General features: G+C 43.5%; 15 protein-coding genes across 18 annotated transcripts; 6 read left to right on the top strand and 9 right to left on the bottom strand.

Annotated features, from left to right (window-relative positions):
* Nucleotides 1–16,843: 16,843 nt before the first annotated feature.
* On the bottom strand, nt 16,844–18,227 carry LOC131286251 (uncharacterized). Its single transcript, XM_058315182.1, has 4 exons — nt 18,176–18,227; nt 17,946–18,095; nt 17,609–17,881; nt 16,844–17,529 (listed from the first exon to the last, which is right to left on the bottom strand). Exons 1-4 carry the CDS (start codon nt 18,225–18,227, stop codon nt 16,844–16,846), a joined length of 1,161 nt encoding a protein of 386 aa, XP_058171165.1.
* Nucleotides 18,228–44,871: 26,644 nt separating this feature from the next.
* Nucleotides 44,872–49,402, bottom strand: LOC131285356 (uncharacterized). Its single transcript, XM_058314210.1, has 4 exons — nt 49,351–49,402; nt 46,009–46,206; nt 45,669–45,944; nt 44,872–45,587 (listed from the first exon to the last, which is right to left on the bottom strand). The coding sequence occupies exons 1-4, from the start codon at nt 49,400–49,402 to the stop codon at nt 44,872–44,874; spliced, it is 1,242 nt and encodes a 413-aa protein (XP_058170193.1).
* Nucleotides 49,403–52,140: 2,738 nt separating this feature from the next.
* Nucleotides 52,141–77,751, bottom strand: LOC131287440 (protein sine oculis). Its single transcript, XM_058316488.1, has 6 exons — nt 77,422–77,751; nt 66,942–67,152; nt 61,887–62,014; nt 61,436–61,540; nt 59,817–59,872; nt 52,141–52,840 (listed from the first exon to the last, which is right to left on the bottom strand). Exons 1-6 carry the CDS (start codon nt 77,749–77,751, stop codon nt 52,141–52,143), a joined length of 1,530 nt encoding a protein of 509 aa, XP_058172471.1.
* Nucleotides 77,752–80,476: 2,725 nt separating this feature from the next.
* On the bottom strand, nt 80,477–86,158 carry LOC131289814 (transmembrane protein 198). The gene is made up of 7 exons (XM_058319146.1): nt 84,818–86,158; nt 84,598–84,706; nt 83,582–83,695; nt 83,356–83,504; nt 83,112–83,276; nt 82,768–83,040; nt 80,477–81,916 (listed from the first exon to the last, which is right to left on the bottom strand). Exons 1-7 carry the CDS (start codon nt 84,926–84,928, stop codon nt 81,743–81,745), a joined length of 1,095 nt encoding a protein of 364 aa, XP_058175129.1. The 5' UTR covers nt 84,929–86,158; the 3' UTR covers nt 80,477–81,742.
* Nucleotides 86,159–86,746: 588 nt separating this feature from the next.
* Nucleotides 86,747–88,600, bottom strand: LOC131289500 (caspase-8). Its single transcript, XM_058318776.1, has 3 exons — nt 88,391–88,600; nt 87,031–88,325; nt 86,747–86,965 (listed from the first exon to the last, which is right to left on the bottom strand). Exons 1-3 carry the CDS (start codon nt 88,454–88,456, stop codon nt 86,830–86,832), a joined length of 1,497 nt encoding a protein of 498 aa, XP_058174759.1. The 5' UTR covers nt 88,457–88,600; the 3' UTR covers nt 86,747–86,829.
* A 1,463-nt stretch (nt 88,601–90,063) lies between these two features.
* LOC131287563 (casein kinase II subunit beta) lies at nt 90,064–95,622 on the top strand. 3 transcript variants are annotated; one of them, XM_058316623.1, is made up of 7 exons: nt 90,064–90,186; nt 91,084–91,159; nt 91,407–91,509; nt 92,386–92,577; nt 92,694–92,883; nt 92,981–93,062; nt 94,759–95,622. In XM_058316623.1, the coding sequence occupies exons 2-7, from the start codon at nt 91,088–91,090 to the stop codon at nt 94,783–94,785; spliced, it is 666 nt and encodes a 221-aa protein (XP_058172606.1). In that variant the 5' UTR covers nt 90,064–90,186; nt 91,084–91,087; the 3' UTR covers nt 94,786–95,622. The 3 variants fall into 3 exon arrangements, with proteins under 3 accessions (XP_058172606.1, XP_058172604.1, XP_058172605.1); XM_058316621.1 differs by lacking the exon at nt 94,759–95,622 and having other exon boundaries at nt 92,981–93,350; XM_058316622.1 differs by lacking the exons at nt 90,064–90,186; nt 94,759–95,622 and having other exon boundaries at nt 90,237–91,159; nt 92,981–93,350.
* A 2,431-nt stretch (nt 95,623–98,053) lies between these two features.
* On the bottom strand, nt 98,054–100,065 carry LOC131286732 (WD repeat-containing protein CG11141). Its single transcript, XM_058315725.1, has one exon. It carries the CDS (start codon nt 99,875–99,877, stop codon nt 98,405–98,407), a length of 1,473 nt encoding a protein of 490 aa, XP_058171708.1. The 5' UTR covers nt 99,878–100,065; the 3' UTR covers nt 98,054–98,404.
* A 3,358-nt stretch (nt 100,066–103,423) lies between these two features.
* On the top strand, nt 103,424–105,641 carry LOC131286206 (nucleolar protein 9). Its single transcript, XM_058315130.1, has one exon. The coding sequence runs from the start codon at nt 103,514–103,516 to the stop codon at nt 105,539–105,541; it is 2,028 nt and encodes a 675-aa protein (XP_058171113.1). The 5' UTR covers nt 103,424–103,513; the 3' UTR covers nt 105,542–105,641.
* An 870-nt stretch (nt 105,642–106,511) lies between these two features.
* LOC131285355 (dynein axonemal heavy chain 12) lies at nt 106,512–118,907 on the top strand. Its single transcript, XM_058314209.1, has 8 exons — nt 106,512–106,664; nt 106,733–108,163; nt 108,240–108,649; nt 108,738–108,918; nt 108,992–112,255; nt 112,334–112,567; nt 112,635–118,628; nt 118,713–118,907. The coding sequence occupies exons 1-8, from the start codon at nt 106,512–106,514 to the stop codon at nt 118,905–118,907; spliced, it is 11,862 nt and encodes a 3,953-aa protein (XP_058170192.1).
* A 2,160-nt stretch (nt 118,908–121,067) lies between these two features.
* On the top strand, nt 121,068–122,424 carry LOC131285354 (retinoid-inducible serine carboxypeptidase-like; the record flags this gene model as incomplete). Its single annotated transcript, XM_058314208.1, is given in 2 exon segments — nt 121,068–121,875; nt 121,946–122,424. Coding segments are annotated over 2 exon segments (1,287 nt in total), but the record flags the coding sequence as incomplete, so codon positions are not given.
* A 73-nt stretch (nt 122,425–122,497) lies between these two features.
* On the top strand, nt 122,498–125,050 carry LOC131285353 (retinoid-inducible serine carboxypeptidase-like). The gene is made up of 4 exons (XM_058314207.1): nt 122,498–122,632; nt 123,391–123,663; nt 123,734–124,304; nt 124,554–125,050. The coding sequence occupies exons 1-4, from the start codon at nt 122,498–122,500 to the stop codon at nt 125,048–125,050; spliced, it is 1,476 nt and encodes a 491-aa protein (XP_058170190.1).
* Nucleotides 125,051–125,111: 61 nt separating this feature from the next.
* Nucleotides 125,112–126,116, bottom strand: LOC131287718 (uncharacterized). Its single transcript, XM_058316795.1, has one exon. It carries the CDS (start codon nt 125,640–125,642, stop codon nt 125,220–125,222), a length of 423 nt encoding a protein of 140 aa, XP_058172778.1. The 5' UTR covers nt 125,643–126,116; the 3' UTR covers nt 125,112–125,219.
* A 310-nt stretch (nt 126,117–126,426) lies between these two features.
* On the top strand, nt 126,427–127,603 carry LOC131286411 (proteasome subunit beta type-4). The gene is made up of 3 exons (XM_058315358.1): nt 126,427–126,690; nt 126,770–126,976; nt 127,050–127,603. Exons 1-3 carry the CDS (start codon nt 126,533–126,535, stop codon nt 127,501–127,503), a joined length of 819 nt encoding a protein of 272 aa, XP_058171341.1. The 5' UTR covers nt 126,427–126,532; the 3' UTR covers nt 127,504–127,603.
* Nucleotides 127,604–127,658: 55 nt separating this feature from the next.
* Nucleotides 127,659–128,570, bottom strand: LOC131286412 (transmembrane protein 14 homolog). The gene is made up of 2 exons (XM_058315359.1): nt 128,444–128,570; nt 127,659–128,345 (listed from the first exon to the last, which is right to left on the bottom strand). Exons 1-2 carry the CDS (start codon nt 128,514–128,516, stop codon nt 128,026–128,028), a joined length of 393 nt encoding a protein of 130 aa, XP_058171342.1. The 5' UTR covers nt 128,517–128,570; the 3' UTR covers nt 127,659–128,025.
* Nucleotides 128,571–133,542: 4,972 nt separating this feature from the next.
* LOC131289048 (far upstream element-binding protein 2) lies at nt 133,543–139,798 on the bottom strand. 2 transcript variants are annotated; one of them, XM_058318246.1, is made up of 6 exons: nt 138,791–139,798; nt 135,793–136,902; nt 135,249–135,709; nt 135,067–135,146; nt 134,456–134,655; nt 133,543–133,886 (listed from the first exon to the last, which is right to left on the bottom strand). In XM_058318246.1, exons 1-6 carry the CDS (start codon nt 138,869–138,871, stop codon nt 133,590–133,592), a joined length of 2,229 nt encoding a protein of 742 aa, XP_058174229.1. In that variant the 5' UTR covers nt 138,872–139,798; the 3' UTR covers nt 133,543–133,589. The 2 variants fall into 2 exon arrangements, with proteins under 2 accessions (XP_058174229.1, XP_058174230.1); XM_058318247.1 differs by having other exon boundaries at nt 134,456–134,646.
* Between the last annotated feature and the right edge of the window lie 1,562 nt (nt 139,799–141,360).

The raw sequence follows: 141,360 nt of genomic DNA, 5'->3' as shown, positions 1-141,360 counted from the left end.
ACGACGGTGTTGGTGGGCCAAAAGTATGCTGGTGGTGAGACCGTTTTCGGACTAATTTTTCAACTCATTCCCGCACTTCTCGCCAGAAAAGCACGAGCTCTTCCGGCCGGCCAGCGTACGCTAACCGGGCCGGACATAAAAACGAGGTTAATGCTTACTTCCGGGTTTTTTTTTTGGTTGTTTGTTTTTGTTGTGCGGGATCGAGAATCCGGCGAAGGGAAAAGGACGAAAACGCTTCACCAGAGCATCGGAGAATAGAAATTGAGCCGGCGTTGCCAACGGGCCCCCGACCGGATGGTGTGAATTTGAATTGGTAATTTGCGTCCGTTCGAATAAGGAATCGGCGCGAGCGAGCACCCGACCGTTGGAAAGCGTATCCTTCTTGCCGGCGGCACCCAGTGTGTTCATCCTTTCTTGCCTCCCCCCGACCGAGAACAACGCCGGACTTTCTCCACCAGTTCTAGTGAAGTGAAACGGAGTGCACCAGCGAGCAGATACTGTAGCAGACAATCCTTTTAACTGCTCGCTTCACGTTCCGTTCCGTTTGTTCTTTCGATTCCCGACCCGACCACTACCACCGCGCACATACCCCGTTTGCACACCCATTAGTCGGGAAAACTTTCCTTCTCCCAGGAGCAGATCCAACAAAAAAAAAGAGAAAGACGCCGATGCAGTCGGGTCGGTCGATTCCTATACGCCGCCTAGACCAAACCCAGCCTCTGTTCGGTGGGCTTGTATCGGTCTGTATCACGACCGATTGCTGCAACGATTCCGGGCCGTCCTAGACCCGACCGCAATTGCAAATGACTCGCAGGAACTCGCCGTTCGGGTCCTTCGGTTGGAAAATTAACCAGCAAATGGATAGAGCAACGGAAGCGAAACCCCGTCCCGTACAGATATGCGGTTGGCAAATGCCATCGGGCGGAAAGATTCCAATGTTTTGATAAGCCTTTCGAAAGAAGGCTGAAAAGCTTTCCACCTCTGGAGGCGAGGCCTTGGTGTGTGCGTGTGTGTGTGTTTGGGGGGGGGGGAATGAATGTGTCCATTTGCTGTGAGTCCAATTGGAAGGATTATTTCCACGACGTTTGGCCGGGAACCGGGGGCGAATTGTTATTATCACATAATTTAAAAACAACAACGGAACAGAGGAAAACATAGATTAATACCCAAATTATTCTAATCCTAGAGTTCTGGCGTGACCGGATTCGATTCGACCGGTACTTCACGCGAACGGAGGGCTTATGTTTTATAAATGGTAATGTTGAGTTCCAGTTCATAGAACAGTATTAAAATAACTTCACAGTTTAAGGTTGCATTGAAGTTATTTAAAGATAATGTTTACCTTAGTTCCACTTCACATTTAAGTCTCTCATTTATTGAAATATGGCAACTGTTATCCTTTAGTAATAATCATAAGTTTTTTTTTATTAAATAAGTTTATAAATATTTCTTTTATATTAACATTTTCATCTACTGAAAATTTACTTTAGTTTTCTAACTTTTTATTGTTTTTACATAGACTTGAAAAAAAAACATAAAAATTATCTTTAGGTAGACCAAATGTGTTTTAAAATAAAGATATTCAAACCGTAACAATAAAACCTTTAGAATCTTTTTCCAAACAGCAATAAACGACGCTCGTTTGTTTATGACTGATGTGTAAACTAAACCACACAGATCCTAATATGTGGGCAACGACTCGAGCCAATTTTATGGATCAATTAAAAATCGATCCCCGGGAAGGCAACGGGAACGAAATGAATATCAATTCCGGGCGGCTTCATGGCGCCGATAAAAACGTTTTCCCGAGTCGGATGGGATTCCTACGGTTAAGATCGGAGACCTCCCGAATCGTAATATTCTAACTAATGCCAAGACGGCACACGGACGCGTTCACGAGACAAACAAAAACCTTCATTTCTGAGGCGATATTTCTCAACGGTGTTCTGTTCCCTACCGTTTTGTGTTTTCGTCAACCCATGGCAGAAATGAAGAAGCGGAATGTGCATCAACGAATTCAAACAAAACATCTAAACACAAAGCGTTGGAAAATCGGACAATCTTCTCGAACACGTGCCCCACAACGCACTCATCGTGGTGCTCCGTCCGTTCCGTTGAAGGCGGGAAAATTCGGTGTCCACATGTGCATCTGTATGTCCCAGTTTTCCGCGATTTCGGACCGGTTCTATTAACATGCACCCGTGACTTCGAACGGGCTTGAAATCGTAGTAGAAGAAAGAACTGGTGTGTCTTAAATATTTATAGCTTGAATTCGGACTGTCGCCTTGACTTGGGTCGGGGAAAACCGGGGGAAAACTGCAGTCCAGTCAGTTCGGCGGGAGGAAATAAAATAAACTATCGATCGTCTCGTGCCTGCCCGTCGATGTAGATGCACCCTACCCAGATGGGTCATCGACCAGCCACCGTCACTCTTTGTCCATTGTTCGCTCGGTGTTGGGTGATTGGAAATTGATCCCAATTTTTCCAAACGCACTACTTCGGCTGGGCGAGGAAATGTTGGGAAGACGCCTGGCACGGAGGAAGTTTCTCATTTTCCTCCCTCCCTTTGATATCTTTCAGGAGAGGAGGGCAAATCGAAGTTACATCGGAGGGTGACGTGTGAATCGCTTCTGTTATGGACTGCCATGTGCGGCTATAACCACATGAGTCCGATATACTGACCCATATGCATGGCTCAGTCTTTAGTTTCTTCCTGTGGTGTTTGTTGGGTTCGCCACGAAGTTGTTTTCAGTTTATGATTTCCTTGTTCCAATTTTTGTGTTTTTCTTTTGAATTCTTAGTTTATTTTTTAGCTTGTCTGAATTGATTTTATTTCATAATTTTGGTTTATTTTTTTATACTTGTTTCATCTTCTTCCGTTTGTGTTGTTTAACTCTGTTACACATCTATTCCCCTTTTAATTCCTTTATTTCAATTTGTTTCCTTCAATTTAACTTTCGTTACTTGCGCTCGGATGTTTCATCGTTCTGTTATTTTCTTGTTATCGGTCAATTGTCAAGTAAATTAGTTAGTTTAGTTTTATAGTCTCTCCAAAGTTTTGGTTAGTTAGATTCTGTTTGATCAATTGTTAATTGTCAGTTCCACTTTTAATGTGTAGTTTTCAGTTTTGATTTGCTAGTTGTTGATTAACAATACTTTATTAGATTTATTAGTTAAAATTATCTTTTATTCAAACTAATTTATAAGCGTTGCTTTTTGTTATGTTTTGATAGTCAAATCTTTAGAATATTTTGTTTTGCTATTGAAAAATCATGCTATTTTATTTTAAACTATTTCTTATCTCATGACTCAACTTTTCCACAAACCCAATTTAAACGGCCTATGTTTTTCCTCGCTGTTGGGTACTGCCTTGGGTGATCAAACGATATTTTTCTACACAGCGCCCAACTCTCGCTAGGCCGGTGCCGGAGACATTTTTGTTCATTAAGGAGAAGAAATATTGTTGATCACCCTGCCTGCACCCCACCCCCGGATATGTCATTTCCTTCCCTTTCCTCCTCCATCCACCACGGGCGAGTGAGAGTACTTCGAAGACGAGTTCGATTGGCACTACAACCGAAGTAAATCGGTAGGAGAACTTCTTCCAACCACGAATTCCAATTCCGAATCGTTGTAGAACGACGCGGTTGCCCCTTGGTTACTGTTCCTGCACGAATCTCCCGCTCGGAAATAATCAATATCCATCACGCTGATCGGGTTTAATTGAATTCAAATTTCACTTGGTATTCACACGAAACGTCTCGCTTTCCCTGCCGCCACTTCTAATGCGCACGATTCTTCGGCCGTTTGGGAATGGAAGTGGCAAACTCCGACCAGAACCGTCTCTCCGGCAGACAAACTAAAGCAATGAAACACGAACCAGCTTGACATAGATCGATTGTGGCCTGTGGTGGTGTGGATGGTGCCTGGAGTGTATGATTGTTTATCGACAGCGTGTGCTATTAGTCGGTCGGTCGCTCGGTCCGATTGAACCGATGCCCTACAATGTTGGGAATCATAAAATGCCGTCAATATCGTCGATTGTGTTATCATGCCAAAGATAACCCTCTCCAACGCAGCGCAGAGATTTAAGAGTGGAAATGCAGGCCATGCATGGTGGAGCTTACTTCGACCCGATGAGAACGATGAAAAATGATGTAAAAATGCAACGGCAGCACTTTTACCATCAGCATGATGATGATGATGATGATGATCTGAATGAGAGTATGCTTACATGCGGAACATCATTTCTGTTTTTGTCTTCAACTGGATTGGATTATGCACTTCGGAAGAATTCATCGCATCATTGTTCGTAAGCTCCACAGTTTTTTTTTGCTTGTTCAGTTTGAGAGCGCTTTGAATGCAATTTTCCATGGTAAACATCTTTCCTGAAAAACCCCGGTGGCGGTATTTGTTTGAGTTTGTATAAATTCGTTGATACCGATTTATGAATTTTCCATTACCCTTTTAATTGAATTTTGCTTCAATGGCCCTACATTTAATCTGTCAAAAATACCAAACTAGGACTTTATGCTGGAATATTGGATGGGTTGTTTTTTCGTATACCCGTTTAATAAATAATTTAAAAATTGATGACACAGTCAATTATAAAACGGTGAAGGATAAACAATATTTCACAGTAATTCGGGTTCTGCTAGTTTTTTTTAGTGCTGAATAAAATCAATACCGTCTGACCGCCAACCGCATCGCACCACAACCCAGTTAGTGGTTGTAGCTCATTGCAAATAGCACCAAGTATTTGAAATATTTATCATACATCTGCCATACATTTGCCGACCGCAAGCAACCTATTGCCACGGCAGCGCCATACCCATAAGCCATACAATTTTGATCAGGGCCCCCGGCACCGTCCTCCGTTCTGCCGTCTGGTCCACCGGACCAGGGAAATTTTCCCGCGGCTAAGCAGTAACATGTTTTTTACTTCTTTAGCTATCCTCGTTTGCCCATGAGGGTTAAAGTTTCATTTTTATTCCGCCAGTTTTCCACTTTAATTTTATTGCTCCCTTTTCTGCAACGTTTGGTTCGTCCGATGGTTGTTTCTTTCTCTCATATGTAACTCATTTCATACAGTTATAGTCTCACTGCAGTCATTCCTTTTTTTCCGTAAAGGATCCGCAGTTATTTAATACCTCGTTTTTCTGTACTCCATTCAAAACAAGTAAAAAGCGAGCTTGGTCTTGCTTTGGATTGATTCATCCATTTTTGGCTTGAATATACTTTAAAAAGTTTAAAGCTGACACTGGCGTTAAACTTAATTGATTAACATACAGCCCGTCATGGTGATGGTTAAATAGTTTGGAAATTAAATTTCGATCGAACCGAAACGTGTACCTACTCCCAATGCGACCCAAATTATAAACTGATAGTTTTAAACTCACCCATTGAAACAGAGCTGCGGGGGAAAGCCGGGGGGAAACTTGCCGCCCTGTTGACACATTGCAATTCATTTCCGAAATTAAGTCGGGACCACATCAACCCCTTCGGACGGGTTTCGATCGAGTTAAGTGATGAGTACGTTTTAATGTGCCCGGAAATTTAATGTGCTTCAGAAAACGGGCGGGGAAAATGTTGAAAACTAGGTGACGATTTAATAATGAACACGCGTCCGAAGATGGGCCCAATATGCTAATGCAGCTGCAAATAATGTCATCTAATCGATCGATTGGTTCCATTTTCCATCGATGCATTAGCAGCGTCAGTCTTAATTATCTTTCCACAGTCGGGAGAGTGTAGGGTTGTTAATAGAATATGTAAACGTAGTTTTGTGAAGTTGACATGCATTCATCATTTTCTGACATTTCGTGGAGTTATTTTTTGTCGTCGGGAAATGAAACCGGACATCAGAGGAAATCATTTAAAGTGCAATATGTTTAACACGTTCCGTACCGCGTCACCCAAATATGGGTGAAAGCAGTAACTAGTTCTAAAAAGTTTTTGACCCATAAATGAAAATGCAACAAAAAATCTATAGTAATATTAAAAAACAAGTTCTTCGGGAAGCTAAGTCTTTGCTTGGCCTTCAGAAATCGTTGGTTTAATAAATATTATAAACAAATTATATTAAAAAAGATTGTACTAAAAAAGTGTGCTAAAAACGCTTGGCAGTCAACGTGTTAATTAAAAAGATTGTACTAAAAATATGTGCTAAAGACGCTTGGCAGTCAACGTGTTAATGACACTCAATTTTATTTCTAGCATATACCGTCTCAAGTACGATAATATAAGAAACATAAACCCATGTCTCAACATATGAATGACTCTGTCTCACTTATCTGAATTACTCACTACTACTTCCCAATTGGAAAGAAGTTGTAACAAGTTCGATTCTTTTTCGTACCAGCTTCCCATCGAATCGTAGCAATCCGAAATGTAAACACATCAAAAACCCCCCCTCCTATGGCCAAAGCCATGGTGACGGAAATCGAAACAGCCGTGCGGAACTGCCGTCGTTCACCATTAATTTATTTAATGTATTTCCCCAATAAAATAGAAATTAACTTTCAATTACTTCATACGAGAGGGGGTGCACTGTCGAAGGATGAGTCAGAACAAGCGGAAGAAATGCGGAAGAAAAGCGAAGAGAACCAGCAAGCGCTCACCACGAAGTAAATGTTGTTGAAAGATGGTAAAAAGCCTTTGATGAACGGTGCCCTGTTCTCAGTTGTGCCCGTGTTCTTCATCGGGACTTAATTCTTTCCGGTGATACAGATCGCCGGAACGACGAAATCATGGTTGTTTTATCGGAGTGTAGTTCTCAACTGGAACAGTCGAGGCAAGCAATCAGTTACGCGTGTCTAATTGAAAGTGAACCTCGTAACAGAACCGTGGCTATGGGATAGAACACTACACCCTTACTAGACCAGGGAGTATCTGACTCTCTGGAGGGGTTGTAGACTCGGTACGGATTAACTGTGAGGCAATGTTACGCACGGAATCCCCTTGGATAGGCGATTGCTGGAAAGGTTTTGCCTCTGAAGTGCTAAGCAAATATCATTCAGTCGCCTGAAGTGGGATGTGGATCGATCGATTTGGTGCACTAATTGCAGGCCAACATTGTTTACCAGCCATCTGGTTCAAGGTGACAGTGACCAAACGTACCAGGAGTTGTTCAGTTTGCCACTTGACTGAAATATCACTAATTCCTCTTCTAAGCCTTTCATCGTTCTAGGTTCCACGGTGACGTTTTCGCAGTCGACTGATGAATACGAGGACATATTCGCAAAGTTTTTTATGAGTTCCCCCAAATACTCTGGTGAGACAAACACTCTGCGGGCCGTAGGACAACCCCGCACTCGAGTTGTCGATTTTCGATGGACCAAGCCGAGTTTTGTGCACGCTCATTCAATTAGGGGATCACTAATCGTCGGCTCGATCGTTTAGGAGTTTCTCATTAAGCGTCCCATCCTAGGGCCAGTGAACGGCCGGGATCAACCTAGAACACGCGCCGCGGCCATATTGAGAACGCGAACGGGAGGAAAAACGAAACGGCCAAACGCTTAATTGAGATAACTGGCGGCAATGTTTCATAACTCTTCAGTTTTAAAAATATCTCCCTCTCAACTCGCGTTTTAGGTTGGCGCGCGAGTTTTATGTTTTTAGTTTTTCGACGACCACTTCTGAATTTTCGAACGTGCCTTTCTTCCGCCGAACGAACCCAAAATTCCGCCGGTTTGTGGCGGAGGAAAAAGTTTTATTCTGCAGATCCACGACAGCACCGAACATCGAGACAAACAAAGCAAGCTGATTGTGTGTTGCTGTGTCGTGTTTCAAACGCTTTCCCTCGCCTACTTGTTTTGGTATAGGGAGCTCAATTTTAACCTCTTTCACTTCTCTGCCTTTTTCTTCTGTCGAGCCATAATTAATCCACGTTGAATCCCTTTTTACCCGAGGCGGAGTAGCAACATAATTTGTTCGGATACTTTACGAATATTAACCACAGTCCCGGCACATATCGCGGCCCGGCGCCCGGAGAGTGTTTCCGATAAGCAGCGTCGCGCTAAACCGGGACTAACCGAGTCTCGAGGCACGTTGTGAGGTTAGGGCACAACCAAGTTGCTGTTCGCAGTTGATCCTCCTTTTTTATGCACTTGGTAACTTACACCCACCCGCAGCGCGCTTGTCTGCTCGCACTCCGGACTCTTCGGTAGTTTAGTTCTGCCGGGTGTATGTATTTCAATTTTTTGGTTCTCGGTTGCTTAAAAGACTAACTCCACCGCGACAGAACAGAAGGTTCGGTGCGGAACGCAATATGCGCTCGTAAAAACCGATTACATAATGTAAAAGGTGCTGACCCGAAAAAAAAACGAACTTAACTACGTACACGTTTGCCGGTTCAGAACTCATGAATGGGCAGGCACGGTGAGCTTCTTGGTGTACGGGGTCCATGGCTTTCTTCCAGCAAAAGGAACTGGTGTGGTAGTTCCCTCCGGTGCAGTTATACCTCGCAAAAGGCACTTCTCCGCCCAGGCGCGGGCGAAGAAACTCGACTAATTGGGATTTAATTAAAAAGATACGGTCATGGACGACCCAGGCCAGAGGAGGGCTAGGTAGAGCAGAATTCGAGTAAGGCAACTTTTTAGCACCGTTTTGTGCGGTTTTAGCAGCGTCTGGGTCGCACAAAATCTGTTCAACGTTTCTCACCTGATTTCCATGCTTGGATAGGAGGAAATTATATCACATTTTAAAGACTTCACGCAATCTCCTACGAGAATGGTCGCCAGAAGGAACCAACATCGATTGAAATGAAGATGTTAAAGCCATGGATTTTCTTTAGTCTTTAAATGGAATTTAGAATCAAACAAAGTATATTTCAAATTGCATATTTTGAACCGTTTTTATAAACATTCTCATGAAAATTCACAAGTTGATAAATCATTTCAAAGTTGTTTCACCCCAAAACGGATGGAATGGAATCATACAAATCATTTCGCGCCATTTTCAAAGATCAACGAACCACCTTGAGCATCTTCCTCTTCCTTTTTTCTTCTTTTTATTCTTTTGGATCACGCAAATTATTTTCTTTTTTGCTTGGAGTGAGCAAGCGTGTTTCCGGAAGCATCGGAACGGCGATCCCTTCAATGTTCGCCAGCCTTTCGTATGGTTAATGTCGGACGATGAGCATCGAATGGAACTGAGGAATGGTCGCTTATGGACCTTCCCCCTTCCTCCCATGCTTCGATAGAACTCGATCGCGAATAATCATCCTCTCCGTTCGGCACACATTGCACATATGGCCCCGATCTGCCATGTTGGCTGGCCCTCCCGAGTGCCAACTTCATTAGAAAGAAATTAGATACCATCGTGTATGGCGATGATGGAATCCGGTGGTCGTAGCATTTTTTTGTTTTATCTGCAAGGAAAACTAACACCATCATTTACTGCTGGCTCCCATTTGAGCACGTTCACTTGGTTCTAGTTTATGTTTTTTTTTTTTCGCAAATTAATGGGAACGCCTGGAATGGATGTCTTTCCATTTTCATGATTTATTTACAAAAAAAAAACACTCTATTGACGCTAGGGTAGAAAAAAAAACCGGGACAGAACACTCGCGAGCAAAAAACTATAAGCGTGTTAACGCACCCCGGAACGACTTTCGTGCTCGGAGGGAGGCGAAAATAATCTCCATAACTAAATAATATGCTGCGGATGGAGTTCGGGAATCCAAACAGCACTTCAAACTGTGCGAAAGGGTGCTACGGAAATATTTTATTTCCCACCGAAACATTCACGCTTGCAGACATTCGATTTTTTTCTTCGTTTTCTTCTCCAAACCCCCAAAAAGGAATACCATATTTTTCGCTACACACGCTCAAGAGTTCCACTGGGTTTGTCCAAGGACACGGTCGTTAATCGTGTCTCGGTAGGACGATTCTCGTCCACCATGCGAGTTGAAGCAGAAGACAAATTACTGCTTCAAAAATAATGTACTTTTGTAGGAAAATAAGGGAAACTTCCTTAAAACAAAAAAAGAAATGGAGACTTACAATATTCATATTTACTTTCCAACGAATTTCCATAAACTGATCCAAAGTGATTTCGGTTTCGGACAGACGCTACCGTTTCCCACCGAAAGCATTGTTTCTCCCCAACAAAATTGTATTATTCATTCATGTTTATTTTATCATCCAAAACAGTGTGGCATATCAAATTTAGCAACAAATATTAGACGCCTCGCAAAAAGAAAGACCAAACACGCACCCGCCTCCAAAGGCTCGAAGCAGTTGCGCTCAACTTTTAGACATCAAGGAAATGGTTTAAAGTTTCCTAATCGAAAAAGGGCAGCGCCGTAAGCCGACGACCTTCCGCATCGATTCTCGGTGGAGCGCAGTAGGGTGTGGGGGGAGGGGGAGGGTGTGGCCAACAGGTAAACCGACGCATACCCGGTACGCGATTCCGTCCATATTACGAGGTTAGAAAAGAAAATACAAACATTCGCGCGATAAAAGACGCCCGCAAAATGTTGTCTGACATTATCCTTCAAAGATGGATACAAAAAGAAAAGAAGTCAGGGTGGAATAAAGACGCGCCGGTCAGGGGGGCGGTAATGCGTACGCATATAACCTTCTGAATCCCAAATCTTCTCACCACGTGTTTGGGTCGGCTTTTGGGGAAGTGGTGGTGCGCCACCCCGAGGGAGTGGTACCTACCTTCCACTCGGATATCCATTATAAAGTTTGATAACGATTCACCATATCTTGGCCGAGTGCCGGGCGCAAGTAACCGGACCCAAAAGTCGTAAAGCAACCTGCCTTTGCCGTCTCCGACCGTCTCGGTCCCACCTGACTGTGTGGAGTGATGCTGCTCGTTAATTATTACACAAATTCTTCTGGTTGTAAAGTGATCCAACACACGAGGTAGCGCCGGGTTCGTGTTCTACACAACAACGGCACCAGGGTGTTTTTTTTGGAAGTGGACGGGCACGGGTAAAGAAATAAAGCCATATTTTTCTTTGAAAGCCTTTGAGAAACATTACGCAAACCAACGAAGTAACTGTAACAATGCGTGACCTGGTTGCGGGGCATCAACTCCGAAGAAAAACGTTAATCTAACAACACCGAAAACGATACACGACGAATTGTTCCAGCATTCGGGGTTCGAGCTGATAAGCAACGTTTCAGATGATAATTAGGGGGTGAATTGTTGTTTGAGTTGTGTCCTTTTTTCGTTACCTACCCTCTAATCTTCACCCCACGTAACGGTGAGATAATGACCCTTCTCACCTCTCCCTTTTATCTCTCCCTCGATCGCAATAAGCTGCTGGAACTCATAGGGTAAGCTTGAACAAGTCGTTCTATAAATAATCCTCTCCAGCACTTTAACCACAAAGTGTGCAAGAATGTAAAATAATTGGAGCCGCGTTGAGCAACCGCGGACGGTTGTTGGGGCGGTTCATGCTGCCCCCTCGGGGGGTGACTTTTGCTTCCGAATCTGAAACGGAAGTGAAGTGAAGTCGTAGTCGTATTTCCTTGTTAGTACTGGGTGAGTTAAAGCACCCTGGATCTGGTGGAGCTTTCAAGACAGGAAGTTATAACTCGAAACGGATCCTCCCCCCGCTGCTGTAATTGTGGCAAATACAGAATTTTTCAGATGATTTCACACCAGTAGCAGTATTTATTATAACTGTTGCACATGATATTCCAACAGTACCAGTTGATTTTATAACGCAATCATGTTTATTATAACTCTGTCAGATGAAGTTAGAATCGTAGCAGTTGATATTATAAAATTGGTATGGCAGGTCAAGCGATGTACGTAACTAGCAAGTATAAACGTATATCGCACAAATGGGACTCCAAGGTAGTTCAACATATCAGATGAGTTCATCTCGCATGAATCGCTTTAATTTAGAATTAGAATTAAATTAGAAAACGAAAGGAATGTTTAAACAAGCAGTGTTGATTAATTTTCATATTGAATGCTTGTAATTTTTTCACTTATCCCGCAAGGCAGCTCGAAATATCGTCTTAAAAACGTCTTACAAACGTCCTACTCTTTTTTATGAGGGTGAAACAAATGCAGAACGTTTTCGAGCAATCGTCCTACTTTTTCCTACTTCCCATACAAAACTGCTCGATGTTTGTTTCATTTTTAGATGTTTTTAGAACGATTGCTCGAAATCACCTAGCGGAATTTTGGTGATCAGTGTCATCAAGCTGCTGTTGATTATTATATCAACTGCTACGATTCTGATTTCATCTGACAAAGTTATAATAAACATGATCGCTTTATAAAATCAACTGACGCTATTGAAATATCATGTGCTGCACTTGGAATAAAAACTGCTACGGTTATGATATTATCTGAAAATCCCTGTATTGTACTTTCCATTCCGTTGGCGGCATTCTAACAGCACCCAAGAAGACTTTTGGGATAAATTTGTTCTCCTACGTTGGTTCGTTTGATCCACTTAAAGCGCATGTTGCTGCATTTGAAAGAGGAAAATTAATCGTTCTTATCCGATCCATTGTTTCGAATTCGCCAAAGCTAATACATTAATGTGGCCAGCCGCCTACGGGCTCAAATGAACAGAGTCTCTTCTCCTCCCCCTCTCCGACCCCCAAACGGGGCGATCCTTTGCCACAATTATCTTTCGCAAACAGATTGTTTGTGTTTCATTTGGCACCTGTTTAGATTAATCTCGTTCACATGGCGCAATTGGACGGGGTAGAGGGGAAAAAAACGGCAATATCTTAAAGGTTCACAGCAGCGCAATGATAATATTTATTTAGGCACCGCCTGACAAGGTTCTTCCGCTTCCGGGGAAAAGCCGGTGAGACTTTGTGGGTTGCTAACTGCATCGTGACAATGTTGAGCGAAATTGTATTTGATTGCTTTCGCAGGATAAATTCTTACCAATTTTCAAATGTATTATTAATTCAGAATCTCCAAAGCCTCCAACACACTACCTCATAAGACCACGTTTCATCCTACACCGTTAGGAAGTGGAGGAAAAATCTTCTTGTATCAAACTGTCAGATTGCGGCTCAAATGTATCACATTTCGAAACAATTTAAAGCACTCTCCCGGGTGGGCTTATACCTGCAACCAGAGCTGGCGCACCGAAAGGATGTTGAAATGTCGCTTTATTCTACCACGTACATTCCCGGCCGCGCAAAGGCCGCGGCTGCAACGAAAATTTTGTTGAATTTTCTCGTGCCGTCGTCATGATAAACATGAACCGTTTACAGATGGATGGAGCAGAAAGGAGAGAGGAAAAAAACAAACGCCAACTTCTGGCAACAACGTCTTAATCCAACGGCAGACAAAACGTGTTACAACCGACTCGCTTTGTTTACCTCGTTTGTCTTACAACGTTTCTCTTCTTTGCTCCGACGGAGGAGGAAAAACAACCTTGCACTACAATCCTTTCCACTGTCCTTTCTCACCAGCACAAGTTTCACTCGTTCTCAATGGAGCCATACGATTTCTTTAGCTTCGAGCAGAGTGGTGGTGTAGAAGGGAGTTGGGTCCGGTGAGTTTGTGAATGCTCAAGACTCCATTACGCAGTGCGGCCAGAGTGTCGGTAAACATATTATGCTGCGACAATGACACGGCACGTCGGTTCCGGAGTGCGAGGATCATAAATCAGGTGTCATAATCTAATTAGTGAATCTTTATCTCCCGGTGTCTGGTGGAGGGGGGGGGGGGGGGGGGGGGGGTAGGTTAATTTCTAAATGAATTCGTTTGTGAGCTTGTGCCAGAAACCACAAGAGAAAACTCATAACGTAGCAAAACATGGCAATGGTCTCACTGAAGGTCTTTGTAAATGGTTTAGTTATCGTTTTAATTTTGAGAACCTTTGAATTCTTTTAATCTCATCTGTCCGATTTTCGTATTTTTCGTTCTTTCACATTAACTTTTTAATTCAAATCATTTTGACAATTGATTTCCGTCATGTGATCATGTGATCTTGTTTGAATTTACAACGTTCTAAAAATATTGAAATCTTTTTCTCGATACATTAATGTTCTGAAAATCTGCATCTGTTTCTTTCTTCATTTTTTACACCGATTTTTTAGTTGCTTAATTCTTTCACCTTCACCTTAATTCTTTCACCATTTTTAGTTTCTTAATTCTTTCATTTCATTCTAAAATTGTTTTTTTTTCATGTTTCATAGACAATCTAAAGCAGATCTAATGTGGCAATTGTGCATGATTTTGGTCATCTTATTGTTACATATCGTGAATAAATGGGAAAAATGACACTTACTTTCAACCATTGTGCCGATCACCACCACCAACAGCAGTGCCAGCTGCACCGCTCCCCAACCGCGATGAGTCATCGTTGCGTTTGCGCGGCTTTCGTTTTCCTTTCGAAGCACTAGAGACGATCGTAAGTACCGGAAAATGATGGCGCGAAAGTGACACCGGATGGCTTCTCCGCGAGGGAAGCACTTGATTGAACGCGAGTTGAAAACCGAACTGCACAACGATGGTATCCTTCGGGCACTTTTTCTTTGATTTTGTTACACTCGATTGGGATCTTTCGGAAGATCACGAATATCACCACCGGTTGACACCTTGCACACACTTTCTACGGATGATCCTTGAATGCGTAAGAAAAACCAGGAAGATTAAACGACGATTCGCACTAAACACGATTTTTTAACAACCATTGTTAGATACCAATTGCACCGTTTTATTTTCTTTACATTAACAGATAATATCCAAAGATGCAACAAACGTGCGACGATCACAAGGCCACTTGTACTACTCGTTCGCACATTTTACATTAACTTTAAAAACTTTGCAATTAGGCGACAAGAATTAGAAGGACTGTTTTCGCCTTCTGAGAGAACTGCAAGAATCTTTTGATTTAATTTGAGCTGACGCTAGGAAAATAACGGAAACAAACAGCAAAAGAAGGAAAAAACATCCCAGAACCTATTTAAATTGAGCAAAGAAATTTTCAAGGTGTGGGACACAGAAAAGTAAAAGCAATAAGTATGCAAATCGCGCCGAAAGTATATTTAGTGCGGGTTGCATTTACTTTTTAACTCGCCCGAGCGCGGGAAGGTTGAAAATTATTTTATAAAGCAAAAGGGAAAAGAGCCAATTACAAAAAAACCCAGTAGAGTACTAGTCTATTTTAAATAAGATGGACACAGAGGACTGCAGCGGCTCGTAGAATTTTGCCCTTTCCGCGCCGTACCTTCGGGACAATTTTTCAACGGCCAGCAGCATGTTCGCATGCTGCGGGTCCCACATAAGTGCTCACAACCCAACGCCCGTTCGGCCTCCCGAATGTCGGCCAGTATAGTAGAGTTCTAAATTTAAAATCATCATAATTTGGTCACTGCACATCAAACGGCGGAGAAGTGGACGTCACCGGGGGGAGAAAAAAGAGGGCACATTTTGTAAAATGTTGAAAGAATGCGTAACTCGCGAAACAGAGATTCACTGGCACGGAGCACTAGGGAAAACCGGGCTGATCCACGTGCGGAACACGTTCGACCGGTGTGTTTCCATTTCGAGCTTGTTGAAAAACATCGCTAACCGATCACCAAGTGTGCTTTTTTCTCATTTTTAAACACTTTAAATAATATCACGACACACATAAACGTTAGCATTCGTGTGGTTTTGTATAATAACTCAATTCTTTCACATAGTTGAAGCAATTCACTAAAATAAGCGCGATCGCGTTACTCACCACCAAACGACACCTGTTTCTCGCTTCACACTGCAAGCAAACGAACCTCACCGTAGGAAGAGTTGTTTTGAACTAAACGCAACGTGTGCTGAACAGCCGCTCGACAGCGCGAAGCCGAAGCGCTTCGGTTGCCCGAAGTTTGTCAAACCGAACCCGAAGTTTATCAAGCCGTTTCCTCAGCTCTTCAAGCCAGTTCCTTGTGGTTTCGGGAACTAAGTCTCTTCCTTAGCGCGTACGGAAACTTTTGCTATGTTGTATACGATTTCATTACGCACAGCTAGAGTTGGCTACATCTTTTGTACCTAGTGAGTCACGCCAACCAATTTCGCATCCATATACGAAACCAAAATCATATGTAATACAACATAGCAGGTGAAGTCAGTAAACCGATATTATAGCACAAAAGCTTGTTACTCAATTTCTATTGTTTGTTTTTCTTACAATTTTCGCCCAGAGAATTGTTAACAACAAACTTTGACATGGTAACAACAATCTTTTATTTCACTTTGCTGCCCCCACGGATCGACTCGAACTCGTTAGAAGTGAGGCTGCGGACCAAATCGCTCCGGATCGCTTACGGATAGCTCCGCCCCGGTAGGTTCGGGTCGACCCGCCCATCACTACACTGTACGTTAGCATGCTATAATCATCCTATAAAACATCCATAAAATTGGTCAGACGTTTGTCTGTCCGAACGTGTTACCGTAAACTTATTCAAAATTGGCATTTTTAAATTGATTTTGTTCATTTAACTGATTATTTACAAAAAATGTTGCTTACCGTTATGAGCCAATAAAACTATTTTAATTATCCGTCTCGTTTTGCTGCAAATGCTACTGTATCTCCATTGTAGTATCTGACCAACGGTAACAAACTCAAACGTCTGCATTTTTATTAGCTGTTCTTTACTCGTTTTCCTTATCGCTACCTTTACAATCGGTTGGAGCTAACTGAATTGATTATAAAGTCATTCGACATAACGTCGAATTATTGGTGGCAATCTTGGTTGATAAGCATCTGCTTTTTGAGATAAACAAATTATTTACCAAAACAAGCAGGGGTAGCCAAAGATACTTCAACGTGGTTATAAATGCATGATTAGTTTAATTCAATCAAATGTTCTTTAGACAAGTTACAATCTGTTTCACCTTGATCGCCACACGCGCGCCATTATTAATAGCGCAACACGTTCGCTGCATCAGCTTCGGCCGGAATGCTGGGGATGGCCCGACGCAGGTCTGCAACGGTGCAGCAGTAGGTGTAGCCTCGTGCAAAGTTGCCATAGTTCGCGTTGGACCAGCCGTACTGACCGCAAACGTCCTGGCACAGCATCTCTCCGGCTGGCATGCTCGTGCGGAACGGATCGTTGTTGTTGACCAGCGCAATGGCGGCGTTCGTACGCGGCGACTTGATGATCTTCCAGTACCACTTGGGCGTCTGGATACCGCCAGCCTCGAGTGTGATCGGAACCTGCTGTCCGTTGACGTGCGGTAGCGTTAGAATATCGTGCGCACCGTTGAAGATCAGCACGTCCTCATTAAGCCGGCCAGATACGGTACGGGCGGCGTTCTCCACAACCAACCAGTTGCCCGCATTAGTGGCCTGCCACTGAGGTGCCACGTTAACGTAGAAGTAGGTGGCCCACTGCCAGGGCCGGAAGATACCGTCCGCATCGGGGGACAGATGGCCACGGGACAGGTAGGAGCTAGTGGTGATGAAGCGATCCGCCTGAGCCTGCGATCCAAGCAGCTGGGCAAAACGAATGGCCTGCTGAGCCGTGGTGTAGGAGGTTGCCGGGGCAACGTGCGATGCCGTGCCTACAGTCTTGAACGACGGACGATACGATTCACTGATGCTATCTGTCGAGGTGCGGAACACGTCATTCGAATAATTGCTCTTACCAACTCCTCGTGTACGATCCCCCAATTCGTTACTTACGGTTAATAGCAGTACCAGGGATCACATGGCGAGTGTAGATGACGGAAGCCGTTTGCATGTTATAACACGACTGAATGTACGTCACAAAACCGACCGAAGGCACCTCGAAGCCCAAGTTCAGCAAAGTACCAGCACCACCACAGCTCTGACCGGTGTTCTGCAGATGACCCGTCGTACGGGACTGGCAAGCAACGTTGGCAATGTTCACACTCTGCCCGTTAAGGGTAAAAGTAGTACCGGACACGCAGGTAATGGTCGCCGTTGGACTTCCAGCTACGAAAGGATAATCCGATTTCAGAGCCCCAAGGGGTCATACAACAAGCGTACCGTTACTCACTGTTGACAATATTATTTCCCGGACAGGCGATGAGGGTCGACTCGCCAGCGTTCCACTGCAAAGCCGGTCCATCCGGGGCCCACAGCTGATTGTTGCGCAGGAACAGAGGCTCCAACGCGTTCAGGTTCGTCCGGATATTGACACTACACTCTGCGAGGATCACACGAATATGTAAGATGTGCAACTAGTGTTCTTGCTTTGGGGCTCTACAATGGCTATCGAAAACTTACGGCCATGGGCCAACCCCACAAGGGTGGCCAGAAGCGCGAAGTAGACAAACATCTTCAGGACCTCACTCTCAGGGCTGATGGAAGCTGGTACGTTGTGATGCACTGTTGAACAATTGACGCGACGCGTTGGACTCCCAAGGCTTTAATAGCCTTCCTGTTTCACTGTAGATCTTTATCGCAGTACGTTATCAACATGCCCCCCCTCCTGTGATAGCCGCTGTGCTACAATACTTCTCACCGGGCCTATAGAGAATGGCTGACCAACACGAGGAGTCTTTCGTCTCGCAGCTTGTTAGTAACGCATGTAATTGCACTGATAAGTTTCAGTCGATTGTGTTTGGCGGTCCTAGTCCTTCGTCGTTGTTTTATCGCCCTTAGTACACACTGCTTCACTCGCTGCTTTACAAGTCCATTTTTGTTTCACCTGCAAACGGTTACTACAAGCTCGCGCACGTGTACTACAGCCTGTCAGTGCTGATAACTACCACCGTACGTATCTTGCCTTTCATTCTGAGGCCATTGACTGTGCGGACGAGAGAAACACAATGTGCACATGGGTCGAAAAGATTAGGTACACGGCGGTTGGTACATTTCCTCTTGGGGCCAATAAATTACACCCTCTTACAGTTAGGTCCCATTCATCGACCACAAGGAGAGAATGCAGTAGACTACGAGACCACGGTATCGAAATGCTCACGAAAAGTCTTATTGAGTGATCGTCACGTGACTTGGGATTATCTACAGTTTAGATTTCGCATGTCCATAAAAATCTTCATGAGAAAGAAGCCGGGTTGTGTGGATAAGAAGATGTTTATTTTTAGCAAATTGAGTCATTCCGTAGGAACTGGAGAAATTTGGTCTTAGGTACTACAGTGACAGTACAATTTCGTTTGTTAGTAATTTCAACTATCAACCATGAGCGTATACCCCGTAAAATTTCCTTTCCGGTCCTGCAAATTCCTTCGGCACTATCATTTTAGGTTAAGCTTAACTAAAACGTACAAAGGTAATTTTAATGTCTATTATCCTAAGATAAATTGCATAATTGTTTACAAACTAGTGATTAGTTTTTCAAAATGGTTTTTCATATTCATTGTTTCTTTTGCATCCAACGTTGTCTTTGTTTTCCCCCTCAAAACATTGAGTATACTTAGTAAATTTATTTTCTTGCTATTTAAATGTGGGAGTCCTTGACAGAAGAGTGGTTACGCTGCTTAGACAATCTGCCTACCTGCTCCGAGGGGCCATGTACTCCCCTGTATGAACGGGCAGACTTTTCAAAGAAAAAGTCTAGTAAGCCGCGAATGGAGCAGGTAAGACACTAGTTACACCAAAGAAGAAGTTAGGTGTATTGAAGATTAATGATAGCATATCTTACAAATTTACTGGCTCACCCTTACAGTGACTAAACTGGAACTGCCTCAATCATATTTTTATCGGTTATATTAGCTTTAAAAGTACTAGGAGTATTGATCTAGAGCGAACAATTTTAAACATGAGAGCTTTCCCTTGCTTTGTTGGCTTGCATGAAAGGATCGCCCAACGCCATGTAGTGCTGTGAAAATGCAGGAATGTATGATTAAAGATGCTTTGAAAAGGAGATTCAAAACTAACTTACGTCTTGCAGCTCCTTTGGAAGCATTGCATTGAAAACTCTGGCCAGCTTATCGAATGTTGGCCTTAGATTGGGATTCTCATTCCAGCAAAGAAGCATAACATCGTAGATGCTGCGGCTAGCGTATCTCGGCTGTTCCATGCGATAGCCACCACGCAGAAGATTGTAAAAGTGCTCATCCATCGGAATTCCCGGATACGGAACAGTGCCAAGTGAAAACAACTCCCACAGGAACACCCCATATGCCCATACATCAGAGAAGACGCCGAATATCTGGCTAGACATACTTTCCAGAGCCAACCATTTGTAAGGCACTCGGTCCTTGCTCTTTTTCTTATACATGTTCTTGTAGTTGAACGATCGGGTTAGACCAAAGTCACTGATCTTCACCACGTTGTCCTCGCAGAGTAACACGTTCCTTGCTGCTAGATCTCCATGGAAAACATCTTTAGATGCCAGGTAATCCATACCATCCGCTACTTGTTTTGCCCAGCAGATTAAATCCATGGTCTGAAACGTGGTTTTTAATCCTCCAGTTGATTCTTCTGGGTCCTCCACACGTCTGGGTTCCATTTCAGAGTCTAAGGTATTCATGAAACGATGCTTGTTCTTCCGTATAAACTCTAGAACACTTCCGTATCGGCAGAACTCCAAAACGATCATCAACTCACCTACACATAAACAAAAATCAGGAATCATTAGCTGATGAGTATACATGTTGTGATCATATGATGTCCTTACTGTTTTCAATATTTTCAGTAACCGCTCCAATTAAGTTGACGATGTTCAAATGTTGTCCGACTAGTATTATCATCTTGAGCTCAGATATCATCGCTTTCGCCATAGATTCGATGTTGTTGTTTCGCATTATTTTTACAGCAACTGTAGTTGATGGTTCATCGCCACGGATGCCTTCTGCCTGGGCCATCAGTACTACCCCAAATTCACCTTCTCCTAGTTTTCTTCCAAACATCAGGTTCGATTTTGCTATTTCAAGCGCACCAGGAATAATTGATTCCTTTTTATGTTCTTCTGTAGAAACGTTATGGTTTGGTTTTTGTTGGACGAAGAATAACAATAAAAAAACAACTGAGAACACTACCAACCCTCCTAAAATGATTGGCAATGCTTGGCTGTTTGAGCTTGCAAGTAATGTGTCTTGCTCAACACTTAAATTAAGATTTAAATTCGTACTCAAGATCTGTCCTGTTTTATGCTTCACCAGACATTCCACTGCTTGAGTTGCCTGATTCGCCTCAATCGTGAAATATGCCTCCCAAGCGTAATTGTTCCTAGTTCCATTTGCTGTCTGATTGCTTCCATTATGCTTGAATACGAATTCGTTAGTGAAATTGTAGACATTAGCTAAGCATTTCAACTTGAATTTATCTCCGTGTTTTGTTTTTGCCACTGGAGAAACAAAGTCAATTTTGAGTTCTTCCACGAAGTTGATTGGAAAGAGAAAAGCATTTACACTTGCATTTCCATCACGATTTGAAGCCGTACATTTCACAATACCAAAACTTGGTTGCTTCATATGAGCGGATGCAATAACTGTAGTTGAGTCATTGCGCCGCGTCACCTAAGAACGCAATTCATGCAAAAATCTGGAAAAATTAAACATCATTATTAAAAATAACTTTAAGATTGTAGTAAAAGCAGTGATTGCAGTGAAAAAACTTCAATGTTATATTTAACACGTTCCGTACCGCGTCACCCAAATATGGGTGACAGCAGTTTTAGTTCTAAAAAGTGTTTGACCCATAAATAAATGAAAATGCAACATAAAAATTATTGTAATATTTTATATGAATTTTTTGGGAAGCTAAGTTTTTGCTTGGCCTTCGAAAACAATCGGTTTAACAAATAGTATAAGCAAATTGTAATTAAAAAAATTATACTAAAACTTGTGCTAAAATGCTTGGTACCCAAGGTGTTAAAGATAAATTATTGATGTGATTTAAATCAAGCTTAGTTTGTCTATTTGAATGCCAGCACTGTGACATTTACTATCAATACAAGTACTTACATCCAGTCGCGATGAGGCCGTCTCATTACATTTCAATGCATTCAATGTGCTTTCATCACAGGGCGAGAATGTCATCGTGATGGTTGGCAAATGGTGACCACGTACATTACACGTAAATTTGGAGGTGTCGTTCCATAGGGCTGTAACATTCTTCATGTTCAGTTCCGGTTCTGCTTACGAGAAACTAATATTATCTAACGACTGAAAACAAAATTTTCATCTTGTACTCACCATATACCTTTACCTTCAGATCGCAAATTTCCGAGTTGTTTTTATAAAACACTGCTATACGCAAACTATTGATGTCTGCGATGTATGCATCATTCACACAAAAACGAACCCAGTTATTGTTTCGCGAGCTTTCTTGTATAGTTCCAATTCCATGGTGGATCGACACCTTGGAAACATTCACGTGAACATCATGAAAATTACCATGATAAATATTGATACAATATTTGTCCTCGCGTGTTTTTATAACAATTCCAACATTATCATCAAACCTAATGTTACTATCAATAAGCACTAAAACACTAAGATGGGTCGCCGTGCAAAGTTCCTTTGGCTTTTTTATGCAACACTCGTAAACTCCTGCATCTTCCCTCGACACCTTATCCACTGTTATGCTTTTGTTTGCTTCCGAAATATTCCATCGATGGCCAACAATCTTTTCGCTCTATAAAGAGAAATTGATGTTACACATATATGAATATTTTTTGTCAGAAATCATTTCAATGTCTTCTGTATGTTTTACCAGTTTGGATGTCTTCGAACTGAATTTCCATTGAACTTGGTTATTGTTTTTCAAATTGTTCGGAATGATGCATTCCAGAATCACTTTAGTATTTTGTTGAACAATCCGGGTTCCTTCTATTCGCAATCTGTTTTCATTTGTGTTCTGCGATATTTCAGATCCTAGATTGTTCATAAATCAATACAAAACCATGGTATTAGTTATCGGTACTTATTAAATACTCAATATGACTCACCAACGAGCAGGACGGATCCGAGCAAAATTTTAATAATTTCCATTCTCAAAAAATAAGCATTTATGGATTTATTAAACTCTCACAGTTTTCATTCCTCGCCACTGTTCCTTGAACCACAATATTGATCACAATTTGTCCTCTTACTGCCAGTAGCACTTCTTCTCACAATGCTTAGAAACATACTGATGTATAACGTATTGTAACAATTTTCGGCAAACTTGTTTAGGTTTTGGACTGAATCATGTTTTGATTACTTTCTGTGCGTTATTGAACAATTTTGGTGTTTCGTTTAATTTAGGGGTAAGGTTTTTTTGTGGAGACTTTTATTTTTGGGGGAAAACAAAACTATTGTGCAAAGTCATTTGAACACGTTTTGTTCGAAAGTTTCAATCTTTATTTCATAACAAATTTTTGCGATAAGCGTACATACGAATTTTCTTGACGCATAGTAAACTATTCCTTCACGTTTCCTATTCTTCTATATTTATGATGAAAGTTGTTAGCCATTGCGTGATAATTTAGAAAGTAGCGATTAGTTTCGACTCACTTCCTCATCTTTCTTTTTTACTTTGTATATGTTTTCTTCCTAACACAATTTTAATGAATTTTGAAGCAACTAGCAATACTAGGGCTCATTCCGAACAAATTCGTCAAAGCCAATCGATCGTATAGCAAATAGACGATCGTCCAATAAACGGCTCGAAAAAGGCATCCCGGACGAATTTTATGAACGAACGTTAATATAACACAATAAGCTCGAGCAGTTTTAAATCCTCTCAATGCTCACACATAACTTTTTGGCGACTATTTTGCAACTAGAATAGCGACTATTTCATCTCCTTGCTTCTCGCCGGACCGTGGAACATCCAACAGTGGGCAAAAATATCGGTTAGCACTAGTGTGTATTCTTTAGTTTTATCGTCGCGCCTTGTTCGTCGTGAGTAGATCAATGATCAAATCGGACGCTGATCAGGTTGGCTTTATCGACTGCTCTTTAGTCACGATCGTCAATTTTTATCGTTTACCTTTGACGACTTCGTTCGGAAAAGGGCCTTCTATTTGAATGAAATGGTCTGCAAATAAGCTAAATGCTTAGGCTGAAGTTTACTGATCTGTTATATCAATTTAAAGTGCATTTCTGTTTACTTTAAATTATTTAATAAATAAAAATTATTCCTACGAGATTTCCCTTGCTTTGTTGGCTTGTATGGATGGATCGCCCAACGCCATGTAGTGCTGTGAAAATACAGGAATGTATGATTAAAGATGCTTTAAAAAGGAGATTTAAAACTAACTTACGGCTTGCAGCTCCTTTGGAAGCATTGCATTGAAAACCCTGGCAAGCTTATCAAATGTTGGTCTGAGATTGGGATTCTCATTCCAGCAAAGAAGCATAACATCGTAGATGCTGCGGCTAGCGTATCTCGGCTGTTCCATGCGATAGCCACCACGCAGAAGATTGTAAAAGTGCTCATCCATCGGAATTCCCGGATACGGAACGGTGCCAAGTGAAAACAACTCCCACAGGAACACCCCATATGCCCATACATCAGAGAAGACGCCGAATATCTGGCCAGACATACTTTCCAGAGCCAACCATTTGTAAGGCACTCGGTCCTTGCTCTTTTTCTTATACATGTTCTTGTAGTTGAACGATCGGGCTAGGCCAAAGTCACTGATCTTCACCACATTGTCCTCGCAGAGTAACACGTTCCTTGCTGCTAGATCTCCATGGAAAACATCTTTAGATGCCAGGTAATCCATACCATCCGCCACTTGTTTTGCCCAGCAGATTAAATCGATAGTCTGAAAAGTATTTCTTAATGCTCCAGTTGATTCTTCTGGGTCCTCCTCATGTCTGGGTTCAATTTCAAAGTCTAAGGTATTCATAAAACGATGCTTGTTCTTCCGGATAAACTCTAGAACACTTCCGTACCTGCAGTACTCCAAGACGATCATCAACTCATCTGCAGAAAAACACAAATAAGGAATCATTAGTTCATGATTATAGTAGTAGTAGTATGTATGGTTTATAGAGGTTTTGAGCCGGGTGGCTTCTTTCACCTCTTGTTCATGATTATACATATTTCATATGTACATTTGTGATCACTTGATGTCCTTACTTTTTTTAATATTTTCGGTAACTGCTCCAATCAAATTTACGATATTTAAATGTTGTCCGACTAGTATTATCATCTTGAGCTCGGATATCATCGCTTTCGCCATAGATTCGTTGTTGTTGTTTCGCATTATTTTTACCGCAACTGTTGTTGATGGTTCATCTTCGCGGATGCCTTCTACCTGGGCCATCAGTACTACCCCGAATTCACCTTCTCCTAGTTTTCTTCCAAGCATCAGATTCGATTTTGATATTTCAAGCGCACCAGGAATATTTGATTCCTCTTCTGTAGAAACGTCATGTTTTAGTTTTCGTTGAACGCAGTATATCAATAAGCAAACAACTGAGAGCACTGCCAATCCTCCTAAAATGATTGACAATGCTTGGCTGTTTGAGACTCCGGATAATGTGTCTTGCTCAAAACTTATATTATCTCGTCCTGTTTTATGCTCCACTAGACATTCCACTGATTGAGTTGCCTGATTCGCCTCAATCGTGAAATTTGCCTCCCAAGCGTAATTGTTCCTAGTTCCATTTGCTGTTTGAATGCTTCCATTATGCTTGAATACGAATTCGGTAGTGAAATTGTAAGCATTTGCTAAACATTTCAACTCTACTTTATCTCCGTGTTTTGTTTTTGCTACTAGAGACACAAACTTAAGTTTGAGTGCTTTCATGAAGTTGATTTGAGAGCGAGAAGCATTTACACTTGCTTTTCCCTTACGATTTGAAGCCGTACACTTCACAACACCAAACCTTGGTCGCTTGAAAAGAGCAGATGCAAAAATTGTAGTTAAGTCAATGCGTCGCGTGACCTAGAACGAATTAAATTAAAACGAATATTTTATTTGCAATAAGAGTCGTGCGAAAAAAAAAACACTGGGACGGTTACTATCAATACAAGTACTTACATTCAGTCGAGATGAGGCCGCATTACATTCCAATCCATTCAATATGCGTTCATCACAGAGCGAGAATGTCATCGCGATGGTTGTCGAGTGGTGACCACGTACATTACACGTAAATTTGGAGGTATCGTTCCATAGGGATGTGACATTTTCCATGTTTAGTACCGGTTCTGCTTACGAGAAGAAAATGTTATCGAAAGACTAACAACATAAATGAGAACCTTTACTCACCAGGTACCTTTACCTCCAGACCGCAAGATGCCGAGTTATTTTTATAAGATACTACTATACGCAAACGGTTGATGTCAGCGATGTCTGCATCATTTACACAAAACCTAACACAGTCATTGTCTCGCGAGCTTTCTTGTACTGTTTCAAGTTGATAGGTGAAATTTTCCATAAACGACACCTTGGAAACATTTGCATGAACATCATAAAAATTTCCAAGGTAAATATCGATACAAAATTTGTCTTCGCTTTTTCCAATAACAATTCCAACATTATCATCAAAGGTAATATTACTACCAATAAGCACTAAAACGCCAAGATGCATCACTGCGCAAAGTTCATTTGTCTTTTTCATGCAACACTCGTAAACTCCTGCATCTTCCCACGACACCGTATTCACTGTTATGCTTGTGTTTGCTTTCGAAAAAATCCATCGATCGCCCACAACCTGTTTGCTCTACAAAGAGAAATTGATGTTATACATATATGCATATTTTTTCCTCAGAATCTCTTTCAATGTCTTCTGTTTGTTTTACCTGCTCGGAGGTATTTGAACTGAATTTCCATTCAATTTGGTTATCGTATTTCCAATTGTTCGGGAAGACGCATTCCAGAACCACTTTAGTATTTCTTTGAACAATCCGGGGTCCTTCAATTCGAAAACTATTTTTATTTGTGCTCCACATCATTCCTGGGCCTAGTTTGTTCATAAATCAAAGTAAAGTCATGGTATTAGTAATCGGTACTTATTAAATAGCCAATATGACTCACCTACAAACAGGGCGTATCCGAGTAAAAATAGTTTCAAATTTTGCATTTTCAAAAATTAAACATTTATAGATGCTCAATCATTACACCGGGTCCTATTATTATACGCTTGAGGAGATTTACACAAGAAGAAGTGGGAACAAGAAAAAACTAAGTTAGCTTTAAAATCTCACAGTTTTTATTGATTGAGACTGTTGGTTGAATCACAATTTGTCTTCTTACTTCCAACAGAACTTTTACTCACAAGGCTTGGAAACGTACTGATGTATAACGTAGTGTACATTTTGCGATGGTAACCCTCCCGGCAACCTTTTTGTGCTTGTGAATCATAATATCGTGATTGCTTTCTGACCCTATCAAATTGAACGATTTTCGTTTTAAGCTATGAACAGTTTTTAGTTTTTTTAGACTTTTATTTTTTGGGGAATTGCAAATTTATTGATTTACATTTCTTTCATCTGGATAAAACTATAATTTGCAAAATGATTCAAAGCAAAGTTATACCAACACATTTTGCTCACAATGCCCAATCTTTATTACATAACATTTTTTTGCGATTAGTGTACATGCGATTTTTCATCCATCATAGTAAACTATTCCTTCACGTTTCCTATTCTCCTATATTTATGATGAAAGTTATTAGACATTGCATGATAATTTAGAAACTAGCGATTCTTGTCTACTGACATTTCTTCTTTCTTTTTTACGTTGTATATGTTTTCTGTTATATCAACTTAAAGTTTGTTTCTGTTTTTCTTTAAATAATATTATATCTAAAAATTATTGATGAGAGGTTTCCGTTGCTTTGTTGGCTTGTATGGATGGATCGGCCAACGCCATGTAGTGCTGTGAAAATGAAGGAAAGTACGATTAAAGATTCCTTGAAAAGGAGATTCTAAACTAACTAACGTCTTGCAGCTCCTTCGGAAGCATTGCATTGAAAACCCTGGCCAGCTTATCGAATGTTGGTCTCAGATTTGGGTTTTCATTCCAGCAAAGAAGCATAACATCGTAGATGCTGCGGCTAGCGTATCTCGGCTGTTCCATGCGATAGCCACCACGCAGAAGGTTGTAGAAGTGCTCATCCATGGGTATTCCCGGATACGGAACGGTGCCAAGTGAAAACAACTCCCACAGGAACACCCCATATGCCCATACATCAGAGAAGACGCCGAATATCTGGCCAGACATACTTTCCAGAGCCAACCATTTGTAAGGCACTCGGCCCTTGCTCTTTTTCTTATACATGTTCTTGTAGTTGAACGATCGGGCTAGGCCAAAGTCACTGATCTTCACCACATTGTCCTCGCAGAGTAACACGTTCCTTGCCGCTAGATCTCCATGAAATACGTTTTTAGATGCCAGGTAATCCATACCATCCGCTACTTGTTTTGCCCAGCATATTAAATCCATGGTCTTAAAAGTATTTCTTAATCCTCCATTTGTTTCTTCTGGGTCCTCCACACGTATTGGTTCAATTTCCGAGTTTAAGGTATTCATAAAACGATGCTTGTTCTTCCGGATAAACTCTAGAACACTTCCGTATCGACAGTACTCCAAAACGATCATCAACTCATCTGCACAAAAACACAAATCAAGAATCATTAGATGATGATTATCCATGTTCACATGTACATTTGTGATCACTTGATGTCCTTACCGTTTTCAATATTTTCGGTGACCGCTCCAATTAAATTTACGATGTTCAAATGTTGTCCGACTAGTATTATCATCTTGAGCTCAGATATCATCGCTTTCGCCATAGATTCGATGTTGTTGTTTCGCATTATTTTTACCGCAACTGTTGTTGATGGTTCTTTGTTGCGGATGCCTTCTACCTGGGCCATCAGTACTACCCCGAATTCACCTTCTCCTAGTTTTCTTCCAAACATCAGGTTCGATTTTGCTATTTCAAGCGCACCAGGAATAATTGATTCCTTTTCACGGTTTTCTTCTGCGTTAGCTATTGGCATATGTCGAATGAAGTATATTACTAAGCAAACAACTGAGAGCACTGCAATTCATCCTAAAACGCTTTCTATAAAAGCAAGTCTGTTATAGCGTTTAAATGCTTTCTGCTCTAAATTCTTGAAGAGTACAGCATTTACACTCGCTTTTCCATAACGATTTGAAGCTATACACTTCATAACACCAAACCTTGGTCGTTCGATAAGAGCAGATGCAAAAACTGTAGTTGTGTCATTGCGTCGCGTGACCTAAGAGTGCGATTTAAAAACTCATTTGAGTCATTGATTTAGTTTTACTAATTTAAAGAAAACACATACATGAAGTGTCGAAGCATCCGTATCTCTCCATTGCAATGCATCCAATGTACTTTCACTGCAGGGCGAGAATGTCATCGTGATGTTCGTTGAAAGATGGGCACGTACCTCACACGTAAATTTAACGGAAGAATCATTCCAATGGGTAGTTACATTTTCCATGTACATTTCTGGGACAGCTGTAAAAATAGTTAGGTTGTCATACCTGTTGGTCATCAAAAGAGTGTAAATGGACCGATATTAAATATAATAAGCTTGACTCACCTGCTTCCTTAAAGGACAGATTGTAATTACCCGTGACGTTTTTGTAAGACATTTCTATAATCAAACTGTTGCTTTCAGCTATATCTGAAGCAGGCACCTTAAAAACATCCCGGTTTTTTCGACGAACTTCTTTGAGTATTGGTTGAAGTTGATAGTTTGTGTTGAAATTTCCGTCAAGTGGAACGGTGAGCACTTTGGAAACCTTTACCACAATATCATCAAAATTTCCATCGTAAATTTCTAAGATGGAATCCTTGGGTTTGTATGTAGCAGTACTCTCTCCATTGTAAAAGAAAGATTCATCCAACACTAAAACACTGAGATGTGTCACGCCGGAAAATTCATTTGATAGTTTTGTGTAACATTTGTAAACTCCTGCTTCTTTCCACGATACGATATCTATTGTGATTGTTGTGTTTGCGTTTGAAAACCTCCATCGATTACTTAAAACCGCTTCGTCCTGCAAAGGACAAGCGATAGTATTGATGTATGATTTGAAAATTATTATAAATATTATAATTTACCCGAGTGGAGGTATTTGTGCTAAAGTTCCAATAAATTTGATTCTGGACCATTTTATGTGACGATTGGAGATTGCATTCCAGCACCACTCTACTATTTTCGGGAACTATCTGAGGTTCAGCTATTTGAACGGTCTGTTGAAGATAGTTCTGAATATTTTCTACGCCTGCTTTGCTCATAAACCAAAGTAAAACATGATATTAGTGATCGTAACTTATAACTTGTGCCATATGACTCACCAACAAATAGGGCGGCTACGAACAAAAGTAGTTTCAATAAATCCATTCTCAAACAATAAGCACCAAACAATAACAGGCTTGAAAAGAATAAAAAGAAAAAGAAGAAGGAATCACTTAGATACTGATGAGCAGACAAGTCCAATAATTTTCATGATATTTCACTTTATGTTGTTTCACAGTCACGATCCTAGTCACACGACTTGTTCTCTTACTTCAAGCAACTCTCCTTTTCACAAGGCTCGGATGCATACTGAATATGATGCGTTGTAACATTTTGTGGTGGAAGCCTTTTCAACTAACTTTTTTAGCTTATGAACGTTTATATTCTTGATTATCGTCAGCGTTTGTTTGTTGAAAGTCCGCATGTTTTCGAGTAATACAAATGAATCATGTGAATAACTGCAAGTTAAAATTAGTTAATCACAACTGACCTAGGGTATGGCCCTGTTCATTTACATTTGTTTTGTCTGTGTGCCAACCTGTTGCGATTTCAACCATTTTTTTACAGTAATGTTAGTAAAAGAACTAATTTTATCGCTTATTCTTGCAAAACTTCATTACGCTCGCAACTTTCTTTTAAAAGCATCATCAAGAGTAGCATTTATTTTGTTTTGCAGAAAATGTTTACTGATCTCATTATCATTTGCTCTGTTTGGGATGTGATTTTTTAGCATTTTGGTACCCATGGAGATTAATTATAAAAATTTCATTTGAAAGCCTGGTACCAGCCACAGACCTTGCTGAAAACCAGCATGGACAGTGTCCCCGAAGTGATCTGTTTCCATCAGCCGTCAGATTTTTTTCATCATACTCCAGGATAAACTCGTTGGTGAAATTGTAGGCATTTGCTAAGCAATTCAACTCTACTTTATCTCCGTGCTTTATTTTTGCTACTGGAAACACGAACTCAATTTTGAGTGCTTCCACGAAGTTGTTTGGAAAGAGAAAAGCATTTACACTTGCATTTCCATAACGATTCGAAGCCGTACACTAATTAACACCAAGGCTCGGTCTGATAAGAACAGATGCAAAAACTGTAGTTGAGTCATTGCGTTGCGTGACCTAAGAATGCGATTAAAAAAACGATTATTTTATGAACGGTTCGTACGGAGTCATGCGAAAATCGGGAAACATTTCAAACATCAATGGTAAATAACTTCAAGATTGTAGTAAAATCAATCACAACAAACTGATGTTATCTTTAAAGATAAATTATCGATGTGATTTAAATCACGCTTAGTTTGTCTCTTTGAACACCAGCACTAGGACATTTACAATCAATACAAGTACTTACATCCAGTCGCGATGAGGATATCCCGTTACATGCCGATGCGTTCAATATGTGTTCACAGGGCGAGAATGTCATTGCGATGGTTGTCGAGTGGTGACCACGTTCTTTACACGTAAATTTCGGGGTATCGTTCCATAGGGCTGTTACATTCTCCATGTTTAGTTCCGGTTCTGCTTATGAAAAGAAAATTTTATCGAAAGCCTGAAACAACAATTACAACTTACACTCATCAGAAACCTTTACCTTCAGATCACAAGTTGTCGAGTTGTTTTCATAAGACACTACTTTACACAAACGATTGATCTCAGCGATGTCTGCATCATTCACACAAAACTTCAAACAATTATTGTCTTCAGTGCTTTCTTGTACTGTTTCAATTTGATAGGTGAAATTTTCCCTTAATGGCACCTTGGAAACATTCACGTGCAGAGGCGGATCTACCTAGGAGCGGCCTGAGTGACCGTGGGGGGCTCCGTGATGTAAACCCCAGGTCGCAAAAGTAACTACCGATTTTATTTATTCCGGCAGTGGTATACATGCTTTGATCAAAGTTATTATAGATAAACTTTGATGTTACTTAACCATTGTTGATTTTCACGTATCAGCCTTTGCAAAATATGTTTTCATCAATCTTCTTTCCATCTAACATTTCCGTTTGACTTAAAATGCTCTCAATTGTTATTCTTTTAAATTGTTTTCGTGATGTGATAATTTGAGAGCGATTAAAAAAACCCCTATTGAGATTTTGCCTACATAAAAAAATCTGTCAACAGTAAACTTCATTTGTTAAACACAAATTTATCGCAGAAAAATATTAAAATGAGAAATTAACAATCGGTCTGGTTGGTTTAGGATTTGGAGATATAATCAACAGAACGACAGGAATTTGATTAATTTGTTCAGATTGCTTAATTCAGAGTGATTATTTTCAGATAATTAAGATTTAATATTTGATCCAAAGTAAAAGTATGAAGCGATAACATTGTTCACTTGATAACTCGTTCGTTTCCGATAATCATTGAGATTTGACTTTTCTGGTCGTCATCTGAAGATACTGATCATTCAATGCAAGGTAATACTAAAATTTAAAAATGATTACTTTTAACCTTGGTAAATAAATACAACATGTGATAAGCAAATCAGCACCGGGTTACTTACGTTCTGCAACGCGGGTGGTAATAGTAAGTTGAAAAACTGTCCCAATGTGTGAAATGTTGGCCGACACTCTGGGTTGACGCACCAACATGACAGCATAGTGTAATAAATATCCTCATTGGCGTACTTCGGTCTTTCCAACCGATATCCGTCCTTCAGTTTCTGGAAGAACACGTCGTTCACGGCCAGAGTGGCATACGGAGGCATTCCGAGAGTGAACAACTCCCACAACAACACGCCGTAAGACCAAACATCCGTTTTGATGCTGAACTTATGCTCAAAGATGCTCTCCAGAGCCATCCATTTAAAGGGAACACGATCGTTGCTAGTTTTCTTATAGTACGTGACGCGGTTGAACTCTCGAGCCAGACCAAAATCGGCGATCTTCACCACCCCTTTTTCGCAGAGCAGGACATTGCGAGCGGCCAGATCTCCATGGAATATATTTTTGGACGACAAGTACTCCATCCCAAACGCGATCTGTGTGGCCCAGCAGACGAGATCCGTGGTTCGCAAGATCATCCGGGATTCGTAGTCTGGGTCGTGCTCGCCTGATTCAGGATTTATAATAGAAGTGATCCAAGCCATGGGCAGATCATCGATACAATTCACGAATGTCGATCTTTTAGACTGCATAAAACTAAGCACGCTGCCATAACTCAGTAACCGCTCCTAAGAAATTGACGATGTTCAAATGCTGACCGACCAGAATCATCATCTTGATCTCGGAGACCATTCCCTGTAGGAGTGAGACTCGTCCACAGTTTTTCGTTTGCTTCACGGCAACAGTTGTGAATGGTTCGTGGACCATAATGTCCTTTGCTTGGGCCATTGTAACAATGCCATATTCACCTTCGCCAATCTTCCGACCGAATAACAGCTTATCCTTCGGAAATGAGTATATCGGTGGAATGGTCGACACTAAATCGCCAGGCTGGGGCGATTCTGCCTCTTCATCATCCTCTTCTGCATCGTCTTGTTCATCTTTTTCGATTTCCTCTGCTGCATTGGCATGTTGTTTACTTCTGCTCCACCAAAACCAAACTAGCCCAACAATTGCAACAACGGCAAGGCATCCTCCAAAGAAAGCATATGATGACGACTGTACGGACCTTGCTTTTTTATGGTATGCGCTGCATGTCACATGCCCAGATAGAATTTCAGGTGTGGAGTCCACTTCCCAAACGTACTTGTTTATTTGTCCAGTTCCATTCAGCTTGTTTACTAAGCATTTCAACTCTACTTTATCTCCGTGTTTGGTTTTTGCTACTAGAGACACTAACTCAGTTTTGAGTGCCTCCAGGAAGTTGGTTTGAGAACGGGAAGCATTTAAACTTGCATTTCCCTCACGATTTGAAGCCGTACACTGATTAACACCAAGGCTCGGTCTGATAAGAGCAGATGCAAAAATTGTAGTTAAGTCAATGCGTCGCCTGACCTAGAACGAATTAAATTAAAACGAATATTTTATTTGCAATAAAAATCATGCGAAAAAAAACACTGGGACATTTACTATCAATACGAGTACTTACATCCAGTCGCGATGAGGCCGTCTCATTACATTCCAATCCATTCAATATGCGTTCATCACAAGGCGAGAATGTCATCGTGATGGTTGTCAAATGGTGACCACGTACTTTACACGTAAAATTGGAGGTATCGTTCCATAGGGATGTGACATTTTCCATGTCTAGTACCGGTTCTGCTTACGATAAATAAATGTTATCGAAAGACTAACTACATAAATGAGAACCTTTACTCACCAGGTACCTTTACCTCCAGACCGCAAGATGCCCAATTGTTTTTATAAGATACTACTATACGCAAACGGTTCATGTCAGCGATGTCTGCATCATTCACACAAAAACGAACCCAGTAATTGTTTCGTGAGCTTTCTCGTATTGTTTCAAGTTGATAGGTGAAATTTTCCTTAAACGACACCTTGGAAACATTTGCATGAACATCATAAAATTGCCTAGGCAAATATGGATACAAAATTTTCCCTCGCTATTTTTAATAACAATTCCAACATTATCATCAAAGGTAATATTACTATCAATAAGCACCAAAACGCCAAGATGCATCACTGCGCAAAGTTCATTTGTCTTTTTCATGCAACACTCGTAAACTCCTGCCTCTTCCCACGACACCCCATCCACTGTTATGCTTTTGTTTGCTTTCGAAACAATCCATCGAGGGCCAACAATGTTTTTGCTCTACAAAGAGAAATTGATGTTATAAATATATGCATATTTTTGCCAGAAACCATTTCAATGTCTTCTGTTTGTTTTACCTGCTCGGAGAAATTTGAACTGAATTTCCATTCAATTTGGTTATCGTATTTCCAATTGTTCGGGAAGACGCATTCCAGAACCACTTTAGTATTTCTTTGAACAATCCGGGGTCCTTCAATTCGAAAACTATTTTTATTTGTGCTCCACATCATTCCTGGGCCTAGTTTGTTCATAAATCAAAGTAAAGTCATGGTATTAGTAATCGGCACTTATTAAATACCCAATATGACTCACCAAGGGCGAATCCGAGTAAAAGTGGTTTCAAATATGTCATTTTCAAAAATTAAGCAATTAATGGATGTTCAATCATTACACCATTACTTTTATTATACGCCAGAGGAGATTTACTAAAGAAAACGTGGGAATGACAAATTAAATGAGCTAGCCTTATACTCTCGCTGTTTTCCTTCCTTGCCACTGTTTGTTTAATCACAAACTCAATCACAATTTGTCCTCTTACTTCCAGCAGAACTTCTTCTCACAAAGCTTGGAAACGCACTGCTGACTAATGTTTTATAACATTTTGCGATGGTAACCCTCTCGGCAAACCTTTTCAGCTTGTGGACTGAATCATAATATCGTGATTGCTTTCTGACCATATCAAATTGAACGATTTTCGTTTTAAGCTATGAACAGTTTTTAGTTTTTTTTTGACTTTTAGTTTTTGGGGAGTTACAAACCTATTGATTTACATTTCTTTCGTCTGGATAAAACTATAATTTGCAAAACGATTCAAAGCAAAGTTATATCAACACATTTTGCGATGCCCAATCTTTATTCCATAACAATTTTTTGCCATTAGTGGACATGCGATTTTTCATGCTTCATAGTAAACTATTCCTTCACGTTTCCTATTCTCCTATATTTATGATGAGTTTTTAGACATTTAATGATAGTTTAGAAACTAACGATTCTTTTCTACTCACTTTTCTTCTTTCTTTTTTACGTTGTATATGTTGTCGTCTTAACACAATTCGAACAAATTTTGAAGCAACTAGCAAAACTATTTGAATTAAATGGTCTACAAATAAGTTGGACACTAACGCTGAAGACTACTGATCTGCTGAAAACCGAGGCTAGCGGACTAAAGTTTTACATTTATAATACCTACTCAAGACTTAGCAGACATAGAATGTTCCCAAATAAGGTTTTTAAAGTTCTTGCACTCTTCGAAATAATTTGATTTGGACAAGTTTTGATCTCGAGCATAGGTTGTTTTATTCACTCAACTGATTTTATTCCTTGATCGTACCGATAAAACTTTTGTCCTTTTACTTCCGCTTCTGACTTGCTACACAACAAACATTACTTATCTACATTCATCTCATCTGAATTTTCTGTGGTTGATATAAAGGTGTTCTTCAAACAATAACAAAGTTTGTATGTTTTATCATCAATTCAATGGCCATCAATCGTTCTATGTTCTGTTTTACTTCTTTGGTTTCCATGCCGTGTAGTTTTACAATAATACATTCAGTGCTTCAATTGAAATAGATTTATGTTTGAGCAAAGTAGTCTGAAGCAGAAAACCTGCACCACTCGTTGATGAGTCCATGTTCGGATCTTCTATCATAAAAAATGCATTGAATTGTATGAGTAAAGAACAAAGCACGCTACAATAAACCAGCTTCGAATGATTTGTCAAACGACGAAAACCGAGGTCGACGAATGTATATTATATCTAAAAACTATTAATGAGGGATTTCCCTTGCTCTGTTGGCTTGCATGAAAGGGTCGCCCAATACCATGTAGTGCTGTGAAAAAAAGGAAAGTATGATTAAAGATCCTTTGAAAAGGAGATTTAAAACTAACTTACGTCTTGCAGCTCCTTCGGAAGCATTGCATTGAAAACCCTGGCCAGCTTATCGAATGTTGGCCTTAGATTGGGATTCTCATTCCAGCAAAGAAGCATAACATCGTAGATGCTGCGGCTAGAGTAACTTGGCTGTTCCATGCGATAACCTCCACGCAGAAGATTGTAAAAGTGCTCATCCATCGGAATTCCCGGATACGGAACGGTGCCAAGTGAAAACAACTCCCATAGGAACACCCCGTATGCCCATACATCCGAGAAGACGCCGAATATCTCGACTGATATACTTTCCAGAGCCATCCATTTGTAAGGCACTCGATCCTTGCTGTTTTTCTTTTTATACATGTTCTTGTAGTTGAACGATCGGGCTAGGCCAAAGTCACTGATCTTCACCACATTGTCCTCGCAGAGTAACACGTTCCTTGCTGCCAGATCTCCATGGAATACATCTTTAGATGCCAGGTAATCCATACCATCCGCCACTTGTTTTGCCCAGCAGATTAAACTCATGGTCTGAAACGTGGTTCTTAATCCTCCATTTGATTTTTTTGGGTCCTCCACACGTCTGGGTTCAATTTCCGTGTTCAAGGTATTTATAAAACGATGCCTGTTCTTCCGGATAAACTCTAGAACACTTCCGTATCGGCAGTACTCCAAGACGATCATCAACTCATCTGCGCAAACACACAAATTAGAAATTACTTGTTGATGTTGTACATGTTGTGATCACATGATGTCCTTACTGTTTTCAATATTTTCGGTAACAGCTCCAATCAAATTTACGATGTTCAAATGTTGTCCGACTAGTATTATCATTTTGAGCTCGGATATCATCGCTTTCGCCATAGATTCGTTGTTGTTGTTTCGCATTATTTTTACCGCAACTGTAGTTGATGGTTCTTCGTCGCGGATGCCTTTTGCCTGGGCCATTAGTACTACCCCAAATTCACCTTCTCCTAGTTTTCTTCCAAACATCAGGTTCGATTTTGCTATTTCAAGCGCACCAGGAATAATTGATTCCTTTTCATGTTCTTCTGTAGAAACGTTATGTTTTTGTTTCGGTTGGACGCAGTATAGCAATAAGCAAACAACTGAGAGCACTACCAATCCTCCTAAAATGATTGGCAATGCTTGGCTGTTTGAGCTTGCAAATAATGTGCCTTGCTCAAAACTTAAATTAAGATTTAAAGTCGTACTCCTGAGCTGTCCTGTTTTATGCTTCACCAGACATTCCACTGATTGAGATGTCTGATTCGCCTCAATCGTGAAATTTGCCTCCCAAGCGTAATTGTTCCTAGTTCCATTTGCTGTCTGATTGCTTCCATCATATTCGAATACGAATTCGTTAGTGAAATTGTAGGCATTTGCTAAGCATTTCAACTTTACTTTATCTCCATGTTTTGTTTTTGCCACTGGAGAAACAAACTCAATTTTGAGTTCTTCCACGAAATTGATTGGAAAGAGAAAAGCATTTACACTTGCTTTTCCATAACGATTTGAAGCCGTACACTTCACAACACTAAACTTTGGTCGTTCGATAAGAGTAGATGCAACAAATTTAGTTGAGTCATTGCGTTGCGTGACCTAAGAATGTGATTAAAAAAACGGTTTTTTTATGAACGATTGGAGCCATGCAAAACTCAGAAAAAAATTTAAACATCATTAATAAAAACAACTCCAAAATTGTAGTAAAAGCAATTTTCAATCGCGCTTAGTTTGTCTCTTAGAACACCAGCACTGTGACATTTACTATCAATACAAGTACTTACATACAGTAGCGATGAGGCCGTCTCATTACATTTCAATGCATTCAATGTGCTTTCATCACAGGGCGAGAATGTCATCGTGATGGTTGTCGAGAGGTAACCACGTACATTACACGTAAATTTGGGAGTATCGTTCCATAGGGCTGTAACATTCTCCATGTTTAGTTCCGGGTCTGCTTACGAGAAGAAAATGTTATCGAAAGACTCAAAACAAAATTGGCAACTTTCACTCACCAGATACCTTTATGTTTAGACCGCAAGCTGCCCAGTTGTTTTTATATAACACTTCTATACGTAAAATATTGATTTCAATAATGTCTGCATCATTCACACAAAACATAACCCAGTTATTGTCTCGAGTGGTTTCTTGACAGTGCTCCGGGTATGGTACGTAATGTAAAATAACATAAACGACACCTTGAAAACAGTCACGTGAACATCATGAAAATTACCAATGCAAATATTGATACAATAGTTGTCTTCGCGTTTTTTTATAACAATCCCAGCATTATCATCAAAGCTAATATTACTATCAATAAGCACTAAAACGCTAAGATGGGTCACTGCGCATAGTTCATTTGGCTTTTTTATGCAACATTCGTAAACTCCTGCATCTTCCCACGACACCTTATCCACTGTTATGCTTTTGTTTGCTTTCGAAACAATCCATCGATGGCCAACAATCGTTTTGCTCTATAAAGAGAAATTAATGTTATACATATATGAATATTTTTGCCAGAAAACATTTCAATGTCTTCTGTTTGTTTTACCTGTTCGGAGGTATTTGAACTGAATTTCCATTCAATTTGGTTATCGTATTTCCAATTATTTGGAATTGTGCATTCCAGAATCACTTTAGTATTTTGTTGAACAATCCGGGGTCCTTTTATTCGAAAACTATTTTTATTTGGGCTCCATAACATTCCATGTCCTAGTTTGTTCGTAAAGCAAAGTAAAGTCATGGTATTAGTAATCGGCACTTATTAAATACCCAATATGACTCACCAAGGGCGATTCCGAGTAAAAGTAGTTTCAAATATGTCATTTTCAAAAATTAAGCAATTAATGGATGTTCAATCATTGCACCAGATACTTTTATTATACGCCAGAGGAGATTTACTAAAGAAAACGTGGGAATGACAAATGAATTGAGCTAGCCTTATACTCTCGCGGTTTTCCTTCCTTGCCACTGTTTGTTTAATCACAAACTCAATCACAATTTGTCCTCTTACTTCCAGCAGAACTTCTTCTCACAAAGCTTGGAAACGCACTGCTGTATAATGTTTTATAACATTTTGCGATGGCAACCCTCTCGGCAAACCTTTTCAGCTTGTGGACTGAATCATAATGTTTTGATTACTTTCTGTGCGTATCAAGTTGAACGATTTTTTTTTGTTGGCTATGAACAGTGTTTAATTGTTTTTGCTTTTAGTTTGTGGGGAGCTGTTGATTTAAATTTCGTTAATTTTGTTTCGTACGTTACGCATAAATAACCATATAATTATAATCTGCAAAATGATGCAAAACAAAGTCATACCAAAAATTTTTTGCAAAATGTCCAAGTTTACCTTAACCAAATTTTGCGATTGCAAATCAGTATACTATTCCTCCACGTTTCCTATTCTACTATATTAATAATGCAAGTTGTTTTTACTCAATTTCTTTTCTTTCTTTTTTACTTGGTAATATGTTTTCTTCCAAATAAATTTTGTACGGTCTGTCACAACGAATTTTGAATCAACTAGCAATACTGTTTGAAAGAACAGTTTGGTCTACAAATAAGCTAGATCACTCTCACAATTACTTACGCTTAAAATTATCTGCTATATCAATTGAAAACATATTTAAGTTTACTTTAAATTTCAGTATGTCCCATACAAAAATGCAAAAATTTTCAATACTTTTTTTAGGTAGCTTTAAACATTATTTTTACCGTGGTCATGTGTGTGTGTGTAATCATATGGTAGTATACTATGAGATGATGTAATCAAAATAGGTTCTCAAGTAACAAAGTTGCGAAAAATGTACGTTAAGGAGATTGTCACTAGTTTGCTACTCGCCCAAAAGCACGTAAAACAATCTGTACCTATTGCGGGATGCCACCTGGCTACCGTTTACCGTAACCAACGATCACTCCTTGATGGACCACATCCTCGGAAGCCAGGAAGTGGCCATCGACGGTCCTTCGGTGTGCGGATGGTCATCAGATCAATGAAAGGTTAAGTGCGGCAAAATCGTATGAGATCGATCCGGAAAAAGGCTAAGGAAATCGATATTTCAAATACTACCATGCATCGGGTGATCAACAATGAATTGAAAATCGTTCATCCAAAGTCAGATTAAAGCATCACCTTGTAACAGGCCGAATCAAACAACTACGGCTGGAGTTCTCGAAACGTTTGGTGTTAACATTAAAATAAAAGTATACCGTCATCGTATTCTCTGATGAAAAAATGTTCATCGTCGTGTACAGGCAGGTTCATATCGCCGAAGAAGATTGAGCATGTTCCAGAGAACCTAAAAATCAAGTTTACAACCAAACATTCGGCCGGAGTCATAGATTTTGGAACATTTGCTCCAAATACCTTGAAAATGGCGTCAGCATTTATCAAAGCTGAATTAAAATATAATACCGAGGTAACACTGTGAAAGACCACGTTCTGCCATGGATGTAAGCTAACTTTGGAGTACAAAAGCACGTAATTTTCCAACAGGTCGGAGCACCGTGACATACCTCAAAAAGCGGACTCAAGCGTGGCTGAATAAAAGCATGGAATTTTGTTCAATTACACTTGACCTCCCACCAGACCGTGCTTGAATTCTTTGGATTAAACAATATGGGCATATGTTCAGGTTGAGACCTGAAAACGTCTAGCCCCATTGTTGGATGCCTGACAGCCTCAGTTGCCAAGGTACGGGTCTCGAAAACTGACTGATACATTGAGACGATATGTTCCCGGTTATAGAAGGCGATCGTGAAAAATGGTAGACCTATTGAGTAATGTAATTATTGAAGGCTTTCAAAACGATTTCCTTACTAAAATTATAATTTCTTTTTTCATTTTTTATGTAAAAAATTATTTCAATCTTATGTATCAATTTTCGCATTTTTTTATGGGACATACTGTAGATAATAAGATGAAATTATTTATGAAACCTTTCTCTTGCTTTGTTGGTTTGCGTGAGAAGATCAGTGCTGTTAAAATGAAGAAAAGTGCAATTATAGATTCTTTGATAAGGAGATTTACATTTGACTTACGTCTAAAACTCTGGCCAGCATATCAAAATACTCAGATTCAGCATCAGCGTTTTCTCTTTTCGACTAGGTTTGGACTTAAAATAACCTAATATGCACTAAGGAATGGTTTCGTGAACTTTTTGCGTGAAACGAATGTTTCAGCCATGTTGACGTCATAAATAACTTGCAAAAATATTTAGCTTAATTATTTTTGCTATCGAAGGAGTTATTCCACGTCGACAATTTTTTAGAAAACCGACCCTGATCGAAATCACTACCGCTGTAAACAGCATCATTACCATAATTCCGTATTCCCCCGAAACCGAACCCGTGTAACTCTGACCTCTCTTAGCAACGCATGATTTCCCCTTAATGAACGAAAACCAATGGCTTTATTATTCGCCACAAATCAGACGTTGTGGTGCCGTTGAAAACCCCATTAACAAGCTTATCATTGGTGTACTCTATACTGTATAAACGGAAAACAACGAACGGATTAGAGGGCATAATCAACACGTGGCGCATCGTGGGAAGGCAGAAAGGTAGGCTGGCGTGCAAATATCCTAACGGATACTGTAATTATGCTGACACGTCACGTGCCGTTGGAAAGTCCAGTCCATGGGAGGGGTCTCAGGTAAGAGAGGAAGGCCTATATCATTCCGCGTAGGAGTTGCAGGAGAGTTTGCCTTGGAAACGAAAATAATTGAATGAACGATTGGTTCATCGGTAACGTGTTACTATTTTCCCAACACGCTCGAAGACATTTCGTCCGGTCCGATCTAATGATAGAGTATCGTGTTATTTTTCCAAAGTTTTCTCCAACGATAATGTAGCATTATGCACTTTATTGCACAACCAGATGCATTATACCATCATACTTCTGTTTTACTGCGGGTATTAATTTTGCGAAATAATAGAATATACGCGAACGAGTTGAAAGATTTAAAAAACTGGATGAATCGCTCAAATATAAAATAGCTGTTCTATTTTGGGAAAATTGTGTGAACATAATTGGTTTTTTTTTCAAAACGGATCTAAACACAAGGTTGACAAAGCAAAAAGTACAAGAACACCCATTTTGACGGAAGCAGTTATTCGGCAGCCGGTTCCCCTTTAAATTCCCTTTTGCTGATTTTAAGAATCTTTGGCACCAACTACTTCGGTAAGTCGGTTTGTTTTTGAGTTATGTATTTAGAAACTATAAACAACTGGAATTCCCGAGTACATTCTAGTAACAGCGAGCAACAAAATGAAAGCTACGAATTCAATTCTGACTCATGCATTACCCAAACGTTTTGATAAGAAGAAACAACCAACAAACGTGAAAAAAGTAACCAAAAACAGTTTATCAAGGATGTGTTGTCATCAAATGCAAGTTTAACATTGTGTTTTCTGTTGAAAAAAGCACCAAGTGTAGGACAGTTGATGTTTGTCTAGTTTACAATCGATTGTTTTTAATATTCTCTTAAGGATTTGATTGCACAAGAAAAACGTTATGCTAGAGATTCGATTGTGCTTTTTAAAAATTGTAAGTCGCCGCTAGAAAGAACACTCCGCAACCCCGGAAGCTAGCTGTACATGACACATCGCTATCGCAAGGCCGGCGAAACCGAAACATCGCGTCATCAAAACACAGCCTACCCTGGTGGCAAAATCGTCATGCTTTCTCGTTCTGGGGGTATCAATTGTCAATTGGACAGAATGAGAAAGCATGCTGATTTTGCCACCAGGGTAGGTCGGAACCCGCTCGGACAAACTGCAACAGCGGAAGAAGAGTTGTTGACCAAACATCCTGCAGAAACATCGCGTCAACCGAGGAATGTTTCCCTCCTGGAAAGTGGAAGACGAAGCGGCAAGGCGGAGGCTTAGGTGTGGCGATGACGAGGGGGCTCAGAGCTGAAGGGACAACAGGGTTGATTATAGTATATAAGACCAACTAAATGTTAAATAAAGGTTCGCAATTTTGACCTGGAAGTGCCAGGGGTAACATTAATCCGTGCGCGTCGCGTTTTCATTTCAGTAGTTTTAAAGTCGAAGTCGTTAGGAGCCTTTCTGCCTGGCCGTTCGCTTCGTTGCACTATAAAACCTCCATAACATTGGTCAGACGTCTCGACTCTCCGAACGTGTTACCGTAAACTTACTCAAAATGATAATTTTTAAGTTGATTTTGTTAATTTAACTGGTTGTTTATAAGAAATGTTGTTTATCGTCTTGAGCTTGAGCTCATCCGACGCGTTTTGGTGCAAATGCCAAAATACAATATCTCATTTGTGGTATCTGACAAACGGTAACAATCTCAAACGTCTGCATTTTTATTTCGTGTTCTTTATTCGTTTACCTTATCGCTTACTTTACAATCGTTTGTAGCTGACTGAAATGGTTATTAAGTCATTCGACGCAACTCCGAATTATTGGTGGAAATCTTGGTTGATAAGCATCTGCATTTTGAGATAAACGAATCAAGAAAAAACAGCAGGGATGGCCAGACCCACCAACGTGTTTATAAATGCATGATTAGTTTAATTCAATCAAATGTTCTTTACACAAATCGCAATCTGTTTCACCTTGATCGCCACACGCACGCCATAATTAATAATATAGTGATGGGCACTCCGGAGCGAACTAACGGCTCCGAAACTGACTCTGAACCGACGATTCCAAGCTTACGGGACCCGGTTTTTTTTTGTCTCGCATAATCTTAAGCAAGCCGTAGACGTTGCGAACTTGTACGCGCGAACAATTTGACAACCAGGCATTCCCTATGTTAAGGAAAGGAAAGGAAGATATAAGAGGATATCTTCCTTTCCTTTCCTTAACATAGGGAATGCCTGGTTGTCAAATTGTTCGCGCGTACAAGTTCGCAACGTCTACGGCTTGCTTTACAATGGGGGGTCTGCGACAGCCGAGCGGTAGCGCTGGTTAGAAAATCGGCCCACGCCAGGGCTCACCACCTCGACGGCGTGGGTTCGAATCCCATCCGAGACCGGAGGACTGACTAGCCACGTACAACAGGGAAACAAGTCTCGTAAGCCCTTAACGGGGCAGGCATGACCAACAAGGTCGTTACGCCAAAAAAAGAAGAAGAATCTTTCAATGATCCGTGGAGATTAGTTGCTTTGTTGAGCCGTTAGTTCGGAGCTGTTAATTCGGAGCCGGTAGTTCTTAGCCGTCTCCAACATTTACCGGAGTTCGGCATGGCCGGCTCCATAATCATAGCTTAACACGTTAGCAGCATCAGCTTCGGCAGGAATGCTGGTGATGGCCCGACGCAGGTCGGCAACGGTGCAGCAGTAGGTGTAGCCTCGCGAACAGTTACTATAGTGCTGGTTGGACCAGCCGTACTGATCGCAAACGTCCTTGCACAGCATCTCCCCGGCCGACATGCTCTCGCGAAACGGATCGTTGTTGTTGACCAGCGCAATGGCGGCATTCTTACTCTCCGACTTGATGATCTTCCAGTACCATTTGGGCGCCTGAATTTTGTCAGCCGCGAGTGTGATCGGAACCTGCCTTCCGTCAATGTGCGGTAGCGTTAGGATTTCGTGCGCCCCGGTGAAGATCAGCACTTTCTCGTTAAGCCGGCCAGATACGGTACGTGCGGCGTCCTCCACAACCACCCAGTTGCCCCCATTAGTGGCCTGCCACTGAGGTGCCGCGTTGACGTAGAAGTAGGTGGCCCACTTCCAGGGCCGAAAGATACCGTCCGCATCGGGAGTCAGATGGCCACGGGACAGAAAGGATGTGGCGGTGATGTAGCTCTTCGCCTGATCCTCGGATCCAAGCAGCTGCTTGAAACGAGCGAACTGCCCACGTTGAAGGTAGGCGGATTGCGGTTCATGGTCCTGTGGCGTACCTTGAGCCTTGAACGACGGACGATACCGGTCAATGATTTTATCTGTCGAGATGCGGAACACGTCATTTGAAAACTGTCATTTGTACCAACTCCTCGTGTAAGATTCCCAATTTCGTTACCTACTGTTAATAGCACCACCAGCGATCACATGGCGAGTGTAGATGACGGAAGCCGTTCGCATGTTATAACACGACTGAATGTACGTCACAAAACCGACCCTATCCACCTCGAAGCCCACGTTCAGCAAAGTACCAGCACCACCACCACAGTCTTGATCAGTGTTCTGCACACTGCCCGTCGGACGGTCCACGCATTTAACGTCGGCAATGTTTACATTCTGCCCGTTAAGGGTAAAAAACGTACCGCCCCTGCAAGTAATGGTCGCCGTAGGACTTCCAGCTGCGAAAGGAGAGTCCAATTTCAGAGACCCAAGAGGTCATACAACAAGCGTACCGTTACTCACTGTTGACAATAGTACTTCCCGGACAGGCGATGGGCGTCGACTCCCCAGCGTTCCACTGCAAAGCCGGTCCATCCGGGATCCACAGTTGGTTGTTGGGGCGCAGGAACAGAGGCTCCTGGTTGCTCAGGCCCGTCTTTATATCGACCCTACACTCTGCTTGGCTAGGTGACGTTGATAATTCACGGGTGATATATTGCACTTCAATGAAATAAAATTAGACAGCTTATTTCAGTGCTTTCGTCTATCGAGCTGGAAACATGAAATAATTTCATTTCATTGCAATATTTCAATAATCCAAACTTGGTGGTTGAGCAACGAAAGTTTCATTGCAATTTTGTGATGACATTTCTGAATTGACAGTACCAACAATCCCAGCCAGCAATATCTGTCAAAAACATAGGCGAGGGCGAGTAGAAGGAAAATCCCCGCCGCAAGCGGACTGTCGATGTTTGAATGTGTGCATGGGACGGCGATGAATTCAGTGCAAGAGGAGCTTTCGATATGGGCATTACACGAGACGCCATATTTGCCCACCTTTGCGTTGTGAATTGTGATCGACTAAACATGTTTCTGAGTAATTTCAATTTTAAATATGTGATTTAGTGTTCTTTTCGTGATCAGTAGTGTTATATATGTGAAACAGATGGAATAATGAACAGCCGCGTTTGCTGTTTGTGTTTTGGAAGGCAGCTGCCGGCAGCTGTTCTTTGGCGCTGTGCTGTCCCGGATGACTCTCAACCGCTGCAGCCGATAGAGAATGCATCGTCCGTTTCACATATCCCAGCATTCTGGCGCTGTGCTGAGCAAGAGGCCTCTCAACAGATGCAGCCAAGAAGTCATACCCCGAATCATCCCGGCATTCTGACGCTGAGCTGATCCGGACGCAGAGCGGTAAAAAAGGCATCTCCCGGATTTTACACGGAGACAGGATGGACATCTTAAGTGTAAACGTATTGTTACCGTAACGAATAGTAATATTGTAATTGTAATTGTTGTTATTTGAAATTCAATGTATATTTATTGAAATAAACGAATATGTGCATTGAAATTATGAATTTATTATTGACATAAATTGAATTATAATAAAATAAAAAAATGGCTGCCTCTACTGCTTATGTGTGCGTGAAGCAGGAGTTTACATGTGTGCGTGCACCCATCGGCTTGGATTGACGGTCTTTCGTGCTTCCGTTAGACCCGATTGCGGACCGTCACCAAAAATTGACAGATATTGCTGGCTGGGATGTCTATTGATTCGGGCACGCCACACACACCGCGGTTGCCGCAGCATTTCAAGCTCTACCGCTCCAGAGCTTTTTAAACCGCGTCAAGTATTCAACCCAGAAATGGTGGGTTTTTCGTTTTGTATGGGAATGACAACGCAGCGCGTTGTCAAAAAATTTGGATCGAGCACTTTTTTGAACGCCAGAAATGCCTTCAATTTCAAAAAAAGGGACGTTACAATTATTGATATGAAGTTAATTATTCAATAAACGATACCATGTTATTGTTTATTGTTCGTGTTAAGATGGTTTTCATTATTCGCGATATTTTTAGTTGTTTATTATTCCAAAATTCCATGTGAATAATAAATGTTTCTTAATTTGATTTTACTTTCCCGTGTTGACAATGGTGAAAAGGATGGATGGAATACTTCTAGAAACTATTTAACTCCCTCGATGTGTCTTGATGTGATGTCCCTCGATGTGATTCTTGTTTGGGGGTACTTTAACATCCGCGCTGGATGCCGGTTCCTCCCGCCTTTCCCATTCCATGTCTCTCACCGCAGAGACCGCTTTCTCTCCTCAAGACTTCTGTAAACTTTTCACCATGCACTGTCCAAGCGTTTTCGTTGGCCAGGCTCAGTCGGTGGCCCCTGGCCCTACGGGCCTTGCTCATACCCCCTGTGACATCCACACATGCAACCTGATGGAGATCAGCGAGGGTGTTTGGTGTGGTGCCTAATAACGGGCACTTGCTTGCTGACGATGTAAAATTATTCCTTCCCATATCCTCTCCTTCCGACTTCATACTCCTTCAAGAATCCCTCAACCGCTTTGCACATTTAATTGTTGTGTTATATCCTTCAGTCGATCCGCTGGGGTGACCCACGACTACTATATTGGTAGGGTAGCTTTGTCGCGGGTGTCGGCTATCAAGGACCTTGGGGTGTGGCTGGATGTCACCTTGTCGTTCTGCTGGCAGGCTTATATCCCGCCTAGCATCGGAGGTGCGGGACCCGCGCTTCTTGCTGGCGCTTTACTGTTGTTGGGTCAGACGGATGCTCGCGTATGCTTCCGTGGTATGGACCCTAACAGGTGTCATTGCCACGAACGCTTCACGCGTCTGGCGGTGAGGCGTCTTCTCGGCAGCAATGCCTCCTCCCTCCCGCCTTACGAGTCGCGGTGTCAATTGTTGGGGCTATCCTCGATTCAGACTCGCCACCGGAACACTCAAGCTACTTTAATCGCCCAACTTCTCCTGGACTCCACTGACGCTTCGGAACTCCTGTCCCATATTCCTCTCTATGTCCCTTCCTATATCCTTCTGGAAAGGTCACCTTTCCTTATTCCCACCAGCCGTACACATTTCTCCCAGAATGATCCATTTTGTCTGCGCCATGTATTCCTTCAATAGCTCTAGCCACTTGTTTGACTACAACGTCTCCATCCCTTCCTTTCGTTCACGTCTTACCAATATAATAAAACCATTATCAGTAAACGTTGTAGAATGTCTTCATAGAATGGAAAATATAACGTCGCATATATAAGTGTAAATTTATAACGACCTAATACAGTTTCCCTATCATTGAAACGAGAATATTAGAACACTCGTTTAGTTGTCCGTTATAGTTAACGTTGAATATTTGAATTGTTTTGAAAAGACAAATCAGAGCTTTCGGTAGAACGGGACATCTTTGAGATAGAGCGAGAGGCTTCGCGGCTACGCAAAACGCGCTAGGATCAAGCAAATCGAGTAGTTTCTGCGTTGTCAAATTTGACAACGCGCTGCGGAACGCGGTCTGTGTGGCAGCGGCAATTGAAGAGTTATTGAAACAGCCGTTAAATTTATTTTCAGCGATGCTGAGTCACTGACAAAGCAAGAAGTAATTCGTAACGTCACGTTTTCAAGCAATAGAAACAAACTACACAAACAAAACACGATGCTTATTTAAATTTGTAAATTTGTTTTGTCAACAATAACACCAATCCCCATGAGACAGAGAAGAATTTCTAGAAAACTAGAAATTTTATTTTACATGAAACTTGCATCCGTCTATTAGCAGCTTAAGATGTGCAACTCGCGGTTTAGCTTTGGAGTCTACAAAGACTATCGAAAACTTACGTTCACCGACAAACAACGCAATGATGGACAGAAACCCGAAGTGGCCAGACATCTTTAGGACCTCACTCCCAGGGCTGATGGAAGTTGGTACGTTGTGAACTAACTCTGAACGATGCAGACGGCACTGCAGTCAACTGGACAATTGTCGGTACCCGTTGGTCTCCCAAGGCTTTAACAGCCTGCCTTTTTCACTGTTGATCTTTATCGCAGAACGTTATCAACCTGACCCCCCTGACCTGATCTGTTCTACGAAGCGCCCGCCGTGATCGCTGTTCCACGAAGCGTCCGATCTGATCATAGTTATACGCAGTTCCACAAACTGGTGTCAACGACGTGATTACAGTTCCTGATCTGATCACAGCTATACGCAGTTCTACAACTGGTGACAACGCTGTGATCACAGTACCAGGAGCACAGTACGACGAAGGAGCACGCGGCACAAAACGCTGCACCAAGAAGCCGTGTTGCAACAAGTGCAACACCTACCAGCGTCCCAGTCATCGCTGCTCGACCCTAGCGAAGAGTAATAATCCACTTCGGTATCGATGAAATCATCAGGCAGTCGCCGGGAGCCTCATCACCGATGTCATCGACCCACAGGACGTGAGCCACCACGCATCTGGAAGATCGACAGGAGTTATCGTCATTGTGACAGTCGCTGTTCGACCGGCAACTCCAATTTGATGGGGAAGTAATGTGGCAATCTCGGCTCACATCTGCGCTGTGGAAACGCCACTACATCGGACCACACCCGCCAGCTATCGGAAAATGAAGTCCATGAAATGCTGTGAAAATGAAGGAAAGTGTAATTAAAGAGGAAAAGGAGGTTCAGAATTAGTAACTTACGTCTTGCAGCTCCTTTGGAAGCATTGCATTTTAAACCTTGGCAAGCTTATCGAATGTTGGTCTCAGATTGGGATTCTCAATCCAACATAGATGCATAACATCGTAGATGGTGCGGCTAGCGTATCTCGGCTATTCCATGCGATAACCTCCGCGCAGAAAGTTGTAGTAGTGCTCATCCATCGGAATTCCCGGATACGAAACGGTACAATTCACAAAGTTGTCTGCTCTAGTATTTTATAGTTGTTTTTTTTTCGATTGGTTTATAATAAAAAAATTTCAACATCAGCGCTGTTTCTTTTCTCCTAGGATTGTACTGACATTAGCCAAGTATGTACAAAGCAATGGGTTCGTAAACTTTTTGCGTAAACGAATGTTTCAACCCTTTTAACGACATAAATAACTTGCAAATATATTTAGCTTCATCCTTTTCGAAATCGAAGTTAGTGCAACGCCAGAAGAACACAAAACCAAGAACAAATTCGACGTCGATCTCAAATCGAAAACACTACCGCTGTAAACAGCATCGTTACATCATTACCATAATTCCGTTTTCCCCCGAAACAGAACCTGTGTTACTCTGACGTCTCTTAGCAACGCATGATTTCCCCTTAATGAACGGAAACCAATGCCTTTATTATTCGCCACAAATCAGACATTGTGGTGCCGTTGAAAACCCCATTAACAAGCTTATCATTATTGTACTCTGTACTGTATAAACGGAAAACAACGAACGGATTAGAGGGCATAATCAACACGTGGCGCATCGTGGGAAGGCAGAAAGGTAGGCTGGCGTGCAAATATCCTAACGGATACTGTAATTATGCTGACACGTCACGTGCCGTTAGAAAGTCCAGTCCATGGGAGGGGTCTCAGGTAAGAGAGGAAGGCCTATATCATTCCGCGTAGGAGTTGCAGGAGAGTTTGTCTTGGAAACGAAAATAATTGAATGAACGATTGGTTCATCGGTAACGTGTTACTATTTTCCCAACACGCTCGAAGACATTTCGTCCGGTCCGATCTAATGATAGAGTATCGTGTTATTTTTCCAGAGTTTTCTTCAAACATAATCTACCATTATACACTTTATTGCACACTCGCATGCATTATACCAGACTGTTCTGTTTTACTATGGGTATTAACACTATGTGGTATAATGGATTGTCCGCGATAACATAAAGCCAGATGAACTTCAGTCAAATAGCTGTTCTATTTTGTGAAAATTGTGTGAACATAATTGGTTTTTTTATCAAAACGGATGTAAACACAAGTTTGACAAAGCAAAAAGTACAAGAAAACCCATTTTGAGTTATTCGGCAGCCGGATCCTCATGAAATTCCATTTTGCTGACTTTAAGAATCTTTGGAACCAACTACTTCGGTAAGTCGGTTTGTTTTTGAGTTATGTATTTAGAAACTATAAACAACTGGAACTATAAACAACTGGAATTTCCGAGTACATTCTAGTAACAGCGAGCAGCAGAATGAAAGTTACGAATTCAATTCTGACTCAAGCATTACTCAAACGTTTTGATAAGAAGAAACAACTAACATACGATAAAAACGTAACCAAAAACAGTTTTTCAAGGATGTGTTGTCATCAAGTTTAACGTTGTGTTTTCTGTTGAAAAAAGCATCAAGCGTAGGACAGTTGATGTTTGTCTAGTTTTCAATCGATTGTTTTTAATATTCTCTTAAGGATTTGATTACACAAGAAAAACGTTATGCTAGTGTTTTGATCGTGCTTTTTAAAAATTGTAAGTCGCCGCTAGATTAAGCTATGGTTGATAGTTGGCTCCGTTGCGCCTGGAGAGATTTCCGATTTCTCCTTCCACTGTGAGTGAGTTCTTAGGCACCGCAAGAGGGCCGTCGAGTCGATGTTTGTGTGCAGTTTCCGAAGCGAGCTCCCTTTTGTTCCTGGTGGCCGTCGGCTCGCACAGGCTTAAAATCATAAGTGCTGATAGTCGCCGATGTCGTACAGGGGCATCGAGCCCATCACGTTGTGGAAGTGCGAGTAGGCGGCCGCCGCCGACAGCTGCCCGATCGTCGTCGACTTGCTGCCGACGCTTCCGGGCGCAATGTTCATCAGGTTGCCGTTGCGCGTCCCGAGCGGCTGCGGTTGACTGTGCGGGTGGTTGTGGTGGTGGGGGTGGTGGTGCTGCCCATGTTGCTGCTGCTGCTGTTGTTGCTGCTGTTGTTGCTGCTGCTGGTGGTGTGCGTGTGGGTGTTGCTGCCCTTGCTGCTGCTGCTGTTGCTGTTGTTGCTGCTGCCCATGTTGGGAATGTCCGTGGCCCGAGTTGGGATGGTGTGCGTGGGACGAATGGTGTGTGTGCGGATGCTGGTGGTGATCCAGTGGACCACCACCCCCGGAACCGAGCCCTCCACCCAAACCTCCACCAGCGCCGGTACCACCTGGTCCACCACTTGCGCCCAAGATTCCTCCCGAGACGGACCCGGGATTGCCTCCCACGCCTCCGCCGGAAGTGAGCGTCCCTCCGCTGCTGCCCAGGTGCAGCCCACCACCGGAAGTTCCGTGGAGAGCGCCCACTCCAACCACCCCGTTGCCGCCGGTCAGCGAGCTCAAACTGGGACCTTCCATGTCTGAGTCGCTCGACGAGTCCAGATGCTGTTTGTCCGATTCGCCAGTGCTGCAACGATGGGAAAAGGATTTGGGACGGAAGAAGTAGGGGAAAAAACAACAAGATTAGTTAAAGGCACTTAATTTAACAGGTCGAGAAAAATGTGCATCCGTCAATCGATACGCATGGTTGCGTTTCATTCACAGCCAATCGATCAACCGATCGATCGAGAACGCTTCTTCGGAATCTGATTCCGAAAGCCAACTTCTTTTGCCAAAAATTGTTTCTATTTGAAAATATCCGGATCATTCACCGGGCAAATTAATCTCCTCCGCTATGGGCACTTTAAAGATGTTAAAATTGAAATGTGCCAAAGCAAATATAGAAGGGAAATATTTGGAAATCGTGTTTTCACACTAGCTCAAATCGATCAATCTCACACGCTCTGCTATTTGCTACAAGCGTTTGATTTACAATCCTCATTTGTTACACAACAAGGAATCTTGTAAACATTCGTCAATATATAAAAATACGATTACTAAAGAATCGCACGAGTCTGCAGCAGATTTATTACATCTTTTCGTAGAACAATTATCTTCTGTGTTGCTTGCATACGCCATATCATTTTGTGTGTAAAAACTTCTATGTTAATGTGGCTTGTTTAATTTACTTTTTTTGTACAATTCATATCAAATACACACATTTACTTAACGAATAACGGCAGTATACTATAAGATGATAATCTCTTGTTTTCTACCATAAGATTTTGCTTGATAGGTTCTATTTTCTCTTATAGATCACCAAAAGTTGATCAAGCCTAACTAAATATATTAAAAAAGACGTGATCATTTAAAAGTATATATATGTTTATGGAAAAATACACAATAAATGTGCTGCTAAAGAATAAAATAAATAGTTGGCCCTTCGGCCGTCCGCTGGTGGATGGTTCGTTCGTTGATGCGTGCCTCACGACCGCCGGGTTTGGTTCCGGCGCACCAGCACTTAGTCGTAATTAATTGGTCGATCTAAACACAGGCAATTTTAAAGTTCACGCTTCTCGCATTAATTAGTCGCATTCCGGCGGCGTCCATGTAGCGACTTTTTGCTGCCTCAAAGGGGACTGAGCCGTGGCGCTCGCGCATGGCTTTTGTTTTTTAACAGACAACAATTTACGTACGCACCGCATTGGCGTGACGTGCGACAATTTATTCCACTCCAAGTGCATCTTTTTCTGCACACACGGATGGGGCGAAGGTAGAAACGAAAGGATGGGACAGGGCAGACCGACATCCCGGGGACAGATTACCAAATTTGTCAACCGTGCAGGAGCGACAAATAATCGCTACATAGTTTCGAGTTGCATCAAGCAATGCAGCTCATTAGTTGCACCCAAACAGCAACAGGGAAGGTTGCAACAATCAAATTAATTGTTAAATGCTCTGTAGAAATCAAACCAAATTATACTAGACCAAATTACCCTAATTTAAGCATACCTTTTATTACTTTATTAGTTTTAATGCAACAAAAGTCAAATTTGATGCTCTGTTTTGTTTATACACGAAAGTTATTTTAAGATAGTACTGTATTTTCAATCGATTTAAATCGATTTAATTTGCTAAGCCTCAAACCATCACTTGGAGGTGCTTTCTACCATATCTTTTGGTTTACGGCTCCAGAGAACAGTATATGTAATGTTATGCATATGTATTTCTCATGTAAAGCAATTGTTTTGGCATCTGACTAAAATTTGATTAAATTCTGGTTTATTTTTGCTGAATTAAAGCGAAATTAAAGATCTATGTATGGTAAAGTTAGTTGAGCTCCTTGTACGAAGAAGCAGTTAAGAACCTTTAAGTTCAGAGAAACTTTAAGCGCAGTGCAACTTAGATTGAAAGTTGAAAGTTAACAATCGATGCAAATTGCTATCATTTATTAGGGGTTATCATGAAATCGTCGTTTCGTTTTAGCGGTCGCTAAAGGTGCTCATTTGTTCATTTCAGTCGCTAAAAGTTCATTATAATGAACAAATGAGCACCCTTAGCGACGAATGAGCGCCTTTAGCGACCGCTAAAACGAAACGACGATTTCATGATAACCCCTATTGGGCTTTAAAACTTTCAGTGGGAAATTCTTTTTTTCTGGCGGTATATTTACATTCCATTACGTTGCCCGTATGCAAATGATGGTCGCAAAGCTTATGGTGTTGTATTCAAGCATAACCATGAACATGTTATCGTATAAAAAATACACCTCAGTGTTAGTTATCTCTACAGTCAACAATATTAAACCGGTTGCAAAACAGTGTAATCGCCATCTAATCAGATTTCGCGTGGAAGTACAATTCATCCACATATCAGTCGGCCGCCGGTAGACGATTGTGGTGGGTTTATGTTTAACGTGATTTAATCATCAGTAATCGGGAAAAAATAGACCACACCCTGGCGCAGAGTGGAGGAACTTGCATAATTTCTTGTTGCTCAGTCCCCTCACGCCCTCGCTTCGAAACTCGACGACGACGAACGAGCGTGTCAATGCCGTCATAATGTCATCGTTGATTATCATCCTTCATCAGCGCCTCTCCAGCACTCTCTCTCTCTCTCTGTCAGTCCTTTCAGGCAACCTCGCCGAATCGTCTTAATCTACCTCCCGCACCCATCAGTCCCGGGTTGTCTGTATTTCTTTCCTCCTGTTTTTTTTTTGCTTTGCTAAAAATAAAAACTTCACCGCGAATACCGCATGCCCCGCGGAGTGTCAAAAGACGCGATCCGCAGAATATGTGTACACTACTTCGCGTCCTAGAGGTTGCGCTGGATTCACCCGACGGTTGCTTGCTCTTTCATTCGTCCGTTCGCACTGCAGCTCTTCTTCCTGGCTCACTTAGATCGCCTGCTATCACCCTCCTTTAGATATGCCTTTGTGCCAGTGTACAACCACTTCCCTTTCCCTTCCCGTCCAACACTCGTCACTTCCAGTCCTTCCACAATCGAGAATATACACAAACACCAAGAGGAGGACGCAGGAGGAACGCCGTCCATAATAAAAAGTGCCGGCCGGGGGCGATGGAACGACTGTACCCGCCGGGAGATGTCATCCGATACGCCATTAATTTCCCTGAATGCATCGACTGTACCCGCCGTACGTGAGTTGCCGGGTCGAACGAGTGCCTCGAACGGAAGGATCTCACGCAGCGAAGGTAACGGAAGCGTTACTATGGCGAGCGGGCTTACGCTGCGTGCGTTACGTGTGCACGTCACGGTTTTTGGGAACGGTTTTCGTGGTGGCCCTTTTGTATGTTCTATGTGGCTGAAAAATGCACATACAGACGCACACACACACACACGCTCCATTATCGGTGGTGGTGGTCCGAAAACCACCATCAGTGCGCAAACCAAAGAGAGAGCGAACGAAAAGCGCACATCGAAACCAAACCAACCATCCATCTTCTTCGCCGCCCAGAACCCACAAACCCCACACCACCTCCTACACACACACCCCCCCATCCGTGAGGATCGGGTTTCCCTTCTTCTTTCGAACCTTTGTTTGCTTTTCCCCCCGCCCTATGCTCCCTTTCCCTTGGCCGTCGCCGCAAAGGGATCCCTATTTGTGGCAGGTTTGAGGTTGAGGAAGGCACCCCAGGCGGACACAGCGGAGCCACATTAGCGCACAAAAAGGTGCAAACGGTGGGGGTGGCTGTGTGGATTTAATATGGCGGATCTGGTCCTCCGGTTTTCCAACGAAACGCCGGTGATCGCCATCCCAGCTTCATCGTTCCGCTCGCAGAGCGAACCATAACGAGACCTACTACGTCAGAACCGACGGGATTCCTATTTAAGGGCTTTTATGCAACATTAATTTCTTTAGTTTTAATTAATGCTGTGCTTTTTGACAGACCGTCGACGGAATGTTTCCCTGTAGCTTTTTTTCATGGAGACACACGTGACTTGTGGATTATTTGTAATTGGTAAATGTCCATTGTTGGAGGGTGAAAAAGTTACAATGAACCGGATAGTTTTAAGGTAGCCTTTTGCAATAGTCCAATCCAATGGCATTTTGCGTGAAGTTAAATCTTAAGTCAAACGAGTTTTATGCATTATAACTCGAAATTTTACGGAAGTATATTGTTCTATACGTATATTTCTACATTTTACTTTACTTTATATTTTGTTGGCTTCTTGTATCGATGATCATGATACAGAATCTGTATAAGAAAAAGTAGTTAATCGGGACTCTCTTATAAAATTTACTTTCAAACTGTTTATGGCAAAATTCTTCACAGTCATAACTTATTGTAAAGGATTGGATATGATAAACTTTTCCAATAACTACTTCACAATCAAAATTTGTACTTAATTGTTTTTAAATACGAAAAAACTAAACGCACAGGATTTTTGACTCTGAAATACTAAAAAAGGTGAACTGTTTCATGTTCCGAAAATGTAAGCCTTTATCATCTGTTGTTTCCATTAAATTGTTTGATTGTATGATCAGAAATAGAAAACAAATAAAATAACATGACTTTGATTAAGGGGGTTCAATTTTCAAACCGCATAAATTACGAATATTTCCAAAAAGTCCCTTTTTTGCTTGAAAACTAAGTTGCACAATGTAATCCGTCAAACCCGTTGATTCATCTTCATCCGTTTCCGTCAGTGTTTTGTCGTTTTGGGTGGCCGTTTCGATTTCGATCATTCAACCAGCCTCGGAACCGTAAAACATCGCCCTCGCGCTCGGTCCTTCTCAGCTTTCGCGCATCAAAACACAACCGCCCACGGCGTGCGTCATGGCGGCGAATTTCCCGGAATCCGGAGCCAGCTGCGGGCTGGAAAACCACAACACCAAAGCAGATTGCGGTGGTGTGGCCGTCGGGAGAGAAAAAAGGAAAACCAGCAAACGGTGGATGCAGCAGCAGCGAGGACTTTCGCCGGAATTGTGCACTGGTTTATGTTTTTGCTTGGCGTTTCTTTTTCGCTCTTTTCATTTTGCTATGCTGTTTATGCTTTTGTTGCGTGCGCAGCAAACTGAAACGTGGATTGTTGTCGTAAGATCGTCCGACTATCTTGGATCTATTTTTTTTTCTTCTTAACCTGATGTGCACATACGTGTAACCAAACAACAACAACTTATTGCATTTTAAACCTTCAAAAGAGAACACAAAAGCTGTAAAAGATAAAGTACAACAAGTGTAAATTTCTGTATTTGTTTCTCTTCTCTTTTTTTAATTTACATGGTGAAAGTCTCAGCTTATTGTTAACACGTGTTCCAAAACGACTCTTTGGTATTTATGTAAAGTTTAATAACAATACCCAACGGGCAAAATACACGTTGGTTTTATTCTACTAAACATTTGTAACGATTCTTAACTGGCCAACTGCATGGGATGAAAAGAAATCAAGAAAAAGTGGCTGTGGCTTGTTTGTAATACACTTCTATCGACACATAAACAAATTTCCAGCTGACGGACTTAAAAGATTGGTATATTTCTTGTTTACTTTACACGATTCTGCCTTTTCGTTCTCCGAGACGTAAAATTTATAGTCATAGACAGTTGTCAGCTTCTTTAAATTAAAGAAAAGTACATCAAACAAAAATGATTTTTAGATTCATTTAGATTCTAACCCGAACAATTGCTTTTGTCAGAAAACATGTATATGTGTAAAATACCTACGGGGTAGAGAAAAAAATTGTTGCAATATAACAAGCTTAAAATAAAATATAACAAATCCACAACCATCACCTGGAAGATATTTACTATCAAATGCTTCGTCCCGGTTTCCCAACACGCTTGGAAATGTAGTGCTAAACGACAAACTAGCAACGAGACCACCGGCACCAGGTTGATACATAGTTGCATGAAGCCCTTCTAAGGGCGGCGTACCCTTAAAGGGATCGAATTTTCCGACCCAAACGCGAACGGGTGGAAAACGTGGCGACGGGTGATGGAGAGACATGGCAGTCCCATCAAACCATCGATGATCGGGCGGTGATTAGGCTCGGTTCGTCAGAAAGTCCCCACAGAAAGTGGCAAGCAGTCCGATCGGACAGCGTGTTTTTTCAAAAAGAAGAAGCTCCTGACGAGCGAGGGAAAACAAAAGACGCACACATGCATATGTGTACATCGGCAGGAAAGGGCCGCCGACAGCGGGAAAAGTCCGGGCCGTACGTTTGCCAGCGTGCGGGAGGATGGAAGAATGGGTAAAAAATCCATATTGTGGCTGAAATTCGATATTTTTATTTACATTTTATTTATCTCCTTTTCAACCCCCACGGCACCACCCCACCGCCCTTCGGACCGTCCGAATGGTTCCGAATGGGGGAAAAAGCGAAGCGTACCATCGCCTTCTTTAGTTTCCATTTCTTCGGGCCCTTTTCTTCTGGCCCGAGTTGTGCCAGCCTTTGCGAACCCAGTGAGGTTTCCCATTTTGTCCGTCTCTCAAGGGAGGTAATGTATACGCATGGCAGTGAATGTCGAGACACAACGTTTTCATTTAACTATCGACATTTAATGAATCTATCTGGCAAGAAAATAGATTCACCAGTGGAATGCATTTTTGTGTTCCACAATAACGATTCCCATCACAATTCCTACTTCAAAGATCAAATACCTAGTTTTTATTGAACTAACGAAAAATCACATTGAAATCAATCAAAGTGTAACGACAAATGAAACTGTTTCACAAATTAAACAAACTAATCACCCTTCGCTTACGATCACTTAATTACGTTGGAAAAACCCAAGCGACGGAACTAATCAATGCCATTTGCTTTCTTGTTCTGCACGTCAAACATGAAATAAAAGAGCATCAAATTAATGAAGTCCTTGTTGCTGTCTTCCGATGAAGTACAAAACGGAAAATCTCATACTGTCAATTTCTAAACAATTGACAAGAAAAGGCTAAATGCATCGGTCTTGTTTCGATCTTCCGCTTGATTTCTTCTCCATACGTACTCGCAACGTCGGAAGGATCATTGCCCGGCCCAGAAGGGCAAGCGAAAGGTAATCATTGCAGAAAAACCGTCCTCCTTCCAGGACGGAGCTAATACTTACTCTTTGTGCTCAGCTGCTCGATCGCGTTGCCGTCGGTTTTTGAACCAGTTGGAAACCTGCCGGAAAGGAGAACAGAAGCGGTAAAGAGGATCAAATTAGGAACACTTCAAGAGAGCAACGCAGTCAACGAGGGGCTTATATAATTGAGCCCATTGTACCGCGGCTCGTAAAATGGTAATTTATTTTGAACAACTTATTTACGTGGGATTCGGAACCATTGAGGGGATGGTGTTAATTGCTCTGACGATTCTTGATTTTCTGATGAGTTAAAAGGATGTATGAGGTTGATAAGGGGACATCAAAGATAAATTAAACTGGGAAAATATCTCATGCATTCTTTAGTTACGTGCTCTATCGATATTTGCAATACGAATAGTGGACCGAATTCAACTGTCCTTTGTTATACACTGGTGGTTTTTGCAACTGTTTTAAGAAGCATTAGTTTTTCTAACTTTAAAAAGTTTAGAAAAAAAATTAACAAATCCAACTCATTGATTTTGTCATCAGTAAAAATTATGCTGTTTAACAGGTTAGTGTTTTATTTAACCAATTTGGCGGGATTTTGGCAATGTTACTTTTCTCAATACGTAATATTTATAATAATACTCTTTTATCTGTTTTCAAAAACATGTCTAAGCTGAATGTATTACTTTAAATAACTGTATTAAATATTATATAAATACGCAAGCCTAATGAAAAATCTTTCACATGTTTTCAAACTGCGTTATGCAACAGAATGTACAGAAAACCCACCTTAAAAAAAATTTAGAAGGGAACAAAAAATCATATCATATTTCATTGGAAGAAAATGAAACAAAAAAAAAGTCGCTTTAAAACATTCCAAAAATTCTAAGGCTGCTCTGATACCATTTCGTCGATAACTGTCGGCAGCAAAACGGATGATCCCGACCGAACAAAGGTGCACGAAAGATGCTACCGGGATAAGTCCTTCGCGGAGACTTGACGCCAGTTAATCCGACTACCGCTCCCGACCGTGGCTTCAGTTCCACTTCCTAACCTACAACTGTTACCCTCCCTCGGGGCCCAAACAATGCCAGTGCAAGGGCAACACCCAAAAAATGTGTAAGCGATCTTCCCAAAAGTAAAAAGGGCAACGGCGGGCCTATCGCCTTTGCCGGGAATGCGAACGATGTTATATTAATAACATTATGATAATGATAATCCGATCGAATTTCTCCCACGACGCCACGCTTCGCTTGCGTCCAGCTTGATGGAAGCGTAGCAATTCCAGCCCATCCCGTGCTGGATGACTCTATCATTTTCCTTTCTTCGTGGTCGTGACCTAGGAAGCTGAAGGTAAGCAATGTCGGGCGGAAAACGCAGACAACAACAGTCTTATCACCGAACCGTGGCTATCGAATTTCCTATCAACGAACCCGAAGGACTTTCGTGCTTCCGAAAGAAGTTTGTTTTTTGTCCATATGAAGAAAAGCGATAGAGAAAAAAGGGAATAGAAATTATCCTTTTTCGCGATTTTCTTCCCATGGAAGCCCAGTTTGAGAAGGATACTCAGAGCAACAACGCCACCATCCGGCGACGAAAGTGATCCCCGGCATTCACCATCGTTGCAACCTGTTCTGGCGAGTGCCTCCACTTACCTGCGTCGTCGTTAATCCGGTTGCTTCGGCCAGCTCCCGCTTTTCCCTCGGCGATGGATACGGATTATGGGTGTACCAATCGCGCAGGACCGATCTTGATTTTTCCTTTAGTTTTAATTTTTTTAAAGAGAAAAGGCACACAAGAAAAAAAAATAGAACAGAATAAAAATCAATACGCCGCCGGGGATGGTTGAGGGGCTTAGAAGAAACGGTTGGCTGGATTGGTTCTGCTGAAACGGGTTTTACGTTATGATGTCTAATGAGATAACTTATCGCGTTCCTAATCGATTCCGTCCGTGATCAGATTAATGAGTCTGTTGTTTTTTACTTTACTTTACTACACGCAACAGGTTTCAATCGAATGTTGGTCGTTTTTGTTACCGATAAACTAAGAGGAAATCCGTTTCTCACCGAACCAAACCGACACGAACATTCGTGGGCAAACGCTTACCTTAAAACAGTAGCTGGTCTCCTCGCCATCCCAAATGGTGCGAGGCAGTGGAAACTTACGCCGGACACGATATTTTCCAACGGCTCCCAGTGGGCGGCCTCGGAGCTTTTCGGCCTCCACGTAATGGGCTGGAAATGAACAGTAAAATAGCTTATTGTTGACGTGATAGGATTAAAAAAAGCTAATAGCGTTCAGATCAATGGAAAAAAACTTTTAGATATGGATTCATTTTACGTAATGAATAACGCAAAAATCAAAAGAAAGTTTAAAACTACAACCAGAATCAATTTCTATTTTTTTCAAATAAATTGAATACGTTAAAAATGGTTCAATTCTACACTAGAAGCGAATTAATCATTCTAGAGACCGCAAGCAGCTATAAGTTGAAGGTCCCAAAAAATACACTGCACTCACCATTCAAATTTGTACATGAACATTTTTCAAATTTCAATTTAAATTAAACTGTACATTACTAATAAGGAATCAACTTTAGATTAAACTAACATTTTCCTTTATGTGATCCGATTGAAAAGTTTTCAATGCCAAAAGACTTATTTTCTAAACTATAACTTGCGAACCAGCTTTGCGAACTTTCCTACAATTTATCTCTTCTTCAATATAATATTTTCACTGAATGTATGTTAGAACATCAATCTTTTGTAAAATACAAAAAGAAGTTTTAAAGTTAAAATAACTTTAAAAATCTAAACGATAACCTATTCTTAACACGTGAAGCGCTATGCCCAAAATGCACTGCTTTCCGTTCTGCCAGCGATTCGTAGAAACGCCGGCCTACCCAACGGGCTCTGTCGGCCCGAGCAGACCGACGCCGGCTTACGGGGAAGAACACTGTCGGCCCCACGGGGCCGACGTAGCGCTTAACGTGTTATAATTCCAATTAATTCCATAAATTACATAATTCAGATGCAACGTTTACTTTCACACGAAACTAAATTTACAAACGAATTCCATATTTGATGTAGTAAGTTTCTTGAAAAATAATAAACGTTATTCCAACATTCAAGTTCGAAAATAAATGGGCACCATAACACTTCGATAGCGAAAAAGGGCTTTTGAAAGCTTGGGGCTCCAAGCAGCTGCTTAGTTTGCTTACTCTACGATCCGTCTCTGTTCTACACTCTCTCCTGCAAATTCTAGTACTAATGCCAATAATGTGTGCACCTAACCTCAGACAACTCGCAAAATACATAATTCTCATTGCTAAATTAAAAACACTTCACATTCAAAACCACTCAAATAAAAATCGTTAGATCGTCTCGTCGGTAGTCGCCATAAAATTAGGAGAATTTGCGTGTCCAATTCCAGGCACAAACGCACACCTCGCGACTTCGGACGCCATATACCAACCGCCAGAGTGTGTTAAATTATGATGCTCGTAAAATTCGAAAAATGTCCCACCTCCAGCCTCCGACCCTGCGCGTTCGAAATGTGTGAAATCGTGAAACCTGAGGTACGCCGGGAGGCGCAAGGGAAAGAGACCTGGGGTCAGTCAGCCTGCGAGGCTGGCGTCCCGATCGATCGCGCGTCCGATAGGGAAGCGAAAATTGGTTGATTTATTGGTGAGAACAAATCGATCGAGCAGCGCCAAATGGCGAATGGTGGGGGAAATTTGAATAACAAATTGGATTTGTTTCTGTTCCTTTGCTGGTAGGTTGAAGCTCGCGGTGGTTTTCTTCCTCACGCAAGGATACGAAATTCCAACCGCGCGAGGCTTTTGGCCCGGAGCTGGTTGGGCAAATTGGAAGGTGCCATCAGAAACACATACAAATAAATAATTATTGACAGATTTGATTTCCAATTCGTTTCTTCTTAGAAAAGGGGAAAGTTTTGCCTTCGATCGAAGCAGAAAGTCAGGTCGAGTGACAATTCGACCAAAACGCTGAAGCAATAGAATCATGAAAGGTTGTAAGTAATGCTTGCAAGAAATTAGAAACGAATTCAGGATTTTTTTCGTGGAAAACAACCAGCGATCCAAAATTTTTGTTAGGTCCAATATCTTATTCCTACCAGTTCTCGAGTTCTTATACTGAGATTTTGACACATTTTGATTCTTAAGATGTAAACCTTTCTTGAAATCGCTTAAAGACACAAAATCATTCCTGGAAAAGATAAGGAATACATCATTTAGAGTAAACTAAAGCTTCTAAAAGGAACATCCTCTCGATTATTTCAAGATTTCAAATTTGTTCGGGAAATTTGTCATCAGGTATTTAACGTTCTGAAATAAATTTTCTCCGAAGAGATCGCACAGAACTTGAACCCACCCACATCGTTCCAAAAGAAACGTTTTCTTCGAATGTGACGGCATTCTAGCACGTATCGGTTGCTTTATCGCGCAAATCTGACCAAAGTGAACTAAGTGATCCTTCCCATCAGAGCCGGCCATTGGGCTCGCTCGTTTCGGTTGACGTTTTACTATCCAACTCCAGCTCGTGGGCCACACGTAAAAAATGGGAACTGACATTCGATATCCCCCATTTGACGCATGGTAAGGAAAAGAAGAGGAAAGTAGACTGAGAGAAGAGACAGAGAGAGAATAAGGTATTAGAGTCCAGGAACTTCCGCGACTCGTGACTCGCGCACTATCGGAGGAGCCTTTTTGTCGCCGTAAGGAAACGTAAGGACCACTGCGAGGATCGCAGATACTCATCGAAAACCCACGGTGGACGCACGCCGCGCCACGAAGGAATGTCGAGGCCGTTCCAGAGGTCCGGATCGCAGAGATACCGCGGATCCGGAGATCCAGAAGATCAGTTACCGGTCAGCGTCGTGCGCTTCGTTCCGGGCCTTCGCGCTCTTATCAGCGTGCTCAGATCTCGGTGTGCTCGTGATACCTGAGGCCACCCCAGACGACCTGCCCAAAAGCGGCCGACCTTCCTCCGGCTCCGGATCCGGAGCCACACACGCACGTCACGCGCAGGACGCTGGAACAACCGAAGGAAATGTCCCTCGAACAACCCACCCAACAAGAAGGTGTCAAGTTTGGGTTCCATTTCATTGTGCGTGTGCGAGGGTCCGTGTGTTTGGGGCGACAGCGTCTCCATCGAAATCCTCCTACCGCCCCGGAATCGGATCGATTCCGTCCGCGGAGCGTGAGGTGCGGATCGAAATGAAATAAAATGCTTAAAGGTCCATAATTTTTATAGACAAATAAATATAATTGCTTCCCCCTACGGTGCGGAGCGACTCCAGCCACGTTCCGGCTGACTTCCCTGCCACACATTTTCGCCTCCCAACCCCCGGCCACGGTCGCCTCCCTTCCGATACCGGTGACGCTTCTGTGCGTTGCCCATGTTCTCGGCTCCAAGTGGACATACTTTAGTGCCTAACGGACGACGACAAAGACGTAGGGTGTCCGATGTCTTGAGGTTTTATTATGTTATGTTGTTTTTTTCTTTTCTCGTTTATTCTTTGTTTCATTGGTCTCCTTGTTTTATTTCCCCGCTTCTTCACTACCCGCTGCGGGTTAAATGTCCACGCGGAGTCGCGACCAGTTGAGCGAGTTGAAGTCCGAACCCGAACCATGGGGCGACTCATGCAAACAGGTTTCCCAAAAACCAAACCAGCCAAGAGTTGGATGGGTCTTCTTTTTTTCTTCTTTTTTTTCTTTCTTTTGTTCTCTCTCGCTCTCTCCTTCTCTCACTGGCTCGTTTATCGGTCTGGTCCAGTGACAGTGAGGATTTAGATTATTGTCTCCTATTTCTTGAGGCTGCATGCCACAAACTAACATAAGGCGCACCGTGCCGTCGTCCGAAGAAGCACGTGTGGCGATCGAACTACCCAGAATACCTGTTCCTGAGCTCCAACTTTTAAACCAACAAACTCAACCCGATGACGACATATCAGTCAACTTGTCCAACGATGACTCTCCGCATCCGTCGGTTTCGTCTCTGCGGGCAGAGTTCCGGAAATCGATCGATCATGAAGATTGACGCCAATCAAAATATGACTGACCGCGGTTTTGGTCAGCTAACAACAGATCAGAAGGCACTACTATAGGTTTCCCGGCACAATGCGGAATAGACCTTATGTGACAAAATCGAAATTTTGGTCTACTCTTTAACAAAAATATCTTCTGGCTCATCTCCTTAGAACTTACTCTATGGAATCATATTCGGTTCATGTGGAGTTTGCAACGGAGTTCAAGTCTCATCAGCTCCCTTCCATCAATCAAATGCCGTTGTATCCTCCAACTGGTCCATGTAGTCATGTGTGCAACATAACGGAGCTTCTACGGCTTCCGAATGGTTTCGCATCGCTTCACATCCCGTTGCGCTTGTTTACCCGCTCATGCAACTCACTCACTACTCTACGGCGTTGTTTTGCAGATTTGCGAAAAATTTCGGCACAAAAAGGCTTCCCTGTCACAAAACTAATGACTTTCCGAGCATACATGATTCCGATAAGCTCGGTATGGTTTGTTTCTTGTTTTCTTTGCGTATACTTAGGGAAACTATGGACATCAAAGCAAGCGGCACCAGAAGGTAGCGCGAATGGCATTTCCCTACGCATACTTTGTTCAGTTTCCGAAAGGAGAGAACATCCGCACCGCACCGCTACCATGGAGATGCAAACATTCAATCACCCTTAGGGAAACGCTACTCTGACGTACGTGTGACTAGAAGATAGCGTAGAAAAAAGAACTGTCGGCACGAGTGAAGCAGGTCAGCGGTCCCCGGAACCAGAAGGAAGCTGTAGCGTAATTGGATCAGCGATCTACGGCGCGTTAGATATTGAACGAACGTTAACCCTTCCTCATTCGTGTGTGCATGTGTGTGAATCGTTGTCCCGGGGACTTTCGACATTATTGGTGAGCATATGTTTTCACTTAACTTCTGGCCCAGACAGCAGAACCGAACGCAATGCGACAGCAGCGGCAAGTGGAGTTCTTCTGCCCAGGCCTGACTCGCTTGAAATCTGCGACATCTACGACTACGAAGCAGATTCCCAAACACAGTTGCTAACGATACGAAACAAAACTGACGGTTGTTGCTGCTTGCCTCAGCTTCTCGATTCGATCCGAATCTAGCCTACCTTTGAGCCACAGCGCCTGCAGCTTGGCGTGGTTGTGCGGGGAGTACTGGTGATGCTCTAGTAACCGGTACAGCTCCTTGAAGTTTCCACGGTGGAATGCGACCACCGCCTTCGCCTTCAGCACGGACTCGTGCAGTTGCAACTTATCACACTGTGGAAGGGACCACAGGAACCGCCCCAGCCGTTCCACGTTACCGGCTTGCTGAAGAACCTAGAACAGAACACAGTAAGAAGAACATTAAACCAAGAGCACTGTGAGTTGAATCGGTGAAAAGAAATTATGAAAGGTACAAATTCTGTTTCAGTTAATTAAATCTTTCCCACAGATTGATTAGAAAACCTATTCCATATAATTATTTCTTTCTTCATTCATCAGAATCTTGCCTCTGCGGAATGCGGAAAGTATTCCTCCCGGTTCTGAAGGGAAAACATCACGCACCAAAGCAAGCCATACAAATTAACACCAGTTGAACCAGTCGAGCCCTCCGGTGGGACAAATAAAATGAAAATAAACCAGCTACACATGTTCGCAGATGCTGGCGGTCGGTCGGTGCTGCTATGTCGCGGTTATGCTACTCCCGCAAGACGTCAACGATGCTGAGCTATGTTTCCCGGCCCGCAAGCATCTGACGGTAATATGTTAACGGTTATGACAAGTTTATTAGATGTCCGTGCCGATGGAAGACGTTCGAGGGATATGGTATGGTGGGTACCGTGCGAAAGACGCAAACACATCGTTGATCGCGACGCAACATAGCAATATGACAAGGGAAATGCCGTCTTAAATGGGATCTCTATTCTGCCAGAGGACGAATAAAATGTTACAAAGATGGGAATGTTATGAATTTTAACATAGAAACATAGTTTGTACATTTTACCAGTAATATTGTTCCAAGACTTGTTGAGTTTTCAATTTATAGAAGCCATCAGATCCTTCTAGATGTAACTATCATCTTCGCGAGTAAAATCTAAAACTGTCCACATCCCTCCAACAATTTGCCAGCCAAAAATTCCCATAAAAAAATCGTTAAAACTCAACGAACCCCCAAAAGGAAACATGTATCTGTTTCGAGCTATTATTTGTAGACTTCCTTTGGCAGGAAGTTCATAAATTTCATTCCCTCACGAGCCACTTATCAGCCAAAGTAGGGAGCGGTCGCATTTCATGGAGGCGAAATTCCACCAACCGATTTCCCTTTTTTCCCAGCGGAATACTTATCGCGCCACTTCCGAGGGAATTTCCTGCATCTTCTCCCGGGAGGAAACGTTAAACCAGTGGCACCAAAAACATTCCCCCATTCCTTCTACGGCGGCCTTTTCTTTCGCTGTGGGTGGATAAATGAATGCGGAAGTGCGGGTGACTTGGGTTGGGAATCTAATTTTCCCTCGCCAACCGTTTCCCTTTTGGCATTTTCCAAACTGTTGCCGGCGTCGGTGATCGCGGTAGCATCCTTACACGTAAAGGAAGCATCTCAAACTCAACGGAGCGGCGGCAAGTCGGTGGCGTACGGTGGAGGAGCGATTATGAGAGGGATCAACACTAATTTTCCTCAATTACGGTGATGACTGATGCTGCCTGACAGTGCCAGACAGAGCGCGCGTCGCAAATGAAATGTGCCCTTCGGAGAGCGTTCCTTCGATTCCGATAGAACAGGGTCTTTATTTACTACAATGTTGTAAAAGAGCTAATAATATGCTACTAGGCACGCCCCGCAAGGGGGGAAGGCATTCGGGACGACGGGCGTGCGAAACGTGTGATGGAACATGATTCTGACATTTACATGCACCCTCGGCGATAATGGGGAATGTGCAGGAGAGGGGGAAAGTGCAACGAAAGCTACCCCACCCGAAGGCGCTTGATGCGAGCAGCGCATTTTAATTAATGAAATCAAGCTCAAAAATATCGAGACCGGCACCTGAATAGTAAGCCGACCAACATTGTAAGATGACTTGGAACTACAAAGTGGCTTCAGTTTAATTGAATATTTCTTGGTTGCCTTTATTAGTTCTGGTTAATTAAGCTATGGTTTCCAACGTTATGGGAGTTATATTAAGAAAAATTAAATAGTGCTATCTGTACGATATTGAATTTGTCTGAAAGCATCAGAAATAATCGGAGAGATGTAGCTTATTCAATGCCTGCAACTTCTGCTCTCTGATGAGGTAAAATTTTTCTTCTTAATATTCAAACTAGCATTTTTCGATTCATTATCCCTTCCTATTAATCAACAGATCCGTGTTTGACTTCTTATATAGTTTTAAAACATTTATTTTCAAAATCTATTGTTCTAACTGCTATAGAAACTACTTTTCGTAATTTACGAAATTCGAAGGCAGAGAATATTTATCTGTTCTGAACTGGCAAATCGTTTTTTATTCCTTGTCTACGACCTCTCATACTCGGGGACTTTTAAAGTTTGTTTTAACAACTATATTCGACAAAATAGTATGTAGACTTAATAAACAACTGAATGTAGAATGTCTTTTAAATGCTTTAAATCACATGTTCTTTTCAATGTTATATATAAAAGCAAAGCGCACTTTAAAGTAACTATATTTTTTATTAAGTAATCAAACTTATTTTTGATGTTATTACCAACTGCTCAATTGTTTGGTATCCCATTTGTAATTGTGTTAAATGATTGTTTATGCTCATCTTGAGAAGCTCTACTTTATCTTGGAATTATCCAAATACTCCTCGAGTAAAACATAAAAAGTGCAAAATTCTTAAACCTTGTAGCATTCAAAACACCCCCTTCGTACGATCAAACACATACGAATACAATTAACATATGTAACATTATGTAATTGATGCTTCGCTAGCGCCGAAAGCCAACCGTCCACTGCTACCAACACACTTAATATTCAAAAACGAACATAAATCACACCAAAAGTACCCACCACCCTCCCCTGTTTTGGAACATTAACGGAAACACATAGACTCACACGTGCACACCATGCTAAAAGTGAGGTTGCGCTTGTGCCCCCAAAGCGCCACGGAAGGTGGTAGGTGCATAACCACTTTAGGGAAAGACTGAAAGACGGCATAAGGGGAAGTAGGAAAGACTCAGGGGACACCAGTACCGGCACTATCAGATATCGCACCGGGCATCAGTTTCGGGTTTGTGTGGGAAAATATTTTCCGAACGCATTGACATTTTTCAACCGTTGCTGATGTTTTGCTTCGCAACTGTCTGGCATAGATTACTTCGGGGTTTTGTTTTTCATTTAATTTTTAAACTGTTTTTCCATTTTTGAACTGTTTTTTTTTCTCTTTAAGGTTCATTTTGGTTAAGGTTCATTGTTTTGTTGCCTGATTTAAGATTAATTTTCTTCTGATTTATTGAACTAAAAGTCAACACCTTATTGTCTACATAAATGTGTCTTTATTTAGCGTCAACAATGTTGGTTCAATTCTTATATACTTTTTCATCGTTTAGAAGCAGTTGTAATAATAATTCGCTTAATAATTGACTTCAGTGATTTCTTACCACTTTATTTCCCTATACAGACTTCAGGCCAACATATTTCTAACCGTGTTATGTTGCAGGCTAAAGAGGCAAAACATTGCAGTAATGGCGGGAACAAATTGAAGAAACGTTCGAACACAACCAGGTGAGCAAATGGTTGCAACATTTTCCGCAATCCGTAACCATCCAAAAACATCGAAAAAATGGAGAAAAGAAAAGTGGAAAAGTCGGACCGGCCCCAAACCGCCGAGGTAAGATATTAGAATGTATGATCTATTTTTAAAAATCACCTCCTTCACGATATCCTCGCGTCCCCGTCTGCCTCCATCCCGCGATATCCCGGGGCATCCCTTCTGGTGGCCGCTGTGCATGTGCTTCTATTTCTGCGGGATCATAAATCAGACCCACGGAGCACGAGCGTCGTACGTCGCCACAAGGAAACCGATCGGGTTGTTAGACGCCGATCTTCACCAGGTTTGCGGGGTTGTTTTCCTGCAAATTTGCTACAACGTAGCAAAACCCCCCTGGCGAAGGTTTTTCGCGACGCAAAATGTTGCAGAAGGGGGCGAGGGAGGGGGATCACTTTTCCGTAGGGGCTTTTGGGGGAGGTTGCACTTCATACACGACGCCGAACCGACACGATTGAGTGACAAGTTTGACGGAATTAATTCACCGGCCGGTGGAGCAGTTCCTTTGCGGCCGGAAATTTGGAGGGTTTCATATTTAACGACACGCGGCGCAAAGGGTCGTTTTCAAGGCAGTGAAGGTAACGCAACGGCCTGTGTTTGTCGTGTCTGGTGTCGTGCGAGTGATTTAGAGAAGCAGAGAGATTATAATCTTTTTATGATACTTTTTAATATCTTAGATGAGACAGTTAGCGGTCTTGACAAAAATAGACAGGCTCGCCGGACGCAGGTTAAAGACTTCAGGACATGTGTTCCTCTTTTTTACTCGATTGCCTAGGCCCACGCAAAGCATTTCAAAATTCTTTTGTTAAACTGGTTGCTTTTTTTCAACTATTTTGTTTGGTTAAGGGTTCATTTTTAATGTTTTGAAGATGTATTGCTGCTAACAAAGCTGCTAATTTATGCCTTCATAATTGTGTCACAACTGCCACACATTCTGTGGAAGACCATAGTCAGAAGATAAAAGATAATAAATACTATGAATAGGAGAAATATTGAGATTGCTTATGTTCTCAAAATTCTCTGTTTTATAGCATTTCAGATCCTTATTGAATTATGGAGAAATTTGATCCGTAAATAAATTTATAGAATAGTACAGGCCAATTTTCGAAGCAAAATATTACTTTTTCGTGTTTACTTATTTTAACAGTTTCCAATTACCAACCTTATGATTGTTATAAAGCTATTAAAAAAAAACAAATAGATTCTTCACACACATGCACATGAGAATCCTGGGTGTACAATAACACAAATTTATATTTTTTCGAAAATATTCCTCTAAAGCTCAAGTCGTTTTTGACTCTGTTGCAGATGCGTCCCATAAAAGAATCCCGTATTTTTGCAAGTCCTTTTCAACTTTTCCAGTACTATTCGGAGACTGTTTTGTTTTCCCTGCTATTCCCACTTGACTGTACACTTCTTCTTTTGTTTCTTCTTTTTCTTTTACTGCTCCATGTTTTCCATCCTGTTTCCCAAGTTGATCATTTTGTTAATTTCCTCATTTCCTCTGGTGCGTTTCCTTCTTTTCTTATACTCCTTTCGGCAACGCTTGATGAGGTTGAAAAATACGGACAGCAAGAAATTTGCCGAAAGAAGAAACGATCCTTCCACGCTGGTTCCAGGACCAAGCACACAAGAACAAATGCAAATGCAGGCGTTGCACTGGGTGTGTTCGTACGAGGAAGTAAAAGTGTGCTTTAAGTGTTTATCAAGCACTTTCGGCCGAAGCATAAACATTAAAAACCGAAGCCGCCGAAATGAGAGAACGAGTGTCGACGAGAGAAAAAAAAGGGTAAACAATCATCTGCTTAACACATTGATTCAACGACCGGACCGTAATGTCTTCTGCGGAAAGGAGCTACTTCAAAAAAAAAAAAATGTGCTCAACCACCCCCGTACCCGTTCGATGGAAGCTGAGAATTTTAATGTTTACTTTTTATTTCACAAACAAACAATTGAAACAAAATCAAATTGAGTGGCAATTTGGTTAATTGCTGATGAGCTGGAATGAAAGATTGAAGATCGATGATTGCCCGATCGTAAGTCTAAGTAGGCTTTACGTTAAATTTACATTTTGAAAATATACGACACTTTTGTTTTGAATTATTTTTATTAATTTTGGTCAAAAAATATGTTTTGTCTAATTTTTCTTTCCTAGTACTCGTGAATGTACTTAAAATGAAGAGGAACCAAAAAATACGGATGAGTTCGATGACTGCCACCAAAACTCAAAAAAGGTCAGAACCCTTCGGGGGGTCGATGAAACTTTTTGAAAAATAAAATATTTACCGACTGGAAAGCCTACAAAAATCGTTCCACAACAACCTGGCGATAGAACGACCATCCGCAAAAGCATCTGATGAAACATATGATGGGAAGGACTTCGGGAAGCCATCCCTACCACCGGTATATAGGTGCTTGTGTGTGTGTTTAAATATAGTACCACTTTAGTGTTTGTTCTGCGCCCGCCGAGGATGCACTTGGAAATAATTTTCCCCGGCCGGTACTTTTATGGGATCCCCGCTCCGTGGCAACACCGTGGCGTGGACCGGGTTGTTGGTTGGCGCGCCACAACTACTTGCGACACCGCGGGCAGCCCGGGGAGTTGAGGGAAAGGAGCGGGTAAAGAAGCGAACCTACAGCGACATCAACCCGGGGCTCAAATGTCGACCCTCGTCCGCCGGATCCGTCGACCAACTGGCAAACGATATCGAATTACATTTTTCACCGCACCGCAAAACATACCGTTTTCTTTAACGCCAGCGTATGCAGGCCATGCATGTGCGCATGTGTGCGCTAATGTACGTGTGCCCACGGTTGGGGTCGTCGCCGAATGCTGAATGTGTATGTGTATACCGGAGACCGCTCGAATCCCGGGCCGAAACCGCCATTCGTCTGTGCGCCTTTCGGCCTGGAGAGATGATGATGGAGTTGCGATGAAAACGCACCCAGGAAAGAGAAGGAGACGATCGCTACGTACGTTAGAGAAGACATCAAAAAACGGCTAACACTGCACGGTAGAGGGGAAACTACCGACGGGATCTTTATATAAGTTTTCTTTTTTTAACATGCCATTCCCCAAAACGCGGCCTATCGAGCGAAAATTAAATGAACCATCTTCCATCCGGTATATACGACGAGATTTCCAACCGACCTCCGAAATGTCGTAAAGCAGATAGAATCTTTTCTCGTAAACCTTCAGGCTGAGATTATTAATTCAAAATTAATTTCAAGTGGTGCGAGTATTAATAATGAGCGTTAAATTGTTATAGTTATGTTAATTCACAGCATGTTTCGTTCTTTTTGAAATTCTTTGAAATTTTAACATGTTTTGGCACCAAGAAACATTTGCAGCAAATGATAGGAGATAAAGATTTAATTAGAGTTATGTACGACACAACTGGTCGAACTTGATTGTACGAGTGGAAAATGGAAGAAGTTTAGGTTACCTTTTTTATTTGTTGAAGATTCTTCCTAATTTTAATGTTCATAAAGTGATAAAGAACAGGTAACTTTATCCTAAAAAAATGATAATTTAAAACTAATGTTGTTAAAACATATGCTGTGCTTTTCCTTTTCATCCAGTATGTTGTCTTCTCGTTCATTTATTAAATTATTAAAATTATTTTCACTCTTTAAAACTACTTTCAGACATATAGTATTATTTCAAATACTTATTATCATCTGGTCCAATTTTGTCTTCTCGTTCAGTTTTATAATTGGTTGACAATTATTTTTACTCTTTTAAACTATTTTCAGACGTATTACATTATTGCTAACACTTATTATCGTACTGGTCCAATTTACCTTTTCTAAGAGCATGCCATACTTATCATCTTCAGAACCTTCTTCAATATCAGCCACATCTTAAACAAGACTCGAAAACGAACAGGAAAACCATGCTGGTGACAAATCTAGACCCGGTAGGCATCATTCCATCCCGGATTCCTTCCGTAACACTCAAAGAATGCTACCCCCCATGGAGAGGAGCCTTTCATAACGATCTAGAACCCCCAAAACCCGCTGGTTTAGTCCGGTGGGTCGTAAATAAAACGAACGAAAAATAGGTAAAACAAACAAATAAACGTTCTATGGTTTGGAAAAGACGAAAACCCAACGACCTCCAATCTCTGGTCACCGATCGATTCTTCATTCTACTACAACACCTCGATCGACGCCGGAGTGGAGATTCAGGTGATTCATGGGTAGTTTGTATACGTCCACTCTTGGGCTTTAAAAGATCGTCTGCGGAGCAGAGCAAGTAGAAAGCGAACGTCCAATCTGTACCAGTTTCCACCTGTTAACCCGGCCGAGCCAGTAGAACGCATTTTTCCACACGTTTTTCCACCGTGGGCCGCACAACGTCAACGGGCACGATCCGATCCGATCAACGATCGATTATCTTTGGCCGGGTTCAGGACCCAATTCAAGCAGCATGTTTACGATTATGCGCGTGACCGCATGGCTTTTTTTCTTAATCGTGGCCAAGGTGAGAATAGGTAAATAAAAGAAACCCCGAACCGCAGCAGAACACAACACGTGGCGGTGGGACGAACCCCCCTGACTCGGTCACTATCGGAGGTGATCGAGGGACTTTGGGGGAAAAGATAAACATTCCGGAGGTGCGTAAATTTATCGCCCGGACGGTGCTGGACAGTTTCACTCTGGGAGCGCAGCCTTCCAACAGTTCCCCCCGAGGGGGGTGGAAAGGGAGGAATCGTGCGCTCCATGGGATGTTAAAGGCGTCTGGAAGACAGCACAGAGAGAGCATCGCGATCGGATAATGGTCGTACGCTAAGTCTCCCCGGTTCGGTAAGCAGTTGGAATGGTCAGTAAATGCTTCCAACAACACAACACCAACTTGTTCCAAAAACAAACGAATAGTGTTCGAACGCAGCAGAGGTCTTCTTGTTTAGCCACCAAACAACGGCAGAAACAAAAACGTGGGGAAAACGTGAAAACAAGAGGAAACCCTACAAGAGATCTGTAGCTGGTGATTAAATAGCCCCCCTTTCGGAGGACACGATGCACAGTCGGTAGTTGCGCCGAGGTGCTTCGAAATGCATCCAATGTTTCGTGGTGTTAATTTTTTGATCATGATTCGATGATAAACGATCGACCATGGAGTTGGTATTGGAGTGGGAAATAAAAATTACTCGCTGGTAGTCTTTGCGATGATCAATCTCAAACAATCCGCCCCGTAGTGACAGATGTCCTCTCAGTCTGATAGATTTTGTCTTCGCAGTCAGGGTAATTCGTTGATATTATAAATCGCAAACCACTGTTTGTTTATAGTCATGGAAACATTTTACTATACTTCATTTCGATTATGTTTAACACTACTACAAACTACAAATCAGCAAACTAGAATAAAAAGATCACACAATCTAATTTAAAAGACACGAGATTTTGAATTTTTTTCTTCTTAAGATAAAAAATAAAGTTTCAAAACAACGTTCTCATAAAAAAAACTTTTAAACTCCGTCCGGTAAACCCGATAAAGGTTTATTTTATTATCAACAAGATAATAATCAGAATTTGAGTGAAGTAGTACACAAATATGAATAAAACAATGATCGTATTATCAACACCGATGAGTCAATTTGTAAGATATTAAAAACTAAATGAAGCATACAATCAAGTGATGGAAAGCCTATTTTGATACGAATATAATTGAGTACAAACGTAACACAATACGTATTGATAAACAAACCCAAAAATAATAAATCAACTTTGTAAAAGTATGTAACATTATTGGATCTGGGATAACAGAAGATAGGAAAAACTACCAAACTTCTTTAGAATTGGGATGAACGATAAAACTAGCTTAAGAAAAAAATCATACAAGAATATAATAAAAATTTCAGCTCGGGATAAGACTTACGACATTTAAAAGAAGCTGTCTTCTATGTGCAAAGTCATATCTAAGAACTATAGATCGTACATTAATGAATGTTTATGAATTTTTTTGCTAACCATTTGTTGGTCTCACAATTTTCTAAAAATTGATTTACAAGCAACATTCAGCTATTCCACTTTTTCATTCCTAAACGAAAGAGAAACAAATTTGATAGAATGTAGAGCGGAAGCTCGCCATTTCGACACGTTTGTGCAGACTGGTATCGTCGCAAACGATCTACCTTCGCCTTATCGTCGGTAGTCCATCATTTTTGGGATGGTTTCGAAACCATTTCGGGTCCGAGGCGGACAAACAGTAGACCCAACCATGCACCGAATCACTTCCTGTTTGATCCTTCCGCTTACCGTCGGGAGCGGATCGTTCGATCGATGCTAAAGAGCACACAAAAAGACGTCAAAAGGAGAATGGGAAAAAAAAATGGAACATGAATGAATCGCTCCGGGCTAGGACTGAAGAAAGAAACTGGCCTCCGACAAACCGCACGCCCAAACAACTCTAATCCGCTTGACGTTTTCATCAAAATATGAAGGAAGGAGCCACATTCTTCGCTCGATCGTCGATCGTCTTTTCTAAGCCATAAATACTCTTGGAAGGAGGGAGGCAACGAATGGCGAACGGAATCGGTCCATTAGGCTTTACAAATTGTCACTTCATTTGTTAACTCGATTACTTCTTGTTGCTTTTGAAAACGGAACATTGTGGATGGAGGTCTTTTTTGTGACGTTGTTGTACTCCGTTCCTCTACTTGACGTGTCACTCACAGAATAAAGCAACTGTCAAAAACAGTTCTTGCAAAACAAAAACCCCCAGAAGTAACGTCATTCCCGTTGGCTATCCTCACGGGTTTTCCCATTTTCCTCCCAGATTCTATTATTATTATTATTATTTCACATTTTGCAACAAACCTCGCATACGCAGGCCACCTGCTCCTGGGTGAAGCCGAAGCTCGGCAGCGACTCGCGATCGGCCGCGCTGACATTTCCGTTCTGCGCGATCAGCTCCAGATCGGCGTCGCTGGTCGCGCTGTTGTTGTTGTTGTTTATTACGCTGTTGTTGTTGTTGTTGTTGTTATTACTATTAGTGCTATTATTATTGCCGCTGTTAATCACCAACGGTCCCGCTGCGTTCACAACGCCTCCAGCGAGACTTCCGCCGCCCTGTGGACTGAACGTTGGGGGCGTCTGTTTGGCGGCCGACGATAGCTCGTAGTAATCGCTCGATGGATGCTGCAGCATTTTCCACCGTTTTTTTTTCGCCTTGTTTTGTTACGTTTGTTTTGCTAAAAAAAACTTCGGCTTATTGCACACACCACGTCTTCACTTCACGGCACGGGCTGATGAAAAAACTGATGAGACACTGCCGAGCTTGTTTTTGACTGCACTTTGATTTATCCAATGCAACTTTCATATCAATTATCATATACTCAGTAGATTTTCACATCGTGCTTCCGTCTTTCATGTTACACCTTTTCTACACTTCACTATTATACGATCTTTCAATTCTTTCACTAGTGTAATGCCGCTTTTGCAATATCACATCAAATCGCCTTCTAAAGCGCAAAATTATAGCCTACAGAGATTCACCGCCCGTTTCCAAAAACAAAAAAGCTCAAAATTCTTCGCACTATTGGTAATATTTGGATGGTAAAACAAAACACACTTATCCACTGCAAACTTATCGCCGCTATTAGCAATGCATTCTTTCTTTTTTATTTTTCTTCTTCTCTCTTTTGTTAGTACATTACCATACACCTCGCGGACACTAAGAGATTGCACTGAAATAAACTGATTGCGGGGTACGTTGATCTGAGAGATCACTAAATTCCAATGATTCGGTTTGGTGCAACACCTTATTTATGTTAATACTTTACATCACACTCCAAACGCTCGTATTGTGACCCTTTTTTTAACACGCCTGCGACTCGATCCGATTCGATTGTGCGCAAAAACCAAAAATTAGGAACGCACGACGTGTGCGTACGCTTCCGATGATCTCCCGCGACTGAACGCGAGGACACGGCTGAGTTCCTCTTAACCCCTGAAAAACGCATCTGCCCGCGTCGGTTCTAAAAATCGGCATTATTTCTCGCTCAAAACGTAACGTGCGTTACTACATTCCTCAAGCGTTACGGTAGGCACTCAAGTAACGCGATCGCACTCAACAGAAAAGGGGCGTGTACGTTAGGTTGGGAAAAAACGCAACCCTCGGGGCAACCAATCACGGTGCAGCTGATAACCTCTGCTGCGCAAATGTCCGCAAGACTGCGAATAAGAAAGGGGAGTAGGAAAACGGCAACGAAAAACAAGGATAAAAGCGCATTATCCTTGCCACAGGTGCGCATGAATCGGAATGTTGGACGGAACTCCCTTTCTGCTGCGTAGGGAGAGACGAACTGAAACAGAGAGTGAAACAAGCAAACAATTAAAATGGCGGCGTTGGTTACGGAAGCGTACAGGGTGACCAGCGTTCTTTTGTGAAGGGAAAAATATTACAAAAGAATCACACGTGTCTACCCTGCGGGATATACAGTGTTTCATTAATTATCGCAATTTATAATAAAGCATAAACAAGTTTTGTGAAAGGGAAAGTAACGCCAGCTAATATGGCGAATTACATAGTGAGAGCAAATATTTCAGTCGAAATAATCGGATCGGTACGCAAACATTGAAAAATCGAACACTGCCATCACATTTTATATATCTTTCGGGTTAAGGAGAAAAAACATAACAGTCATCCAGGTTTTGTAATTCCAAAATATTTTGTTTATATATTTGAGCTTCCGTTATAAACCTATACACATCCATTTAGTATCTTTTCTTCACACGCCATGCTGGCCACGCTTGACACAACCTCCATCTGAACAAGTGTTTCCCTCCTCCCCCTTGTCTCCCGTACTCTGCCAAATGCTAAATGTTCCGGCAGCAAATGCTTCGCCCCCGGCATTTCTTTACTCCAACGTAGGTTAAAATCAAATTTTATTCGATCCATCCTGCTTAAATCCATGTCTTATCGATCCTTTACAGATTCGCGTTATTGTTTCACAGTTCCGTTTCACAGAGCGTAACATTAGAAAAAACGTCCCATGCTGGCTTAACGTTGCGAAATAAATCTAATTTGGATACTTGTTTTTTTATCTGACTCTATGCTATCAATATCGCCGCCGTCCTTTGGATTTGTGTCCTGTTTGAGATACTTTTCTCGCCCCTGTCCGAACGGTTTTCTGCCACCTTCCGGATAAAAAACAATCAAAAACAATACAAATAATGTTTACTTTTTGCACGTACAGTAAATCCTCTAGGTTATTAGGTAGAATATTTGTTTCATTTTTTTTTTGTCTTAGATTGTGTTTCGATAAATGAACAACACTGGCATTAGGTTGATATTTGGTAACGAATACGGAACACTGGTTGGGAAGGTGTTTAAAATATAACACAGAACGGAACAGCAAGTAGTCACACTAACTCGAACTATACACTGTAAACCACACTGAACGAATAGCATCACTTGCGTGTTACTGTAAATTTGATTCCAATTTACACACACACACACATTTTTGTGTGCACTATTCAGGGGCAGCAAATTTTAATTTTGTTTATTTATGTTTTGACATTATTTGCTTTTGATTCATGTTCGTTTGTTATGTTTAGTTATAGATCCGATAACAACCGTACATACTTTATTTTTGTGTCATGCTCGTCATCATCAGTTTAAGGTATTTCTTTAAAAATAACTTAAATGCATCCATCACTCGTATCCCCGGGATAAACCCTCCATCCAGACGGTTCAGTTACCTTTCTTTGTATTGATTTCTGCATCACTCGGTTGCACTCGAAAATAAATATTCTTTAACTTCCCTCATCACCAGCTTTGACTGATATTACTAAGCCTTTGAAGTGCCGTAGCCACTTTCACCCACTTCCCAACAGCTTTTCTAATATACTGACACATCTGTCGAGTGTGACTTAACTCGTTTTCAATTTCTTTCTTTAGTTTAATTTACTGCCATGTCAATCGGTTAAATGACTATTTTTAAATGCTTGCCTTTTTTTCTTGCGTGTGCGTATCGTTCGTCGCTATTTTATAGTGTGGCATTTGATTACGCAATCGTTTTGCATCGTTTACGGTTTGCTGCGATTAGTTTGACATCAGATTAACAGTCGTGTCACACGCCAAGGGGTGGCGTGCCCGTACTTCGTCTTTATAAATGTGGCATTTTACTTACTTTAATTAAATTGTTACTTTAATCTTGTGTTTTTCTTACTGTTAATAGATTATTCATTAGCATACTACATTTTAAATCTTGAATTGTATTCAATTTTGGGAAGATATTCGCCGATGCAACGGATGCGGGTTGTTTTATTTTTCTCATCCATTTCCCTTTTTTGTTTGCCCTTCGCACTTTGACCTTGCATCGTTTCACATGCAAATTCGATTTCCGCGTGTCATTACATCGTTGGTAAATGGTTAAAGTTTGTAAAATTGTTAGTCGCTAAAGACTTACAGCACATTTAGAGGGAAAGAAAACTGAAAGCTCCCTCGGCCAGTTTTTTGTCCCTGTCTGTTTCTACATTTTGCCGATCTGCCACTCTTTCACTCACACTGGCCTTAACGATCGAGAATCCTTAGCTCGATGGTCAATTTTCTATTGCTCTCGGAGCGCTGAGTTTGCAATTGTTGCGTTTGTTCCCGCATTGATTTTGTCTTCTAGAAATTAGTCCCAAAAAGAAGCGTAGATTTCGTAGATAAATGTTTGTATGTCGCCTTTTGTCGCGCTGGACACTTGTAACAATTTTGTTGCTTTCTCACTTTCCCCACGCAACGGTAACCTTTCTTCATCATTGGTTGGGGCCATAGATTCGTCCTTTTAAACGTTTTGGTATTCGGTAACTCTTTTATCGCCTATCTCTCTATGTCTATCACCTCGTCATTTTTCCTTCCTCAGAAACAAAAAAAAACTATCATTTTTTTCCCTCACAGCTACAATGTAAATAATACGTTAAATTTTAAATCCCCGCAAAACCGAAGAAAATATTTTGAGCGCGTGGAAAATCAGTGGGGTGGCAGGTAGCAATCCTGCACCCCGCCGATGGCCAACGCCATCTCGCGATCGATTTCGTTGGCAATGCTGCGGCTCGAGTACTGCCGGGACAGGCGCTCGCTTCGGCTCCGTTGCTGGCCGCTGCCACCGGACCGGTACTACTTCTTGCCCGACGCCGACAGCTTCTGTCAACGCTTCTCGCAGCTCGAGTCCATCTTATCGAAATCGGAGTCGGCCAGGTTGGTGAGGTGGGTGCGGTCGCTGCGGGCAGTATTGCGGTCATTCGAGCCGGTCTTCGTTGACACCTCCGACGGTGGGCCAGAATCCGTCGTCACGTGCTTCTGCAGGGCGGACACAAAGTTCTGGGAATGGAGAAGGGGGAAAGGATGTTACAGTGGGAAGCAATTTCCGGGAGAATCATGCATCAAATCATAAGGTGCTTGTGTTGTGATTGCGCATAATTGCATCATTACCACTTTGTAACATTCAATTTTTAGGATTAATTTTGTGAAAACTTTGTTTTAACTTAACCGTCTTTAGAAAAAAATATGAATTGAGAATATATTTTCTAAAGTTTATGAATATTCAAATTAGATACTCGTTATCAAATGTTGCAATACCTCCTGGAAAAGATCATATAATAAGCCTTTAACATCCCAAAAGAACTTGCCAAAGTATGACCGAAATGGAGTATAAAAAATAAGTATTGTTTCATAAAGTTTAACTCCCGTCTTTAAAGAGTTTCAATACGCCAACAAGGAAAAATAAATCCAAAGCTTTAAACAATTCGAATCGATCCAAACGTTGTACAATACAAACAATTAATCGTGCAATGTTAATTTATGTCCAAAAAACTTCAATGGTAGTCAGAATCACACATTCAAGTGTTGAGAAGATGCAGTTAAAGAACCATTCTGATAGAAACGAAATTTGTTTATATGCTTTAGATAAGAGATTGCACTTTCTATTAAAAATTAAATTCTTTTGATTAAATCGTTGTGCTTCATCCGTTTTTTAAATGTAAAAAAGCAAATGCATAATAAGCGAGTAGACGCATACCTTAGATGATTAAAATCGTAGGGGTAATGATTTTTGGCGAAAAGTTTTTCCACTTTTGAAATGTTTTATTTAAGAATCTACGAATGAAAGTTCGTCGTAAATATCGGAAGGCAACCTGCATCATCGCCGTACCCTTCGCTCGGGCTTTACTCACCTGCGAAATGATGTCCCCTCGGGCGGTGCGCACCTGGTATAGGTAGCGGTACTTCCGCTGCCGAGCCTCCTCCCGGGTTTCACGCGACCGCGACCCCGACCGGCCCTTGTAGTGCCGTCTCCGGCGATGATGCAGCTGGCGGCGGTGGTCAATCTTCCACGCGGTGACGAAGCACTGCACGAGGACACCAAGAACGGATGCGATAGGCCAACAGCACAATATTACGCCACCCCAGCACGGAGGCGGCGTTGGGTCCGGTTTCATGTTGAAGATCTACAATGCGATTGAAATATGGGTTGGTACATTGACGGCATACCTCGACCATCGTTTCACCGGTGACCTACCCAATCCATCGTGTTTAGGCCGTGCATGAAGAAATCGATCGAACACAGGATCATCGCCGAGCCGATGATACTTGATGCGACGATGGACATGAATTTAGGACAGAACAGCGTAACGATCGCACAGATTATGGCTCCACCGACGACGGACACGAGCAACTCATTCTCCTGAAATTAAAAAAAAACGCATTAAATTCAATTCTATCCCGTGGCTCAGGTCTAAAGACCGACATATCGCAACACTTACTCCAAACGTGTAATGAGGTAAGGTGGCTATGCACGCCGCGATCGTTGCCCCTGCTACCAGTGCGCCAGCCGCTGCCCCGATCAGGGTGGACGAAATGGGATGTGTTGAACCAAGCACGGCACCGAACAGTCCTGCGACGACAGCCAACGCTGAAAGGTATAATTGTTTGGAAATCAAAAGTTGAGCATTATCTGTCACTCAAAAAAATTCTCGATATTCTACTAACCAGGAGCTGCAAGGTTGCCAAAACTGGTAATGTTTTTATTTTGCAGCAACAATATGCAGCCGGCACCGGCGGCCAGCCCGGTAAGGAAGCCAATCGCACGAAGGCACCGATATCCTGTGAAAGTGAATGAAAGGACGAAAATAATGTATCATTGCAATACAGAAATTACGTAACAACAGATTGCTTTATTATCAGCTATTTCTACTACATTAAAACCAATGCAATTATACACTGCAGTTGGAAAAACTCAACCACCGGAAAGGAGGATACCGAGGGATAGTGAATCTATAGAGAAATTTAATTCGGTAGATTCTACTTCGCAAATCCTGTGCTGCAATATGTTATAAGTAATATGAGTGCTATTATTCTTGTTATTTCAATAAAGCAGTTCGTTTTGCAATCATTTTCCACCCTGTAACTTACAAGCGTCCTATGGATTAATTTTAAACGTGTATCGATTTGGATGTATATATTTTAAACATCATATTTGTATAGAAAAATCTCTGCGTTTTCAACAACTTTGTGTGCCTACAGTATAGATTAATTTACTTAATTAATATGATTCGAAAAAAAGAACTAAATATTCAGCAGTTGGTTAGTTTCCCAGTCGATTTCTTTTTTTTTTTGCCATTTCTTTAAGACACGTTACAGCTGAAAAGATCAATGTAAAATTTGGAAAAAAATTATCTAATATTGATAATGAAAAGATAGGGTTCAATGGCGAGTAATACAAAAATTAATACAGTAAAATATTAATAAACAGTGGAACGGTTTGAAAAAATGGTGTTACAATACACGCGAAAATACAATCTTCTCGTGATCTTTAACTTAGCAAGTTCTTCATTGCAACTGAAAAAATCATTGAAGTGAATTTAAAAAAAACGTACAAATACAAGTGCTCTATCCACAACCTTCTCAAGGACGTCGGTAGAAAAATAGGACAAGATGCACCCGTGGCACCGATGGCAAACTGGTCTACGGTGAGGACACCCTTGGGGCGTTGAAACGTTACTTACCTAGCAGCGTGTAAACAATGCCGAACACGGCAATTGTCGTCCACAGCAGCACGGACACTGTCGAGTTCGTCGCCGTCGTCGAGGTGCACAAAGGGTTTTCCATGGCATTCTGCGTGTGTTGGTGAGTAACGAGGGAGAAAGTACAGAAGAAAAACACATTTGACTAGGGCCACACAAAACACACTCCACCCGCAGTTCGGTTGACACAAATTCAACTAACCTGGATGAGAAATGGCCAAACGATGGACTGCTCGTATTTGGCATCGGAGCTCGCCACTGGTGTGTGGTTTCGCGTGTGCTGCATGGGAATGTCCTCGTGACGGTAATGCATCTTGCCGACGGGGCTGTGTCGATTCCAATCGGGTGCAGAACGAAGCTGGATGGTTGTAATCCTTCAAGAAATTTGTCCTCCGTGACACCACAGTGCACCGCATCAAATCACAACTTCAGAAGCGAGCGTATACGGTAACTATTTCCGGTTCCGTTTAGCTATGCCTTTACATTTCCTAACTATTTCTCACTGGTTCTTTTTGAAGGACATACTAGATGGGATCTACGGCACCACTAGTTGTGAGCACGTTTTCATTGGTTGAGGATACATATAAACAAGGACGGCAATGCCATTTCAACACAGGTCAAAGTCAATGAAAGAGGTTTAACTTTCCGGAGAAAAACATCCCACAATAAATGGAACACACCAAACCTGGAAGAACGGTAAATTGGCCGCTCGTTAGATTGAGCGATGGAAAAGTCACACCACACAGTTCTGCCCACGGTCTGTTTGCACAACACACCAGCACTCACCCCAATGCACTTGCTAGGTCAACTACGCCTCGCCCTGCTATCCAGCACTTGCTGACACAGCCGTCACACGATGGCACCATTTACATTGGATTACGGTACACGCATACTCACATCGTGGCAAGTTTAATTTCACCAAACACTGAAACACTTCTGCGAAAAAAGGATATTCACGGCTACCAGTTGGAAGACACACCAGCCGCTTTAATGTTTATTTTGACGGGAACTGCTGTACGGCCTCTTTTCGACGATTAGCGCGCTTTTTCCTTGCGCCGAGTTGCGATTGTGTTGGTGCTCGATTATCCTGCGACGATCGTCGACTAATTTGACAGCAATCCTTTACTCGATTATTTTATTTTCTTTTCTGCACAGCTCACTAGAAACGTCATTCGATTGGCTCACTTATACATCCTCGGTCTTAGTGAAATGCACTACAAATACAGCGCGCTATGTGCGTGTGTATACCACGATGAAGGATACTGAAGCGTAGATTTTTCATCCGAGCCAGAACGGGATCATGGAATAATGCTCATTATCACTGCAATGAAAGTTTTCCGCTACACTTTACACTGAGTAATTCTACTTTCTTTAAACAGATGCACATCAATGTTCCCATGGCATAGGTCCTCAATACTCGTAACTTGCTGTGCGCTACGCCCCTAGGCGTGTGCCTCTCCCCTGGAGCTTTTCCTAACGCATTGTGTAGCAATTGCGTGTCATGGGGTTTTCCCAAATCGCCATTTTCATACGACAGGACGGATTTTTCAAAAAAAAAAAACGAGTGGTAGTAAAAAAATAAATGAACTGGTCGCACAGGAAAGCGTTTCACAAAGTAGAATCGTTCGTAGGGTACACCTGACTCATGCTATTGAACAACATTTCACCACCGAGGCAGCAAAACCGGGACCTTTGTGCGAGTAACAAATTGCACAGACTTACAATCAATCTCAACTGGAGTTTTGCATTGGGGTAGACTTTGAGATGGAAAATTTTCACTACGGGCCTTTATGCATTAACTTATTTTTTCTTCTGCACTCTCAGTGCGGGATAACAATATGGGTGGGGAACTTGCGGACGGTTTACTGCTGTCGACGAACCGTCCTTTCTTGCCAAACTGGCAATATGTACACAGTGACACTCCTCGGGCAGAATCGTGGGCTCGTCCTTATTTGTTTCGTCTTTTTTTATTGTTTTTCAACCACGACGACTATCAACATTACGTTCGTCAATTCGCGTCGCTCGACGAACGTAGTTCGACGATTTAATGGAGACGCATGGTGAATATTTTAGTTTGAAATGTCATCGATAACCGTTAGCAGTAAATAAAACACTTTATTAAAACACAGTATTAACAATCATACTAAAAAACTCTTTTTATTATTCCATGAAAATAGAAATAAAATAAGTATATAACCTGGAATATATTCCTTTTCACGATTCCTGTTTCCTAAAATAAAGCCTTTTACTCAATGTGCTTTGTATGATAGGTACCATACACTCGTTTCCGTATCCTCGTTTACTCGAAACATCATTTATCACAGATGTCAATATATCCATAATCTGCTCGCTGTAACGAAACATCAAGTTTATGATAAGGTAATACTCCTTGAAAGATGATTCAATATAAAATACCTTTTATAAAGTTGCCGGAGCTTAGTACATAGTTCCTGTATAAACCAGGATCCCTTTTCAACGTGCCGTATCGATGCAAACCCGGGTACGGTTGACCAAGCAACCAAAAAGTCCATAAACACCGACGCAGTACGATCATCGGAGTCAAGACTATCGCGTTCGTACGTCGGAACCGGTACGGCCGACTGCAAATCGGATCCCTGGCATGCTTGAACGATCAGTAGTTTAGGTTTGCCCGTCAGACGCTCGCTTGCCATAAGGTGCTGAATCGATTTTACCTCCACCGGTACGCTATTCGAACCGTATACTATTCCCTCCTGGCCGTGTGAAAGAAGGCCCACGACGAGTGAACAGTGTGCAGGCCGAATGCGTTGAACGGCATGCTGGACGGCTTGCACGATCTGGTGATGTGTAATGTTTTCCTCTAATATTATTTCGTATCCAAGATCGGTGAATAACTGCACCAGCGCATTTTTGTCCACTTCGGTGCCCTTCCTGTCTTTCAGGGCTTTCGAAGGTATCATATGAACAAGTTCTGGATTTGTTTCGCGGTAGAAACGAAACTGGTTTACCAGAAGCATAATTCCCGCGCGTTGAGGATCGAACTCGTAACATTCGAGGGTGGAGGTTTTGGTTTTTGTGACCACCATTTTAGTCAGGGCCTCTACTACGTCGACCGGTTGTTGAACTACACTTGGGTAGTTTTTCGAACTTGCATCGGATTGAACTTGTTGTTCTGCTTTTACAGCACTGTTGTAGTGCTGCGATATTCCCTTTAAGAAATCGCTTTCGTCATACAGCTCGGCCGATTTACACGCTGCTGTCAATGCTACCAGGTCACACTCTTTTCCCGATGCTCGCGAACCCAGGATGATCGTTTCATTACTGATCAGGTGCAAAAGAACGATTTCCAAACAGTCCTGCGGCACGGATGCATTCCCCAAGTGCTGTTTTAGCTGTTTAATCAGCTGCAGGGTTGTCTTATCTTCCAATCGTTCACAAAACTGGTACAAACCCTTCAAAATCGGGTGTACATGAAGCGCTATTTCTGCAGTTTGCGGAAAATATTTCGACCGAAGCTCGTCGTCATCAAACCCGGCTCGCAGCAGCAGTAAATTCTGTTCCAAAATCGTCAATGCTTCGAGCAGTTCGTCCTCCCAGGAGGTTGATCGCTCATAGTTAGTCCAATCAACCAGGAAACTGGTCTCGTCCGAAAGCATTCGGCCGCTCACGTTTAGAATTTGTAGTGCATATTGTGGGTTTCGTTGGCCATATAGCAGAAATATCAGCGACACCTACAATTTGTAAAACAATCAAGGGTTGTTGCTAGGAATGTTGATGGTGTTACCAACGAAATTACCTTATCAACGTAGGATAACTCATTTTCGATGAAATTAACATCTTCCTGAGAGAGTTGCACAGTCATTGTTTTCACTTTACGTTCGGAAAATTACACTCTTTAGTTTTTTTATTACTTTCATTTCATGTTTGGCTACTATCTTTGTTTTGTTGTGTTTTTCATTCAAGCTTTGACAGTTCCAGGTTTTACTTGATTCATTCTACACGGTTTATATCTCTGGGACTCTGGGAGTGAAAGTCCAACCAATTTGCACAATCCTGATAAATTAAGCGTATCAAGAAGCTTTTTATTTGAAAGATTCACTCATTGTACCCACTTATAACAAATATGATTGAACATCATAAACGTGTTCACCGTGGATCCAGGAAATTTCAATGAGGAAATCAGTTCGCACAGGAATACAGTGAACCCACGTGTTTACCCACAATTATTTAAAAAATTTAATAGATGCAATCGCTAATAAATTCCATAGAAACAACCAAAACTGCACCCATAGGGTATATTTTTAAAATTTGTAATCAGGCGAATTGGCCATCACCGTGAAGTAAATCCTAGCTCACACGCATGCCGGTCTCGCTGTCAAGTTCCTAAACGTGTATGTACCATTTCGCTGCTCCACTTCGCCGGTTGCAAAGGATCGGTCCTATAGTGGTGGGATAACAAACTATTTAGGAACGGCCGATCTTCACAGCATAAGAACTACAAGTTTGGTTTTCTCTGAATGTTAAAAGCACGAACGAGCACGAGTTTCTACGAGCTTTATTTGTTTATTTTGGAAGCCGGAACTGCCGAACGCTAGCACCGGTCAGCAAATCGACCCATGAGCCCTGGGGCTCACCACCGCCACCTCGACGGTGTGGGTTCGAATCCCAATCGAGAACGACACCAGTACACAAAGGGAAAATGTATTGTGAGCCCTTAAAGGGCAGGCATGATCAAAGACGATCGTTACGGCAAGAAGAAAATTTGTTTATTTGTTGTTCGTGTAAGGCTGATGTCAATGCTTTGTCGCACGATGTTTTGTCGGACGACAGGTCCGCCAATTTTTTTTGTAATTTTACAAATTCTAAGGCGATTAAATGAATTTTATTATTTTTCTTAGATGAAAGCCACAACTCTGTGTTTATAGTCACAAGACCGATTTTGTTGACAGATAAAATAGGATGCGTCCATGCGATAATTGAACGTGCGATTAAATCGTGCGAAGTTTGCAGCTGTCAAATCCCATACATTTTCGCCTGTCAAAACCTGACGCGGTAAAGCACTGACACCCACCTTATGTGCCATTATATATCCCACTCATATAGACGTTCACGATGTATTTTAGAAAACAAATCGCTTGTGAAGACACCTAAGTTCAACCCAATTGTAAGACCGGGAATCATCGGAAGAGGATTTTTAAAACCAAGATAAGACAATAGGTACACTTCATAGACTACGAGTGCTTGTGACCAACAGCGTTGGCTATTTGTTAGCTAAGCATTTGTGTTGCTTTTTTTTTTTTTTTTATTTATTTATTTAAGAGATGTTTGTGTTGCTTTTCCCATTCCTCCAAACAAAAATTTTCATCTGATTCTACTGAACCCACCCATCCTACCGGCGCTGGGTTCAAAATTATTCTTGGCACACTCGCCCGCGGTAGTTCACCAGTTGACCGTCCGTCACAAGTTTCTTCACGAGGGGCGCAGCAGTAGCTCTGCAAGTGTGAACCACGGTTCAGGTTTCGATTGATTTTTTTGTATTTTTTTATTTCCTCAAGATCCATCATTAAGCGTGGCTAGCCAGGGTATAAAAAGGTAATTTTTGGTACGACGTTTTGTGGCAATCCGGTGAAAATTACCGTCCCGATCGTCCCGTGGAAGGTGCCCTGTTTTGCAATCACTTGTCTGGAAGTAGAAGTTAGAACCGTAAACCGCACCGGAACCCCGAAAGCCAGCTCAAGCGGCTATTCGTCCGTCGCGGAACATCGTCGTCGTCGTACGGAGCGAGCGAAATGAGAGTGTGACTGTCGGAAGTGTGTGCGAGCAGAGCAGCATACCACCGTCGATGGTCGTCAATGCCGTCATTTTTTCTTCCTCCTCGGCACGGTCACTATCCGTTTTCTCGAGTAGGCTGTGTACGATGTTTGATGTAAAAACGAAAGGACGAGTTAACTTTCATTAAACCGTGCTCGGAAAAAGCGGTGTGAACTCGTACGGTGCCAAGGAAGTTCGACCATTTCGCTCGACGGGAAACATTCCGTCCGCTATGTAACAAGGCGCTCTATACGCGGCTACCGAAACGGGGTGAAGACGTCGGACTCGAGTACGGTACCTGTGTGTGGTGCGGTGTGGTGTGCACGGTGCTAGTTAATGTGTGTGCGTGCATATTTTACAGCTCGAATACCCGACCGCGACCCATCGCGGTAAATTCGCCTTTTTACACAAAAGTTTTGCAAGTTTTAATTACGAACAAACGGAACCAAATTTATCCAAAACCACACGAAATTGGTCCGCCGCATACTTCGATCGCGGTATTGGAATCGCCTGGAGAAGATCGGTCGGCAGGGGCAATAGTGAAGGGGGAGAAAAATAGCAAAAATTAACACACCCGGGGGGCGCCTTCCTTCGACGATCGGGATTCTCCATCCATCATTCCTGGTGAAATTATTTAGCTGATTGATTGTGATTGTGAAAACTCTTTTTGCACCGCAGGAAAATGAGTAGCTCTGAGGAGGTATCATGGATTTCCTGGTTTTGCGGACTGCGCGGTAATGAATTCTTTTGCGAGGTAAGCAAAAATGTCCACTCCAACTTGTACCCCCCACACGACGCGTAAAGCAGCGCACTTGGCATGACTTTTAGCATTATTGAACAAACTTTATTGCACATTTTGTTTTGACATAATTTCTCTCATCATCTTTTTCCACTCCTCCCACACTCATCCGTATCCCATGATGCGATCAAAACCCTAGACCGTATCAATGTAGCCTTTTGAAAATTATCTTTATGATGACATGGGTTTTTTGTGCTTTTAGGTGGATGAAGACTACATACAGGATAAATTTAATCTGACGGGATTGAACGAACAAGTACCGAATTATCGCCAAGCGCTGGACATGATTCTGGATCTCGAACCGGGTAAGTTGTGAACGGGTAATCTTGTTTCGATCATGGCAGATCTGTATGGTGTAGTTATGATTGCAAACTCCATAAGGTTCCAGACTGATGTGCGGAAAATAAACCATACTCTGATGAGTCACGGTTTAATCTACCAGGGAAGAATATGTTTGTTTTCAACACCATCCGTGCACAATAACGCATGTCAATTTGTTAGCATTATTGACTAAAATGGAAGGGCTTGAAATGTTATGTATAAATTGTGTAATGAGTATTGTAAGAGGCACGGCCTAGAAACTACACTGCAATACAAACTTTAATCCAATTAAAGCAATTGTGACACAAGTTCACTATCATGGCTTGTTGTGCACGTTGTACCGTTTTTTTTGCGCAAGTTGTACGAGGTTCCATGCTTCATTCATTCAAATTTGGGGGTGATATGCGAATTGTGTTTATTTCATATGTTGTTAGGAGCATTGAAACTTGTAATAGCTGATACACCAATTCAGATATTTTTTTTTGCTGAATCAAGATTACAATACTTGCTGAGGATTTACTGTGACTGACACATCAAGGACATGGAAAGGCAAAGAAATTCAGAACAATATTCTGAAATATGAAAAAGTCTTTATATAGATTTGTTTTTAACTCTTGTGCTAGGTTTCTAAGAAGAACAAATGTTCTTCTTCCATCGTAATTTCACCACATTTTCGATCGCAACCGTAAATCTTTGGTTTAAACAATGTAAAATCGTTCTTTTACGCAAATGCTCTTCATTCGGTAATGATTGTTCGGATCAAGTTAGATTAGAAGTTAGCGTTCTTGTAAAATACTGTTTACTGTACTCTATCATCATCTTTACTGGTTACTTATAAATTAACCTTTTTCTTCTCCCAGAGGATGAAATCGACGATAATCCCAATCAATCGGATCTAATCGAGCAAGCTGCAGAGATGCTGTACGGTCTGATTCACGCTAGATATATTCTTACTAACCGTGGCATTGCTCAAATGATAGAAAAATATCAGGGTGGCGATTTTGGCCACTGCCCACGCGTTTACTGTGAAAATCAGCCTATGCTTCCACTAGGTAAGTTTATTAACGCTGTTCAACAAGAGCCTCATTGTTATACAACATAACTTCATATTAATTATTTTTATTACTGGATCATATTAATTTTTGCATAATCATTTCGATATCTTCAGGTCTTTCCGACGTACCCGGTGAGGCAATGGTAAAGTCGTACTGTCCCAAATGTATCGACGTGTACACACCAAAGTCTTCGCGGCACCACCATACCGATGGTGCTTACTTCGGAACTGGATTCCCGCACATGCTTTTCATGGTACACCCCGAGTACCGTCCCAAACGTCCCGCAAATCAATTTGTACCACGGTAAGAAAAGAGGCATACGGGTTTTTTTTATTAAAACATCACAATATACAATATATTCTAATCCCGTTTCCATTTATTTTTCATTTTCTCCTTACAGTCTTTACGGTTTTAAGATCCACTCCCTAGCGTATCAAATCCAACTGAAGGCAGCAGCTGATTTTAAGGCACCGCTTCGAATGGTAAATGGCAATCGTGGCGGGGTACCAAATGCGTAAAACAATATTAATTTTGTATATCCAGCACATTGGGTGTTACAGATAAACTTCCTTATAGTAATCCACACTTTCGAACCAATTTAAATTTGTGAGAACTTACACTTGGAAACAAAATCAATTCAAAGAATTTTGCAACGAGATAATGTAGTGAACGTATGCGAGCATAAGAAATTAATTTGTGTTTATCTGTGTATAATTGATTGAAATTTTGAAACAAAAACCTTTTTCAATTCAACGGAACAAGTTGCAGTTGAAGTACGTAATTTTTTTAATGGCGCAACATCCCCATATGGGACTAGTCCTCTCTCCGAAGATAGTTACTGTGACCGACAGGCGATATATTTATTATATATCGGGGGTTAGTCGTTCGTAATACCGGGGAGTACCCAGACTGTAGATTCGATCCCACATATATGGCGTTGTGTTACCATATTTTCGGGAGTAGCATATTGATAATAACGCAGTTTTGGTGATTCTGGAAACGCACTGTTTCCTCTGATTCTGATTTTTTGGACCATTGTATTTTACAATTATTATTATTATTCGTTAATTAATAATTATTTGCGTTAATTGCCAATTCGTTACTGTCCGTAGAACCAATAAGAACAATAAATAAGACCTCATTCAATCTCAGTATCTACTTCAACATGCAAACATATTTCTATTTTCTTTCTTTTGTTTCTTATTGAAAAGATTTATTTGGATCTGTCCTTTTTGCCTTATCAGCATATTCGCTCATCGGCGATCCATACTTTTTAACCATTGGCCTAGATCATCGCACTATCGAATTGCGAATAGTATCGCCTTTTAGCGCAACATATTATGCTGCCGTTATAGAAAGCTTGTAGATGTCCGTTTTATCAGTCTGCGTCAGCAGTGCGAAAGGATGAAAAATTTATTGATTATTTACAAAGCATCGAAATGTTACATAATTATTTTTATCACGCTATGCATCGTATAAGCTATGTACCGATAAAACATTATGATATTTTGTTTTATTACTTGAATGTGCAAGGTATTTCTGTTTTCGGTAATTAATTGAAATGTGTGTGCTTGCTTTTACCTATTTTGGCCCCTCGTTTTCTAAATTCCGAAGTTTGCTCAATCAACGTGAACGTTAACGGGTTGATTTATATAAAATAAATCTGATGAACTCGTTAGAGCTACGAATAACTGTTCAACCGATGATTTTTTCCGACTACCGTGGTTCATCTCTTCCATTATGCCATCTTGTTCACTATCTCAATAGTAAAGGGTGAACAAACACAGAACTGTTTTAAAATTGTAAATAGTAAAAGAAATGTGTCTGAGTATTATTAAACTTATAATAATATCAGCTATTAGAGAACTCTATTCCTTCGAGAGGGGATATCTTCATACTTAGAAATTAAAACAGATAATCGTTTGTTAATATGTATACTAACAAAATACTGTTCTTTTTTTTCTCCCTTTCTTTATCCTCTGCAAACACCATGTTTGGCCTACGTGATCTGTGATTAATCAAACTGTTTCGGCCACAACAAACGCACTTTCCTCCGTAACCTCAATATTCGCACATCCATGCAAACCATCTGGATGACTCGAACCTGCAATACACCCCCACCATCTACTCCCTCCTACCATCACGCTTCTACGGGGCACGGGTTGTCACCAAATGAAGAGCTCGGCGAAGGGGATCGATAATTGAGTCCCAAGCCGCCGAGACTATATCGAGAAAATAGTTTGAGTGCGATATAGGATCAACCCCCAACAGACCGAGAAGATGGAGGCAGGCAACATGCAGCTGTTTCCGGACGAGCACTGTGAAGGCGTTTACACAGCTGGACGTTCCATTCGGCCGCAATTATTTAGGACGCCTAGCGTTCCCATCACATAGTTTCTTTTATACGTTTCTTACATGTTGATCTACCTTCTTCGCCGCCGTATGCACCATTTCCACGAGCATACATTCCCCCTAATCCTCAACGCCCTGAAACACCAACAGTTCCCCCAATCCGAGCATCCCTTCATCCCGCCCCCAAACTTCTCCCCGATTCGGCGCTCGATCGGCGTATCGATACTACCGTGGCTAAAGGGCTATTCAAATTCACTACAACTCGGATCGCTATGCGTCCTAGGTTGCGCGTTTGCTGAAAAAAGAAACACGCTCGTCCACACAGCGAAAAAGATTACAAAATTTCAAACACACAAAGTTCACACCATTCATAGGGAAAAAAATGGATGAAGATAAATAAGAAAAGATCAAGAAAAATATAATCCTGCTTTAGAACTAATAACACTCGACGATCGGACGGACGGATCATCATACTTCGGACTCATTCGGAGCATCATCATTAAACGGTAAAGTAGTAGTACACACGAAAAGTATGGTGGTTTCTGTTTACTATGTAAAAGGTAGGCCAGGGCCTTTTGCTATACCAGGGTTTTTGTTTTTCGTTTTTGGATATCCTTCTGTTTTCAGTTATCTCCTCTACTCCCTGGTTAAAAAAAAAACAAAAACAACTAAGTTTATCGCGTCGCTATTGTATAGAAACGATACAAAGACAGGAAAGGGACAGAGAGAAAACACATGTTTCTTAGATGAATTGAATAATTTTATTTCAAATACACGATTGATTATGAAGGAAGTAACAACCCCTGCAGTTTTGTGTAAGGCTCGAGGTGGAATAGGTCCCTGAGAAGAGAATGCGTCCATTACTGCCATTGTCGGCAGTAAAGCCAGACGACGGGTTGTAAAAGAATTCCTCAAATCCGAAGGCTGCGCGTGGTTCGGGGCGTCGCATGGTTTTCCGCCGCAATTTGCCAGGACGAACAACGCATAGCTTAAACTACTACGGTAATACTGTTCGTTCCGCAACTTTTCGCAGATATTGTCTCCACTTTTCTTGTTCCGTGAAGCAAATGGACCTAGACTAAACCAGGTACAAAGCTTCTTTTGGGACCGATGTTAATTTAACCCCGTTTTGATAGTTGAAAAAATACATCGAAATCAGTTGGACCTTTTCCGTTTGCACTGAACTGATCGAAAATTGACCGTCAGGTTTTTTGAAGTTCACAGACTACTTTTCTTATTCCTCTTTTGTATGTTGGAGTTTGGAGAAAATCTTTGAGCAGCACATAAAATTCGGGTGTGCCGTAGTACTGACGCTAAGTTTCTCTAGCATACCACGCCAGCTAGTTTGTTGGCGGAAAGAACTATTGTAGAAAACAGATACCCAACTGGTATTTGCTTCGTTTCTTCCTTTTCGCCATTGCGTCACGCTAACAAAAGGGCGAAGAACTGTAAAGTCATTTAATTTGTGCTAGATCTGTGTTGTTTGATACAGTTAACGTGGGGTAGTTAAAAAATAATATTCGATCGTAGACAACAGTGTTGGCGATCGTTAAGGCACTATACTTTAAAAAGAAGAGGACGAGAGATCGTATGATGAATAAATCTAATTAACAAAAAACTCGATGAAGAATAGCAACGGTGAAAGTAAGAACAATTTGTAGAATAAAAAAGAAAATAACAACGGTACCACCATCAAAACACACACACAAACACTCCCCCTTTCTCCTACTCCATTTATGATGTAAGAATAATAGTTTAACCATTTATCCACATGAGAACCGTACGCGGGGGTCCCTGTTGGCAGACGTTTTTTGCAAAAACCATGGTAGGCTTAGATAATATTTTTTATTGTTTTAGTTATCTATTGCATGCAACTAGAGCGCAATAGATAGAGCGATCGAGAGAAGAGTGTTAGTAAACACACAATTAACATTCGCGGTGGCATGCTGCGGTTGAAATTACAAATCATTTTTTGTTATTCATTGAATTGGGGAACCGGGAAAATCTGCCTGTAGCACCATCATCATACCTACTAATGCTCTTTTTCCACTCTCCGATTGGCAATCTAGAACCGCCGTGCTCTTCAATAATCCTGTCTTTTTTATCTCACGAAGGTAGAACAATTTGTTGGGGGATTTTTTCTTATCTTTTTGCTTTAATATCTACTTAGACGAAAATTAGCATTTGCAAATGTTTGTAGTTGCAGTATGAAGTCACGATAAAGATCGAAAACCCCCACAACCAACTTCATTTTATACAAACTACTAAAGAAACAATGGGAAGATAAATAAGAAGTTAATAAAATGTATTGAAAACAAACTGATACATTACAACAACAAGATCAACAGATAAAACCTCCAAGTTTCTTTCAAAACAAACGACATCATCTAGAAAACTGCAAGCAAAAAAGATCTAAACAAACAGCAAAGCCAGTACGTAAGGCCGTTGTCCTGGTGAGTCACGGAACACAGTGCTGCAAATGCAAACACACTAATAATATATATACAAATATATATAGAAATCTATTGATTAATAATAATTATTAATTAACAGATTGCGTACAGTAAGAGAGGAAAAAAGAGATACACAAAGTAAAAGGAGAGAAAACTGAATAAAAAACCCAACACACAACATTCAGTCAAGGAAAGGAAAACACACAAGAAACAACTCGTTCGCGCAGAAAAGCAAAGTGGTTCTAATGTGTGTGAAGGCAAACAAATAAAGTAAAATGAAACAAAATTATGCCTTTAAGCGTTCTGTTGTACTGAATCCGATAAAATGAATTCAAGTATTTTGAATTATGATCAAAGCATAAAACGTGGCAATTATAAAACATAATTGAAAATACTCGTGTTTTTGTATAAAACATTCACATGCCATGAGTATAAAGAAAATCAATTAGAAAAAGTCATAAGCTTACATAAATTTGAACGATACCGGCAACAGTACAAGATACTAAAAACGTGTTTACTAAACCATTCACGTTATGGACAAAAAACATTTATGGGGTTAAATTATCATTTTCTTTCCTATTTAGCCCCAAAGGTACGTATGGCTCCTAACGACCGAAAGCCTTCTGATTTTCAATCAAGAATACATTATATGGTTTGCGTATTGGTAATCAAAATATTTTATTATTTCTACTGTAGTATAATCACATTTAAAGCCAGTGCGCTCCGTGCGTATCACTTAAAAGTAACGAAACGAAATTTTAACATGCATGTAAATAAGAAAGAAAAACTAGCTAACAGCGGAAAAAATATGTGGGTCCCTTTGAAGGGATTTAAGCGTTCCATTTTTTTTCGTTTCACTTTGTGAAGCAAATGCTTTAACGGCATAGAGTGAAGGGCAACGGTTAAAAACACCCACGGTTTTATCACCTTAGATCATTTCCGGCCAAAACGTCACAAAAACAAGCGTAATATAAGATTACTTTCTAATGTAATGGTCACGCCACCTCCTTCTTTTATTCCTAGCTTCCCAATGTAGCGTCGTCCGTTTCTACCTCCTTCGGGATCTGCCCGATCTCGACAATGGGGTTCACCTTCGCCCGATGCTTGCGTCGATGGCTGCGACCGCTTTTGAACAGGATCGACTCATCGTACTTCAGCTCATTCAGCGTCTCGAACAGTTCCAGTTTTTTCATGTGGCTGTTAATTAACCGCACGTCGTCCCCCCCACCACCATCCGTCTGATCGGTGGATGACGAGGACGACGATGCCATCGTCTGTCGATCGTCATCACCCGGTGCTGAACTGGTAGGCGATTCCCCGTTGCGTATCATCTCCACCGGCGTTTCCTCGTAACATTCGTCCGCAAGGACGACCTGTGACTCGGCGCTCACAAAAAGTTCCAAATTCTTAAGCACAATCGTCGTCTGGCTGCTATCGGGAAGGGTTGCAATGCGTACTAGAGAGCGGGCATTTTCGAGAATGAGTATTTCGTTCCGATCGACGGCCACGTCTAGAATGTGACGGAGTCTTGTGAGCGTTCCTACGACGGCCATTCGCTCAAGGTCGAGTAGAAAAAGTGCCCCATTGGCCACCGAGACTATCTGGTTCGCTTCGAACGGGTACAGCTTGCCGAAGGTGGTAGGAATTCTTATCGGATTGCGGCTCGGATTGAGCAGACCTATCTCCGGGCACGGGGCACGCATTAGCTCCTTGAAGATAAGGGTCTGTGCTACGTTTCCTTCATCGTCGGCCAACCATAACCGAAAGCCCGAGCGTGTCGAAACGATTTGCTGCTTGCCGTGCACGGTAGCAAACACTGCACCGAATGGGGCCAGCATTTTACGGTCCTTCTTTCCCACCTGTGCCACTCGCCACCGTTGACCGCCGTCCTCCGGGCTGCAGATTACCGTGCGAAACGAGCTCGACACCAGCAGCTTGCCCTGTCGCAGATCCATCTGGACTATTTCGTACCGTTCGTTGATGATTTCACGCGATTGGCAGGTTTTCGAGGCGTACCCGATCTCAGTCAGAACCACCGCGCCAGCCGCGTCGCCCGAGAACAGCCGCATTCCATTCTTCGACCACACGAGCTCGCAGACCGATGCTCGATGCAGTCCGCGCACCGTGTACCGTTCGATCGGTTTCGCTTTCAGCAGCAACTCTGCGCAAACGTCCGGTGGGGGTGTTTTGGGGATTTGGAATATGTTTAGATTCCCCTCTCGACAGCCGACCGCCACCATGTACTCAACGGTCGATATAATCCGTACGCTGGTCAGCTCCTGCGAGCCACCTTCCGTCGCCAGCCGTTCGATTTCACCACTCTTCCGGTTGTACCAAAACACCAGCCCCACGTTCGTGCCGATAGCGATGAATTCCGGTACCAGATCGATGCAGGTGATGGACACATCGTGAAACAGCAGGCCCCGCTGAACAGTTACTGGAATTTTGTTGACCAACTCCACCAGCGGTGACCACTCGCGTAGCATATTCATGTTTATGAATATGCTGCACCAAAGCAACTCCTTGCTCACTTATGAGTCATGGCACTGACTTCTGGCATGACACCCGACCGACAGTAAATTTCCTCCTTGTAGATCGTCCTGATAGGAGGAGCTAGGAAGCAGAATAAATGATTCGAATTTGTTTAACTCAACGACGTCGCCAGGACTAGTGCGCCGTGTATGCTTCTAGCACCAGAACAAAATATCCCAAGTAGCCTTGAATACCAAATTGTTGTGAAGTGAGCTGTCAAACAAAACCATCAACCCGCTAGGCAATTTTGAGCAAATCGTCCTCAAAAACGTCCTCCGTGACACAAACATCGAGCAGTTTTGTATCCGCGTGACTACATTAGGCGTACCATACCAAAAACTTCCCAGCGAACGGTTTTGCTCGAATCAGTTCATTTTACAGGCGAGGGGTAGGGAGAATCCCATCTCCACGACCCTCTACTGTGGACAAGATCGAGATAGCTGCTATTGATGCTATGCCCTGACTCTTTCTTCCTCATTGGGTCATGCATTTGCTGTTAATGCGGAATAAAAACCGGTTGATGGTGTGCGTGAAGCGGAAGGCATATGCATTGTATGCGTGTTGCGGATTCTCTTTCAATGCTTTCTGCTGTGTGCAAAAAGAGCATGCCTCAAATGAGCTATCTCTTTCACTCGTATTGGACCTGTGTTTGTTTGTATGTGTTATGATTTTTATTCTATGTTATTGGCACAGCTGATTGCTGAGCAATGTAGCGGTCTCCAGATTTACAAGCGTTTGAAATTGGTAGCAATCGCTGCACGGTTCAGTTTGTTTCAATAATGTGTATGGCCATTATTAACCAAAGGCTTTGGCTCACTTCTTTGAACCGAAATCCGATGAACCTTTACTCAAGCTGACACGAGCACACGTAAATTGAATTTACCTTAATCAACCCGTACAACATGCATACAGCGATTAACGGCATTATTGCGGTTGTTGTGCTAATGTGATAACGCATTGCTACCATATTTCAACCCATTGCAATTCATTAATTTTCAATTGTTATTTAAATGTAGTTCATTCATTTATTCAATTCCATAGTAAAACGTACGAAGAAAAAAGAAAATGAAGAAGTAAAACGACAAATTAAGAAATTACTTAGTTTCATGCATGCAATTTCATTCCATTAGCTTGACGCAATTTCATTCTGCAATCAAAACAATCCCCATGCATGCATCGAACACATACACCATTCATATCATTGACTACGAACAGCTGTTTGCGAAACCATCCGTGCTTACACCTGAGCGGAGCAAAGTAGTGCGCCATGATGGGAGAGAGAATGGAACGTCATGGAAAACGATGTCCATTCCTCCTAGGTTAATATTGGATGTTAAACCTCGGGCATCGCCAACTGACAAATAGCCCAGAGTGATTATTGCACTGACTTATCCTATCGAGACAACATGACGACTAAATAGTAGAAAAAGACGCATTGGTGAGAATTGAAGACGAGCTGGGAGAAAGCTTGGGGGCTGAGCATAGTAGCGAGCGGAATAAGAGAGCAACTATGTTTTTGCCCTTTTTTTGCCTGGCGTGCTTGGTGTGCGTGTCACCTCTGACTCAACGTTGTGTGCGTGTAATCCGACCCCCCGTTAAGCGGAAATCGGGGGGTCCGAAAGAAAAAGGCAAAAAACTGCTCGATATTCAGTGTACCGCCGTTCGCTGGGTTCCCTGCGAACGGTTTAGCTCGAATCAGTTGTTTTTGCAGGCGAGGGGTCTTCTTCTTCTTCAATTCGGCGAGGATTTACTCCAGTACGGCTATTGAATCCAGCTTCCTGGGCCTTCGCAAGCTAACCTGGAGACACAGACCTCTATTGGTTTAGGACTGGCAACTAAAGGCCATATGTCCTGGTTTTCTGTGGTTTTCGATTTTCTGTAGGCGTCGCCTTTTGACTGCCACCATGAGGCCAGGAGCACTGCTAGCCAACCACGCTAGTGCGCAGTCAAAATGTAACGAAAGGAATATTTCCTTCCGTTTGTCAGATCGCACGAAACTCGTGATCCGCTTGATTACTCAAACAGCACGAGATGTGCGTCGGCTAGGATTTCTCTGACTTGAGCTCCAGCTCGGCGACACCACGCGGCCGTGCCTAAGATAACCTTACTTTTCAGCTAACCCTTTCAGGAACCTCGTGCACTGCTAACCATCCGCTCTGATGCGACGCCGAACTGGAACTCCAGGCGAGGGGTAGGGAGAATCTCATCGCCACGACCCTCTGCTGTGGACAAGATCGAGATAGCTGCTATTGATGCTATGCCCTGACTCTTTCTTCCTCATTGGGTCATGCATTTGCTGTTAACGCGGATTAAAAACCGGTTGATGGTGTGCGTGAAACGGAAGGCATGAGCATTGTATGCGTGTTGAGAATTCTCTTTCAATGCTTTCTGCTGTGTGCAAAAAGAGCATGCCTCAAATGTGCTATCTCTTTCACTCTAATTGGACCTGTGTTTTGTTGTGGCACAGCTGATTGCTGAGCAATGTGGAGGTCTCCAGATTTACAAGCATTCGAAATTGGTAGCAATCGCCGTACGGTTCTGTTTGTTTCAATAATGTGAATGGCGATTATTAAACAAAGGCTTTGGCTCACTTCTTTGAACCGAAATCCGATGAACCTTTACTCAAGCTGACACGAGCACACGTAAATTGAATTTACCTTAATCATCCCGTACAGCATGCATACAGCGGCATTATTGAGGTTGTTGTGCTAATGTGATAACGCATTACTACCATATTTCAACCCATTGCAATTCATAAATTTTTAATCTTTTTTTTTTAATGTAGTTCTTTCATTCGTTCAATTCTATAGTAAAACGTACGAGGAACAAAGAAAATGAAGAAGTAAAACGACAAATAAAGAACTTACTTAGTTTCATGCATGCAATTTCATTCCATTAGCTTGACGCAATTTCATTCCGCAATCAAAACAATCCCCATGCATGCATCGAACACATACACCATTCATATCATTGACGTCGAAAAGTTGTGAGCGAAACCATCCGTGCTTACACCTGAGCGGAGCAAAGTAGTGCGCCATGATGGGAGAGAGAATGGAACGTCATGGAAAACGATGTCCATTCCTCCTAGGTTAATATTGGATGTTAAACCTCGGGCATCGACAACTGGCTAATAGCCCAGAGTGATTATTGCACTGACTTATCCTATCGAGACAACATGACGACAAAATAGTAGAAAAAGACGCATTGGTGAGAATTGAAGACGAGCTGGGAGAAAGAGTGGGGCTGGGCATAGTAGAGAGCGGAATACGAGAGCAACTATGTTTTTGCTCTTTTTTTGCCTGGCGCGCTTGGTGTGTGTGCCACCTCTGACTCAATGTTGTGTGCGTGTAATCCGACCCCCCGTTAAGCGGATATCGGGGGGTCCGATAGAAAAAGCCAAAAAACTGCTCGATTTTCAGTGTACCGCCGTTCGCTGGGACGGTTTGTTTAGGTTTAACGGTTTGTTTAGGTTTAGGTCAGTGGAATGTGACAGCAGCGGCGCAGCACATGTTTGGATCCGTGTGTTTTGTGAGATTGTTCAAATTTGTATTAACTCTTATTGAATTGCATTGGCCATTTGAAAAAATTGAATAATAATGGATTACATTGCTATTAAAAGTGAAGAAACTACTGAGCGTGGTTCGAACCACTACAGAAACAAGATGAAAAAACGCAAACAGTTTGCTAAACGATTCCTGCACAATGCAAAAGGATTCGGTCGCATCGGTATATTTGGACGAGGAGCCGAAGTGGACCAAGAGCAGTACAACTACCTCGTGAACATCCTGGAAGCAATGACCAAGCAGAAGGATACGGAAGAGCGTCAGCTGATGGCCAACAATGTGCTGGGTCAGCTGGAGGGCAAGGAAATCCGGATCTCCTCGAACCAGCTGGGTAGTCGTGTGTTCGAAAACCTGCTACCCTTTACCGACGAAGAGAACTTCGCCAAGCTGATGGATACGTTTGCCGAAAACTTTCGTGCCGTGTGCTGCGATAAATTTGCCTCTCATGTGCTGCAGCGGATGCTGTACGTTGCTTTGTTGCGAGCCGTGGCACCATTGCAGACGGAAGATGACGATGCGGAGCATGGAAGCACCGAGCAGGAAGGCAGCAAGAAACCAAGGCAAACCAAGGGAGGCGATGGTGTCGACCGAGCTGGACAAAGCATATGGCCATTCAGCGAGTATACGCTGAAGGAACCGTACAGCGACGCGCACCGGCAGATGTGCGGTAAATTTGTACAGCGTTTGGCCATGTTTTTGATCAACAACTTGGAAGAATTCGTCTGGGACAACACGGCGAACTATATCGTGCGGCAGTGTATACTCAACTTGAGCGGAATAGGCGAGATGAAGATGTTCGACAATAGGGGAACGAAAGGAACCCCAATGGCAACTGCGGAAGTTAAGAGGCTGATCGTTCCCGAAGAATGGCAGAAACTGCTGACCGAAATCAACATCCGCTTGATGGCTTGGCCACAGTTCGCAGATCTTCCGTACAATGAACTGGCGTCGGTCATACTGCAAACTCTTCTGAGAGCTCTCTCTACCCTCGAAGAACGCTTTCTCGTTTCGCAGCTTTGTTCGAAGCTACACAACGAAGCTTTTCTCACGGAAAACAACTGCGCAAAGAAAGAAGAGGATGACGCATCAGAATATGCGGAAGAAAAATCTTTCGCAGAGGAGGACGAATCAAAGCTACCAAAAGTCTTCCAACAAGAAGCTTCCATCCGGCTACTTGAAAGTTGCATCTCGGTTGCACCGTCTAATTTCTTCAAAGAAAACCTTTTCGAAGGTCTATTCCGAGGACGCCTGAAGGATTTAGCCCTATCGAAGATGCATAATTTTGCCGTACAAAAATTGATTGAACACACCGACGATAAGGACCTGATTGAGATCGTGCTGCTGGAGCTAGAAAACAGCATGGAGGACATTCTGCGCGTTGGCCACACGGGCGTCGTTCTAGCACTGGCTAAGGCTTGTGCCCGGCTAGCGTGTCAGCAGGGTAAGTACGTGAAGCTGCTCCTCGATGCCCTGCACAGCGGTGAGGTCGCATCGGAAAAGATGATCACCGCTGTCCTGTATCTTCTGCCGGCCGATATTAAAGTGGAAAATACGCCCAGCATAAACCTGCACGGTTCGCTGATTCTTCAAGCCATTTTGGAATTCAACAAACCGATCAAGTTCGTCAACGCGCTGCTCGAGATGCCGAACGATCGGCTGGCGAACATTTTAAGTGATCCTCGGGGCTCCTTCGTAGCGAACGCGTACACCGGGTCGCGGTTTGTGGGAGAAAAGTCGCGCGAAAAAATGGTACGCCATCTGGAAGGACAGTACTCGCGGCTAATGCTGACCCCACACGGCTCACACGTGGTGGAAATTATGTATAATGCCGGAAATCCTGCCCAGCGCGAGAATATCGTGCGCGAGCTGGCGGATAATTGTGAGCAGCTGAACAGTAAGCCCTGGGGAATGGTCATCAATAAACGGTTGCTGGTGGACACGTACAAACGAGACCCGGCCCGCTGGAAGGTGGCCATCAAAAGTGACGCGAAGGTAGAAAAGTTGTTCGACAAACTGGTGGGTGGAAAAAAAAGGAAGCTAAATAAGGAAGGCAAGGAATAGAACTAAGGAAACTTTATTCAGATCAGTATAAAGCGCTTTGTGGAAAACCGTGGAAAATCTGCCAACCGTCATACCAATAAATGGAACACGTTTTTAATGTTCTAAACTAGATGTTCTAAATAAGCATGTATTTGCGTAAGGGATGACAAACTTTTACAACATTCAAATCTTAACTCATTTCTAACAAGGTAAGGAAATATAATAAGTAAGCCTATTCAAGAAATTTATCTCAAATTTTCACAGTTCAATTATCTATCTTCCTTCCAACTACAAAAAAAAAAATATACCAATCCAATTCTCTTCAGTATTATATTAAATTATTTTATTTTAATACTTATTATAGGTTAAACTTTCGTAAGGAAATCTGATCTGATTGCAGGCATAAAGCTTTATCCTGTTTTCTCTATTACATTTTATTGTAGAGCCGTTTAATTCAGGTAAGATCTGCTAGAAGACGGATGCAATATACGCAAATGAACATATTCTATAAATTCATTTTACTTTAAGTGGCTTAATGGCAGGTAAAACAGTGCTGGTGCATTTCACCCCACTGGACATCTCGACAAAAAAGGGGTCTCCCATTTGCAATAGGGCATTAAACTTCGTCATATAACGAGGTGAAGGTCATATGGCGTGTCTAGTGGAAGAATGTTAACTTTTCCTCAACTATTTACCATAGCAACCCTGCAGGCATAGCTATAGTAGCTAAATCCGCGTAGCATTTTATAGTAGCCATTGACAACGGAGTCGCAAAGGAATCCTAACAGTCAAACCCGTAGTCAAAACGCCTCTCTACGGGACACCGGTTGTTTTCGATGCATCAATAACGCGCTCACGGTTGCGAAGTGTGGACAAGCGTTTTTCAATCAGTTGCAAATCAAAATACAACGAAACGGGACGCGTGCGATGCTCGCTTAGGCAAACGGTCAAAATTACATCTCTATGAAAAGGTCTGCTAGAATCAAACGAGATGAGTAAACGTTTGGCAAAACTCCATAAGCCCTGCGATAAGCTGGACAAATATGACAACGAACCGTACATGCAGAACCCGTTGCTGAAGTTGTTCCTCTCGGAGGTGAAGGAACGACGCCATTATAGCTTCATTCGGCGAAAAGCGGCGGCAGTAAGAGAAAAGAAATCCAGTGTACGAAGATTATTTCAAATTTTGATTCATCCAAATCGTCGTTATAGGAGAAGATTAAAATTTGTCGCAGCAAAACGGTGGACTTTGAAGATGTTATACCACGCCCCCAGTCGTATTACGCGGAGCAGCTGCGTGAGCATGCGAGACGTGCTCCAGTGCCGAAGATGCTGTCCAGTACCGAGGAGAAGATTCTGTCCTACGTGCCGAAGCGCCTGCGGGCTCAGTATCCGGGTGTGCTGGCCGCTTACATGACCGACGTACATGCAGAGTTCGATAAGGTAATGAAAGCGTACAGCTGCCAGAAGATCCTCAAGCCCGGCCCGGATGATTACGTCCCCGAGCGGATAAAGTTCGAGTTCAAGCGTGTCGGCCGTACGGAAAACTATCGCAACTACCTTCGCAGCAAGGCTTACATTCAGAAGAATCTCCTGCTGCCGTATCCGTTCGTGCGATGCATCGTGCACTACGCGTTCACCGATCTGCCGGTGTACTTGAACGACTACGCTCGGTACCGGACGGGAGAGGAGATTACTCTGAACGAGCTGCGCGATCTTATTAAAAAGGACCTCCAAGCGGTCGGCGCGCTGATAGCGGGTCAATGGTACCCGAAGATTGTGGCGATACTGAAGAAACACTACGAGCGTCGTGCGCTGCCGAAATCGATGTGGCCGAAGGTGTTGAATTGCGCCGGAGCACTTATAAACCGTGAGCTGAACGAGGCGAAGCTCCGCACCATCCGGCACCTGCAGGAAACGCTTCTGAACGTGCGCCAAATCCCGCAGATGAAGATCCTGGCGATCTGCGATGATGGTATCGATCTCTTCCCAAGTCTCAACGATATCTACAGCGTGTATCAGAACGCGATCGACGATGTGATGGCTGTAGGGAATCGCCTGGACTGCCTCGAGTCACTGGTGGATCCGACCACGTTCGAGCCAAAAAGCCCACCGTACTTGCGCGTCGGCATTGCCGATCGTTGCGTGCAGGAAGCGCACGAACAGGTGCAGGAGGCACTCACGAAGGCTTTCCAACCGCTGACGGAGTACTTGAGCGATTTCCAGGCACGATTCGCGGGGCTCCTGTGTCCCTCGACTAAGGAAGACTTGGATGAATTTCTCTCCGAGCCGCGCACGTTCGACGAGTACATGGCGAAGATAGAAGCGTTCCAGCACTACAAAGAGATGATCCGCGCCATGGTGCAGAAAGAATACTTTCCGATGGCGATCGTCAATCAATCCGATGCGATTGGCAGCCTGCGGAAGATCGTGGAACGGTACATCGATCGCGTTGCCAACCACATTGCGATCGAGCATCGACGCGAGCTGGACCGAATCTGCAAGGAATTCGTGGAGATAAAGGAAAAGGCCCTAGAAATACCAACCTCCACCGAGCAGCTGATGGCGAACGGGGAGTACATGACGCGCGTGAAGTCCGAAATTATCGATGAATTGCGGGATAAGATACAGACAACCATGCGAGTAAGAATAGTGCCGGGAAAGGGAGAAGTACAAAAAAAAAATATTCGTTGGTTTTATTTTGGGTACGTCGTTGCAGGTTAACGCATACCTGGTCGAACTGATGGAGCTTCCGGCCGATCAGATCGAGCTTCAGGTAGACAGTGTCAACTGGTACTTCCGTATTCAGTCCGTGTTCGAGATCAACTCGACCAACTTCGAGCAGTACAAGTTTTCGTTCGAAGAAAAGCTGCAGGAGGTGACGAAGCAGTTGAACGAAAAAATGGAAGAAATGATACCCCACATCGCGATCATCAATGACATGACGGAGACGGAGAAGTTCAGGGACTACATCGTCGTCCTGCACGGCTACATTGATCAGATCTTCGTATTTGAGGACTACGTCAAGTGGATCAACAAGGAGGAGGTGCTGTTCAAGTTCCCCAAGTCTCAGTACACGGTGCTCGAGGCGATCAAATCATTCGTCGTACCATTCTATAAACTCATCCGGTATGACAGAGTGGATATTTCGGTTCGCCCATCTATGGTCGGTAAATTTATTTTTCCCACACCCACTCACATGGCTTTCGTTTAATAGATTGTGTATGCGCTGGTTGCGTTACTACAACGTTTGGATGGACGGTCCGTTCGAGTATCTGGAGCCACACTTTGTTGAGTCGAAGACGGATGAGTTTCTGAAGGAGTTCCAAAAAACGCAGAAGTACTACCGCAACCGTATCAAGGCGGACATGTTAGAGAACACGTTGTGCAAATTTAAGGTATTTCCTCGTCCATTATTCCATTTGTTAGCCAATGCATCAAATCGATGACTGCAAACCCTTGCTCTTTCAGGGACAAACGGAAGATCCCGATCCGGAGAAACATCCCTGTCCACTGAAGCTGTGCGCTCGCATGAGTCAATCGATTAAGGACTTCCATCTCGGTGTGTACGTGGTGAAAATCATGTGCAACCCAGCGCTGAAAGATCGCCACTGGGACGAGATGTCGGAAATTGCAGGATTCGATCTGACGCCAGATGCCGGAACCACGTTGCGCAAGATCATCAACTACAAGCTGGAGAAGGATCTGGACAAGTTCGAGATCATCAGCATCGGTGCGAACAAGGAGTTGGCGCTACAGCAAAGCCTGCAGGCGATGATAGCCGAGTGGGAGGACATTGTATTCAAGCTGGGTGCGTTCAAGGACACGGGCATTAACATTCTGACGGGGTTGGATGAGATCCAGGCCGTGCTGGACGATCACATCATGAAGACGCTCGCCATGCGCGGCTCGGCGTTCGTGAAACCGTGCGAGAAGGAGGTCAAGGAGTGGTACCAGACGTTAACGCGCGTCAACCGAACCGTAGACCAGTGGGGAAAGGTACAGGGAAGCTGGCTGTATCTGTTGCCTATCTTCTCGTCCAAGGACATCGTCGCTCAGATGCCGAACGAGGGGCGGATGTTTCAGCAGGTGGACAAAACGTACCGCATGTACATGCGCACAGTGGAGGTAAATCGGTCGGTGATCGGAGTGGCCGCTGCCAAGGGTGTGCAGGAGGCGATGGAGCAGTCGAACGAGCTGCTCGAGGAGATCACAAACGGTGTGAACGAGTACCTCGAGCGGAAGCGACTGTACTTCCCGCGGTTCTTCTTTCTCTCCAACGACGAGATGCTGGAGATTCTGTCCGAAACGAAGGATCCGCTGCGCGTGCAGCCGCATCTGAGCAAGTGCTTCGAGGGTATCAATCGGCTCGAGTTTGACGAACGACTGGACATTCGGTCAATGTTTAGCATCGAGCGGGAGCAGGTGCAGTTTGTCGAGCCTGTTTCAACAGTGGAAGCGCGCGGTAGTGTGGAGAAGTGGTTACTGTGGGTCGAATCTGGAATGCTTGGTGCAGTGCGGCATGAGATCCGGGAGTCCTATCGGGCGTATCGGGAGAAAACCCGATGCCAGTGGGCCCTGGACTGGCCGGGTATGGTGGTGCTGTGTGTATCGCAGATCTACTGGGCAGCCGGCATTCATCAGTGCTTCCGGAAGCGCAACAACACCCTGATACTGGATCTGTTCGAGCGGCTACAGGTGGAGCTGATGGACGTGGTGGCGTTGATGCGCTCCAAGGACCTCACGAACCTGCAGCGCATCACCGTCAAGGCGCTGATCGTGATCGATGTGCACGCGAAGGACGTCGTGCAGGAGTTGATCAGAAATCGCGTCAGTGCGGAGGATGATTTTCAATGGTTGGCCCAGCTGCGCTACTACTGGGAGGGCGAGCAGGGGGAACAGGATGGGCGGATGTCCCCCACCGAAACCGGGGAGGAGGGGGGCGTAATGGTGAAGATCATCAACGCGGCGGTTCCATTCGCCTGCGAGTACCTGGGCAATTCTGACCGGCTTGTTATCACTCCGCTGACCGATCGCTGCTATCGGACGCTGATGGGCGCCTACCAGCTCCACTTGAACGGCGCTCCGGAGGGTCCGGCCGGGACGGGTAAGACGGAAACGACGAAGGATCTAGCGAAGGCGCTTGCCGTGCAGTGTAAAGTGTTCAACTGTTCCGACGGGCTCGACTACAAGGCGATGGGAAAATTCTTCAAGGGCCTCGCCTCCTCCGGGGCGTGGGCCTGCTTTGATGAGTTCAACCGGATCGAGCTGGAGGTGCTGTCGGTGGTGGCGCAGCAAATTCTCTGCATCGTTCAGGCAGTCCGTGGTGGCGTGCAGCGGTTCGTCTTCGAGGGTACCGAACTAACACTCAACCCGGCATGTTATGTTTGCATCACGATGAATCCCGGCTACGCAGGTCGCTCGGAGCTGCCGGACAATTTGAAGGTGTTGTTCCGTACGGTGGCCATGATGGTACCGGACTATGCGATGATTGGCGAGATCTCGCTCTACTCGTTCGGCTTCACGGACGCGCGCACGTTGGCGGTCAAGATCGTCACTACCTATCGACTGTGCTCGGAGCAACTCTCCTCCCAGAACCACTACGACTATGGTATGCGTGCCGTTAAGACCGTCCTGCAGGCATGCGGAAATTTGAAGAAGGCCCTCCCGGACGAGGATGAAGAAATAATTCTCCTGCGATCGCTGCTCGATGTCAATATGCCCAAGTTCCTCGCCAAAGACATCCCACTATTTGAGGGCATCATATCGGACCTGTTTCCAGGTGTCGCGCTACCCCGCGCCGACTACACCCAGCTGGAGCGAGCGTTCCGGGAGGTGTGCACCGAGCAGAACCTTCAGCCGCGCGGTACCTTCCTCGAAAAGGTCATACAGACGTACGAGATGATGATCGTTCGGCATGGTTTCATGCTGGTGGGGCGGCCATTTTCCGGCAAGTCAACTACCCTGCGCGTGCTGTCCGCATGCCTTGCGAAGCTGAAAAACGCCCGCACCGCCAATCCGTATTTCCAGCGCGTCCAGCTAGAGGTGGTCAACCCGAAAGCGATCACCATGGGCCAGCTGTACGGAGCGTTCGATCCGATCTCGTACGAGTGGACGGATGGTATCGCGTCGACGATATTCCGCCGACATGCGATGGATACCGCACCGGACCGGAAGTGGCTCGTGTTCGACGGACCGGTTGATGCGGTTTGGATCGAGAACATGAACACCGTGCTGGATGACAACCGCAAGCTGTGCCTGACGTCCGGCGAGGTGATCACCATGACGGCCAACATGTCAATGATATTCGAAGTGATGGATCTTGAACAGGCATCGCCAGCAACGGTGTCCCGATGCGGAATGATCTTCATGGAGCCGTCGGTGATCGGGTGGGAATCGTTCGTAGAGTCGTGGATACAGCGGTGCAACAATAGCTGGACACACGACTGGCACGATCTGTTGATGGAGTTGTTCCGCTGGTTGATCCCGGACTGTTTGGAGTTCATCCGGACGCACGGCCATCAGTATCTGCATCCGGGTGACACCAACCTGCTAATGTCTACGCTGCATATCTTCGAGATGATAATCGACGAAGCGTGCCACGAGAGTCCGGATGAGTACGGCAAGTATCTGTTTACCTGGTTCCAGGCGGCGATGATGTACGCGGTGGTCTGGGGGCTCGGCGGTGTGCTCGATATGGAGTCGAAGATTAAATTTGATGAGTTTTATCGGGAGGTAATAATTTACCAATGGTTATCATTTGGCGGAACATTTTAATCCAAATTTATCTCTCGGTAAATCTCGCGGGCACAGATTTGGAAGGGTACTGACGAACTGCATCCCATACCGGAAGTGGTCGGCAAGATTGACGTATCGATGCCGGGCGAAGGGATGATCATCGACTACGTTTATCACTTCAAGCAGAAAGGATCGTGGCGGTACTATCCGGATATGGTTCGGCAGATGAAGAATGAAGTAGGATTTACGTTGCTCGTGCCAACGCTCGATTCCGTTCGCTATATGCACATTCTGGACATACACGTAAAGGTACTGTAGGATGAGGCACTCTGGTATTTTTATGCTCTTATTTCACACTTGTTTCTATTCTGGTCAGAACAAGAAACCCCTGTTGCTCGTCGGCCCCACCGGAACGGGTAAGACGTACTACATTCAAAACTACATGATGAGCAAGATGGATCAGGAGAAGTGTCTACCGACATTCATCACCTTCACGACGCAAATCAGCGCCAACCAAACGCAGGAGCTGGTCATCTCGAAGCTGATCAAGAAAAAGCGCGGCATTTTCGGTCCTCCGAATGGCAAAACCTGTGTCCTGTTCATTGACGACATGAACATGCCGGTGAAGGAGGTGTACGGGGCGCAGCCTCCGATAGAGCTGATGCGACAGTTCTTCGACCAGGGTCACTGGTACGACCTGCGGGACACATCCAAGGTGCACCTGAAGAATATCCTCGTTATGGCGGCCTGTGGGTTGGTCGGTGGCAGCCGGCAGGATGTGTACGAGCGGTTCCTCTGCCACTTTAACATTTTCGCGATCAGTAACTTCAACGACGAAACGATGTTCAAGATATTCTCGGCCATCCTGCTCGATGGCTACAAGAAAGGCGGCCATGCGTCGGACGTGATCAACATGGTGAACATGATTGTCAATGCGACGCTCGATACGTACCAGTTCGCCTGCGTGCAGCTGCTGCCGACACCGGCCAAGTCGCACTATATCTTCAACCTACGGGACGTCCTGCGCGTCATCAGTGGGTGCGCGATGCTGAAGCGCGAATCGGTGGAGAGTAAGAAGATATTCCCGAAGCTCTGGCTGCACGAATCGATGCGTATCTTCTACGATCGCCTCGTGAACGATGCCGACCGGGCGTTCGTGTTCGACAAGTTGCTGCAGAACCTGCGGACGTTCTTTAAGGAGAAACCGGAAGCTTTGCTACCGGAGCTGTTCGACGAGTCCACCGGCGAGGTGCAGCTGGACAGCTTGAGCAATCTCATGTTCGGCAGTTACTTCGACGCGGACGCCGACACCGAGGACCGCAAGTACGAGGAAACGGCCCATGTCGAGCAGCTGCGCGATCTGGCCGGTAAGGCGTTGGTCGAGTATAACAGCTCGCAGGCTAAGGCGAAGATGGATATCGTGTTGTTCCAGTACGCGCTACAGCACCTGAACAAGGTGTGCCGGGTGATTTCGATGGCGGGCGGAAGTTCGCTGTTGATCGGTATGGGCGGATCGGGGCGCCAATCGCTGACCAAGTTGGCCGCTCAGATCTGCGGCCAGTCGCTGTTTCAACCGGAGATAACCAAGTTCTACGGGTTGAACGAATGGCGGGAGGATCTGAAGAAGGTGCTCAAGGAGGCCGGTGGTCTCGGGCATGACACGGTGTTTCTGCTGACCGAGGCGCAGCTACAGCAGGAAGCATTCCTGCAGGACATCGATTGCCTGCTGAATTTGGGTGAAGTGCCGAACATATTCGCCATCGACGAGAAGCAGGAAATTCTGGAGATGGTCCGATTAGCGGCGCAAGGTGGCAACCGTAACCTTGACATTAGCCCGTTGGAGGTGTTTCAGTTCTTCGTGAATCGTTGCAAGCAGAAGCTGCACATTGTGATTTGCTTCAGTCCGATCGGCGGCACTCTGCGGACGCGCATTCGTCTCTACCCCTCGCTGGTGAACTGTTGCACAATCGATTGGTTCGACGCGTGGCCAGAGGATGCGCTGGAAAAGGTGGCCGAAAAGTACATGAAAGAGCTGAGCGTGACGGCGGAGGTGAAGCGCTCGATCGTGCAACTGTGCAAGCACTTTCACGTGATTGCGCGGGACGTTTCGCGGGAGTTTACGGCCGAAACGGGCCGCATTACGTACATCACGTCCGCCTCCTACCTGGAGCTGATTAAATCGTTCCGCAATCTTACCCAGCGGCATCAATCGGAGATCATGAACAACAAGCTGCGCTATCTCGGTGGTCTGGATCGGCTGAGTGCGGCCGCCGATGCCGTGTCGAAGATGCAAACCGAACTGAACGCCCTCCAGCCGACGCTGATCGTGATGGCCGAGAACTCGCGCAAGATGACGGAAGAGATCGAAAAGGAATCGCTCGAGGCGACGGCCGCCACGGAGCAGGTCAAGAAGGACGAGGTTGTGGCGAACGTGCAAGCGGCCGAAGCCCAGGTCCTTAAGGCGGACTGCGAAAAGGACCTGGCCGGTGCGATCCCGATCCTCGAGGAAGCGATCCAAGCGTTGAACACACTCAAACCGACCGACATCACGCTTGTGAAGTCGATGAAAAATCCGCCCGAAGTGGTGAAGCTCGTCATGGCTGCGGTGTGCGTCATGAAGGGCATCCCACCGGATAAGGTGGCCGATCCGGCGACCGGCAAGAAGATGCTCGACTACTGGGGCCCAAGCAAGCGGTTGCTCGGCGATCTGGCGTTTCTGCAGACGCTGAAGGACTTCGACAAGGACAGCATCAACCCGGACATTATGCGCAAAATCCGGAAGGACTTTATCCCGCACAAAGACTTTCAGCCACACATCGTGGCGAAGGCTTCGAGTGCCGCCGAGGGCCTTTGCAAGTGGATCATCGCCATGGATCTGTACGATGCGGTGGCGAAGATTGTCGCCCCCAAGAAGGAGAAGCTGAAACAGGCGGAAAAGGAGTACGCAGAGACGATGGCGATCCTGAACGAGAAGCGGCTGTTGGCAGCGAACCTCGAGCGGCGTGTGGCGGAATTGAACGACAACCTCGAGATTGCAAATCGCAAAAAGCAGGAGGTGGAGGATGAGGTGCAGCTGTGTAAGGACAAGCTGCAGCGTGCCGAGACGCTGATCGGAGGACTCGGTGGTGAGAAGTCGCGCTGGATCGCATCGGCCGAGCACCTGCAGCGACTGTACGACAGTCTGGCGGGAGATATACTGGTATCGAGTGGCGTCATTGCCTACCTGGCACCGCTTACCGCCCACTTCCGAAACCGGTGCATCGGTGAGTGGCATAAGCTCTGCGTTGGTAACAGCATTCCCTGCTCGCCCGAGTACAACCTGGTGGAGGTGCTCGGCTCGAAGATAAAGATCCAGAACTGGAACATCGCCGGCCTTCCGACGGATGCGTTCTCGACTGAGAATGCCATCATCATGGACTGCTCGTCGCGCTACAGCCTCTTTGTCGACCCTCAGCTGCAGGCCAACAAGTGGATTCGCAACATGGAGCGTAACAACCATCTGGTGGTGGTGAAGTTCTCGCAGGCGGACTACATGCGTAAAATTGAGAACTGCATCGAGCAGGGCTACCCGGTGCTGGTGGAAAACGTGTTCGAGGAGCTGGAAGCCCCACTCGATCCTCTGCTGAACCGGAACACCTACGTGCAAGGTGGTGTCGAGTACGTCACGCTCGGAGAAAACGTGCTTCCACTGTCGCCAAAGTTTCGCCTCTATCTCACCTCGAGCTTGCGGAACCCACACTATCTGCCCGAGGTGTACAACAAGGTGACGGTGATCAACTTTGCACTCACCATTCAAGGGCTCGAGGATCAACTGTTGGGCATCGTCGTGGCGAAAGAGCGTCCCGATCTGCAGGAGCTGCGCCAGAGCTTGATTCTGCAGGGGGCCAAAAATGTCGCCATGCTGAAGGACGTGGAAGACAAGATCCTGAAGACACTGTCGGAGTGCAAGGGTGACATTCTGGAGGACGAAAGTGCGATCAAGATTCTGGACGACTCGAAGCGCATTTCGAGCGAAATCGTACGCAAACAGGAGGACTCCCGGGAAATTGAGCAGAAGATCGAAGCCTTTCGGCAGAGCTATCGACCGGTGGCGATGCACTCCTCGACACTGTACTACTGCATCACGGAGCTACCGAACGTCGATCCCATGTATCAGTTTTCACTGGCATGGTTCGTCAATTTGTACGTCTACTCGATCGAAAACGCAAACCGCACGAAGGAGCTCTACCGACGCCTGAAGTACCTGATGGATGCTGTCACGCTTAACCTGTACAACAACGTGTGTCGCTCGCTGTTCGAGAAGGATAAACTGCTGTTTTCCTTCATACTCACAACGAAAATTATGATCTCCTGCAATCAGATTGACCCGCGCGAGTTCAAGTTTCTTCTTGGTGCAAGCGAAACGCCTACGGATCGCCCGACCGAACCCAATCCAGATGTCAGCTGGATCACTGTGAAGCTTTGGGAGGATGTTTGCCGTTTGGAGCAGTTGCCAGATTTTGCTGGATTTGTGGAGAGCTTCAGCGCCAACCTGTCCCTCTGGCGAGCGTACTACGATGCGGAGGAGCCTCAGATGTTGAAGCTTCCGGAACCGTGGGATGAGAAGACGAACCGATTCGAAAAGCTGATCGTGCTGAAAACTGTCCGGCCGGATAAGTTTGTGCTCGCCATTACGGAGTTCGTGGCATCCGAAATGGGCCCACCGTACGTGGCGCCGCCGCCATTCGATATCGCGCGCTCGTTCGAGGACTCCAACTGTCTGACGCCGCTGATCTTTATCCTCTCGGCCGGAGCCGACCCAATGAATGCACTTCTGCTCTACGCCGAAAAGATGGGCTTCGACGAAACGTTCCAGTCGATCTCGCTGGGACAAGGCCAGGGACCGATCGCGCAACGCATCATCGAGAAGGCACAGGAGGAGGGTAGTTGGGTTTGCTTGCAGAACTGCCATCTGGCCGCGTCGTGGATGCCAACGCTCGAGTATTTGTGGGAAAACATGGACCACTACAATACGACCACTTCGTTCCGGCTGTGGCTCACGAGCTATCCCTCGGAGCAGTTCCCGGCAAGCATCTTGCAGAATGGCATCAAGATGACGAACGAGCCACCGACGGGATTGCAGCAGAACCTGCTCCGGTCCTACCACTCGGAGCCGATGAACGACGATGCGTTCTACACGGGATGTCCCGGGAAGGATCGTGCGTTTTCCAAGCTACTCTTCGGTGTGTGTTTCTTCCACGCGGTCGTCCAGGAGCGGCGCAAGTTCGGTCCACTCGGATGGAACATTGCGTACGGGTTCAATGAGTCCGACTTTCAGATCTCCGTGCTTCAGCTGCGACTGTTTGTCAACCAGTACGACGAGATTCCATACGAAGCGATCACGTACCTGACGGGTGAGTGCAACTATGGAGGTCGCGTGACAGACGGCTGGGATCGCCGTGCGATCGTCACCATCCTGGAGGACTACGTTAACGAGCACGTCGTCAATGATCCCAACTATCGCCTGTCGTCGCTTGCCGAATGCTACGGTATTCCGCTGCGCAACGAGCACCGTGAGTACCTGGCGCACATTGCCAACAACATACCAAACTTCCCGAGTCCGCTGGTGTACGGGTTACATCCGAATGCAGGCATTACCCGAGATCTGTCTGCTTCGAAAACGTTGATCGATGCAATGATACTAACGCAAGGAGGCACCACCGGAGGAAGCGACGCCGAGCTCGAGCAGCAGGTCTTGGCGACGGTGGACGAAATCTTTGCACTCCTGCCGGAAGATTATAACCTAGACGCGGCCAAGCGGCGCTATCCGGTGGACTACGGGGAGTCGATGAACACCGTCCTGGTTCAGGAGATGGAGCGTTTCAATGCTCTGCTCGGCGAAATCCGATCGAGCTGCGTTAACCTGCGTAAAGCCATTGCTGGGTTGATCGCACTGACTCCCCAGCTCGAGTCGGTGTTCGGAGCGATCCAGCACCGCCGCATACCGGCCAGCTGGATGAAGAAATCTTACCCAAGTCTCAAACCAATCGGTTCGTACGTGGTCGACTTTCGGCGCCGGCTCGACTTTCTACAGCAATGGCACGACGATGGAAAACCGTGTGTGTTCTGGCTCTCTGGGTTCTATTTCACACAAGCCTTCCTGACGGCGGCCATGCAGAACTATGCCCGTCGCTATCGCATCCCAATCGACATGCTAACGTACGACTTTAAGGTTCTTCGGGCTGACGGGACACTGTCCGAACCGCCCGAGGATGGTGTGTACGTGAATGGGTTGTTTTTGGAGGGCGCTCGCTGGGACCGGGAGAAAGCCTGTCTCGACGAACAGCTGCCGAAAATGTTGATCGATACCATGCCCATCCTACATTTGCTGGTAAGTGTCCCCCCATCGCTGGTGGATGAGGTCTTCAAGTTCTAAACAAATTTTCCTGTAACCATACGTTTCTTTTGCTTTTAGCCAACTAAATTGACTGAATTGCACGAAGGTACCCGCTACAAGTGTCCGGTTTACAAGACGGCGGAACGAAAGGGTACCCTCTCCACCACCGGGCACTCGACGAACTATGTGCTGCCGGTTCTGCTGGCGACGCAAGTTCCCGCGAACCATTGGGTGAAACGGAGTGTTGCCTTGCTTTGCCAAACGTCCGACTGATTGCGCACTAAATTGTGGCGTATAGAAAATATTGAAAAACGCTTTCACTTTTTTAAATACTTTTGCGTGAAACAAGACGCATTTTGATGTGTGTAACTATTTCCTAAATGTGTGTGTGTGTGTGTGTGCTTTTATTGTGAAGAAATTTAAAAACGAAATGTAGTAGACAAGCATGGTAGACTTTATGCAAAATTTGACCCACTCCATAGCTGGTGGAGCAGCAGGCGGTGTTTTTCATACCAGCGCGACAAGAAAACAGGAAAAAGTGCATCCCATCAATCGAAGTAGTTCATTTGGGCAGAAGCCACTGTTTTCTGCCCACAACAACACGCGGGTTCGGTTTGCCGCCACCAGCATGCGCGACGTACTTAACGTGATAAAACGCCGGTAATGCCCTCGAGAGATAGCTGTCGAATTACCAATTCACCCAACGATGTAGTCATTCGGCAGCGTTCATTGAGAAGAGCTTATTTTAAGAATAACACAGAGAGGGTGAGAGAGAGGCAGATTAGCAAAGACTCGTGGCACCTCCTCCGGAACACACGCGGTTATCACCTCACAGGCAAAAAAAAAATACCCCCCGACTCGCAGAATATCTTCAGAACGTACCTAAAAACCGTATAAAAGTACCGTCGGGTTGGACAATCCCTTGTTAGTCTCCGGCCGGCAAGCTGCTGTAGCGGGAGTCGTGCTTCTTGTGCTTGAAGGAGTGAAGTAGAAATCGAAGCTGCAGAGATGCGGTGCACAGTGCTAGTATCGGTGGCGTTGATGGCCGTGGCCATCGTTGCGGCAGGTGAGTCAATGGAAGTCCCCGAGGGGGTCGTTAGTGTAATTAATTATCAACAGACATTTACGGCATTTACGGACCGTGAGCTTTGCGTGGGAGAAATAGAGAAAGAGTGTTCGAGGGTGTGTGCAGTTTCGGAAAAAATGGAAAGTGTCAACAGTTCAAGTGTTATTCAGAGTGCAAAAGAAAAATGTGCCATCTAAGAGCTTTGAAAGCTGAAACTCACCCACTTTATGAGACTGTATTTGGAGGAGGTGTTCAGTTCAAATCGAAATCAAAAATAAAACATCTGTCCAACATTTCTGTCTGTGGACATTTTAGTTAACGATTTTTATTGGATCACGTGGTACTTGCACTCCGTGTGTCAATTGTGCAAGTAAAAATGTATATTGTTTGATTATCAATCTATTTCCATTCGAACACCAATCAATTTTTCACCACCAGCTTCTATTTGTTTTAGAGATTTAAATGCGTTTCATTCAGAATCGGGTAATACACCCCCTCTTGAGTGTACGTAAAAACCAAAACACTTGGAGCAATCTCTCGGGCTCAATGGCGTGTGGAGATACTAAACTCCAAAATCCGCTCCTCCCGAATGGCTACCGTGGGGGCAGATACCATCCTCAAGTGGCTCCCGATAAGGCTCAAGCATCGATAACTCGACAGCACAATGTGCCCAATGAACTTAGCGTATCGGAAACATTTGCTCCTATTGCTTCTTATCAAGAGATGATACAAGAAAAAAAACTACAAAGTCATAACGCTTAACAATAGGTTGTCGTAAAAGTGAGATATTGATTTGTTTATAAACCACCAGTCTTTAACGTTGCATAATCGGGGAAGAAACAGGTTTTGATTGATGGCTTTCGGAGGTTGTCGACTGTGTGTGATACTGTTGTTAGACCATGGAAGAAATAAAATAAAATAGAATAGAATGGACACTATGGGACATATGGCATTAGTAGCTGGTCCTTAACTCCTCAAGGGATCATCAAATTTGTGCATTTTGCCAAATTTTAGAGCCGTGTTTTCGTGCCGGGGGTGCCCATGGCGCAGCGGTAGCGCGAGGAAACACCACGCCACAGGTGTGGCATCGAATCTCGAGTCTGGCACCCCCCAGTATTACGAACGGCTGACCACCGATCTATAATATACCGTCTTTCGGTCACAAAAACTCTCTTCGGAGAGAGGCCTTGTTCCACTAGGGGATGTCGTGAAATATAAAAAAAAAATTTCGTATGTATAACACCACCTATACTTTAGTTAAAAAAATATTAAAATTCACTTGGTTCAGCACTAAAAAGCATATAAAATTGCAAAAAATTTCAAGTAGTTATATAAAGGCCTAGAAACTGTATTAATTCCCTCTCTTCTAATATTCTGCAGTTCCTCGGGAAGGCTTTGGACCAGGCATGCAGGACTGGGGATACGCCGAGGTGCGTCCCGGTGCTCACATGTTCTGGTGGCTGTATTACACGACGGCCGACGTACCGAACTACGCGGACCGCCCGCTGGTCATCTGGCTGCAGGGTGGCCCTGGCGCTTCCTCGATGTACGGCAACTTCGAGGAACTTGGTCCACTAACGCTCGAACTGGACGAGCGCAACCACACCTGGACGCGGGACTACAACGTGCTGTTCATCGACAATCCGGTCGGTACCGGTTTTAGCTACGTGGAAGATTTCTCTCTGCTCACCAAGACGAACGGTGAAATCGCGGCCGATCTAGTCGAGCTGATGAAGCAGTTCTACACGCTGCAGCCCGAGTTCCGCACCACCCCGCTGCACATCTACGCCGAAAGCTACGGGGGAAAGATGGCACCCGAATTCGCGTACGTCCTCGACAAGGCCATCAAGAACGGCGAGATCGACTGCAACCTGCAGTCGGTCGGCATCGTAGCACCGTGGGTGTCCCCGATCGACTCGGTGCTCTCGTGGGCCGAGTTCCTGCTCAACATGGGCTTCGTCGACACGAAGGGCTTCCGGGCGATCCAGGCGTCGGCCATCGAAACCGAGCACGTCCTGAACCAGGGTGATTGGGAAGAGGCAACGAACCTTTGGGGCCGTACCGAGAACGTCATCTTGCGCGAAACGCATGGGATCGATTTCTACAACGTGCTGTTCAAGCAGGACTACGCCTCCACCAGATCCCAGCTGGAGCAGTTTTCGCGTGATATGAGAAGTAAGAAATCCATCCGTTTTGCGGGAGGTGAGCTGACTGATTTCTGACTCCTATGATTTATTTTCGACAGGTGCCATCGCATCCCGTGCCACCCGACTGGCAACGGAGGATCGCGACCAGATGCTGGAGGACCTGATGCGATTCGAGGTACACCCGGCTCTCAGCCTGCCCGCCGAATCGGTGTACGGTGCGCAGAGTGGGCGCGTATTCAACACGCTCGCCGGTGACTTCATGAAGCCCGCCATCGACGTGATGGAGCTGCTGCTCAACAACACCAGCCTGGACGTCGTCATCATTACCGGTCAGCTGGATCTGATCGTGGCCACGCCGGGCAACGTGCGATGGATTGAAAAGATCCAGTGGGAGGGCCAGAACAGCTACCTGCAGGCACCGAGAAATGCGGTCGGCCAGCATGGCGTGCTGGAGGGTTACGAGAAGGCGTACGGCAAGCTGTTCGTCTACTGGGCGCTCCGTGCCGGACACATGGTTCCGGCCGACAACCCCATCCTGATGGACTACATCCTCCAGAAGCATGTACCGGTTGTGTAACTCCAAACTCTCTGTCCGAACAAACATGGAATTGCGTTAGTTTGCAAATAAAAACGAATGTGCTTGTAGCAGAATGAATCACAACTCGCACTGCTTGGTCCACCACGTGCACGGAGCACGTGTTTCTGCGCTACATAATTCCCGTATCGGTGTACACGGGGCGGATGGAAGAGCTTCTGGAAAGAAATCGAATCGCGATTCGCACCTGGTAACCTTTGCATCGGAAGTGCATATAATTAATCGAAGTACGCCAGATGGAGATCGCCTACGAACGATGTGGAAAGATCACCAGCTTCAGTTGACATCATCTCGTTCGCGTCGAAAGTTCTCTCGCTGTGATTTGTTGGCGATATAAAGAGTATTTCTGAAGCTCCGGAGATGGCCAGTGTGTTTTTCGCTTTCGTGCAAACTGAAGGTTTCTTTAAAAACCAACTAAAACTTTACCTTACCGGAAGAGTAAGATTTGAGAAACAATGGAAAAAGGAATGTATTTCGTTCTTATTGTGCTGTGTAATGTGTTTGTTATTCGTGCTGGTTAGTTGAATGCTGCTTTACCGTGTAGTTTTAACAAGTAAAATTAAACACAATTATCGCTAATTCTGAGTTATGTGTTGCTTTTCGATATGGTATGAAAGAGAATATTAATCGATACTTTTGGATGGTGGTGTTAAAGAAACACAGATTACTGCCAATTGTCCGCAGTCGGATTATCTGTCCTCGTTTCAGGTTTCTTTTATTCACTTTTCACTGTCGCATGCCCATTAAGTGACTCGGTTATAGACAAATGTTGAGACAAGCGTACCAACAGTTGAATTATTTCTCAGTAGGCTGGTGAAAATTTGTTTTGTTTTGTAAAAACAAAAAGTGACTGACTTGTTTTAAAATTTTGCTTTTTTATGTTGTTAATTTTTTTAAATTTGCGAATTCTTCGCGTATTTGATTTACTGTTTAATGTAATTTTTACAGGCGATTCTTTTTGTATTTTATCTAGCATATCGTGACGATGGATTTGGCCCTGGCAAACAAGCCTGGGGATACAGCGAGGTACGGCCAGGTGCGTTTATTTTTTGGTGGCTTTACTACGCTCATTCCGTTGTTGATGACGATCCAGCCAACATCGTTGAAAAGCCGCTAATAATCTGGCTGCAGGGAGGACCCGGTGGTTCGTCGACCGGGTATGGGAACTTTGAGGAAATTGGACCCCTGGATCGGACGCTACACGAGCGGTCTCACACTTGGGTAAGGAAGAAGACTGTACTCACACCGAACGAGGGATACAACATATGACCGGTGTTACCTTTTCGTTCAGGTGAACGACTATCATGTCCTATTTGTCGACAGTCCGGTGGGGAGTGGATTCAGCTACACCGAAGATCCGTCGCTGCTGGCAAGAAACAGCTCCACCGTCGTGAGCGATCTGATGGCTTTCCTGAAGGATTTCTACCGCACCATCGAGCGCGCGACTTCGATCGATTGGGAAGCGACCGTGCCGCTGTATATCGCGTCCGAAAGCTACGGTGGCCGGACGGCGGTAGAGTTTGCGTACGCGCTGGACCAAGCTGGCCGCACCGGCACGGTACGGTGCCGTTTGCGGGGGGTTTTTCTTGGGAATGCATGGCTCTCGCCGCTGGACAGCATCGGCGCTTGGCCGGACTATCTGCACCGTATGGGTTACCTGGGCGAACGGGGCCGTAAGCGGGTCGAACGGCGTGTGGCGGCAGTGCGTGAAAAAGTGGAACAACAACAGCTAGGCAAGGCGATGGACGGATGGCATACGCTGCAGGATGTCATCCTGGAGGAAACGGGCGGGCTCAATTGCTACCACATCCTTAAGCCGAGCGGAAAGGAAAAGTTCCGGAAGGACGAAAACAGTGATGAAGGTATGTTTTTACTTTTTCTTTTGCGAAGTATGCCATGCTGGTTAATGATTTTTCAAGAATGTTATGAGAAGAACAATATTTATCAATGATTCCTTGGATGTTGGGTTCAATATACAAATTTTAATTTTAATTGTTCTTAATCTAAACCAACATCTCATATTAAAATTTAAGTTTTGTTTTAAACATGTTGGACTCCATCGTATAGTGTTACACTGTTTTAAAATCTCTTTTGTATAATGACTATTACAGTGCTCGAGTACGGAGAAACGGAATGGTGGAAATCACCTGATGCGACCAGGCGCTTGAGTAGCTTAGAGGCGTTAATGCAGGGGCCCGTCCCACAGAAGCTTGGGCTCGCGAATCGACCACCCTGGGGAGCCCAGCAGAATGCCGTTTTCGATGCACTCAGTGAAGACTTCCTCCGTTCAAGCGTCGGAACTGTTGAACGCCTGCTAAACGAAACCACCATCGACCTGATACTCTACAATGGACATCTTGATTTGATCACTTGCCTGCCCGGGACGTTGGCGTGGATCCGGCGAATATTCGGCCAGCAGGAGAAACCATTTCACGCAACCAGAGAACCGTTTTCCGACGATGGCATAGATTCCGTTGTCGAAGGATACCGGAGTGCGTTCGGGCCAAGATTTACTCTGTACACTGTGCTCCGTGCCGGTCACATGGTGCCGGCCGATAATCCAACCGCAATGGCACACATCCTGCGAGCGCACATTGCACCGACTTGAGTGAGGAGGAGTTTCGGGTGAACCAAGAAAGCGGGAACACCAGGGGTCGATCTACTTAAATCTTTTCCAAAGTGGTGCAAAGCTTGAACGTATACTTTTATTAGAGAACTCTTATGAACAATCGTTAGAAATAGAGAAACGTAGAAACGAAACACATTTCCGCCATTCTTTATCCTAGCACTATTTTCCGCAGCTGGCCCCCAATCTGATCGAGGGTCGCTTTATCGATCCGCTTCAGGCCCAGCGTGATGACAATTTCCTCGCTCTGCCCGATAAAGTTCATCAGATAGCGGATGGCCGCTTCCGCCTCGTCCGAGCTCGCACCGAACGTGTGTTTGATGGTGTAGATCCGGCTGGTGCCGCCCGGACCGCCGGCCGCCGGTGTATCCTCGCCGCTCACATCGTTGTGCGCGTGGCTCCGCACCGTGTACACGTTGGCCATCTTTTGGTGCTGGGTGATGAGGAGAAACAGCTTGTTTGCGAATCGATGGTACACGATGTCGGTCGGGTGTCCCTCGATGACGATGGTTTCGATATGATCAAATGCGGACGGTTCGTCCGACGTCCCGGTAGGGCTGGAGGCGGCGGTCATCCCGTTTGCAGGCGTGAGGCACAATTAAGTCGACACCAGTTAAGTTACACAGTGTAGCAGCTCTGGCGGGCTTCCGGTTGGAGCTAATGATGTTTGCTTTTTACAAAAGAAGGACACCGATCGATAGGCACTATTATGGTTCACCACTGAATTCACACACCCACGTTCTCGTACCACAACTGGAGGTTGGAAATTCGAAACCTCGCACCTTTCGCTGGGGATGTTGATGGGTGCATGGGTAAACAACACTTCATTCCGTCGCCCGGTTACGGGCGTGTGCAGGGAAGGTTAAACGAAGGCTAGGTAAAAACCGTCGTACCAAATAATCCGCTGGTCATTCGCGTAATGTGTCAGCTTCTTATTTTTGTTCCGATTTGCATCTGAAAGTTTAATAATCTCCTCCTTCCGCGCCGCCAAACACTCGTAGCAAGTAGCAGCAATCGAGTGTTTCCTCTTTCAATTCAAGCCAAAACAAACCGCCTGCCGGCACTTTTGTTTCCTTTCTATCATTTTGACAACTCACGGTACAGTTGATTTCAAGTTCAAATTTGTACACTGATGCATGATGCACATTGCAGAATAATTTATTTTTTGTTATTATTTAGTTTATTGCAGGTTCTTCTTTTAATTTAGGAAGAAAATATTTAAAGTTCACTAAAAAAACAAAGTTTATAGCAATTGCATTGACAAGTCGTGCAAGCAACACAACCCTGCAGCAGCAGCTAAACGTCAGCTGCCATGAATAATGTCAAACAAAATTCCGTAAACTCATTCCGTGGTCACTATTGTTGTAGTAAAAAGTACGAGGCAGTGCACAGTTTATTCGGGAATTTACATTCAGTAGTAAAAGCCTTTTACCTATTTCATTCAATAAGCCCAATTAACAGACGATGTATCCAGTCTCAAACAACTTAATGGCTGGTCCGTTCTGGGGAAATGGGCCCGCCCCGGGAGCATTCTACAACTTTCCCGGTGCCCCGGTCAACGCAGGTGCCATGCAAGCTGCTCGCGCGGAAACTCCCGGAGAATTTGGCACACAGCGATCGTAGTAAGTAGTGCACGTAGGCATGTCTACTGTGGAGTATTTCGTCCGCTTAAAATAATCCTATTTTCATGTGCTTTCCCAGCTACCCAGTTACCACCGGTACATCCGTAGTTGGGTTGATGTTCAAGGATGGCGTGGTTATTGCCGCCGATAAACTAATTTCTTACGGCTCGTTGGCTCGCTTCCACGATGTCGACCGTGTCTATCGTATCAATGATAAGACGGTTTTGGGCATCGGAGGCGATTTCGCCGATTTTCAATACATCAAGCGTCACATCGATCAGAAGGTGTAAGTGCGCGCGTCTTGAGCTCAAGCGAAAATGTTGCATGTGTAACGAAGCTCCATCTTCTTCTCCCTACAGCATCGACGATCAGTGCCTGGATGATAAGAACGAGATGAAGCCCCGTTCGTTCTACAACTGGCTCACCCGTGTCATGTACAACCGCCGTTCGGATTTCCAACCCCTCTACCTCGATCTCGTCATCGGAGGTATGCAGGATGGGGAGCCATTCCTTGGGCACGTTAATCTACGCGGTCGTTCCTACACGAGCAATGTGGTGGCTACCGGCTATGGTACCCATCTTGCGCTGCCGTTATTGCGTGAGTACTCGGAAAATCCCACCGCCTACCAAGCGCTCGGCCAGGCGGAAGCAACCGATCTGACGAAGCGCGTCATGGAAGTGCTGTGGTACCGCGATTGCCGCAGTGACCCCAAGTACTCGCAGGCCATCTGCACAGCCGGCGGTGTACAGCTGGATGCTGACTGCTTCGTGGCGCAAAATTGGGATCTGGCGCACACGATTAAGGGATACTAGAGTGCGATGGGGCTTTTCGCTTTCGTTCGGTGGATTATGGTTCGATAATTTACACACTTTTTCCAATAAATCAAACATTTAAAACCTACGAATGATAAAATAAGAACTCCAATCGGTGTTATAATTGACGACAGTCGGCAAATAATGTGTTAGTCTGTTTTAAATAAACCTTCCGGACGTTTATTTGTACTCCGTATCAACACATATAAACGATTATCCTCGGCTGATGCGTTGATTCCTCATACTCATTTCGCAAGTAAGACGAACAGCTACATAAACGTATAAACGTGATACAATAAGATTTATAAATACAATAGTTAACGATTCGACCGTCCTTACGCTACCTCCGTAACAATGTAAATCGTGATTCAATATGAGTTCTTCGTAAAAGATACGAACATTCGAGTATGATATATTTGGTTTCCGTTGGTCCAGCCAGCCGTGACCGGGGCGGCAAAATCATGAGATTCCACGATCACCTTCCTTCCTTCCACCATCGCGGCTCCTGCTTGGACAACCTTACTACTCTAGTTTCGAATTTTCATCCACTATGACGACAGTGAAATTGTGATCACTGTACGGAGCACCGCGCATCCAACCCATGGATAAGTAGTCGCGATAGATAACGCACGTCCACACCACGACGCCGAACGAAAGCAGTATTATCATTCCGGCCGGCATGAACGCCCTCGTGCTCCAGTAGCGATACAGCATGACCATTATGAGTGCCGCTAGAATCGCCAGCTGTACGATCGGTATCGGTTCCTGCAAAGAATTAAGCCAGGCCCCTACGCCGAGCGCCACACCGAATAGAATGCCAGAGTAAAGGGACATCTGTGATCCTGTAAATAACACACGGAGAAGTCAACGCAAAGCCCCGTCTACTGCGATCCTCACTAAACGGTGGCAGAGGACGGCGTAAAACGTGAAATTTACTTACGAGCGCGTACGTAGCCCATTATTCCGCCGGCTGCGATGAGTATCGCAAAAATCGCTCCAACAAAATCGATCATTTTCACTGAACTTTACTTAAAGAAGCTGCAAGATGTATCGCAAATGCCGCTTTTCTACTCTGAATTTACAAATGCTGTCATCAGTTGTTTTGGATGAAATTGGGCAGTGCTGCCGGGTGTTGCCAGGAAAAATCTGTTTACAAAAATTTAAATACCACATTGAATCGCCCAACGTGAAATTCCAAATTCTTCAGTTCCCTGGTTAAACGCTTTTCACAATTGCATCTCCACTTTAGTACCAAGGGAAGTAAAATAAGGAGGTAAATCAGAATGTGCGGGACTTGTTTTGCGCTTGTTAAGATACAATTCATTTCTTTCGGTTCTCCATCGAAATACAACAGATTTTTAAACCGACACAAGCTGGAGCCGAATACTTACACATAACTTATGATATTTTATATGTGCTAGGCACGCTTTCTCAATAGCAACCCATCGTAAATAAAGAACACGATTTGTAGAGGACAACCATTTATTTCACTTTCAGATACAATTGCGTATACTGTTCACTGCCAACCACATGATGTCGTCGAGAATCGCACCGCATTGCTTGTTTTGCATTGCTTTAACACATCGATCACTTCCGAGATAGTGCCTCTTCCGCAAACTACTTTACTTCACTGAAATATTTGCAACAGAAACTCACCCGTGTTTTCTTGCGTTAGTTCCGCCAGCAGTTGGGACTATTCTAGTTTTTGGTAGTTTGATTCACTTCGTTCACAATAATCATTTAACGCTTATCCATCAAACCATCAACTCATCGCACAAGCAACATACACGTTTAGTAAACCATAGCAATTACTGAATATATCTTCACACTACATTAGACATATTTTAGATACTTGAGCGTGTTTTAGACTGCAAAGGGTGTTCTATGACAAAAGATGAAGGTGAATTTTCGTTGAAGCGCTGTAAATTGATTGAGTATCTACATTTCACAGCAAAACAATTACCAAATATAAACCATGTGCTACAACGAATAAAAAAGAATATAATAAATAGAAATTATATTTCAAAATGTTGTTGGTTGGGGAAATGTATATAATCCAGTATATAATTAAAAAGAACATACATATTTGAAATGTTTATACAAATGGAAGATTAGACCATGAAAATTCTGATACATTCCAGCAGGAATACTGGAGGAAAATAAACATTCAAAACCTATTTTAGATGCCGGTGGTGATAGAATAAATGGCATAAAGGATGGATAGATGGATATTTAGAACATCGGAGAAACTGTTACAATAACAAATTCATAATTTTTACTTTGCAATTCATAAAAGTTCAGTTTGTTTCATGGTTAAATCATGCTGCCTGGTTTAGGTTTCCTCCTCCGGCCTCTTGTTGGTTTGCGTGTCATGTCCCTAAGTTTAGCGTCCAACGCTATTTATGACCATTTCCGTACCACTTCAGTTTGTCTCACTTTCCGAACTGCATCAGAAGACGGTATTCTACCCTCTTCAGACGATGGATGTATCTTCTGGTACAAACGAGTCTGCTTTAAAGTTCGGCTAACCTAAGTTTGATTAAAGGTGAGACACGATCGCGATCAACAGTGTTATTTTTTCGTAGTGAAAAGCTGAACATTTGAATGCACATTTATTGATAAAAACCATACCAAACTCAAGGTACACTCGGTGTTCTGCATGAACCACACGTTACGCTTAATATTCATCTTTTTCTGGAAGAACTGCTTTTTCGCTTGACTGGAAACACGCGCTGTTCTTAGTCATTTGTCTTCAGTTGATATCCAGCCGTATCGGTCCATCTAATGTCGACGATTCACACTAAGCATTATCACCATGCACTAGAAACCGGCGCATCATTCGGAAAGAAACTTTTCTGGGTGGAAGAGGTCGATTGTTGAGATGCGGAATCTGCTGCCTTCTACCATTACCATATCTCGACAAACGGGCACACCATCGCAATTAGTGCTGTTTGTTCTTTTCCACTCTTTTGCAACAAAGTGGTTACAAGTATTTTTTTTTTATTATATAGGAAGTGCTATTTTCGGTTGTGGTTTTAATCCATTCATATGTTTATATAACTGGTACTAACTCTACGAAAATGTTACCGTACATTGGGTAAACCCTAGAGAACTATTTTATTCAGATGGATTGTGGATTAATCATAATTGCTTCAAACTCCGATTTATTTATTTTGTTTTCGTTTTGTTGGTTTATATATCTATATGCTTGCTTTAGTCTGTTCCACGCGTCCTCACATAGTATATAGTAGAAGTAGTAGTAGATGTAGTAGTGCTAGGTTATAAGAGCTGCAATAAAACGGTTCAAAAAGAGAGAAAAATGGAAATATTCATATTACGGCGATCATTTAGTGTATATCAGAAGGATTGGGATAATGTACAAGATGGGGAGGTAGAATGTGTAGCGAAGAGAGAGAGAGAGAGAGAGAAGTGGTCAAATCAAACTGCAACAAACAAGTCTCAACATCATCGTATCGATGCGTCTTCGAAAACTCCGGATATAGAGAATAATGATCCAAATTCAAAAAAAATTTAATCGTAATAAATTAAGATAGAATGCAATTAAAATCCCATACTCTAAGCAAAAGAAAAACGCATAAAACCATAATCATGAAACTGAAAACAAGAAACAAAAAGTAATAGGACTGATATCGCGATAAGAGTTACGTTATAAGTTGGTAATTAACATTGTTTACAATAAAGCACATAATATCTCTTTGTTAATATTTGTGTGTGTACCGTGATAAATATGTTTAACATTATAAGGTTACTAAATCTATCAATTGGTAATAGATAGCAATAAATATATGTGATAAAAAATTGCATATAAATATTGATATTATAATGTATTTCAGTAAAAAGGTATCAATATGATCAAAAATCTATCCTATATCAGTATAATTGATTGTTTCACCCAGCACTCCAGGGAGATAATATACGAAGCGCATTCTTTTTAATAATTTAATATAACATCCTATTATATAATGTGTTAATGTGAAAATCAATATAGAAAACAGCTTTCATCATACATCAACGGTAAGATATGGTTTGATAAAATTCACAACTTGATTATCCACAAGCAGACATTTACTAGCAGAACAATGAAATGCATTGGATAATTAAATAGAAAAATTCATAATAATCATGGCCCTTTTGTATGGGAATATGCTCCACCACCTGATATGAGATATTTATTCTAGAAATTTATCATTTTATATATAAATATATAAAAAATTGTTCATATATTTTCATATTTGGTAAAGAAAACATTTATCACTAGTTGATAATAGGACAGATAAAATAATTCAATGCTATCTTCTACAAGTGCAATTGACATAAATACACTAAAATCAAATAATGCATTTTTCATGTATAGCAACAAATATTTGCCTTGGTCCCCCCTAAAAGAACGGTACGCTAATAAAATGTGATCAAGATGAGGAAGGCACATTTATTTAAAATAGCATATATATTCATATGTGAGGGTGTGAATTAAATTGCGTTTGAGAAACGTTTGCATTGAAATATATAGATTGAAGAGATATACTCTCAATATACGATAATATACCCTTATAATGCGACAATAACATTTTACGTAAATATGGTGGTTGCGTTGTATAATGACAATTGTATGCGCAAAATTGTTAGTTTATGGTTAAATTCTAACAATTCACATTTAACAAGTTTGATGCACATTATTATAAGAAATACAAGTACAAATGTTTGCATATACGAGTAATTATGTATATAAAGTATAATATAGTGGAATCACACATGTAGGTACACACATCGATATGTTTATATATTGCATGTGAAAATTGCATATTTTAAAGGTTTATGTGGGCAAATGGAATATTGTTTAAAAATATTTGTCATTTTGCAATTACCGTTATAAAACTATAAATACCCTTATCAAGATGGTACACCTATCGAATTTGTAACAGAAAATCGGTCTTGCAGCTGAGAGGAAGGAGAAGGTGTGTCTTCTAGATATTCTGCAATGAATCACAGAAATTCGTTAAAACATACAGACACACATATGGACCACATTGAAGAGTTTTACCCACTGAACGTCAGGAAAGAAACAGAAACGCTTCGTTTTCAGGAAAATCATACCACAATCGATAAAAAGCCACTGCACTACAGCACGAACCAGATACAGAGCACTCGCGTGTTCACTACACAAAAAACAAAACACCATTTCGAGGAGAACTTGTTCGAAAGATGAGACCATTTTTTCCCTCGCTAACTATTCACCCTATCTTGCATGATTGTAATTTACGGTTATCGAATATGTTCCAACATGTAGACAAGCGCGTCACAAGAACTAAGTAGCCGGGGAGAAATAATAAAGTTGGCGGTACCAGCAATTTACGATTGCTTTGCCAGAATATGATTCAACAATTTTTGCAACAAAAAGATCACGTGAAATGCACATCAGCTGGATCATTCCCGAATAAAGAAACCCAATTTGAAAGGAATTAAGGAACAAACCATTTCAGGTTCGGGTGGAAAATGATGTGCAAAAACGATAACAAATTATAAATGACCAACAGAGAGAGATACGTGAGTGGAATGTTGATAGTTTGAGAAGATCGTCGGGAAAAGATATTGAATGGGTAAAATAAATTAAATGCCAAAACAAAGTAGACTCAATCGGGAGAAAATAGAACAGAAACGCATTAAAAGAAAGAAAAAGCCACGCACAACAACTCGATACAAAGACTTGGGGTTCGCTGCTGCCAGAAATGATGGTTGTTGGGGAAAACTTACCTTACTGTACACGATGCTGTCGCGGGGTTGCTGCTATACAATTGCTAAATAACTCTTCTTCACAGCATCGAAAACTGCCAATGGACGATGGTCGAGGTGTGGGTGTGTGCGTGTGGGTAGGTCGGATCTGAGCCTTCGTTCCATTCGTTGAATCGTTGCGAAGACGTCGAAGAATGTTGTTGGCCGAATGAAGCACGTGGAGTTGGAGGGTGTGTTCTTATACGATGGAGTGGAGCGGCCCTCCTGTTTCTCTTGCGGTTTTTTTGCGTTATCTCTTGCAGCTTGCTGGTTGGTTGTGTTCTTCTTGGTTAGCTCTAGTTCTTATCCTGATTGGACGCATTCGACTGATTCTGTTGTCCTCCCTGCGGTCCCGGATAGCCTCCGCCGTACGGGTAACCGGCATATCCCGGTTGACCACCGCCGCCGCCTCCTCCTCCACCGCCTCCACCACCACCACCGTAGTACTGCTGATACTGCTGGCCACCGTAGCCTCCCGGACCTTGCTGCTGAGGGCCCCCGCCCCCTCCGCCACCGTACTGACCACCTCCGGCCGGTCCTCCGGGTTGATTTCCGGTTACCGCCGCCACTGCTGCGGCCTGTGCTTGCAAGGCCTGTGGTGGTGTTACATGCCCAGAAGATGTTGACGATTGGTTTTACGAAGATCATGACGGCGAGGAACACGTGGGATAGATAAACAGTCACCGATGACAACCACCAACAATGGATGGTCGATATTGATCGTTTGTAAGTTGTTTTGCGTAGCGCGTTTCAGAAAAGATTGTTCGTGCGTTGTTATGCAAACCAAAAAATTTTAATGAAAGAAAAAAGACGGAAGAAGGAAAACATAAGAGCGTTGCAAATATACAAAAAAAAAACCTAAGCATCGTAACAAAAACGGTCGGAAGGACTAGGTAAGCTTTAACATTTCAAGACTTAATTTTTGCAGCGTTGTCGAGAAGACATTTACTCGGTGCTCAAAGTAAAACGAGGATATAGTTCCTTTTGTTTTGCTCTGGGATAGATGTGCCCAAAATCAAGACGCTCGAAAGAGTGAACGGGCGGCGAGAAGATGGATCGAATGGGACCGGGTGAGTGGTAGGATGGGGGATTAGCATGACGGGAAGGTGTTTTGAACTGACAAGATTTCATATCAAACTAAAGAAAATACAGAATCCGTTACCTTGTTGGCCGCAATTTGCTTCTCGATGGCTTCGGCTTCCTCGATTTTACCGATTCGTCGGTAGTACTCTGCCCATTCCGCACTGTAGTCTGCTTGGCCACCACCACCGCCGCCGCCGCCGCCGCCACCACCGCCAGCCTGCTGCTGGTGCTGCTGTTGCTGTTGTGAACCGGCTCCCGCGGCTGCCATCACTGTTTGACCTTGTACAGATTGATTAGCTAATATGGTTTCGAAGATATTTTGTTTGGGAGGCACATAAATCATACGAACGTAACGCGCAACGGTACGTTTTAAAACGAACAAGGAGCGAAGGAAGCGAAGGTTAAAGTATTCAGGAGAAAATAATATAATCAACGATAACAAAAGGGTAGGGAAATTAGAAAGTATAAGAATGGAAATTATATTAATATTAAAACCATTTAACAATTGAACCCACACAATCGTCCATCGGATAGCATCATCGGCATATTTCATTAGTTTAAATAGAAAGATAGCAAAGGTAGAACAATGCAATTAACATCATTTTCAGTGAACACAACACTTCTTCCAAAGGCATTTAACTAAAGCGATCAAGTCTACACGAAGAATAGCATCATGGGTACTGATATTACCTGACAACGTGCCTTGGGCTGCCTGACGTGCCTTGACCTGCTGTTCGATCATTTCCGCCTCACGGTGCATTCCCATTTGCCTAACGGAGAGAAAAAGATTGAAAATAGTTTTGTTAAGCAATGAAGGTAAATACTATGAGTTTGATCAGTGGGAAATTTAAATCAAATTGGGGATTTCTTACTTGTAATACTCGATCCATTGCTGGGAGTAATCTGCCTGCGGCTGTTGTTGCTGTTGCGCGGCGGCTGCTGCTGCGACCGCTGCAGCCGAGGCTGCATTGGCCTGGGCGGACTGCTGCTGCTCCCAACCACCCTGCGACTGATAACCTCCCCATCCGCCCTGCTGGTACGCATTGGGACCGACACCACCACCGCCACCGCCACCTCCACCGCCTCCTCCGCCACCATTGTTCTGGTATTGGTTGGCGGGTACCGTGCTCGCCCCGACATAAACCATATTGATCTCCATGTTGATCTTGTCCTGGATCAGCCGCTTCGCTTCGTCAACCTGATGCTGCTCACCCTTGCAGGTGAACGTCTTTTCCGTCGTCTGGTTCTGGGACGCCTTTCGGTCCATCTCGGTGTGCGCACCGGACTGCTGGTTGATCTGTTTGATCGTATCACCACCACGACCGATGATGATCTAACAAATAAATTATAAAAAAACGAGGTGAGCCCGGGGAAACATAATAATGCCTTAAGGTTCACATCAATAGCAATACTCACACCACACTTTGAAACGGGTACGGTGAAGGTGTACTCTAATCGGGTCACCTGCGGACCATTGTAGCTGTTGTAGTTATTATCCTGATTCGGATTACCACCCATGCCACCACGACCGCCATGGCCGCCTCCGTCACCACCTCCTCCACCGCCCATTCCACCGCGACCACCACCACCGCCTCCTCCCTGTTCCCTTCTTAGGACGCTGTCGATCAAATCTTCGATCATACGCTTTCCATCTTCGACCTGAGCCTTTGAACCAAGCACGATGCAACGTCGATCACCCGGGCCATCACCGCGGCCCTGTATGAACTGCAGCTTGCAACCCGATTCGCCCTGAATCTTCTTGATCATCTCACCGCCCTTGCCGATGACCACACCGACGGCCGCCTTCGGAACGAACACCTCTGCCTGTTCGTTTCCGTTCATATTCTGGCGCTGCGAGTAGGCGTCCTTCTCCTGGATCAGCTCGTACACGAGCTGCTTCGCGTGCTCCACTTTCTGCGGATCGCCGGAAATGCGTAGCGGTTTCTCCATCTCCTGCCCCGGCCCATCCTGAATGATCACCATCTTGGCGCCCGTCTTTTCCTGCAGCTGCTTGATCGTCTCGCCGCCCTTGCCAATGATCAGACCCACCTTCGAGCCCGGAATCATCATCTCCTGGTGCGACGCTCCGAAGCCTCCGCCTCCCACGCCACCACCGCCGCCGCCACCACCACCACCACCACCGCGACCACCGCCTAAACCACCACCACCACCCGGTCCCTGATGATTGCCGTTATCCATCGGACCACCGTGGTTCACCATCTTGCTGATCAGTTCGCGCACGCGCTGACTCGGATCCTGCGGTCCACCACCGCCGGGAGCGTTTGAGGAGTTAAAGTTGTTGCTGTTGTTGCTGTTATTCTGCGACAGACGGGCGGCTACGGCTGCAGCTTGGGCGGCGGCTTGCATCGCAGCCTGACTCATGCCAGTGGGCGAGCTAGCATTATTGTACTCAGACTGTCCACCGAATTTTTTCAACTCTGGCCCCGAATCGTGGTCGTCGTGCGGTCTCTTCACTGGTTGGTGTGGCTGCTGCTGCTGGCCACCGGGGTGTATCTTAGCGGCAATCTGCGAAAAAAGGGGGAAAAACAAGAATGAGCAAAACATTAAGTAACAAGACAAGAAGAGAGGCGTTGCTGGCTCATGTACAAAGAGCTCTGCTGGCTCAAGAGAACAAAAAACCGACCGCACTCATCACACACTGGTTGAGTTAAACGTGGTTGAAATATCCAAGGCGCACCCAAATGAAATACTTTTCTGTTTCCAACGTTCACTCGGATTGCATTTTGATCGACTGTGCCGCCGTACCTTTACCCACGGTTAAGGTAAAACACAAATTATCACAATTTATCGCTAATTTTCTAGCCTTTTGCGACCGCGTACCTTCGTCTATTACATCGCCACAAAGCGCACGCATTTCCTGCACAAGGGTAGGAAATCGTGTGCGAACCGTGCGTCTAGGATCTTCTATGCTCCCTAATCGCTCTCTTTATCGCTCAGTTTCTCAAATTGCACCATTTTGAGCTGTGTTGCATGCAGGAAGAACTATCACGAACAAGCATCGAACTTACGGTTTCTGGTGCGTGCATAATCCCAACCGATTTGCAAACGACCAGGATAGTAAAACTTTGCTCAGGTTTGCTCGAGTATGTAAAAGAGTACCGGCCAGGTTGTAAGAGCGAAATCCCAGCGATTGTTGTTAGAAAGGATTCTGTTCCAGGTGTCTGCAATTTAATTCAGCCGCGACACCGCATGCTATGGTTGGGTAATGGAGTTTACCAAGGAGGAAACTTTTACCTCAATTGACGGTTACTAGGGAAACTCACTTAGCAAGGTCTGACTTTTTTTTTTAGACGAGACGACGTATGGCGGCGGATCCTTTTTCCCCAGGAGTACCAAGCGCGTTTTGGTACCTTTAATTTTTCGCTTTAAAAAACTACCTACTTCGTTACTAGATCACACGCCGGGATGCCTGGGAGATGAATGTTGTAAATTGGAGGAAAAGAAAAGTTGAACAAAACGCGACGAGCGTGAAAAAAACGGAAAAGACAACATTCGATCCCGAGCGGTACGGCGACGATGAAGAATTCTGTTTCTCATCGATCCAAACGCGCCAGTCTAAAAGTCACTGTAATCGGCATAAGCGTCGCTGACGTGCTTCAGTGTGTTGGTGAAATAGAGGAGTTGTGTGTGTTAAGCTGAAACGGTTATAACCGATTCGGCACATTTGAGTTTTACTTGCCGTACCGGTAATACTACTCTGCATTTTATTTCATGTTTTTACCTACCCACATTACTTTATGAACATTTCACATGAAGCATGGTTATTCTAAAAATCTTTATAACTTTAATTACAACCTCCACTGCCGGTGAAGGGGCTAAAGTAGAATGAAATAAACTGAAATCAAATTTACTTGAGCTGAACTCAATCCCTTTGAACTGTGTAAACGCACATGTGCAATTACAACACATACTAGCACAGAACGACGATTATCCGAGAGACGGTGAAACAGAGTGGTTTATCCTGGCGGCCGCCATTTTCCCGGTCCTAATGAAAAAGTAGCGTCAAGCCCTCCGAAGTAGCCGCCATGAATTATTCTCCTTCCTCAATAGCAACAAGGGGTGCCTTGCCCCAACCAAGTTTTTTAATTTGGCATGCTAAAAAAACTACATGAATAATATGAAGAATATGGCTTTACAACTTTTCTAAGTTACAAACTTTTCACTTGCTTTGCGCACACAGGTGTGTCTGCTTTTGCTTTCTTCAATAAGCCGACAAGATCATTACTTCGCAGGCAATGATTGAAGTTTCTACTCACAAACCAAAAAACCTGACTATATAAATTCGCAATAGGGACGTTTTGTGAAAATAATGCCTCAGGAAATGTGTGGAATGTCGATATGATAGCGTTAGTGGTCGAGGGGTTCCCTCTGGGTGCTTCTGCTTTTTACTCACTTGTTTGGCTCTCTGTAAAGCGGCTGCAAATGCTGACGATTGACTAAAATTTTGCGAGTTCTGGTTGGAATAATCACTCATTATTAAAATAAATGAACCGATAAAGTAAAAACGTTTCCACTGTCAGAGGAAGTCAACAACGAATAAATAGGGCTAGCGCTCCTCTGTCGCTGGCCTGAGACTGAAAAACGGGCTACTCTTGTCCGTATATTCTCGCACGTCTTCTCCGCGTCTTCTGCCACACACCGCTTCTCTCCGCTCTCCTCCGCGCTTGTCTAAAACCGCTGCTTGACAATTGTTCTCTGCCCCAGAGTCACAACGAGAGAGAAGATGCTGTTTCTGCTGTTTTGCGGCCTTTAGCAGGTTTCTTTTCAGTGTGCCTACACACCAACCGATTCGCGGGCCTGAATGGGTTACACGACTTGCAAGAAAACTAGCTGCAGATACACGAGATTTCTCCGTTTTCTTTTCGATTTCAGTTCTGTTTCCAGTTAATCACTACACCACCGGATTGCCTCCTTTAGGATCGGATGAGCTCTTCTGTCGCCTTGTGGAACAACATAAAAAAAAACTATCTCTAGCTTGTGCTCCTGCTCAATCTCTTTCTCGCCTGTGACACTCCTATCATTCTATCTCGCTTTTCCTCGTGGGAGGTGTTTCCGCTCTGTTGCTGCCGTCTACAAGATATGAGCACGAAAGCGATTTTCCTTCGCAAAAATCATTTATGCAGACTTTTCATCCAAATTTATTTCCTCTGTCGGCGTCAAGTTTGCGTTCACCCAATGCGAATCACATCACGATGCCTGCGTAGTTGAAGGGTGGGGTGGTTACGGTGCCGGAAAAATCTGAACTGAAAATCACCAGCAGTGCGGCGCACGACGACCAAAGCACATTTGGAGGAAAATTATAAAACTAAAGAAAAACGATCTATGATGCTACGAGGCACGGTTGGAGCGATTTTTCCGCACATCACACGCAATCGATCTGAACGACGCTGCCACTTCGAAGGAAAACTGACGAGTGGCAGCTTGCACTTTGCGATGGTGGACTAGTGTTGGCAGAATCGGGATTCGGAAGATTTGAAGATTCGATCCCTAGAGGGATTCCAAAGATTCGAATCCCATTTGCAGATTCTAAAGATTCGAATCCCATCTGACAGATTCTAAAGATTTGAATCCCATTTGACGGATTCTAACGATTTGATTCGATTAGGATTCGAATCAGATTTGATTGGTTTGGGACTCGATTTGATTCGATTCTGACTTGTTCCTAAACTGTTTGAATCGACTCACAATGATTTGAGTCGAATTAGTTACATAAATAGTCGATCTAGAGATTTCCTGACTAGTCGATCTAAAGAGAGAAAAATTCCTGGAACCTATTTTTTACCAAGAAATACAGTAGAATGTCCATTATTCGAGTTGTTCTACCCAACCAAACCCATTTCATCAGGACCAGACCATTTTTACCGAATTCTGAATCGGATTCTGGGGATTCAGATTAGGATACACAATTTCCAGACCGACATTGATTTGTTTTTACATGATGATGATGATGATGATGATGATGATGATGATGATGATGATGATGATGATGATGATGATGAGTCTTACCGCTTACCCCTACATAGGTTTGAGAGGGACGAAAGTATCTTGAGATATTAAATATAAATCATCAAACAAGAGGGGGCATTGGGGCAATACTCTCCAGAACAATCGCATCCAACTCTGCTCCATTCATACAACGGTCGCCATCGATTGCACAAGGGGGTACATCTTACCCGGGGTCCACACTACAGCGCGACGTCGCCTGACAGGAGCTGAACTCCATATAAAAAAACCTTGCGCGATGTCACGCGAATCGCGCTAAATTTTTTTTGCATGGAGTTCAGCGCCTGTCAGGCGACGTCGCGTTACGCGACGGTGCAGTCTGGAAAGCGTGTTAGATTTCCCAACTAGCAAAAGGAGACCACTTTCCGGAGTAGGGCAGGTATTTTCGCACAGTTTTGGTTAACACCGCCAGCATTCATTCTATTAAGTTAAATAAGATAATAAAAATAAAAAGTCCCTGTTCATTTTTTTAATCATCATCATCATAATCGAAGACCATGTTGACAAATGCAATACTACGAGCTCAAAAACTACAACATTTACTAAATACATTGCAAGCACAGCGTCGGACTACCCGCTTCACGTATACGGCGCATAGGCGTTTGAACTCCCTAAGATTTCACGCTTGTTTAGTCTCTCTTGGCATCCTGTTGTACCATTGTCCTCCTAAAAACATTTTCGGGCGTTTCCAGACATATAGCCGGGAAGTCTTGGCTCACCGGCATTACGAGTGTGAGTCCTAACTACTATCCTTTCCGCCAAATACGTTGGTACCAGGCCTTTCAAAATTTTGTACACAAAGACCACAGTTCCAAAGGAACACTATCCACTGCTTGGACTGTTCCGACTGTTTCTTGGATTGGGATTCGGATTTGGGGATTTGGTTTACCCACCACTAGAATAAAGCTGCAGCGCGCCAACAAGCTTCAAAAATTTGGTCGCAACTTGAAATAATGACTG

Source organism: Anopheles ziemanni, chromosome 3 (assembly GCF_943734765.1).
Source record: "Anopheles ziemanni chromosome 3, idAnoZiCoDA_A2_x.2, whole genome shotgun sequence".
Lineage (NCBI taxonomy): Eukaryota > Metazoa > Arthropoda > Insecta > Diptera > Culicidae > Anopheles > Anopheles ziemanni.
This window is presented reverse-complemented; position numbering and strand designations above follow the sequence as displayed.

Bases quoted from the DNA above. Each gene is read 5' to 3' on its own strand.
- LOC131285353 (XM_058314207.1), top strand. From the start codon at position 122,498: ATGAATCACAACTCGCACTGCTTGGTCCACCACGTGCACGGAGCACGT. The intron at 122,633-123,390 runs GTAACCTTTGCA...TAATTTTTACAG, and splicing joins CGAATCGCGATTCGCACCTG to GCGATTCTTTTTGTATTTTA. The intron at 123,664-123,733 runs GTAAGGAAGAAG...CTTTTCGTTCAG, and splicing joins ACGAGCGGTCTCACACTTGG to GTGAACGACTATCATGTCCT.
- LOC131287718 (XM_058316795.1), bottom strand. From the start codon at position 125,642: ATGACCGCCGCCTCCAGCCCTACCGGGACGTCGGACGAACCGTCCGCA.
- LOC131287440 (XM_058316488.1), bottom strand. From the start codon at position 77,751: ATGCTGCAGCATCCATCGAGCGATTACTACGAGCTATCGTCGGCCGCC. The intron at 62,015-66,941 runs GTAGGCTAGATT...GTTCATTTCCAG, and splicing joins GCAGGCGCTGTGGCTCAAAG to CCCATTACGTGGAGGCCGAA. The intron at 59,873-61,435 runs GTAAGTGGAGGC...CCTTTCCGGCAG, and splicing joins CCGGATTAACGACGACGCAG to GTTTCCAACTGGTTCAAAAA.
- LOC131286251 (XM_058315182.1), bottom strand. From the start codon at position 18,227: ATGTTTGTCTACTTCGCGCTTCTGGCCACCCTTGTGGGGTTGGCCCAT. The intron at 17,882-17,945 runs GTGAGTAACGGT...ATCCTTTCGTAG, and splicing joins GGGAAATAATATTGTCAACA to CTGGAAGTCCAACGGCGACC. The intron at 17,530-17,608 runs GTAAGTAACGAA...GCACCTCGACAG, and splicing joins CCCTGGTACTGCTATTAACC to ATAGCATCAGTGAATCGTAT.
- LOC131286732 (XM_058315725.1), bottom strand. From the start codon at position 99,877: ATGAATATGCTACGCGAGTGGTCACCGCTGGTGGAGTTGGTCAACAAA.
- LOC131286411 (XM_058315358.1), top strand. From the start codon at position 126,533: ATGTATCCAGTCTCAAACAACTTAATGGCTGGTCCGTTCTGGGGAAAT. The intron at 126,691-126,769 runs GTAAGTAGTGCA...GTGCTTTCCCAG, and splicing joins TTTGGCACACAGCGATCGTA to CTACCCAGTTACCACCGGTA. The intron at 126,977-127,049 runs GTAAGTGCGCGC...TTCTCCCTACAG, and splicing joins CGTCACATCGATCAGAAGGT to CATCGACGATCAGTGCCTGG.
- LOC131285356 (XM_058314210.1), bottom strand. From the start codon at position 49,402: ATGTCTGGCCACTTCGGGTTTCTGTCCATCATTGCGTTGTTTGTCGGT. The intron at 46,207-49,350 runs GTAAGTTTTCGA...ATTTCATTGAAG, and splicing joins TGCGTTGTTTGTCGGTGAAC to TGCAATATATCACCCGTGAA. The intron at 45,945-46,008 runs GTGAGTAACGGT...CTCCTTTCGCAG, and splicing joins GGGAAGTACTATTGTCAACA to CTGGAAGTCCTACGGCGACC.
- LOC131286412 (XM_058315359.1), bottom strand. From the start codon at position 128,516: ATGATCGATTTTGTTGGAGCGATTTTTGCGATACTCATCGCAGCCGGC. The intron at 128,346-128,443 runs GTAAGTAAATTT...TGTTATTTACAG, and splicing joins AATGGGCTACGTACGCGCTC to GATCACAGATGTCCCTTTAC.
- LOC131286206 (XM_058315130.1), top strand. From the start codon at position 103,514: ATGGATTACATTGCTATTAAAAGTGAAGAAACTACTGAGCGTGGTTCG.
- LOC131289814 (XM_058319146.1), bottom strand. From the start codon at position 84,928: ATGCATTACCGTCACGAGGACATTCCCATGCAGCACACGCGAAACCAC. The intron at 84,707-84,817 runs GTTAGTTGAATT...CAACACACGCAG, and splicing joins TTTGGCCATTTCTCATCCAG to AATGCCATGGAAAACCCTTT. The intron at 83,696-84,597 runs GTAAGTAACGTT...TCACTTTCACAG, and splicing joins CATTGTTTACACGCTGCTAG to GATATCGGTGCCTTCGTGCG.
- LOC131285355 (XM_058314209.1), top strand. From the start codon at position 106,512: ATGAGTAAACGTTTGGCAAAACTCCATAAGCCCTGCGATAAGCTGGAC. The intron at 108,919-108,991 runs GTATTTCCTCGT...TTGCTCTTTCAG, and splicing joins ACACGTTGTGCAAATTTAAG to GGACAAACGGAAGATCCCGA. The intron at 118,629-118,712 runs GTAAGTGTCCCC...TTTTGCTTTTAG, and splicing joins TGCCCATCCTACATTTGCTG to CCAACTAAATTGACTGAATT.
- LOC131289048 (XM_058318246.1), bottom strand. From the start codon at position 138,871: ATGAGTGATTATTCCAACCAGAACTCGCAAAATTTTAGTCAATCGTCA. The intron at 135,710-135,792 runs GTGAGTATTGCT...TTTATTTGTTAG, and splicing joins TACCCGTTTCAAAGTGTGGT to ATCATCATCGGTCGTGGTGG. The intron at 134,656-135,066 runs GTAATATCAGTA...AATCTGTACAAG, and splicing joins AGCCCAAGGCACGTTGTCAG to GTCAAACAGTGATGGCAGCC.
- LOC131289500 (XM_058318776.1), bottom strand. From the start codon at position 88,456: ATGACTGTGCAACTCTCTCAGGAAGATGTTAATTTCATCGAAAATGAG. The intron at 88,326-88,390 runs GTAATTTCGTTG...TACAAATTGTAG, and splicing joins AGTTATCCTACGTTGATAAG to GTGTCGCTGATATTTCTGCT. The intron at 86,966-87,030 runs GTATTTTATATT...GTTTCGTTACAG, and splicing joins CTCCGGCAACTTTATAAAAG to CGAGCAGATTATGGATATAT.
- LOC131287563 (XM_058316621.1), top strand. From the start codon at position 91,088: ATGAGTAGCTCTGAGGAGGTATCATGGATTTCCTGGTTTTGCGGACTG. The intron at 91,160-91,406 runs GTAAGCAAAAAT...TTGTGCTTTTAG, and splicing joins GTAATGAATTCTTTTGCGAG to GTGGATGAAGACTACATACA. The intron at 92,884-92,980 runs GTAAGAAAAGAG...TTCTCCTTACAG, and splicing joins GCAAATCAATTTGTACCACG to TCTTTACGGTTTTAAGATCC.